Here is a 110113-nt window from a genome sequence, read left to right on the forward strand (position 1 = left end):
GAACTGAATTATTTAACAACAACATAAAAAAGGATATTATGAAAAAACAAACAAACAAAAACTAAAATATTTATTGTAGGAAATATTATTCTCCAGGGAGGACAGTGAGGAGGGTCAAGCTAAAATGGTCAACAAGACATTGTCTTTGATGAGTAAGTTTCCTGATCTCGTGAAAGGCTTTGATCTAGTCGACCAAGAGGACATCAACCATTTGACTCTGTACTACATTGATGAATTTCTCAAAAACGACCAATCTATCCTCCCGTACTTTTTCCATGCAGGCGAGACAGGTAATGTTAATTACAAGTTATATTTTGGTATCGCTATTTATCTTCCATTGTCTTATAATATCTTTGTTGTCTTATCTTCTGTAATTAACCATTAGGTGAGACCGACTGTCTCGTCTCCAGATACCATAAATATTGGTGCTGACGTTTTGTGTACACAGTATATAAAAGAAATGTCAATACAGGAAGCTTGTAGTTCTTGTAATCACACACAGAGACATGGCGACGACGCTTGATCTAGTGAAAAAAAATGTCTACACTGCACAGGCACGCACAGACTTATATTCATTATGTTATTATCATATTTCACTTTTTAGCGGCCTCCGTAAGGGGTTTGTGCAAAATGTCCGTCTGTCCGTCTGTCACACTCAGATCTAAAAAAACTAGAAGAGAAATGAAAAATATTATTTCACCATGCGATGCTGCTGCAAAGTTTAGGTGCAACGGCTACTTTTGGTTTTATAAAAACAAACCGTTTAGTTTAAAAAATTAATCATGCAAGCGATTTTTTCATAAAAATACACGGATTCTAAAACAATTACGTAATATAAGGGAGGCAATGTAATAATTTGTTAACAAAGAACGATAATTTTTGTGTATTTTCAGTATCACAAAGTCAAATATATTTATAAAATGTACAATAAATATTCACAACAAATATAAATATTAGTTAAAGGTGTTTTTTTCTGGTCAACTAGCTGCTAAAATTAATGAAAAAATATATGTTTGTTTATAAAGGCTAAGAATGCACTTTGCATGTAAATATCACGCACATTTGTTTAAAATGGACATTTTATGCAGCGATTTTCGTGCAGTAGCGTAACACCTTCGCATGCTATGGTGCTAAATTAATTCCTTAAAAAAATTTAAATAATCAGATTTTATTTATTTTTCGTTTAGCGCCCCCATCAGGATAAAAGCCGCGTTTTTGTGCGTTTCTGTTGGTTGGTCTGTCCGTCACATTTATATAAAAAACGACAACCCTAACCGGTATTGAAAATCTGATTTAACATTTAATGTTACTTCCAAAACATTGCAATAGTTTTAAGTATCTATAAAAGATTGTTCCGGATGTTTGTGTGAAAAACAAAGCAATGTCAACCAATGTTTGTTTGCTCTTCTAACTTATATTACACGTAATTATTTACACTATGAAGTTGTTGCGGATATAGTTTTATAAAAAAATTATGTCAAACGTTTATTTGAAATGCAAAAGATATACTACTTTACACTTATATTCTTGGACAATAAGCCACTATAGTTTAACTATCGATATCCAATTGTTGCTTTTTTTCAACTTAAAACAAATTTATGTCAAATGATTTTTTTTTTAAATATCGACAATAGGTTGTTCAGGATTTAAAAAAAAGAGAAAGTAATTGACTAGAAACGATTATTGAAAAACACTTTTTTGACATATTTTACATTGAATTTTCTTGCTGAAACATAACAGAAGTATTTTTTATCTGTAAAGAATGTTCCGGATTTTGTTTTGCAAAAGAAATCAACCTTCATTACTTAAATTTTCTTACAAATCGTCTCCAAAATTGTTCCGAATTTTATATGAAAAATCTTCTAACACAAATAACTGTTTGAAATCCCTCTTCTAATAAATCAATCAAATAATCTTCTTCTCATTTACGAATATCGGTTGTTCCGGATTTTTATGAAAACAATTCTAACTCTATTTATGTAATCTAGTTCCGTTTAAATGAAAATACCAATAGCTCTGTTGATAACTGTGCTGAGACATCGAAGTACAAGCACGATACATTTGTTCTTTTCAATTTTTTAAAAAATTACAAATCAAAGCTGAAAGATTATCTAAAATCGCTCGTCTGTCTTATTGTACATATACAGTAGATGTCATGCCGTAATGTGTAATATATCTCTTTATCAATAATAGGCTATTAGATTGTAACCAGTTTGGTATCAAGTTAAGACAAATGCCTGATCTAGCGGTTAGCTTGCTGAACTGACTATCTCGACGGTCCTGGGTTGTTTGTTTGTTTGTTTTACATGTTTCGGATGTTCCTTCAGAGTTGAAGATACTTTACTTCCTGGTCCAAACCTCCCGCAGGACGACGAGGATGGAAGCGGGCAGGGTTTGAACCCGGGACCATCGTTAATATACGTGTATTGTTTATATAATTAAGGATGTATTGTTTTTTTTAAAGTATTTTAAATGTATTTCATTTTTAAATGATTATATATCTAAAATAGATCTGCTTCTTACTTCTTGGCAATGATGACACTATATGCTACAATAAGCGTTAATCTGTGTTATATAAACTGTAGGTAATACTTTTAAAGAGAAATAAAACACATTTGAGTTGGCATCAGAACTAGAGCTAATTTCTCAGAACATCCAAATGTTTCATTGACTTTGTGGACAGTGGATGGCTGACAGTTTGTTATTTCTGCAAAGTTAAATTGTAAGTTTAGAAGTTCAGTCTATAGATTTAGTTCTAATATTACTTATTTAAACATTGAAAAAAAAAAGATTTTATAATTTGATAAATATTTAAAGTTGACAAAGTGTAGAAATACTTGGATTTACTTTGCCAATGCAGTTCTAGACAACCTCGTAACAGGTTTAAATAGTTTCATTTTTCAATGTATTCACTGCGTCCTACCCCGCCCCCTTCCTCGATTTCTCTTTTCCTATTAAAATAAGAAAGTCCATTTTTATTTCTTTTATCACGATACCGAGTCTGATCAGAGTATCATCAGAGGTGTAGCAAAGAAATATTTGGGGAGTTTCATGTTTCTCCAATTTGTTCACAATTAATATTTCTCACATACTTGTTTAAAATCTGTGCTGGAATTTAATATAGATATAGCTTGGGGGCCTTCACTTGTTTGCCCCATTTATATTTTCAATTGGTTCCATTGATATTTTCATTCATTTTGAATAAAGGGCTAGGGAAAAAATTGTATTATGTTGACAAAAAGGGCCCCCATACCTCAGATAGATTAGGTCCTTGGCAGGTCTAAATCTGGTCTTATCTATACTATAAAGTAGAATGTGAGGTGTATGTATGTTACTTATAGACATCAAAACCGCTTGACCAATCTTGATAAAACTTGGCATGAATGTTTCTTAGGTACCAACTTAGACCTTAGTGTATGTATTGTAGCCCTAAAACAAACTTAAGACCCTAAAAAAAAAATAAAGTTGTCCGACTCTAGTACAGCTATAGTATTTTATGGATCTAGGCCATGTCTACAATGTTGACATAGAAAAGATCGAAAGGATTTAGACCTAGATCTAATTTTTAGAAATATACTTTGCGCAGATAGTTTTTTACTTTGACACATGAAAATACAAAAGAAGATCCATTGATTTAATTATATAATAAAATTAACCTTCAATTTTGTGTTTCAAAAGCATTTTTTGAATTAATTAGTTCGTTATCTCTGTGACTGCAGATTTCCTGACAAACATTCTTTCATTGGACAATACCGTACTGAATCGCTTACTTAAAATTAATTCGTTTAATTGTTTACTTTATAATCCCATCCCTAGATATAAAACTCTAATTCAACTCTAAGATGATAAAACTTCTCTTAGCACAGATAGTTTTATACTTTAACTCATGAACATACTAATTATAGTCCATTCATTTCATATTTTGATCAAATAAACATTCAAATTTGGTTTTCTAAAGCATTTTTAATAGACTGCATTCGTTTACGAAAGCTGCGAAGCCGGGTTGAGATATGCCTAGATCTATATTCATTCATGAATCGCGTACTAAAAATTATTTCGTTTAATTGTTCACTTTATAATCCCATTCATTTAATAAAGCTATCGCTCTTTTCGTTTTTAATAGATATGTATGTATCGGCTTGGGTAAACCCATTTTCGCAAAATTAATTTTATTTTCGTAGCGAAAGAGAAAAAACTTGAAAGGATCATTAGCTAAGTTTAACATACATCTAAATCCAATCCACTAGATTAGTAATACACAAACTAAGACCCGCAGGCCGCGGGTAATGTCAGGCTAGTCTATATTATAAAGTAGAATGTGTGGTGTATGTATGTATGTTACTTATAGACATCAAAACCGCTTGACCAATCTTGATAAAACTTGGCAGGAATGTTTCTTGGGTACCAACTTAGACCTTAGTGTATGTATTGTAGCCCTAAAACAAACGTAAGACCCTAAAAAAAAAATAATGTTGTCCGACTCTATTACAGCTATAGTATTTTATGGATCTAGGCCATGTCTACAATGCTGACATTAGAAAAGATAGAAAGGATTTAGACCTAGATCTAATTTCAAGAAATACACTTTGCGCAGATAGTTTTTTACTTTAAAACATGAAAATACAAAAGAAGATCCATTGATTTCATTATATAATAAAATTAACCTTCGATTTTGTGTTTCGAAAGCATTTTTTACATAAATTAGTTCATTATATCTGTGATTACAGATTTCCTGACGAACATTCTTTCATTAGACAATACCGTAATGAATCGCGTACTAAATATTAATTCGTTTAATTGTTTACTTTATAATCCCATCCCTAGATCTAAAACAGTAATTCAACTCTCAGATGATAAAACCTCTCTTTGCACAGATAGTTTTATACTTTAACACATTAACATATTAATTATTGTCCATTCATTTCATATTTTAATCAAATTAACATTCAAATTTGGTTTTCTAAAGCATTTTTAATACATTCCTTTGCTGTTTGCTAAAGCTGCGAAGCCGAGTTGAGATAGGCCTAGATCTATATTCATTCATGAATCGCGTACTAAAAATTATTTCGTTTAATTGTTCACTTTATAATCCCATTCATTTAACAATGCTATCGCTCTTTTCGTTTTTAATAGATATGAATGTATCGGCTTCGGGTAATCCCATTTTCGCAAATCTAATTTTATTTTCGTAGCGAAAGAGAAAAAACTTGAAAGTTTAGTTAAGTTTAACATACATCTAAATCCAATCCACTATATTAGTAAACACAAACTTAGACCCGCAGGCCGCGGGTAATGTCTGGCGAACATCCTTTCATTAGACATTACCAAATGGTTACACATTAACAGTGATTAACACATCTCTCTACTGAGTCTATTCCTAGGCCTAGGTCTAAATTTCTTATTGAACTCTAAGATGATAAAGATAGTTTTATGCTTTAACACATAAACATACTAATTATTGTCCATTCATTTCATATTTTAATTAAATTAACATTCAAATTTGTTTTTCTAAAGTATTTTTAATACATTCGTTCGCTGTTCGCTAAAGCTGCGTAGCCGTGTTGAGATAGGCCTATATTCATTCATGAAAAAAAGTTCACGCATGCGCACAGAATTTTTAACTTAGATCTATGTCTACCTCAAGTTCTACTTTATACTTTATACAAATGAACATACAAAATTTAGTCTATTCATCTCAAATTTTAATCAAATATATGTAGGCCTACAAGCAAATGTTTTAATTTGAAAAAAAAAAAAAAGGATTTAAGCCTATTAGCTATTTTGATTTGATAGCTTCATTCACACTATTTTTACATTGACACATTCGCTTTACTTATTACATTATTATTTCGTTTAATTGTTTACAAAACACTCTCAGTGACTATATCGACAGTTATGCGCAAATAAAGACCCGCGGGTCGCGGGTAACATATGTCTAGTTTAAAATAAGATTAACAATTGAAAAATGTGTAAAATATATCGGTGAAAATAATGGATGTTTAAGTCATTCAAGCATTTTATTTTGACCTTTGTCTCAGTCTACTAAATGGTATTCATTAAGTAATGCATGCGTTCATAATATGTAATACATTTTCACAATATCGCCATTAATGATTTCAATACTTAAAACGCTTGCTTATTCTATTTATAAAATTACTTGCTTCAGAGAATACAACAAAAATCTGAATAATTAAATATTTTTTTTTTTCAAGTCCGAAGTTTAAGGCTGATTGCAATGTTACCGGTGTATACACAGACCAGGTTATAAACTTCCGATGCAGACAAAAGCCGTTGTTCGCGCGGGTAAGATTTGAAATGGACTTTGCAAAAGAGAAATGAGCTAAGTAATGAAAATGAGCTAAGGGGGAAATGAAAATGAGCTGAATAGTTCTCACAAACCTCTAGGAATGACAGCACCTTTGCAAATATCACCATTCACTCTACAAGCTTTAGGATTAGATTTATTTTAAGCATAGTAGAAGGAAATTACTTCCTATATTAATATAAATGATTCTTCAACAGCCAGTCTTTCCATAAAATAAAATAAGTAAGATAAAATTAGTAAGATAAAAAAAGTATGGTATCGTTGTGCGTCTGTTTTTGAGAAAATGGGATTCTTAAAATGAAAATTCTTTAAATAAACTGGGTTGAGGATTGCGTGCATGACAATAGTCAACATATCTTGTTTTCCTAATTAAAGTATTCTGTGACCTGTCTACTCTACAAGTATAGTTTGTGAAATCAAAGTATTCAATATTCTAAATCGGAATAATATTCTTTAAATTCTATTCTAGACCAACTGTAACTTAACCCTTCACATCTGCATATCAACACATTCCGTTCCTTCTTCTTGTCACTTAGACTGGACACAAGGTGTTGATATGAACTTGGTGGACTCTGTCCTTCTCAACGCCAGTCGTATAGGGCATGGTTTCGCTGTCTACCATCATCCTAAAGTCTTGGAGGCTGTGAAAGCCAAAGGAATAGCAGTCGAATTGAATCCTATATCCAATCAGGTAGTGTAGCAGTTAGTGTAGCAGTTAGTGTAGCAGTTAGTGTTGCAGTTAGTGTAGCAGTTAGTGTAGCAGTTAGTGTTGCAGTTAGTGTAGCAGTTAGTGTAGCAGTTAGTGTAGCAGTTAGTGTAGCAGTTAGTGTTGCAGAGAATGTACCAGGAAGTATTGCAAAGTTTTAGTTTAGACTCGGACCAACTACAACCTTTATGAGCATTTATTTGTTGATATTTCCACACATGAATAGTGCAAGCTAATAGTGAGAATTGTAGACAAGAATGCAACATTAAAATACAATTTAAAAAAAAAAGACATTACCTCCTTTATGTAACTTATTGAGTATTTGTTTGTCTCTTAACCATTAATGAATGTTAGATTGAAAAATATTTTTTAAACCCCGTCCCCTTCTCCGCGAGAAAGAATGCTGGTTAAGCGAATGCATCCTGAACATTAATTTATGAAACTCTTGAATCGATAAAGCCTTACATTCATAAATTGCAGAACGCGATAGTCCTTTTAAAACCGATGTTGGATCTAGACCTTGATTTAGTCTCTAGCCAAATTTATATATTTTTTTACTTTGAAAAATTATACCGGTCAAACTAGAGTTAACCAAGTGTGGTCAGCGATATAGTAATTCTTATCTAAGCGATATACATCAAAGGTTAAATTTCTAGGAAAATCGCGGAAACCATTTTTGAGATCATCATGAAGGAGTGACTTGAACAGAGGTTTTGTACATAAGGATTGCAGAATTATTTTCATTCTAAAAGAGGGGTGACAGTTTCGCTTTAATTCAATTATTATATATTTTCTAGCTAAATAATCGAGGAAGTAACCACAAATGTCTCAAGTTCACGTGTCTTTGAAGATAGTTGTCTTTTACTTGATTAAAGTTTCCAAGAGATGGAAAGAAAAGCATTTTTTGTACGACTTTAAAGACATTGACGAAATATGAAATTTTAGTTCAGTAGACTCCTAGACAGTAGACTCCTAGACAGTAGACTCCTAGACAGTAGACTCCTAGACAGTAGACTCCTAGACAGTAGACTCCTAGACAGTAGACTCCTAGACAGTAGACTCCTAGACAGTAGACTCCTAGACAGTAGACTCCTAGACAGTAGACTCCTAGACAGAGGATGATTATGCCACATTCCATAAACTAAATCACAATCTTCCTTTTGTGTGGCTTTATTAATGACTAGATTAAGCCTGCTTCTAAGAGACCAGCACTATTTAACTAGATATAGACCTCTCGAAATAACAAATTCATAACAACTTTTATCTTTGAGTTTAGGTTTTAGGTCTGGTCTCTGATCTACGCAACCACCCTGGTGCATTCCTGTTTGCTAACGGAGCACCTGTTGTAGTGTCGTCTGATGACCCGGCTGCCTGGTTTGCAAGTCCTCTGTCACATGACTTTTATATGGCGTTCATGGGGCTAGGCTCCATCAATGACGACCTGCGCGTGTTGAAACAGCTGGCCATGAATTCTTTTAAGTAAGTTTGCTTGTTTGTACCAAAGTTTATTTAAGTTCTTAATTATATATATGAAGAAAAGTATATTAGGACCACACCTTGATCAGAAATTGTGTATTTTTTGCGTTCGAGCATGGAGCCATCTCCTGATCATCTCCAAGCAATGCAAATCTGAGGTGATAGCTGTTGAGGATCTAGAATCTAGATATTGGCCTAGTTCTCTAGCCTAATTTAAATTTATTTTTTTTTACTTTGAAAAATTATAGCGGTTGAATTAGAGCTTTCCCCATGTATCCAACGAGCTAGTAATTCTTTTCTTAGCGATATACATCAACTGTTGAATTTTTAGGAAAATCGTTAAATCCGTTTTTTTTTAGATCGGCTGTCCACACTCCCACCCAGGGTTCTCCATGACGAAGTGACTTGAATAGAGCTATTGTGAAAAAGAAATATATATATATATATATATATAAGCTATTTTTCTCTTGTTTCAGATACAGTACGATGACTTCTGATGAGAAGAACGAAGCTTTACAGAATTGGCAAATATTGTGGGACACATTTATTGATGATGTCATAAAGAAGTATCACCTTTAATTCCAAATGCTTGTAAATCTCTTGTATTTGATATAAAAATTCGATTCGACATTACAATAATACAATGTAGAACATGTTTCTGCTTGTTTATTTATTTATTACAATACCTCAATAGTTTGAACGTTATCATTGTTCAAAGTATAGCAATTTCAATTTGGCTGTTCTAGTGTTTGGCTTTTCTAGTGTTTGGCTGTTCTAGTGTTTGGCTGTTCAAGTGTCCAATTTTCAAAGAAATCGTCTACGTGATAGATGTAAACCTACTTTTGGACCACCCTGGACATACTCTGACCAGCCCCTAACCCTGTACATACTCTGACCAGCCCTAACCCTGGACATACTCTGACCAGCCCCTAACCCTGGACATACTCTGACCAGCCCCTAACCTTGTACATACTCTGACCAGCCCTAACCCTGGTCATACTCTGACCAGCCCCTAACCCTGGACATACTCTGACCAGCCCCTAACCCTGTACATACTCTGACCAGCCCTAACCCTGGACATACTTTGACCAGCCCTAACCCTGTACATACTCTGACCAGCCCCTAACCCTTTACATACTCTGACCAGCCCTAACCCTGGACATACTCTGACCAGCCCCTAACCCTGTACATATTCTGACCAGCCCCTAGTCCTTTTTAAAGAACGGGTCTTATGATTAATCACGTTTTCCTGATCACTTGTTTGGAGATCAATGTAAACAGGTCAGGACGTCTCATTGAAATAGTTCAAAAAGGAAAAGAAGAAAAAAGGAACCAGTGCATTAGGTATTTCTGTTACGTCAGCATCACGTTTGATTTATTCACCTCAATTTTGGACTGGCTCTACGCAGTGGTGTTTGAGAGATTCCAGGTGTCTGTGTGTGTGTATATGTTTGTAGGGGGTGGGGCGTGTGTGCTTTCTTCACTAAATATTGAAGACATATTCCAAGTGGTGAAACGAAAAGATCTGTTGACTTAAAAACATGGACTACAAAGCTGAGCGCCCTATTCATGGACTGCAACGAAGTGGTCTAGTTCAAACACTGCCTCTGGCAATGGAAAACCAAGGGAGGGGGGGTGCGCGTTCTTAAGAAACTCAACACACAGTTACTTACACACCCAACAGAAGCTTACGTACTTGCATATACACACTTAACAAGAGAGATTTCATCAAATAAAACCTGAAAGGACTCTTAGGCCGATCACACTCTTGAGTCGTTTTCCCTTAAGGATACCTGACCAATGGGGAAAAAATCTTTAAATTGTCACCTATGGCTGGCGCACGTGTATTAATTGACACATTTTTGACTTTGATGTCTTGTGTCAACAAATAGAATAAATAACAAATAAGTTAGATGCAATCGTCTTTGTAAATACTCTTGAGTAAAAAATTTTATTGGCCAATGCCAATTGCTCAGTTGATTTGTGTTTAAAATATTGTATACACACACTGTCATGATATTATTACTAGTTATAACAAGGAGTGGAAGGGAAAGTATATTTTCAGCTGCAGGTTATTCCTTGCATGAATACATTCAAACACAATGACCGACACGGAGACACTCAAACACATTAACCAACATGGAGGCACTCAGACACACTGACCAATATGGAGACACGCAGACGCACTGACTGACATTGAGACGCTCAGACACGCTGACCGACATGGAGACACACAAACACATTAACCAACATGGAGGCACTCAGACACACTGACCGACATGGAGGCACTCAGACACACTGACCAACATGGAGACACTCAGACACACTGACCGACATGGAGGCACTCAGACACACTGACCAACATGGAGACACTCAGACATACTGACCGACATGGAGGCACTCAGACACACTGACTGACATGGAGGCACTCAGACACACTGACCAACATGGAGACACTCAGACACACTGACCGACATGGAGGCACTCAGACACACTGACCGACATGGAGACACTCAGACACACTGACCGACATGGAGGCACTCAGACACACTGACCGACATGGAGGCACTCAGACACACTGACCGACATGGAGGCACTCAGAGACACTGACTGACATGGAGACACTCAGACACACTGACCGACATGGAGACACTCAGACACACTGACCAACTTGGAGACACTCAGACACACTGACCGACATGGAGGCACTCAGACACACTGACCAACATGGAGGCACTCAGACACACTGACCGACATGGAGGCACTCAGAGACACTGACTGACATGGAGGCACTCAGACACACTGACAAACATGGAGGCACTCAGACACACTGATCGACATGGAGACACTCAGACACACTGACCGACATGGAGGCACTCAGACACACTGACCGACATGGAGGCACTCAGACACACTGACCGACATGGAGGCACTCAGAGACACTGACTGACATGGAGGCACTCAGACACACAGACCAACATGGAGACACTCAGACACACTGATCGACATGGAGACACTCAGACACACTGACCGACATGGAGACACTCAGACACACTGACCAATATGGAGACACGCAGACGCACTGACTGACATTGAGACGCTCAGACACGCTGACCGACATGGAGACACACAAACACATTAACCAACATGGAGGCACTCAGACACACTGACCGACATGGAGGCACTCAGACACACTAACCAACATGGAGACACTCAGACACACTGACCGACATGGAGGCACTCAGACACACTGACCAACATGGAGACACTCAGACATACTGACCGACATGGAGGCACTCAGACACACTGACTGACATGGAGGCACTCAGACACACTGACCAACATGGAGACACTCAGACACACTGACCGACATGGAGGCACTCAGACACACTGACCGACATGGAGACACTCAGACACACTGACCGACATGGAGGCACTCAGACACACTGACCGACATGGAGGCACTCAGACACACTGACCGACATGGAGGCACTCAGAGACACTGACTGACATGGAGACACTCAGACACACTGACCGACATGGAGACACTCAGACACACTGACCAACTTGGAGACACTCAGACACACTGACCGACATGGAGGCACTCAGACACACTGACCAACATGGAGGCACTCAGACACACTGACCGACATGGAGGCACTCAGAGACACTGACTGACATGGAGGCACTCAGACACACTGACAAACATGGAGGCACTCAGACACACTGATCGACATGGAGACACTCAGACACACTGACCGACATGGAGGCACTCAGACACACTGACCGACATGGAGGCACTCAGACACACTGACCGACATGGAGGCACTCAGACACACTGACCGACATGGAGGCACTCAGAGACACTGACTGACATGGAGGCACTCAGACACACTGACCAACATGGAGACACTCAGACACACTGATCGACATGGAGACACTCAGACACACTGACCGACATGGAGACACTCAGACACACTGACCGACATGGAGGCACTCAGAGACACTGACTGACATGGAGGCACTCAGACACACTGACCAACATGGAGACACTCAGACACACTGACCGACATGGAGGCACTCAGACACACTGACCGACATGGAGGCACTCAGACACACTGACCGACATGGAGACACTCAGACACACTGACCGACATGGAGGCACTTAGACACACTGACCAACATGGAGGCACTCAGACACACTGACCGACATGGAGGCACTCAGAGACACTGACAGACATGGAGACACTCAGACACACTGACCAACATGGAGACACTTAGACACAATGACCAACATGGAGACACTCAATCACACTGACTGACATTGAGACAGTCATACATAATGACCGATTTGTTTTACATGTTCACAGGTTTCAGCTATGGTCCTAACAATCTACTTATTAGAAATATTACAAACAAAAGCGTAGCCTTAATTCGGTTCTAAAATTTGCGCTCAATAAATAAAAACAACAACCTTTCACTTCTAAAAAGTACCAGAGAAAAACAGAAAAATAGAAACTTTTTTATTGTTTCCATTTAGGTCTCAAAATTGCATGAGAAAATTTGAAATGACAATGTTTGAAGACTCTTTCTGCGCTACTAAATCAACAAACTTACCACAGTTGGCAATGTATGTATTCTAGTATATTTATTGATTGATTTTCATTTACTTATTTGGTCGCCCACTTTTAACGTTAACGGATGTATGCAAACGCGACATGAAGATTTTCAACATCGACACTTATAGCTAGATCCACATGGAGAGAGAGCATAAAGGAAGGGTCCCGAATTGCAGATGCCATCCACAGCAGTAGAAAGAAGGATGAAAGTACAAAGGCGCCTGGTGATTACAGATGTCCAACCTGTGGCCGCAGCTGTGTATCTAGGATTGGCCTCTTTAGCCACACAAGAAGTTGCAAAAGAGAAAAGATCGTCTCTCGAGACGTAAAATGCCACAGGACTTATTTATTTATTAATTGCTGTCATCTCATACATACTTTTGTGTCTCGCATTGCCTTGAAGATTGGGAGATCTGAAACTTGTATACAAAAGTAAATTTGGAAACATGTACAACTTGAGGAGGGGTGCCTCGAGGAACCAAGCTTATTGCACTTGACGTGATAAATAAAAGGACATTGTCCTATCCACCTAACTGGTGGAGGCCGTCTTTCTTATGGAAGTAATGGTAGATTGTCTGTTACATGGCTGAGCTCCCTTGCGTAGTTTAACGTTAAGCTATGCCTAGATCCATGATTTTAAAAGGGTAAAAGGGAGGCGCCATACAATTAGTGTGCCCCTTTGTACACATAGACCTCTCAGATGTCTTCAGAAGTCTCATGAGTCTAGGTATCATCGTAATGGTCTCTCCAAACTTTGGTCTCAAACTTGTGCAGTCCAAAAACGTCACACCCTGTGTTCCGTGACCTCAATGACGAGACTAAACCGAGTTTTGTTTTCACAAGTTAAGCTGAGTATGTAGGAAATTACAATACGGAAGATACTCCATTAATCCGGACACACATTTTTAAGCATTATCATATTCCATAATTTCAATCTCTGAGACTCTATATTTGCAATTATTTTGTTGAAAGCAATAGACAAGGTAACACTTTTTTTTATTCAATTTAAATGCAGTAGTTATGCATACTATTTTACAAGAAAGATTAATTAAACTTGTAATATCCTAAAATAGAGTACATTTTAGTTCTGTATATTGTCGTTACGGGAAATAGAAATATGTATATAACATTACAAAAACTAGAGAATGGTTGAAACAGGTATACATGAAACAATAGAGAAATACACGAAACCTGCTAGAATGAATTAATGGAAAGAAAAAATAACAAAGTTGATTGATTCACATTTTAACTTCAAATGACAATTATTTGAAACGAATACTAAATAAATAACACAGATATAAGGTGTAAGGGTAGATAACACAGATATAAGGTGTAAGGGTGGATAACACAGATATAAGGTGTAAGGGTAGATAACACAGATATAAGGTGTAAGGGTAGATAACACAGATATAAGGTGTAAGGGTAGATAACACAGATATAAGGTGTAAGGGTAGATAACACAGATATAAGGTGTAAGGGTAGATAACACAGATATAAGGTGTAAGGGTAGATAACACAGAGGCTGAGTGGTCAATCGCAGGTATGCTAATCCCGGTGAAGACTGGGATTTTGTATTTCAGTATATTTAGGGCGCCTCTGAGTTCACCCAGCTCTAACGGTTAAATGACATTTGTTGGGGAAAAGTAAAGAAGGCTGGTCGTTGTGTTGGCCACATCACACCCTCGTTTACCGTAGGCCACAGAAACAGATGATCTTTACATCGCATCGAATTATTTTCAACACTGATTTTTGTTTGAAACTCTATTCCATAGTTTTATATTTCCTCAAACGTTCATTGTCCAAAAATAAAAAGATACAAATGTCATTTCCTACTTGTGGAATGTTTCTGAATTAGTTCACAGGAGAAAACTTTCACAAACGAATTATTGAACGATATTTGTAATATCACGTGGGTCAAATGACAAAGAAAAGTATCCAAGCTTTGAAGAAAGATTTTTTTTTTACCAATAAAATCATACGACAAGAATACGAAGTTTAAATATACTCTCCATTTAAACAAAAATGTTTTGTTTTATGTACCTAGACCCCAGGCAAGATGATGGTCTACAATCTAGCAGTCATCTTTTACATGCTGGTGCCAATAGCTGCAAATGTTGACTCTTACCTGGCAGCACGACGTGCTTTCATCGAAGAGGAGCTTTCCATGAGAGTTGGCGCCAAACTGGTACGTCTGATGACTTGTTCATAGGCATATATATAGATGGGTGATTGTTCGGCCTGATCATGGGCATACATATAGGTAATTTATCAGCGTGATCATTTACATAAACATATGAGCAATTCTTTGGAATGATCATAGGCATAAAACATGAGCAATTCTTTGTCTTTATTATGGATATAAATTTCGGCAATTATTCGGCTTGATCAGGGACATAACCATTGGCAATTCATGAGCCCAATTATTTACATAAACATTGCAATTCTTTGTTTGATCACGGGCATAAACATGTGCACTATAAATCGATGTAAACACCAAATAGCATTTTCTTAATGTAGGCTGTGTGTGTTTTAATCACAGCTATAAAATGCTGCAATATTATCTTTCATAAGTCTAATTAAGGGCATTTATACTTATACTTTATACTTAACAGAAAAAAAGAATATACTTAACAGAAACAAAGAATATACTTAACAGGAGCAAAGAATATACTTGACAGAAACATAGATACTCGTTTTTATAATATAAAGACAGTTTCCAACCTATGAATTTACTGTTACTTTGTAATATGAACTCTTTTGACAGACTCTAAGTCCCAGAGAACAATTAGTGAACTCGTTTTTAATGGACTTAAAAAATCAAACAATCCAAGAAAGTATTTGGACCTCCACCCCGTACCCACCCGCCATTACATTCTTTAAGAGCAAACCTTGGATCGACAACAGTACCATCTTTAAAATACTACAGACAATGCCAAAAGGTAAACGTAAAACAGTAGATCAAATGTTGACTTTTCTAGTTTTCCAATAGTTTTAATAATTTGATCCTAGAGAGGGAAATTCTTTGCTGTTGTGTGTTGTAATACACTTGTCACATATCGGGGGGAAAGGGGGCGGCCATTTGTCTCTGGTGCCCATCGCAAGTTGTACATAGGGGATAATGTTTGGGATACGTTAATCCTCCATACGGCGGACATTGCCTTTTGCCAGCTCAGGCGGCGTTCTCTCAGGAAGGTCAAGTATCATTCGGAGACAGCGCAAATGAAATGAAAATATTTTTACAAAGCTTATATCAACTCACTCTGTCTGTCTGGCCAAAAGTTTGTACACGTTATTTCTACCCCACCCAATCTCGTATCAAGCTAAAATTTTGCACAATTATTACTTTTACCTGACAACACAAGAATCAATAACAAAAATTAACAACTAGTTCATTTATTATTGGTAGTTAATTATTTTGTTTGGTATCTTCAACAACGAAAGAAATTGTATTTGAATGAAGTGGTGGTATAAGCTGAATAATTCTCCTGTCCAACGGGAAACAAATAGTACAGGACTGCAGTAGGTGGTATAAGCTGAATAAGCTCCCTTTTATAGGTCGTCGTCTGAGGCTTATTATAAATTTAATTCCATGACTGATCCAGACTAATTAATACACTTAATATAAGCTTTTTTTTTAAACTAATTTTTTTTATTCTGCTTGTTTCCCTCTTGCCTTGCGTAAGTAAGTAAGTAAGTAAGTAATAATAATAATAATAATAGTAATAATAATAATAATGACAATCTTTATTGTCCGTAAAAAAAATTGTCTTACAATGTGTGCAATAGACCAAACAAAACATTATTACTATAAAATACCAAAATGTACATTCACACCAGACTCACTCATAAATGACATGTGACAAAGTTTCTATCAGATACACTGTCGTACAGAAACACATACACCTTGTCGACTTTCATGTTGGTTTTTGTAGTGAACTTTCGGTTTTCCTTAACTGTTGGTGTAAGTCTAGTAAACGTCCACGGAGCTTTGTCTGTTCATTCGTTTTTTAACTCTGCCTAATATTATAATAGGTTGTTAATTGTTGGCGGGCTCCGAAAAGGGAAAAGACGCCATTAGTTTTGTGTGGAATGTCTGTCCTCCTTCCGTCCGTCCGTCGGTCCTTCCCGTTTAGATTTCTTAAACTAGAAAATAGAGTGATAATCCGACATCATAATATTTGAGACATTTCAAAGTTCTGATGCAACGGCTACTTTTTTCTTTTCTGAAAGCGAAAAATCTAATTGTCTAAATTACTATTGCTAGCATTTTTTTCATAAAAATACACCACTTTTACAACTATTCACTATTAATAGTAACAAACACAGGAGGCTCTTTAGTAATTTATATCTAAATTTGTATTGCAAAGTAAAGTAAGTTCTGTCATACTCAAAAAAAAAAAAAAATGTTAACTTTTTTTAAAGAGAAAAAATCTATTTAGTATGCATGTTGTAAGTGGGACATAATTGAAAAGAACAATTAACTCTTTCTCTCCGTAATTATTTATCACATTCTAGTGGAATCAAATTTGGTATCGTCAGTTAGGAGAGAAAGAGTTAAAAAGTGTTTTTCATATTATCGCGTGAACTGCAAAGATGAGCCCTTTACGGAAAAGTTTTTTTTTGAGGATTTAAAGAAGAGAATGATCCTTTACAAACCAATTAGGTCAATTAGATAATCATTATAAGACACCTGCCTTTTTACCTAACTGGGTGGACCACTTCGGAAGCCTATTTTGAGTTTGTTTTTCCACACAAACTGTCTTTGTAACCTTGTTTTTCTTCATTATTTGTATTTTATTTATACACAACACAAAGAACAACAAAACAAAGCGATAAAGATTTCTGAGGGCGCAGTCGTCATAATTGACTGCTCCACAATATCTGCTTCACTTTATATTGTAGAACAAATTATGTGAAGTCCAACTACCTTTTTTTTTCTCTAGAAAAATTGGTTACATTAACATTCTTATACTCAACCAGAAATGAGATGAAGACATCCAAAGACGCTGTCGTTAGGACTTAACTTTTTAATGGATTTAACTTTTTTTAAATGTTATTTACGAATGAAAATGAAAGAAATTTACTAAAAGAAGATATAGGACAAAGTTGAGATGGACACAAATTTTATAACCTGTAAATGGTTTCCTTGCAAATGAATATTTTATGAGTATGTCAAATAAAATATCTTAATTATGTAATTGTTATCTTGTACAGAAAAACAAAGAAATAAATTAAATGAAAATAGTTTTTTTTCACATGGTTATCTGACCACGCTTTCGGCAAGCTTCAAAACATTGCGTTTTTTTTTTTTTTTATTTATTGTTTGAATACGGTAGACCTCCTCTTTATTTAAAGCTTTTGTATCCACATGGAACATGAACGTTGAAATAGACATGTTATGTATTTGAACCAGTTCGTGTTCAATACAAGTAGTGTAAAGTATCAATTCAACTTCTTTCATGTTCTCTAGAATAGCGACTAATCACAATAAAATGTTAAAGATTAGCTATCGTATATTGATACTACAGAGTCTGTCTGAAATCTTCTGCTTATTAAATTATGTTCTATACAACTCAAAGCTAAGTATGTTCACCACCGTCAGGTAACGCCACCGGTCAATTCCGCCATATTAGGACAAAAGAATCCCTAAAGTCTTCTGCAACTAACAGAAGAAAAAAAAATGGTCGCTGTACCTCCGATATGTTGATGTAATCTAACGAGACATCAAAGCAGTGGGCATTGATTTGTAGAGATCTCATTTGGAAGTCATTAGCTAAACCAAACCTTAGGTCGCTCCACCTCCGAGATGTTATTAAGGGGTAACATAAACCAAAACTTTTCTAGGAACTCAACAACTTTTTTTGATCTGTGATTGAAATATGCCTTCACTTTAAAAAAAAAATCATCTTAAGGTGGTGTGCTACATCTACACGACTCGGCCATGACGTCATTACAGTGGGTCATTAAACGACTGACCTACTTACCTAACCTCTACACACGTGTAGAAGAGAGTAAATACCCGACCAGAAAGTACACATTCTCGAAGACACCCCCCGGGCCAGGTAAGTTCATACCTTTTATTTACTTTACATCCTATACATTTCAAGGGCTCAAGCTGGTCACGTGTTCTATTATCTGGATATTTTAAGCGATCAAATAGTTTGAGGTTTATTTGAATATATTCTAAATTCTTTTTTTTTTAACGCAATCTTTTTGATGCATTGATTAAATGTGTTTTGCGTAAAAGTTAAATAAGCCTAAATATTGCTAAACCGAAGATTGCAGGTTCTGATTCGGGTGTGACCTTTTTTTTCTAAAGATTAGGCTCCCGATACGCTTTCTATAGATATCAGACATTACAGGAAAGAGGATATGTCCCTTTCGTACCATAGTTTGTCGAATGCAATCTGTATGGTTCATTGATTAGTGTGTGCAAACTTATAATAAATAATAATAAAGATTAAGAATGTGTGCAGTATTTGATATGATTAAGCTAACCCAGTTGCGACCGACATATTTTGCTACACCTAATGCCACATCCAATGCCACATCTCGTACAGACACAACTGTTTCTCGAAGATCTATTCAAGTTTTCTTTTCTTCTTCTATACCTTTCTTCACAAGGACTATTCTTTGGGCCTCAAATGATTGTCCCGCGAGAGACAATGATGCCTTTCAGACTTTCAGATGCCATCTCCTGCCAGTGAGGGCAAAATGGGGCCTAATCAAAGCTTTATGGCGCTTTCTGGGGCCATCTCTGTTATTCCGTCCTGAGCATCCTCATTTAGCTCGCCAAAAAGGATCTCCGTTGGCATTGATTTTTATGAGTAGAAGAGACTTATACCGCCATACTCACCAATGCAGGCGACCAAAAGCGCTGTTGGCTTTATTTAGACGGTTGTTAGAAAGTCAAAGGTCGTTGGATGCAGCCTGATGGTGGTCGACAACATTAAGTGGCCATTCTGATTTGTGGAACTGAGTTACTTTCGTTTGGGACTTCATGAGCATGACCTCCTTTTTTTTTCCACAAGCCAGGCAGCAACTTTAGCAAGAATTGTCTAAAACGTTATATCGTCATGTACAGAAGCTTCCAAATATAGGTTTTAATAAATGCATCAACATATTAAATAGAACATTGGCTCAAAGGCAGACCTAGCCAAATGACTCGTTTCACGTGCAATTCTAAAAAAAACAATATTTCTTTGCGTCATGACTGAATAGTTCCCAAGTGTCTGGTTAACATTTGATATTTGAATCGTTTTGTCTGTGCAGGTTGGGTGTCCATGGCTAAACTGAGAGCTTCGGCCAGTAACAGAGACCAGTTTGATGAGCAGTGAGTATACTCAAAGTTCAGATTGATTGGTTTGGTTTACTTCTGAGCTAGCGCCTTAAAACCCGCATGGACTTCAAACTAAATAATATTAGAAGCTCAACATTGCTGAGGTGGTCAATTGTAGTCAAACTGAATTTCCACTTGATTGGACCAATACAAATTATCTTAGCTTATAATCGTGGGCCACCATTTTATTTTCCCCAGAATGGCCTGATATGAATTTTTTTTTAAATGGTTGAAAATGAGCACATACCTTTTTTTCTGTTCAAACATAATCTAAAGACAGCTGAGCAGCGGCGTCCTGAGCACTGGCGTCGTTGTCTCCTGGACCGAGCATCTCACGGTGTCAACTTTCCCCTCTCAAAATCAACCTTTGACTACAAATTTTCCTACATAATCTATCGCTAGTTTGTTCTTTTTATTTGGCTTAAATACAGTGAGATGAGTTACAACGTACATTACTGTTAAACTTGTATGGAATCTATTTTAAAATTGTTTTATAAATAACTTTTTATCAAATTTTATAGCATTTAACAAAGTATAAGATTTTCAAAATTACTAACAGGCTCGCATTAAATTGTGTGTTTTCTCTATTAGTCTTTAAAGAAATTTACATTTATTTTTCAAAATAAAATACCTCCATCATTAAACTTAAACTATAATGAAAATTTAAAAAAAAAAAAGATAAAAAATCAATAAAAGTAATATTTGACCCAACTTGGGTATCGAACCCATGCCAACAACGTCAGCTGCTTGATTGCATAGAAGGTGAACGTCCACATTTCCTGAATAGGCAAGCGGGGAAGACCAGCAATTATTTATTGGTTCTTTCATTATATCGACATCTGGGTCTAACGCAAGACATAAAATTCTGATTTAGAACTCTTAAGATCTAGTCTAGATTTACTTCTAGATCTAGGATCTAGATGTGATCTATAGTAGATTTAACCATTAAGATTTTAATAAAATTGAAGCATTTTTAAATTAACTGCTATCGCATAATAACTGTAATAAGCTGCTACGCCATTTGGCTCTAGAACTATATAGATTTGTTAGTCTCTATATCAATTTACGTTTATTTTTTTTCTACTACAACGGTTAAACTTGAGTTTTTCCGATGTAGCCTACGAGCTAATGATTCTTTTCTCAGCGATATCTCCTACAGCGTTACATCTGTAGGTAAATCGTTAGAGCCGTTTTTTTTTAAATCAGTGTCCGCCTCCATGAAGGAGTGACTCCACTAGACGTACTGTAAAAACAGAAAAACTTTCGCGCCTAGTTGTCCACTTGGACTTTGGTACAAAAACAAATCAATAATTTACAGACAGATAGGTTGATCTAGATCCAAATGATAAAAGGTCATTTGCATGTTTGTGTGAGTAACTTGCAATAGACACTTTAACTTTAACTAAAGTGTGTTTTTCGTCTACTTTGGTGTCACCTGGTTCGGCCTGCACCCCCCTAACCCTAGAAACGCCACTGCAGCTGAGTATATGGTAATATCTGTGAATAAAATGATGGCTGTTTTGTACATGAAAATGGCAGTGTGTATAAAGCTAGCGGTGTGCACGATCATGGCTGCATAGGCTTACTTTGTGATATAGTCCAATCATAGGCACTCACTTTTTCATTATAGCTAGGAGAAGGCTTAAGCTTATAAACGTTGAATGTGACTTTGTCTGAGTCACAGGGTACATAGGATGAGTTTGGGTGATGTACTGTCACAAATTGTACTTTGGTCATTTGCCATGTCTTAAATGATTGTCTTGACTGTTCACAGGTTGGTCTATAACATGTCTATCTGGGTCGAGGACCCGTTTCGTGCTTACCCATCTGTGAATGATGTGTGGGGAAAGTTCGAAACCTACTTCTCTACTGTGTATGACCTGATACCTAGTAGAAAAAACACAAAGTAAGCTTAGAATTAGTTTTGTTGGTGCAGTGCCATCTGGTGGATTTACATGAAATAATGTTCTAAATGTCATGAAATGTGAATAAGTTAACCTTTAGTTGTTTGCAAGATAGGTTGACCATTAAAATACTACAACATACAATTGTTATTAAGAGATTAACTAAGTCAGCTGTTGCATTGGATACACTAGGTGAGCTGTTCTTTTAGATAAACTAGGTGAGCTGTTCTTTTATATAAACTAGGTCAGCTGTTCTATTAGATAAACTAGGTGAGCTGTTCTTTTAGGTAAACTAGGTGAGCTGTTCTTTTAGATAAACTAGGTGAGCTGTTCTTTTAGGTAAACTAGGTGAGCTGTTTTTTTAGGTAAACTAGGTCAGCTGTTGTATTAGATAAACTAGGTCAGCTGTTGTATTAGATAAACTAGGTGAGCTGTTCTATTAGATCAAATATTTGAGCTGTTCTATTGATATGTGTCTAATACAAAAATAGATAAAATTATTATTTATTAAATAATTCGGTTTGAACAAAATGTTTTTATGCACACAAACTTTTCAAAAAGTTTAGAAAGTTCAAATCGTCTAAATTTAATAAACATATTTTTTTCTCATATTTCAACTGAAATGATTAAATAGTGATAAAAAGAACATCTGAATCTGAACAAACAACTGTGAAATAAGTAGGGGTGCACCGGATAGTACTTTTTGATATCCGGCCGGAGCCGGATATAACCGGATAGTAAAATTAGATATTCGGTCGGAGCCGGAGCCGGATACCTACATGACTCAAACAGCTCGTTTTACTGAAGTTTTTGCAAATCTTCTATATAACATACCTATATTCATATTATTTTGTTATTTACTTTCTTACTTTAAACTCTATCACTGATTGAGCATTTTTTTTACAGATATGCTTATCATAAACTAATCTTTGTAACATGAGATGGTGTGTGCGTATGTATGAGGCCGCTAATTGTAAAGTAGAATGTGGGATAACTCATGCAGAATATATAAACTTATATGTAACTAAGGTAAAGGTAAAGTTCAATCTTGGTTTTATAGCGTTAATCTCTCTTAAGTACAGTCTAAGTTGTATAGTGGGTGGATGTTTGTGTTCATGTATATGACATCATCAACTTGTCATTAGGCTCGTGTTTTAAAGGCCACAAACCGCTTCTGGTTTGTAACTAATACAGATAGTGGCTACGTAAATATCTTAAGTAATTTCAGTAATAACGAGGAGTTACTTAACACTCTTAAATTATTATTAAGAATATTGTGATTCAATCAAGACACGCATAACACAAGAGTAAGATTTAAAGTTAACACGTTAGAAAAAGTAATTCAACAGTAATATTTATTTATTTACAAAAGAATACATAATGCTAATTTAATATAATAAACATATACACATCCTTTAAAAGTTAAAGCATTAAAGCACAGCAAAAAGAAAATGAATCTATATGACAAGAACTAGGTTTCAAATGAATTCATTAGTTGTTTGTTATATTAAAGATGAGTTATATTTTAGAAAAATAAGTTTTTCAGCATTGTCTGGTATAAGTTTCGTACGATAGTCATTGATAATTCGTCCAGCGACGCTGAACAGTCTCTCCGATGGCACACTGGTTGGAGGTGGTGCTAGATAGATTTGAGCAACCTTTGCTAATCCAGGAAATCTACTGGCATTAACCTTCCACCATAAAACTGGATCATCTTTTCGATGAATCAGTGGCTCACTCAGGTATTTGGACAGCTCTTCATCAATCATATCTTGCTGGCTTTGTACTTTGACGACCGTTGGTACACTAGCTTCTTCTTGTGCCACCAATTCATCAAAACAGTCCCACAAACTGGATTCAGCTAACCTGGCCTTTTTTGTTGGCGGTTCAACTGCTTCAGAGAAGAGGTGTGCTTGTGTTACACTTTCTGTGACAGGATTTTGGTGACGTGTTGCACAAATTAGGACTCCTGCCTTTGCTTCAGTGCATGCATTCTCATTTAGTACAAGAGATTTAAAACGAGGGTCAAGCAATGTTGCTATGCTGTACAGACGGTTGTTGTCTAAGTTTTCAAACCTGCTGTTCAAGCATTCGAGTAATGTACTTTTCATATTTTTAATTCCTTTATCATTACCCTCACGCTGCAGGAATGTCTTCAGAACATGTACTAATGGAATTACAATGGAAATAGAAGCTGCAGCTGCACTTACTTCACGGGTAACTTCCTCAAAAGGTTGTAGAAGGTTGCTGCTTGTGTGTGAGGCTTGACGAATCACTGGAGCTCGTAGACGTACTGGCACAGGCAGTGATATTACTTGATGCTGATTTCAATGCAGTCATTTCGTTGAATAAGTCTGGGTGTTTCGAGCGTAGATGACTAATCAGAGTGGTGGTTGAGAAGTCTTTAGGTTTGCCTGGTTTACCACGTGACATTACTATTTTACAAGCATTGCAAACTGCTTTAGAGTTGTCCATTGTTTTGACATTAAAGTAACGCCATATAAGTGATGACTTTTTATCAGCCATTATTATTGCGATTTAATTTACTAAATGCCCTTGCAAGCCACTTTTATACCCGTGGCTTGTGTAACAAAATACTTGTAGGGGTGTGTCCTGTAGTTCAGCGCTCTAATTGACATTTCTCTTCAAGTAAACAAACTTAGTGTCATCATCTAGTGACCTCTAGACAGTGTCAATATGTCTTAACAATTTGGTTTGTGGTCCACACCCTTGATTGACAACCTATCTCATAATAAACAAACTCATACTAGATTAACCTTATAGAGATTTGGCTTGTAGTCCCGCCCCTAATAAAAATTCTACTCTAAGTAAACAAACTCAGTTCCCTCATAAGATGTGACCTCTAGACAGTGTCAACACGTTGACATCTGGCTTAATGTGGTCAGTTGCCTATCTGTGAACTCAATGTTATGGACTAAACAAACAAAAGGAGGTGGGGGTTGCTCATCTCTACATCTGGAGATATACCCACACATCTAGACAGATTATCAGTGTGACGTAGTTAAGGAATATTACGTGTTTACAAGTCCACTCAAAGGTCAAGACAAGCTTTTAAAATGTGCCAGACATCGCTGCTACGTATGTAATACGAATTTATAATGTAAAGTCTAGTCTACCCCCCCCCCCCCCATAACTAACCTAGTTCCCTCGTGTGACCTCTAGAGAGTGCTTACGTCCATCGTATCTGACTTGGGGTCACCTGTCAATCAATGAACTCAATGTGATGGGCTAAACAAAAAAAAGGGGGAGGGAGTTGTTCATCTAGAAATCTACCTGGTTACCTTAGAGGTGTGGCTCTTGTAGTCCAGCCCCCCACCCCCAATAAAGATTAACTACTAAGTAAACAAACTCAGTTCCCTCGAAAGGTGTGGCCACTAGAGAGTGTCAATACGCTGACATTAAACCTACGTCCATCGTATTTAACTTGTGGTTACCCGCCCATAAAAAACTCAATGTGATGGACTAAACAAATAAAAGGGGGTGGGAGTTGTTCATCTCTACCTCTGGAGATATACCCGCACAGCTAGACAGACGTCTGGTCAGCATGACGTAGTCAATGAATGTAGCATTTTAACATGTTAACTAACTTACTCAAAGGTCAAGACAAGTTGAAAAAAGTGCCAGCCATTGTTGCTCTGTATGTAAAGCGCATTTATGATGTAAAGTTTCATCTCTATTTATATTAAGTTATTAACACGCCTTGTCTTTATAATAAACGATGTTTGGTGCATATTCATAATGGCTCTATTTTTAAGCACATTATTTTGTTTTCATATAAACATTAATACATTCTATAACAGACAGAGTAATGGAACGAGGTCCACTTTATGCATATTAAATTATGTACTTTTTACTATCCGGTTTACTATCCGGTAGTGATATCCGACCGGAGCCGAATAGCACCGGATAGTAAAAAATGCCGGATATTCGGCAGAAGCCGGAGTTGGAGGGACTATCCGGTGCACCCCTAGAAATAAGACATGATTCCTTATATTATTATAAGTCAAACCTATACTGTTCAATTAAAGTCAGCAAGACCTTTAAAACAAATGAAATAAGTAGTTCAAGGATTATATCTGGCATATATTATGAGAATGTAATAATAAATATCTTATAAAAGTAACTTGATATACTATATAACAAGTGTACCTAATAAAAATGTGATTGGATTTACTATTCAATTAATTTCCCTTTGGTCTAGACTTTACTTAGAGCAAGGCATCAAAGAGTTCTACGACGATGGTGTCCAGTACATGGAGATTAAGGTTGCAGGCAAGGTACGTGACTGGGTTCAAACTGGATAGAACCCACTAAACTATCTCAGAGTACTTGAAGGTTTGTAGTTGAACAGTCAGCAATACACGACCGACTCACATGCACTGCTCTATCCCCAGGTAGACGCAGACGGAAATGACGTCACAGATGAATACTTGCAGCTGATCCAAGAAGTGGTTGAAGACTTCAAGACTGAGCATCCGGACTTCATCGGGGCAAAGGTCATCTTGGCTGGACGTAGGTAACTGTCTATTTTTTTTTGGGACTAAAATTCCACTTTCATTTAAACCACGAAAATATATATATATATATATAGTATCAAATGATGCCTCACTTTTAAGGGAAGATCAAAGGGTTAACTTATTTAATATTTAATATGTAATATTTAACGACTGACATAGCTTTCATTAATCCACTGGCACCTATTAAGTCGGAAGTGTTTCCTATGTATGTTGTATATTAACTTTTTGTATGATGATCTCATTAATAATAATAGTTGTTATTGTAAAAATTAAAATTAAAGAGGGGCCTAAATTGGGCATCGCGATTCTTAAGGCCGGTCCTGTCTGTAATGTTACATAACCTTTATGCTTTGCTTTAAAAGAGGTGTATTTTTTTTAAGAGCTTCCAAACCGGTAATTATTTTTAAGAACTAAAGAAAATTTCTAAATTTGTAAATCACAAACTATGATGAAAGTAGATTTTCAATAGCTTTTTTAGATCTAAACGTGACAGACGGACAGACAGTAAATATGAAACTAATAGCGGCTTTCCCCCTTGCGGCTGTTGCTGGAAAACTTAACCGTGCCTCATTGACGCTTTTTGACTTCTTCCAGTTTTCTAATTTCTGGCTCATTAGAAAAAAAAAAGGTTAATGAAGTGAAATGTTCTATTATTTCATCATTTAAAGTTTATTTTTATCAAACAACATGTTTTAGTTTAAATCTATTTTTACGTATTTCTGAATCTTCTGGCTAAATGTACTAGTAGGCACACAAATAAAAACACTGCAAAGAACTTGACGACTCAACTTTCAGCTTTATATAACTTTATTGACTATTAACTTTAACAATTCGTCACTGTAACATGTAGCGTAGAAGACTGTACAATATCTGTCAGTTTACAGTTAGCTATACTTCGTTGCAATTCATCTCTTCACTTCGTTGCGATTCATCTCTTCTCAACTTGCATCGAGCCGTATTCCACAGAACAGACCAACGACACACTTCTCAGTGTCGCTCCAGGTCTCCCAAAGCTGAACCAAGTTGTACTCAAGTCTACCGAATCAGAGCCGTACACGTCTTACATCGACTGTATCGACTGTAACGGCTCAAGTCCACTGTAGTTCGCTGTATAGACTTTAACGACAGTAGTCCACTCCAGTTAACTCTACTCTAGTTAACTTGCATCCAGTCGTACACATCTCTCTTCTACTGTCTCGCACAGTAGACAACAGTACCGACGACTCACTCACGACTGACTTTCACATTAACTCTCTGGCTTATATAGAGTCCCTAATCGCTCATTCAAAGTTGCACAAACACTGCTAGTATCACCTGGAACAACACGTGAGGAAACGTCACATCCTGTCTTTGTTTTTACATGTAGATTCCAGAGAACACCTGCTGCAGTGTCATCAAGCCGGGGTCACACGTACTGACCTCTATCTGTCACTGTTCATTAGTAACTGCCCCCTTCTTAGATCTGTTTGTCCCCTGGAACAACACGTGAGGACACGTCACATCCTGTCTTTGTTTATACGCGTAGATTCCAGAGAACACTGGCTGCTGTGTCATCTCGCTGGGGTCACTCGTTGACCTCTACTTGTCACTGTTCATTTGTAACACTATTAATGAATTAATTATTATGAAATAACTTTAATAAAAACAAAATTGAAATCAGTTCCCTTGTTTCAGGTCAGAGACAAGTCAACGTGACATGGTAGCTAAGACTATTAGGTCCATGAGGAAATATCCTGATCTGGTCAAAGGATTTGACTTACTTCAACAGGAAGATAACACTCATTGGACAGTGGAGTTTGTCGAAGATTTGCTTAAAGATGACCGGTCTAGGCTACCTTACTTTTTTCATTCTGGTGAAACTGGTAAAGTATGACTCGATAAATTTCTTTCTCTCATGAAGTATAACGGAAATGTCCGAAACTATAATTTCATAAGTTGAGCAAAGTGTGTAATGAGGAGATAATAGAGATCAGAAAATACATTTACACGTTTTTATGTCTTTTATGTACTTATGTTTTTTCCCCAGTAAAATATTGTTTGAATTTTTCTTGCTTAGTAGAACATGACCGGACACTTACGTGTGAGATGTCTGTGTTATAGTAACTAACTAGCAATTAGACCATGGGACTCTGATCTATGTTCACATTCACGGCTGTTTCTTTATCGTAACTATAAAACAAAACTCATTTTTTTAAAGTTTATCTTGAGGGAAGAACTATCCATTTATAGCAACGTTTCTCAATACTGTAAGATTTTTTTTATCAAACAAAATTAATTTACTACTTCTATTTAATTAACTAATTGGTTGTTGTTGTTTTTTTAATTGAATCACGTTCTGTTAGGAACATTGAATAATTATGCAAAAGTTTCAACTTGATCAAATTAACGAAAGAAGGAAAGAGAAAGAGAGAGAGAAAAATTGAAAGAGAGAGAGAGAGAGAGAGAGGGAGAGAGAGAATGCAGTACTAAGAGAAAAAGTTTAGAGTGAGAGAGTCAAAAAATAACTATCAATAAAAAAATTGGTATTGAGCTAATAGAATATTGTCATACTCATTTAGACTGGACTCAATGGGCAGACTTGAACTTAGTGGACTCTGTCCTGTTGAACGCAACACGTATCGGTCACGGGTACGCTGCATATCATCACCCCAAGGTCATGAAAGCTGTGATGACCAAAGGAATAGCCATTGAACTAAACCCTATTTCTAACCAGGTAGGTTTAACACTAACCCAAAAATGTAAATATACCCGTGGAAGATATAAATGACATAACAAGTGTTGAAATGTGCTAAGTTGTAATCAAATGTGCTAAGTTTGTAATAGAATGTTCTGAATGTGCTAGAACTAACCAATGTGCTAAAATGTTATAATAAAATGTGCTATTTTTAGGTGTTAGGTCTTGTGAATGACCTTCGTAACCATCCAGGTGCTTTCCTTATTGCTATGGGTGCCCCAGTGGTCATCAGTTCCGATGACCCACCAGCTTGGCTAGCAAGTCCATTGTCCCATGATTTCTACATGGCCTTCATGGCCCTCGGAGCAGTTCACGATGACCTGAGGCTTCTCAAACAATTAGCCATGAACTCAATAACGTAGGCATTTTTTAAAAATATTTATATAATTTCTAATGTAATATCTGCTAAAAACTCATTTTCAGACATGTTTTTCATCTCTGTAATAGTTGTCATTATACGAGAAACAATTTGTTATAGTACAATTTCAGTGGCTTCGCATGGGGGTGTTTCAAGGGAGCGGTTGAAACCAAACTGAAAAAGAAAATTGTAGCAACAACAAATTAAATGTTAAAATAGATATATTTGGTGTATAGTTTACAGTTATCTACCAATCAATTTATGCAAGAAATTATATTTAAGTATTATGCCACAACAAACATAAAAAAATAGTTGGGAAAGGATTCAGACGTGCTGATGACGGAATGATACTAAGGATGTCACAATAAACTAACCGCAGCGTGTGACACTTATCCTAGCGACGCTTCTGTATCATTTTTGTTTAGATTCTCCCTGAGCGTTACCTAAGGTAGTTGAGCTTTTTTTTTAAGTGTGATTTTGATTAAGCCCTCTCCACAAGCCAACTAGCTACTGTTGACACAGAAAACAAGTCTCAGTGTGTCTAGCTCTTGAAAGGGAACGCTAAATGATTCTATAAAGACTGCAACAAATGCCTAACGAGGAGGCCGTGGATTTGGTTAAAAAAAATTTTGTAGGTGTTAACGTAGAAGTGTGTGCACATCAGCCTGCTAATTGGTTTTCTTCATCATCATAGACTAAGAGAAGGCTTGGCTTTTATGTGACGAGGTCACTAGTTCAAGCGAATTCCGATCGCAGTGATATATTTCAAGGTATTTACACATAAATAATGCTGGAAATGTTGACATTGTCCTCATTACGAATGTGGTGGGTTTGGCACAGAAGACAACTAAATTCTAAATGATGAAGGCAACTCGTAGGGCGATTCAAAACTGTTTATTATACATTAAAGACCTGCAGCCATACATAAACACATGGTGTAGAACCAGGCACAAAAGGGAGTGGAGACGACGTAGGTCCAGTAACATACGGACACTACAGCGACAAGAGATGCCGGTCGAATGGACAGTGCCCACGTTGGTCTGCCTTGTTATGCGCGGACACAAGGTGCCATCTAGGGGGAAGGGTCACGTGGATATTGGGGTGGCCGGTGTTTCCTGAAAAAGTATCCACTCCACTACACGAATATAAAAATTGCAAAAACTATTTGACGTTCAAAGTGGCGAATGTCTCAGGAGTTAAATCTCTTGAAACTCTTGTTGGGCCTATGAAAGTTTGCCTCCATCTGCTAGTGTGACAAGGTGGATTAAAGTTTGGCCGTTTGGGATGTCTAGGGGATTTTATGATTTTGAGAACCCACACATGCACATATAGTCTACAGGCACAGCGTTCTAATGCAGGCAACAAATAATAAGATGTAAAATTATGTACAAAAGATAATTACAAGGTGAAATGCTGTACAGTTGTTAGGATGGATCTAGTGTATTTACATGTATGGGTCTATCATCATTAGATCTGAGAATCAAGTGGTCTGAGTGTCATTAGGCTAGTTGCTTAGCTTTTAGGTCCGGTGCTGCACTGGTGAGACGGGTGTGGCTGGTACTGATGCTGTCTGCTGGTGGGCTGGCGTAGTGGATCCAGGCTCCGTGTGCAGTCCAACTTGTATGGTTGCAAAGCTAAGCTGCGTCTACCATTCAGTCAAGCCAGTGACGAGTCTGTGGCTAGCGTTGTTGCTTGGACACACTGGCGGATCCAGGGGGGGGGGCGGTAGGCGCGATCGCCCCCCCCCACTCGGCCGTCCCCCCCCCCCCGGACGAATTTCAGTATACAAGTCACACAATTTGTATACGAATTTATTACTTATGTTAATAATATATACTAATTATTTATATTTCAAACTATTTTTAGATTATTTCGCCCCCCCCCCTCTAGTATGTTGGCCGATTAGGTGGGGTCGGGAGGGGGCGATAGCATCAATCCGCCCCCCCCCCCAACCATAAACTTTTGAGTGGGGGGGGGCGGTCCAATTTATTTGTAGAAATCACAGCTTGCAAAAAGAATCAATTAAATATCTATATGATTAAAACTTGTTATTGATATTTTAACCGATCTTTATATTATGTCGTTCCCCTGTTGTCCGATTGGTGGGGGGGGGGGGCGAAACCTCTACTGCCCTTCCCACCTAAACCCTTTGAGTGGGGGGGGGGCAGTCCTACTTTTATGGAGAAATCATAGTTTGTGAGCAAGATTAGTTGAATTGATATATAAATTTGATATTATGTCGCTCCCCTTCTGGTATCTTGGCCGATTCGGTGGGGTAGGGGGGGGGCGATTGCATTTACTGCCCTCCCCGCTCTAGCCCTCTGAGTGGGGAGTGATCCTATTTTTTTTGGAGGAATCATAGTTTGTGAACAAAAATAGTTGAATTTCTATATAATTGATATGTGAAACCATTTGTATTATATGTCGCACCACACTCTAATCTCAAATTTTATGATTAGTAAATATAAAAGGAAAACGGTGGGAGGGGCGATACATGCCATCTCCTTTCCCTCATCGGACAAAGCAATAATTTTTCTTTTTGTATTATAGTTAAGAAATTACAAAATGTAAAAAAAAAAAAAAAATCAGCCACTAATATAATTTATATATGCTATAAATTAAGGTCTCATATCGAGTGGCCCCACCCTTATTTTTTAATGCCAAATGCAATCATTAGCAGAAATTATAAAAAGGAGCGAGGATAAATTTTCATTCTACCGCCCCTCCCATTTCCAGACAGAGTTTATGTAATTTCACATGAATTTATCATAATTATTTTAAGAAAGACTTTGCTTTGGAAAAGTTAGAATTCAACCAAAAATTTTCAGTATAAGAGTCACGATTGAGATGAGTTGCCTTTTTTTCACACCTTTACTTAATCTAATATTTTTCTAGTTAAATTTGGGACTATAACTCACAATTTATGCTTGAATTTTATTGAATATTATTTATCGAATTTTTTTTTCGGCGGCGATCCTCAAAGCCTTAATCTTAATATGTGGGTTATCTGATCTTTTCAAGGAACAAATCGGTTTTATTGCAATGTATTAAGGGCGTATACATTCAAATTAGAATATTTTTCAAGTACAATATTATTCAAAAAGTCCTTTTTTAATAGGATGAATAATGAGCTTTAGGTAAGGAGAATGCGTTTCTTCAGCGAAAAATGCAAGAAAACGCTTTTAGCGTCGGGGCTTCGCAACGAAAATCACTGATGAATAGTGAGCTGTAGTTGTCAGAAGCAGGCATTTCTGCAGTGAAAAATGCAAGAAAACGCTTTTGGCGTCGGGCCCCGAACTCCACTGATGGATAAAGAGCTGTAGATGTCAGGAGAATGCGTTTCTGCAGTGAAGAATGCAAGAAAACGCTTTTGGCGTCCTGAACTCCACTGATTAATAATGAGCTGTAGATGTCAGGAGAATGCGTTTCTTCATTGAAGAATGCAAGAAAACGCTTTAAGCGTCGGGGCTTCGCTCCGAAACTCACTGATGAATAGTGAGATGTAGATGTCAGAAGCAGGCGTTTCTGCAGTGAAAAATGCTAGAAAACGCTTTTTGGCGTCGGGGCTTCGCCCCGAACTCCACTGATTAATAAGGAGCTGTAGATGTCAGTATAAGTTTTGCTTTAATTCCTTTTAAACATTAACGTGTTACAATTTTGTCATTTAAATAAAAAATTAATACATTAAATATTCCTCATTTCATGATTTTTAAAATTACAATTTGTTGGATAAAAATGATCAGATGATGAAAATATCAGGGGATGAAATGACCGGGGATGAAGTGACCGGGGGATGAAGTGACCAGGGGATGAAGTGACCAGGGGATGAAATGACCGGGGATGAAGTGACCGGGGATGAAGTGACCGGGGATGAAATGACCGGGGATGAAGTGACCGGGGATGAAGTGACCGGGGATGAAATGACCGGTCACCTAATTAAATGCTTAGATCTGAGTGATACCTTGAGTGAGCTAAAACGGTTTGTCACAGCCTGCTTGAAAAAACGTTTGTCTGTGAAAGATCAAAGAAGATGTTGATTATTATGTCCGTATTACTGAGGGCTCTTATCCCAACACGTTCAGATTAAAAGTGAGGCCAAAGACCGAGCACATCGGAAAACTTACACATATTCCTTCTCTGTACGTCATCAGCCGTGCAGATCTCTTCCATTGAAAGCGGCCCCTTGAGGAACAGTGAGTGGAAATTGACATTTTTATTATTTTTTTTTTTTTTTTTTTTTGGGGGGGGGGGGGTCTTTAATCCTATGGACTCGGTCCTTAGCCACCACAAAGAGGTTCTTTATTCCTTTCCTAATAGCCAAATCGTCTTATCTAACGACCGTATCCACCCGACCACCACCGTGAGACTGGGAAACATTGCCGGAAAAATAAAAACATATAAGAGGTGTGTTAAAACTATCTTGTGGGGAGACATTACACGCTGACCTAACATTACCATTACATGTGGCTTTACATGATGATTTTAAATGATGATCTGACATAAAGACCTTACATTACATTATGTTAATATTACATAATAACCATTCATGGTTCGTGAAAGAGTTCTAATTTGTAATGTGGCTTTTAGATTCAGCACCATGTCGGGCAGGGAGAAAGTCATAGCCAGGCGGAAGTGGCAATCTCGTTGGATTGAGTACATTGATGACGTCATATGCAAGTACAACTTGTGAGGTAAAAACATGAAATTATTTGATTCGTTTCATTGCATTCCATTCTAACATTTCTCATAATATAACTAAATAGTTTTATCCTTTTTTTTTTCAAAAGCTTATACCAACTCACTCTGTCTTTCTGTCAGTTCAAAAGTTTGTACACGTTTTTTTTCTCCTAGGCCCAATCAAGGATCAAGTTGAAATTTTGCATTATTATTTCTTTTCTTAGATAAAAATAGAATCAATAAAAAAATAAACAATGAATTATTAATTATTTTGTTTGGTATCAAACAATGTAAAGAAATTGTACTTGACTTATGCGGTGGTATAAGTTGAGGTAGTACCCGTTATATTTTGTGTAGAGAAGTAGGTCAATAGATAAGTATAAAACTTTCTATTTTCATAAGCAATTCGCTGGCACGGTGGTTAGTGACGTTAGTGAATTGGCTTGAAGAGGCTTTAGCCCTCAAGTTTGAATTCAAGTAGTACATCTTTGACTTTTTTTTTTATAAAATGCATTACAAAGTGATCACGGTAACATTAACTCAGATACCTATTTCTTTCTCCCCCCCCCCTCCTCTCTCACCTGGGCCATACAAGTGATAGGATCATAGAGCATTGGAAAATGATAGGATCATAGCGCATTGGAAAGTGATAGGATCATAGAGCATTGGAAAGTGATAGGATCCTAGAGCATTGGAAAGTGATAGGATCATAGAGCATTGGAAAGTGATAGGATCATAGAGCATTGGAAAGTGATAGGATCATAGAGCATTGGAAAGTGATAGGATCATAGAGCATTGGAAAGTGATAGGATCATAGAGCATTGGAAAGTGATAGGATCATAGAGCATTGGAAAGTGATAGGATCATAGAGCATTGGAAAGTGATAGGATCATAGATCATTGGAAAGTGATAGGATCATAGAGCATTGGAAAGTGATAGGATCATAGAGCATTGGAAAGTGATAGGATCCTAGAGCATTGGAAAGTGATAGGATCATAGAGCATTGGAAAGTGATAGGATCCTAGAGCATTGGAAAGTGATAGGATCATAGAGCATTGGAAAGTGATAGGATCATAGAGCATTGGAAAGTGATAGGATCATAGAGCATTGGAAAGTGATAGGATCATAGAGCATTGGAAAGTGATAGGATCATAGAGCATTGGAAAGTGATAGGATCATAGAGCATTGGAAAGTGATAGGATCATAGAGCATTGGAAAGTGATAGGATCATAGCGCATTGGAAAGTGATAGGATCATAGAGCATTGGAAAGTGATAGGATCCTAGAGCATTGGAAAGTGATAGGATCATAGAGCATTGGAAAGTGATAGGATCATAGAGCATTGGAAAGTGATAGGATCATAGAACATTGGAAAGTGATAGGATCATAGAGCATTGGAAAGTGATAGAATCCTAGAGCATTGGAAAGATAAAAGCTACACAGAAACAATTGCTAAAATTGTTCTAATTGTACAGATGTATTATGTCAGTCTAGATCTAGTACAAATTTTATCCCTTGAATGATCCAAACTAATTGATACAATTAATCTTAATTTAAGCTTTGTTTTTTAAAAGGTATTTAAAAAATATTTTGTTTGTTTAGTTTCTAACACAGCTGGAGATATTTTACTCTTTGTTCCTAGCATGGAAACACGTCACTGTTTCAAAGTAGAGGCATTCGTTGATCTCATTTGTTTTATTTCTCTTTGTATTCAGAGTGTCTGTGTACCAAGCACCAAGGCGGAGATGTGAACAGAGACTCTTAAATCTGATAGAGTGAAGATCAACGTCACGCCTGTTCAAAGTTAGAATAAAGACATTGATTTGTTTGTTTGTGTTGGACTTAGTTTGATTATGTCTACTGCAAGTAATGGAATTCATCCACAGTTCATGTACTTTACAATTTTGAAGGAAGTTTGATGTTAAGTTTAAAGTCAATTTAAAGTCCGCTAGTTTCAATAAGCATCTCAGTGGCTTTCATTTAAAGAGATAACTTGGAATGTTAGTTAAAGCTTTTTGTGCTCTTTCAAAGTCGTGAAACCTGTTGACAACCCTTTATGTAGTATGTAAAATAACACTTTCTGAAACCTGTTGACAACCCTTTATGTAGTATGTAAAATAACACTTTCTGAAACCTGTTGACCAACCTTTTCAAACCTGTTAACAACGGTTTCTTAAGTTTGTTGAACAACACTCTCTGTAGTATGTTGACCATCATTGCCGTAGTCTGTTGTCCAATCCTTTCTATAGTCTGTTCATTCAAAATTTTATACCTGTACAGACTTCAATAAAATTCAACGAAAGAATGTGCATATTCTCATTTTATTTGAAAACGGATTTAAGGCTCATCCATATACAAATACTATTTTAATTTGCTTGAGAAGGCATGACAAAGAATGGGAAAGATATCCAAAGTCCAAATTTTCAGAATGCAATTCTTTACTTGTCTATAAAAATGTTAAGGCTTCAAAACTCTTTCCCGTCTATTAGATAACGCTGCAACTATTTAATCACACAACACAATTATATAACTAGACACACATTAGCTGATTCCGCTAATTAAATAATTATGTCGATCTCACCGCCCCACCCTCGTATCCCTTGCAGATTGCACAATTAGACTGTTGGTTCCTCCCTTGAACAGAAGTGCGTTGCAAGTAATCATATAATTAAACCTCATTGTTATTTCTAAAAACACAAGCGACTTAGCTGGGACAATAACTGTGTACAGCTGGAGTGTTGTGCCTCCAATTATCAGGCTCACGACCATTGTTATTATGATCGAATAAACAAAACATTGGTAAGCCATCTTTTGTCTCTAACCATTTGCTTTTCAATATAGGGGCAAAGATCACATAGGCCAAACGTGTAGCCTACTATACAAAGGACAAAGAAACGATTTATTCATTACAATCAACCTAGATTTCTTTTTTTGTTTGCTATATTTATGTTCAATCAACAATTTTCGGCTGAGCCAAGCGAAAACAATCAAGGATAGAAACATTATTTGATTTCTAAAAATGTTTACACCCGAGTCATTCTGTAGGCGGAAGTTGTTGATACTCAGTGGTTGGGTTGTAGCTCCAAACATTTAGTACACCTGTCACCGGGACGTTCAAGTTTGACTGTTTGACTGTTTCACTTGTCTCTCTTTAAATCTCACACTCCTATTTATGAACCTTAGCTATGACAGACCTCGTTGTGGTTTCATAAGAATCTTTATAGAAAAGTAAACCAATCTCTTCACTCGTTGATGTATCAGAAGCGCGCGCACGTACGTACGTACACACACGCACGCACGCGCACACACACACACATACACATATACACACACACACACTTACACATACACACACACACACACACACAAACGTCTTGAAAAGTGAGACATAAAAATTTAAAAACACTAAACAGGAGATTCTCATACATGGGGGAAAACTATAAAAAGCAAGCTTTCTGGTGTATCCGGCATACAAAATAAAGGAAGTATTGATAAGCTGTGTTTCTTAAAAGGTATAGGACAGGGCTGGCGAACCTTTTTCAGTCCGAGTGCCAATTAATTTCAATTTAAAAACAATGAAGATTGTCGCGTGCCCAGTAGGTCTTCTATTGACGCCGCTAAAGAAGAGAAGTGCTACAGCCAGTAAGTCAACTACATGTATAAAAACATCTTAGTAACAATATTACTTTTATTATCCTGACCTACAGATTTGAAGTCTTAGGGCAGGTCAATCAGTGTGACTTCTGCTGTTGTGTGGTAGACGATAACAGTTTGATATCTGGTGTATACCGTGTATTCTTCAAAGTTACACACGCTGCACTTAGTTCATCGGCCAAGCAACTTCTGGCATCTGATTTAATATAATTCATTGTAGAAAATAAAGATTCGCATGAGTAAGTAGACAAGAAAATTGACAGAATGGATGTTGCTACTTTTATCAGAGAATTGAAAGTTTTAGGCAGGTCATTCCAAACTTGAAGAATCTCATTTTCTGCTACTATCTGAGGTTCTAATGATCCATTTAACCGTTCACGTTCAATTAATTCAAGTCGTATTCGTAAGTCAATACGTTTCTTACTTGTTCTTGAATATTAACGTGCAATTTCATAACTCTCGCTTTAACCATGTTTCGGCTTATTGGCAAATCCTTTATTCTCTGAATGACTTTATCCTTGTTTTGAAAGTCTTCAAACAAATAAGACGTACATTCTAACATTGCTTATTCCTTGATATGATCACCGTCACTTAAAGGTTTTCAATGCTTAGCTGTAATTTTTGAAACTTCAAAACTTGCAGCCACTAAGTTAGAAGAACTTTTAACAAAGTTTACAAAAGAACTGGATTGTGAAATCGCTTTTTTTAACTCCCACGATATATGTTCTTTTTGCTCATCCTCGCTTTTGCCTAAAAGCCAGCTGTGATTGGACTCATAATGACGTTTTACTGATGATGTCCGACAAACAACACTTTCCAAACACATGGCACATAAGGCCTTGTTTTCTCTGTGAATCATTCCATATCTTTCAGTCCACCACTCTTGAAAAGGTCTGCCACTTCCTTCTTCTTCATTAAGTTTTCTTTTTTTTAAGTTTTGAGTATGACATGCTATGGTAATTATTCTGATAAAAATTTATTGATGGCAAACGCTAGCAATCGATGTAAGACCGACACGTTTTCAGTATCAACAAAATGGCGGAAGCTAAGGAGATCTCGTTCAAATACGAGATTTGTCTTGAAAAAAAATTATTATGCCCTATGCTCCCCAAATGAAACACAGTCATATGAAAAAATTATATGGAATATGATCCACTAGCGTTTCTTCCATATTATTTACAGTTCTCGGAAATAATTGAACGTTATTAATTATAGTAATTTGAGATATCCGTGATTTTTCCAAAAAAAAAACAACAACACATTTCTCAATATCATCGTCGTCGCGTGCCACACAAAATCGTTTCGCGTGCCACCTTGGGCACGCGTGCCATAGGTTCGCCAGCCCTGGTATAGGATAATTTGTGTACACTTTTTACACTCTTCCTTTTAAAGCACGCAATAATTTCACTCTTTAGAAGCATCAGACTTTCACTGTATGGTTTAAAACTTTGTTGAAAGCAAATGGGCAAGTAATTATCTGTAATAAATGAGACTTGATAGAGAGACACTGTCCCTCATTCAGATCTTGTTAGAGCTCACTTTGAATTGAGTTGGCAACAGTGACGTTCCGTTGAGCGTCCTTGCCATTGTTTTGTTTCTCGTGAATATTTGGAAGTATTATTTGGAACCTTCATGGTAGAACTGTTACGTTCGTACTAATTGCAACTTGACTTGTATTCATGGGCGCCCGCAGAGGGGAGGATGCAAGGTCGTGCAGCTGCACCCCCCTACACACACACACACAATGGATTCTAAGTAGCTGGACTTCATGTCAATAATCGCCTCTCTTCCATACTGACCAGATCCAAAGGGATGAAGAGCCATCGCAATTTGGGATCAGGTGGATGGAGAGCTTGCCGGAGAGAAGTGATCTTACCAGTGTCCCACTTCTTAAACCAGATTTTCTCTTAGTGTTCCTAAAAGTTGTAAGAGCGTGGAACGTGAAGAAGACTCTCAGCACTGTGCACGATAGCGTTCATCGTCAGCTTGTCCATGGCGACGAGAAGCAATTCTTCAGTAAAGTTTTTGACTGTTTCGAGAGCCACAGTCAAAGTTTGCAGTCTGTTTTTTTTTTTTTACCGTAGGGAGACACGAGGCCCACGGATAAACTAAACAACGTATACAGTCAATAGTTTGTTGGCTTGTACATTTTTAAAATTATTTATTATGTGGGAAAATGTTTTTGATTGGACATATTTAAAAATTAAACTTATTCTATTTCTTGTAAATTTTCCAAATCTACCAGTGCTGATGCGAATTATTATAAAGTACGCTGCCAAGAATATAGATCAATGCAATTGTTACTGGTACATGACAAATGAAATAACTTGGTTTCTCTTGTTTCTCTGTCTTCTAGTGTATCATGCAGTTCCAATAGGAATTTCTGCTTTCGGAGTTTTTGAACAAGAAAGTTTAATGGAAGAAATCAACTTAACTTGCTAAATTTGCGCTAACTTGCAGTACATATTACCCACCGCCCCACCCCTCAAAAACAAATTTAAAAAATTCGCCGCCTAATCATATCAAACTCATTGACATATAGCAACAATTTTAAACCCTTCTAACACTTCATTAAGGCTCATTGAAACTAATTGGCCCTACCAGTAATAATAAGTCTAGCGTAATATTTACTATGAAAACATCGTTCGTACAAGTGGCGCCACCACCCATAGAGAGGTCTACATTCATGGGCGTAGCCAGGATTTTTTTTCGGGGGGGGTTTGGGGGGGGGGATTTTTTTCTCCCCCCCCCCCGCGAATTTTTTTTTTATATGTATTTATGTGTGTGTGTGTGTGTGTAAATAATCTTTATTGCATTCTGACCCTTCATTCTTTCGGAAGACGTTTATTGTGCCCTAGAATAGGTTCTTCCATGAGTTAGTGGAAAAATTGTAGATTCCCCGCCAATACTAGCAAGGGGGTCTGGTGGAGCGCTAGGAGCTCCCCCAGCGCGGGGCGAAGCCCCGCCGCCAAGCACTATTTCTGATATTGAAAGCCAACAAAATGCATATTCTGAGGTATCTACAGTGCATTTTTCTGCTGTTAAAAAGTTTTATTTCAAAAACCTAATGTGCTATTCTTACTGACTTAGACCCTACCGCGCCGTTTGGCGCATTTGCCGTCAAGCTGTTTTCATAAAATTGTAAATTCTCTGCCATTACTAGCAATGGGGTCTGGGGAGCGCTAGCACGGGGCGAAGCCCCGCCGCCAAGCACTATTTCTGGTATTGAAAGCCAACAAAATGCATATTCTGAGGTATCTACACTGCATTTTCCTGCTATTAAAAAGTTTTATTTCAAAAACCTAATGTGCTATTCTTACTGACTTAGACCCTACCGCGCCGTTCGGAGCATTTGACGTCAAGCTGTTTCTATAAAAATCTGTCACTGGTAATGTCTGAAGCCTCTTCCCACCTGCCATGAGGACCTCAATGAATGAGTGGCGTCAAGTTGTACTAGGATATCATTGCAACTCTTCTTATGCGTAACTCATTTTGTCGGAGAACATGTCCCGCAAACCTCATGCGTCGCTCTCTCACAATCTTACTAAAGGGTCGACTCCCAGTTCGGCATAGGATTTCCTTGATTTAAACCCGATCTCTATAACTGACTACTAAAATCTGTCTTAGCCATCTTTGTTGAGCCACATTTAGTGTTTTTCAATTTCGGCAGATGACTATTCACTACAGTTTATTAAGGGAGCCCTGCCACTGGTAAAATGTGTAACCAGTCTTGAATACGCTCTTGGAATTAAGTGACTGTAGTTTGCTTTAGATTTTATATCGAAAAGAGAAGTTTTGTCGTCAAAATCATCTGTTGGGGGTTTTCCACCTCAAAATGCTCTGTAGGGGGATCTTAAACTCAAAACCATCTGGAGGGGTTTTAAACTTTAAACAAACGCCCTCTGTAGAAGAAGGGTTTAAACTCAAAACCCCTTTTGGCAACGCTCATAGCATTTTGAGTGCGTAATTTGCTTTTTTTCTTACACTGAAGATGTATTTTTTAGCCTCAAACCCCCTGGCGGGGGGTTTAAACTCAAAACCCCTTTGGCTACGTTCATAGATTTTAGTGTGAGTAATTTGCTTTTATTTATATTGAAGAGGTACTTTTTAGCTTCAAACTCCACTTAAGGGGAGTTTAAACTCAAAACCCCTTTGACTACACTCAAAACATTTTGAGTGTATAATTTGCTTTGTTTTTATTATTAAAGAGGTATTTTTTTTACCTTCAAACCCCGCTGAAGTGGGGTTTATTTTAAACTAAAAACTAAGTCAAAACCCATTTAGCTACGCTCATAACATTTTGAGTGTGAAATTAACTTTTTTTTTATATTGAAGAGGGGGTTTATCGTAAATTTTGGAGGGGGTTTTAAAATAAAAATCTCCCTTAACTGTGCTCTTGGAATTAGGGGATTTTCGTTTGCATTTTTGTTTTGTTTTGTTTTATAGAAGAGGGGGGGTTTAACTGCAAAAACCCCAAGTAGGGGGTTTAAAACTCAAAACCCCTAGTAGGGGGTTTTAAACACAAAACCCCTAGTAGGGGTTTTTAAACTCAAAACCCCATTGGTTGTGCTGGGGCAATTGATGGTTTAGTATTAAAATCTCAACTTAAATAAACAAAATCAAAGCAAAAAATCATTCACTAAATTCCGATCCCCCCCCAAGGGGGGGGGATTTCATTTCGGGGGGGGTTTGAACCCCCAAAACCCCCCCCTGGCTACGCCCATGTCTACATTACTCCATTCATATAGCTGTATGGCTTTCCTGTCCATGACCAAATTAGATCTATAATCCCACTAATTGATAAAAATATAATATATACATATATCTATAATTTATGCACTATTTGTCATTCATGAAATAATGAAACGTGTAATTTTATTTGTGCTGATTTTTCTTTTCGATTTATTCACTTCACCCAGCTCCCTCCTACCGGTCCCAAAAGCTTGGCCTTGTTACTGTCTTTCCTAAACAAAAATTTGCTATTAGAAAACTTTTATGACAACCATAAAATTTTTATAACATTGAAATTTACGTATCAAGTGACAGCCTTTAAGGATTGCGTAAATTGCATAGAAGATTTAGAGAGCCTCGTGGCAAAATGTTTGTTTACGATTGCTGAATGAGGTCCATTGGTATGTAAGCCTTTAGCTGTCTACTTATATATATGTAATGTAGGCCTATATTAGTAGACACATATGTGTTCTTGGATAATTAATGCGCGGCAGATACCAGGAGACATCCTAGAATCCAGGTGTGAACATTAAAATATTTAAATAAATAAAAATATTTATTATTGGTGGGGGGGGGGTATCATAAAAATAAGGTCAGAAGCATGATTTTAAATATCCGCCCTTTACTAAGCTTTCATTAACTTACACCGTCCGTCTGTCTGGATGGAATCTTCAACACTCTATTTTTCCGCTTCACATCATCGGATCAAGTTGAAACTTTGCACAATTATTCGTTATCAATGACAACACATGAAACAATACAAAAAATATTAACCAATTAGTTAATCAATTAGTCTAATTAATAAATTTTGTCACATACATATTGGGTTAATTTTTTTTTTGGTTAGAGTTATAGTTTTTGGAAAAGAAAAGTGCTCAAAGCAGTGGGGTCACTAGAATGGGTGTTTACCCGGTGCGGTAACTCAGGGTGTCACCCCCTTACCCTCAGCAATCCCCTCAATTTTCCCAATAAAGACTTTTTTGTTTAGTTCTTTTGTTGCCCCAGAATGCGATGTGCAAATTACCTGCATTCATCGATCGTTATTAAACAACGTAAAAATGAATGTCAATCTGTTTTGAAATGTCATTATTTCTGACATTTTATCATTAGATATGAAATGTATTACATTTTAAAATTAGAAACAGATTTACCATCAACTGAACATGCTTTACTTAGAACACTGTCAAGAGCTCCTAACTGAAATAGTTTTGTACCGATGACGAGCGAAAAAAATTATGCAACCTTACGAAAAATGTATTAATTGGTTCAAAAACTTTTAAAAGTTTTTTAACTTAACATTTAAAAGCGTACAAGGATTAAAAAAAAAAAAAACAGATTAACAGTTCCCCTTTCAGGATTTCAAACTTATGAATAACTTTTAAACTAATATCATTTGTGATCTCGTTTTCAGCGGACAGAAATGCCCGATTTGAAATGTATGTCTCATATATATTTCTGTTCAAACTATCTTGTTGTCTGACTCAGTATAAAAGCGATCAATGTACTCTACTTGAATAGTGAGTCCTGGCATCTTGAGACGACTCTCCTGACATGTTCCCATTGTTTAAACTTATTTTTTCTGTTGTATTAGCATGCTAGTTTGATTAGACAAGATCTTTCTCAAAAGCATTTAGAGATAATACGTCACAATATTCATAGACAAAATGTTATAGGCCATTAGCTAAGCCACCGGCTTCGTCAATATTTAACCCTTTAATTGGAAGTTACTCTTTTGTAGTGTTGACTTATTTCTCAATATATCTGCCCAAAAGAAATTAAAGTATGAAATGTTCACACGCATTCACAGAAAGCTGGTAATAGTCTTGGAGTTGTACCTCTAGTATCTATATTTCCAGAACGGTACAAAGAGCTTAAATCGCTTTCATACATTCATCAAATTATTCAACAGAAACACCATGAGCGCTCCAGCGAGTTGTTTAGAGACATTTGTATGACACTCCATTGTGATTAACTAAAATGTCTCATCCTATTGTAAAAGCGGGGAAGAAAGAAAATATTTTTCTCGAGTACCAAAATGTTACGCCAGAAACATCAAATGTTAAAGTATTTTGACGGTATTTGACCATTTAGCTTCAGTGAACAGTGTACACATCTATTAAGATTTCTTTCCTGATCTTGTTTACTATTGTCTGCAATTTTTTATGAATTCCAGATATTGTAGCTGCATTATCCTATATCTGGTTTGCTAAAACATTTATTAATTTCCTGAGTTTCTTTACAAGGCTGGAAACTAACTTTTTTAAATACTGCCTTGCAATCTTTTAAGTTATTATTTCACTACTGGGTTATATTTGGATAAGATTTCAACAATTTTAATACAATTCCTTTTATTGAACGAAAAAGATTCAAAGCCTGACGTTTTTCTTGCGATTTTCAAGTTTTTGGACATGCCCATAATTTATTAAAACAAAATAAATACGTATTGCTGTTCAACTTGTCCCATTAGGCACAATGTTATACAACCAATCTTATACTTTTCAATCTTAAGTCTGTAACATTTAATTTTTTTTTTATGCAAAACCTCCTTTTGGGTGTCACCCGGCACCTACCCTAGTGACGCCACTGACTTAAAGTACAAAATGTCTGAATCCACCTTTGCTGCATTTATATTTTGAAATTAAAAAAAAAGCAGACGACGACAGGAGTACTGAAGTCACCCCCTCCCCGCCCTCTTTACACTTAGCAGACAAAGACTCTTTAGTTAAAGCGTAGGTCATTTTAACCGATTAGGTGCCTTTAGTTTTGTATACTGGATTAGACAATTTATGTAACTCTTTATTTCTCCACTGTTAACATTGTCTTTTACACACTGTGACCTCTCTCTCTCTCTCTCTTTCTTTCTATCTCTCTCTATCTGTCTCTCTCTGTCTCTGTCTGCATCTGTCTCTCTCTGTCTCTCTTTGTCTGTCTCTCTCTGTCTCTCTGTCTGCCTCTCTCTCTCTGTCTCTCTCTGTGTCTCTCTCTATCTCTCTCTCTCTCTATGGTATCTGAGACGATACAATAAAATATTCTTCGATCTCAAATCCCAATGAAGAAAGCTTGTCCATTCCCACACCCCCCACACCCCTAACCTAATAGGTAGCTGACCTACGATGAGGAAGTAAATCTTTTGGTCATTGTGCTCTAAGTATCCGGTATGGAAGTCAAATAGTTTTAATTCGACATTGGAAATATTTTAAACTTTCTTATGTGTCCTCAGTTCTAGTCATTATATAGTGCTTTTGTTTCCAAAGGCGTAATAATACAATTTGGACTTTCTACCTTGATAAAACATTGTGGAGTTTGGTTTCATCGCTTTGAGCTTTGAACTTTTCATGTTTACTCGAGAAGTAAGTGTAATTCACCTTTGAAAAAGAAATCTCTTTTGATGATTGTGTGAAGTAGATCAATGTATAGATCTAGGTTTGGAATGTAGGTGGAAGAACACGGTGGCTGTGGATCATGAAGTTTTGAGAAGAAATCCCTTGCATTTATTTCGCTATGAGAGACAACATTGGCCGAGGTAGTCGTTGTTATTATTTACTGTGTTAGGATTAACATTGGCCGAGGTAGTCGTTGTTATTATTTACTGTGTTAGGATTAACATTGGCCGAGGTAGTCGTTGTTATTATTTACTGTGTTAGGATTAACATTTCACCACGAAGCTACTTCACAAAGTAATCGATAAAGCAATATCCTGCAATAATACAGCGAGTGTATACCATGAAGCGACACTACTAAATAATAATGTGAAATAATATCCCTCAGTGACACCATGAAATAATGAAATGAAGTAATCTCATACAGTCTTAACATGCAGTAATACCATGAAGTAATTAAATGAGGTAATATCAAGTTAGCATAACAAACGCCTCGACACCCAGAAAACAAAAATTGATTGGAGTATACCTTTAAATTCTCATACATATTACATATTAATTTACAAATAATTTGAAAAGCAACTTTTTTCCGGCTCAGCTAAAGCAGAAAAAAAAACAACTTTACTAGTTTAGTGGGTTCAAGGTCACTGTGACAGGTTGGGGAATATGACGTGTGTTTGGCGCGTTTAATGTCTAGGGGATGATTATTTTTAAGGCTATCACACACCAACCTATCAGCATAAGAATCGGGAGCAGGCACGCAACGAGACAAGCAATGAAAGAAAGATACAAAGTTAAAATGAAGAATATTTATTTACATAAATATTTACATAAAAGAATAAAAAGGGGAAGGGTTTGCATCTATCTCTAGTGAATACTATGTCTAATCATCACTCTTGCACTTAATAAGAGAATATGTCACTTTGTCTTCTGAACTTAGCTGGTTGATGTCGCAGCTGGCTGTGATCCTGGCTTGAGGTTCTGCAGCTGGAGGTGGCGCTCTAGCGGATAGAGGGACGCCGGTGATTCAGTTCTTGTGGAGTCTCAGTCCAAAGTTCTGATATCTGTAGTGGGCACAGTAGGGCGGGTGGCCGGCTACCGTGGGCACAAGGTTACTGCGGGCAGAGCTAATCTGCCGTGGGCAGCGTAGTGAGCAGGATATGTCCAGTGAGTTGCAGAGGGTTGGCGTAGCTATGACGTCTCGCACAGATCTGGGTCTATAGGGACGTCGCACCTAATAAGTTGACAGGTGGGCTGTCGAATAGGCGGGCAAGGACGATAGCGCCAAGTAGTAGAGCTGAGTAGATCCTCGTAGGCGGGAGATGATACTCAATAGCAGATAGGCAGTTGACTAGGCAGACAATGCCAAATAAATAGGCAGGTGAGTGATCCGATAAAGAGGGAAGTGCAGTGCTGAATAGCACTAAGCACAAAGGCAGGTAAATAAGCAAGTGAGGTGCTGAATTGCACTAAGCTCATAGGCAATAGGTGATTCTCGATAGTAAATAGGCAGACACCTGAGGGAGGCTGCGTATAAATAAAGACAAGTTAGGACATGTCTCTCATGCATCTTATCGATGCACTCGACTGAGGTGCATTCGTCAGATTGGTGAAATTGCTTTAGAGCACAATATGGAGATGATGACAAATGGGATTGGAATAATAGATGGCTGATAATAGCAATATAAAAATGTACATAAAAGGGGAAATTATAATATAAAAATGACTATGAATAAAGTGACCGTGGATAAGGTGACCAGGTATAAGGTGACCTTGAATGAAGTCTCGGCCGAGAACAATGGAGCGCGCTTGAATGGAGAGGGTGTCCGTTCAAGGGGCGCAACTCTCGTTAGAGTAAAATGAGTACAGGGGAGATAATTCACTACAGGGGAGATAACTCGTATCTCTTTTCTAGACGCAGTATTAGTGCGCTAGTAACATTATCAAGGCGGCCAACCGAGATAAAGGAAATAAAATAAGATGTACAAATATATACATGGTTGCATCAATGATCAATTGAGCAACGCAGCATTAATAGATTAATGCAATACTTAAATACATACATAGGACATGTTTATGTTTTCTACTTACGACAGTGAGAAATACACAATGCACTACTTAAATATAAATGAAATAATAAAATACACATAATAGTTTCCAGTGAGAAATATGCAAAAAGTAACTAAGATGGAACTTGTGATTAAGTTCGGCTTACCACCAGGTATTCCTCTAGGAGTGGAAATGTATGAAGTAGTCCAGACTCGATTGACAGCGATAGAGAAATAAGCGGGTCTGGTGGATCTAATCTACTTTATATACAGGCTTGGAGAATGTGGGCGGAAACAGGAAATGTCCTAGGCTTAAGATTTATCTTACACGTGGGTGAATTAGATTTGAGATGGGAGTCGCACCTTGGAGAGTCAAGAGGCGTTTTGACTCGAGTAATCTCCTAGATCAAAGAGAGACCTGGGAGAAGGGGGAGGGAGAGAGTGACTTGCATTCCATACATGGTGGTGTCAACTGCGCCCGTCAGACACCCGGCCGGTACGATCAAAGAGACTGTGTTTATCTTTCCCCGATCAAGGGAAGATAATTCGAAAGACGCGGCCTAGCTATCTCCAATGTGGTCAACTAAGTCTAGCCTGGAGAGGAAAAGGTGGTGCGGGTAAAGAATTTGGGGGTAGGATGGGGAAATAATTAAAATAAAATAAATAAATAAAGATAAATAATAATTAATGCTGTGATAAAATTGAGTGACTCTGACAGCAAGCTTTTGACTTGTCACAGTCACTACACTCAAGGTTGCCTTATCCCTGATCACTTCATCTTTGGTCACTTCATCCTGATTTATTATCCCTTCTCACTACATCAAAAGTCACCTTAACCCTGGTCATTTCATCCCTTGTCACTTCATCCAAGGTCACATTATGCTTTGTCACTTCATCCAAGGTCACATTATCCCTTGTCACTTCATCCAAGGTCACATTATCCCTTGTCACTTTATCCAAGGTCACATTAGCCCTTATCTCTTCATCCGTCACATTATCCATTGTCAGTTCATCAGAGATCACCTTATACCTAGTCACTTCATCAGAGATCACCTTATACCTAGTCACTTCATCAGAGATCACCTTATACCTTGTCACTTCATCAGAGATCACCTTATACCTTGTCACTTCATCAGAGATCACATTATACCTAGTCACTTCATCAGAGATCACCTTATACTTTGTCACTTCATACAAGGTCACCTTATACCTTGTCAATTCACCAGAAATCACCTTATACCTAGTCACTTCATCCAAGGTCACCTTATACCTTGTCACTTAATCAGAGATCACCTCATACCTTGTCACTTCATCAGAGATAATCTTATACCTTGTCACTTCATCAGAGATCACCTTATACCTTGTCCCTTCATACAAGGTCACCTTATACCTTGTCACTTCATCAGAGATCACCTTATACCTAGTCACTTCATACAAGGTCACCTTATACCTTGTCACTTTATCAGAGATCACCTTATACCTAGTCACTTCACCAGAGATCACCTTATACCTTGTCACTTCATCAGAGATCACCTTATACCTTGTCACTTCATCAGATATCACATTATACCTAGTCACTTCATCAGAGATCACCTTATACCTAGTCACTTCATCCAAGGTCACCTTATACCTTGTCACTTCATCAGAGATCACCTCATACCTTGTCACTTCATCAGAGATCACCTTATACCTTGTCACTTCATCAGAGATCACCTTATACCTTGTCACTTCATCAGAGATCACATTATACCTAGTCATTTCATCAGAGATCACCTTATACCTTGTCACTTCATACAAGGTCACCTTATACCTTGTCAATTCACCAGAGATCACCTTATACCTAATCACTTCATCCAAGGTCACCTTATGCCTTGTCAGTTCATCAGAGATCACCTTATACCTTGTCACTTCATCAGAGATCACATTATACCTAGTCACTTCATCAGAGATCACCTTATACCTTGTCACTTCATCAGAGATCACCTTATACCTTGTGTACTTCATACAAGGTCACATTATACCTTGTCACTTCATCAGAGATCACCTTATACCTTGTCACTTCATACAAGGTCACCTTATACCTTGTCACTTCATCAGAGATCACCTTATACCTAGTGTTATGACATGATTAGGAAGAGTTAGGAATTAGTTATTTGTTTCGGGAATAGGGTAAAGTTTTAATTAGCGACAAGTGACGTGACAGATCTTTAAAAAATAAGAACGCTCTAAACGACGCTAGATGGAGGACGCTTATTGTAGAGTAGTAGACTTGAGTACGACATTATTGACATCGGACGATTCCCTTTTTGAGTATTAAACATATTTGTAGAACAACATATCAGCGTCGACTACATATTTGATTGTTTCGGCCTTTCGCCGGTGTTACTGAAGTGTTGAGTTCAGCGTTACCTACAGTCAGATCTACACTAAACAGATTGTCAAGAATCAACACCGCGCAGAGGTCTTAACAACGTGGCGACCCCAGACTCGGAGCTCACTGGCATCAACGTTCAGAAGGATAGAAGCCCTCTGTTAGGAGGAGGCAGAAGTTAACGTCATCGGCCTAGTCTGCAGCTAGACCCTGATTATACAGCCACGTCGGCGAAGGAAAGCCAGTGAGATCCTGGACTCGTAGACCTAGGAGGTAACGAAATATAGATCTAGATCTACATTTGTAATTTGTAAACGCCCACACGTTGGGGCATCGTATTGAAGCCTGTAGCTCGGTATCGAGTAGGCTACAGTTGGTGGAAGGGAAGAAAACCGTCCTGTCAAAGCCGTATTGAAGAGATATCGCCTGCCCGGCATCTTAAGAACGAACGTTAAGGTCACCTTTGCAAGGCCAAGATCGACCGTTGAGGTCACGCCAAAGAACTGTTGACGTAGGAGCCATCTTACTGCCTACGGCACTGAAGTACAGTAGTGCTAATTTGATCTACGTCTCGGCTGAATCTGTGCTACACGTTAGATAGCCAGATAGCCGGTATTTTAGCACTGGACTTTGACTTTGTCGCTGGGTCAACTGTTGGACCGTTCCAGTTTCACTTTGGACAGACCATCACCTGGAACCACCGTACCTGCCTTGGAACCAGCAACCGGAACCAGACTCTACGTCACCGACGAACCGGAGCCAGACGACAGATCACCGTGAACCAGAACCAGACGCCGTACCACCGAAGAACCGGAGCCGTTGCAGACCAGTACCGAAGGACCTTGGAGAGCCGAAACGTTCGCTGTCCTTATCTCACCGCTAGGGAAGACATCGCCGTGAGCCTTGCCGCCGGGACAGACATTAGCGTAGGAAGAGTGGACCCGAGACTGACTGTGGAGTTATCGCATCGCCGCTTCTTAGACAGATAAGTCAAGTGTTATTTAACTACTTTCTCCTTAGAATAATTAGAGTCTGTAGGGAAGTGACCACTCGCTAGATTATCACTACCAGGTTAAATCGTGGTGGATTGGGGATATCCTTAAAATTAGGTGTAATCTAGCAAGAGGTCCAGATATACGTTTAGCTGTTAATTTGTCCTGTATGTGAATGTGAATCATTTAGTTAATCATTTTTAGTAACGTCATGTATTAATTGTTTGCAATACTCCTGTCTTAAGTCTTACTGTCAGACGAAAGTCTCATTCATTAGAACTAGATCTATAGTTTGGTGTTTAACGTATTTAGGTTTAATTTCATAGTTTATTTGTATGAGTAAGTTATATACACTCCTGGCTGTGAAAGCAGGTAAGAAGTAACTAAGATCTAGCGTAATCTAGACTAGATCTGGGGAACAATCGAGGTGAAGCCTGATTGCCCATTTGTAATTTTAGTATTTGTAAATAGACAGGTTGGTCTATTTACCGGCGACTCGTGTGAGTAACACGTAGTCGGTTGAGTGTGCGTGTGTCGCACAGCGTATTCAGTCGGGTCAAAGGGTAGCCTACACACTGGTACCAAGGATACTAAGTGTATCTTGGAAAGTACAGAAGTTATTATAAGTCGGATTTGGTAGTTTAGACGCCAAGGGTAGAGTGACGAATTTAATTTATTTGAATCAAGAGGTATTAGGTAGCCGCGGAGCGAGGTTACGCTCAAAAGGTAATTTGATTTATAGAACATAGGTAATAGACGCTAGTAGGCCTGTGTGTAAGATAATTTAAATAAAAAGCGAGGTAAAGTAACAAAGGTAATATGGCAGCTACTTCAGGTTACGACCTGGAAGAATTTAGAAAAAAAGCTAATTCATGAAGCTAAGACAGAACTAGAACTGCGCGGCAAAGAACTAACTGCTTATGTACAGCAGATGGTGGCGGCAGAAGCAGAGCGCTTGGAGAAGGAAAGAAGTAGAGAAGCAGAACGCTTGGAGAGAGAGAAAGCTAGAGGCAGAGAAAGAGAAAAAGAAGAAGCAGAACGCTTGGAGAGAGAGAAAGCTAGAGGCAGAGAAAAGGAAAAAGAAGAAGCAGATCGCATAGAGCGGGAAAAGGTTAGAGAGGCGGAACGTGTAGAGAGGGAGAAGAAAGAAGAGGCAGACAGAAAAGTGAGAATTCAAGTAGAACAGATGAGGATAGAGGCTGGTGTAAGTGTGCCCACCGAAGGAAACAGCAACAATAGTGCCAACATAGAAAGCCATAGTAGCGCCGCATGGATGAAGAAGAAAATCCAACCTTTTGCGGAAGACAAGGACGACATCGGCGACTATCTGAAACGCTTTGAAATTAAACTTGCAAAGTTTAATGTCCAAGAGAAGGAGTGGTCCGATATCTTGTTGGACTTCGTACATGGGAAAGCCCTCACGATTTGCCAAAACCATGACCACGCCATGCAAAACAGCTATCAGGTGCTAAAAAAGGAACTGCTAAACGCATATGGGCACAACGCGGAAACATTCCGAAAGAAGTATTATGAAAACACTCCATCCAGCCAAGTTGATCCGCAGACAACCATCAACTCAGAGAAGGACTTCTTCACTAAATGGCTCGCATTCGAGAATGTAGAGAACACCTACGAGGGGTTGAAGAACTTTATTCTGATTGATAACTTTATCAATAAGTGCGACCCTCAGCTACAGTCCTTTGTAAAAGAAAGAAACCCTAAGGTAATTGAAGACTTGGTAGAAATCATTAGGATCTTTAAGAATGCTTACCCAAACAACCCACTTTCAGTTAGCGACCACAAAAAAGTCATTGACCTGGTAAATTATGTAAAGAGAAATGATGTTAGTGATAGGGATTATGGTAGGAGAAATGATAGGTCCAGGGAACGTGGGAACAATCGTCGGGATAGTTATGATGGCATGAAGGATAGATCCTGGGAAAATGAAAACAATGGCAGGGAAAGTTATGATAGGAGAATAGATAGACCTAAAGCGGGTGATAGAAACCTTAGGGATGTTACATGTTTTAACTGTCAGGAAAAGGGACACATGGCATACCAGTGTAGGAAACATAGAGGGAATGGAGCTGGCAATGGGAATACACAGGATAATAGTGGCACTAGTGATAGGAGAGGTAATCAAGGAAACCGTAGACAAGAGAGGGATAATCGGCCACCGGATAGGGTTAATTTTGTAAGGAGCATCCAAGACAGGGATCGTGATAGTGGACATAGTGAACCAGATGAAGAAATTAATTACGTTGATTGTGGGGAAGATAGGTTTAAACTATATCCAGGCATGATAAATAATAAACAGGTAAATGTGATCCGGGACACAGCTAGCAGTACACTCGCAGTTCGAGGGGGATTAGTGAAATCTAAGGATTATTTAGGCTATACCAAATCAGTCAGGTTGGCAGACGGCGCAGTTAAGAGATTCGAAGCATGCAAAGTGTTCCTTCGATCTCCATTATACACAGGGTATTGCGAAGGTGTAGCCATGCCGAGGTTATCTAGAGATGTTTTACTTGGAAATGTAACAGGTGTCAGAGCCGCTTCTGACAAACAGGTTAGAAGTTGGAAAAGCAGGTATGGCAACAAGAAGCGAAACAAACCTAGAAAGGACATAATTTGTTTTAACTGCCATAAACATGGGCACATCGCTAAAGACTGTTGGAGTAGGGCAGAACAGTCTAAACAGAAGATTGCGAGTTCGGATAGGAGGCGCAGGTCGGTATCCGACAGTGACGATAGAAGAGATGACTGTGGTAGCAGTAATCGCAAGTCATACAGAGGTAGAAGGCCACACGCGGGCTATAGTGGAGTAAGAAGAGATGTAAACTCCAGTTGGAGAGAACAAATGCATGGCTCGGGCAGATAGCGGATATGACATAACGCTCTACGTCCCTAGTATGTCTATAAATATGTAAATAGATGTTAGTTTAAGTATTTCATTCTTCATTGATTGACTTAACTAGTAGTCATAACTAGACGGGTATTAGGTTGTGTTAAGGTATTTGTGAATAGGATATTTATGGTATAATATAAATGCTATTGCGTTATTATTAGATTAACTCGTGTTGGTTATTGATTTCGGGTAGTATGTATGAATTGTATGTATGTTGGTATGAATAAAAAGGGCATTTATAAGGCGACGATGTAGTTACATCAAGGAAAAGTAAGTTTTATAATTTATTCTTTGTATTTGATCATGATCATACATCATTAAAGAGTTAGATCGTGTGGGGACAAGTAAGTGGAGAGAGGAAATAAAATACACTTGTAAATGCCCGAAAGAACGTTAGGTGTATAGTGGGAGAACGAATATTGATAGATGTCAATTTGTCATATTAGGTAAATTGTCTGTCCTGACGTGTGAGGAAAAGCGGTGTAACCTCTGGAACGTGATGTGATGAAGTATAGATGGACACACCTATAGTGTCAGCGCAAACGAACTATGTCAGCGGTCACCTATGGCACATCACATTGGACAGTATCAGTTAGTGACACTTGAGGGAAATATGTGTTCAGAGGAACTTGATTGTGGACACAGAAAGAGAAGTTGAAACCCCAATCAAGACTCAAGTTGTGTGGTCTTTTATGTTTCCCTACATTTTGGCCCTTGCACATTGTAAGACTAAGACAGTAGATTAAAAAATTGACAGGCAATTTTTTTTAGCGGGAGGGGGAGGAGTTGTTATGACATGATTAGGAAGTAGTTAGGAATTAGTTATTTGTTTCGGGAATAGGGTAAAGTTTTAATTAGCGACAAGTGACGTGACAGATCTTTAAAAAATAAGAACGCTCTAAACGACGCTAGATGGAGGACGCTTATTGTAGAGTAGGAGACTTGAGTACGACATTATTGACATCGGACGATTCCCTTTTTGAGTATTAAACGTATTTGTAGAACAACATATCAGCGTCGACTACATATTTGATTGTTTCGGCCTTTCGCCGGTGTTACTGAAGTGTTGAGTTCAGCGTTACCTACAGTCAGATCTACACTAGACAGATTGTCAAGAATCAACACCGCGCAGAGGTCTTAACACTAGTCACTTCATACAAGGTCACCTTATACCTTGTCACTTTATCAGAGATCAACTTTTACCTAGTCACTTCATCAGAGATCACCTTATACCTTGTCACTTCATCAGAGATCACCTTATACCTTGTCACTTCATCAGAGATCACCTTATACCTTGTCACTTCATCAGAGATCACCTTGTACCTTGTCACTTCATCCAAGGTCACCTTATACCTGGTCACCTCATCCACGGTCACTTTATTCATGGTCATTTCATCCGCTGGTCATTTCATCCCCTGGTCATTTCATCACCTGATCTTTTTACCCAACAAAAAATATTTATAGAAATGATGAAATCAGTAATATTTCATACATATTTTTCACATAACAAATAGTGTGACACCTTAAATAAGACAAACAAATCATTAAAATACTTTACTATTCATCATATATACTATAGATATAGAGCTGATGTAAAAAAAAATTGTGTGTAATTGTAAATCAGTAAGATAGATAGGCTATCGGTAGTAGGTATTGATGTACATTGTAATTCTGTAGGCCAGTGTTACGTAGTTCTTCTTTGAACGTTTCTCAGTGCCGGCGCTAGCATGTAGGAGTGATGCCTTGTGTAGCTGACTGCTTTCCAGCACACCTAGGGCCTTGATGATAATGTCATGTGGTAGACGCTGAATTATATTTTTTTGACATCTTCATTAAATAGAAGCGATGATGAGACGTCCAGCTCTACAATATATCTAGCATTTTACTACTGATTTACATAATCATTAGGTTTCTCAACAAGAATGAAAAGGGATGAGCCTTAGAAACAGCAAAAGAACATGCCAAAACTGTAAAATAAAAACAGTTTAAATGAAACCTATTTATGCAGGCTATTAGATGAAATGAGTACTGGAAGACAATACCTAAACAGCAACATCACACAATGATTGAGAAAATTTTTTTTTATTGGGGATGAAGTCATCGGGGATAAAATGACACCATTTTGTGTTGCCTGCGCGTCTGTCCATCCGTCAGGCTTAAATCTAAAAAAAAAAAAAAAAAAAAGATGAAAATCAAATTTCTTGATATTTTGGCGCTGCCCAAGTTTAGATTCCACTTTTGTTTTTTTTTTTTTTTTTTTTTTTTGTTAAAGCCGAAACTTCGTTTTTAAATTAATTAATTAATTATGTAAGCGCAGTGGGCCCCACACTTTTATAGGACCCGCCCGATGCGAATTCTAGGTGTAAATTATTAAATTAAACCATTTTAACTTGTCATTAAAGGGTTCCTGGAATTCTCCTAAAATTAAAAAAATATAAGAAAAAGTCATGAAAATCTTCTGAAATTAAAAAATTAACTATTTGCTAATAGTAGTTTAAATAATAAGAAACCGCCAGAGGAAGCTGAAAGCTAATTTTGTCTATAGCAAGTAAAGAAAAGGTTTGGGCATGTAAATATTAAAGTGTTTTTTTGTAATAGAGAATATTTATCATTCTGAAAAAAAAAAGTCGAATAAATAAAGTCAAATAAAACAAGGTTACAAAGACAGTTTGTGAGGAAACACAAACTCAAAATCGGTCCCCGAAGTGGTCCACCCAGGCAGGCTTCAATTTTTTTCAGAAAGAACATCCAAATGAAATTATATCAAAGACAAATGAGAGATAAGAATGGAGAAAGAAGGTTGACAGATCTTATATAGTGCCCCAACGGTCCAGCAGATCAAAGGATAGGTGCAAGTGAATGCAAAGTTAGATGTGAACCTGGCCTAACTAGTTCCCCTTTCAGACCTTGTGGTCTATAGGGCATAATATGTAAAGTTTATCTGCTTTTGTGGCCTACGGTTAACGAGGGTGTCATGTAGCCAGCACAACGACCAACCACCTTTACTTTTCCCCAACTAATGTCAGGTATCCATTAGAGCTGGGTAGACTCAGATGCGCCTAAGAATTCCGAAGTTGAAATTCACAGTCTTCACCAGGATTCGAACCCGGGACCCCCGGTTCGAAGGTAAGGTTAGGTACCGCACCTCTCCTGGCCTAACTGAAGTCTTATAATTGATGTAATTGTTCTGTGGTTACGACCTTTATCTTGTATAATAAATATTTAAAGAAAATGCAGTTTTGAATATTGCTATTCGTTTTAAATTAGGTCTATCTTATAATGCATACTAATTAGCTTTTTCTCTTTAAAAAACTACTTGCATAAGTGATTTAAAAAATTAGATTTTTCGCTTTCAGAAAACAAAAGTAGCCGTTGCATCAGAACTTTGAATGGTCTAAAATATTGTGATGTCGGATTTTCACCATCTTTTCTACTTTACGAGATCTAAACGAGACGGACGGACAGACGGACAGACATTTCACACAAAACTAATAGCGTCTTTTCCCCTTTCGGAGGCACTAAAAAGTGGCAGTTTTGGTTAATACTATTACATGAGAACATTCGAGGTACATTTAACGCTAGTACTGTCTTGCGCATCTTGTAGGGTATTTTCTTTTGAACACCATAAGGTCTTATTAGTTCTGTTCCTAAGGATGCACTATATTAGTGTTCTCTTGTTGTGCCTTGAGATTGAGTTATCTGTGTGGTGTTCTTCCCTAGTATTGGGTAAGTTAGTTTATTTTACTATCTTCTACATGTCCGTAGATCTAAATTCGTTTCTTTTATAATCGTGAGAATGGCGGTATCAATGGAGTGTGTATTTTTCTTATCTAGGGACGTGTAATAGACTAAAACAACACGAGCTTCAATAAACACAATGATTTTATTCGTCCTTATTTATGCTCTTTACTCCAGCCACTTGTTCTCTATACTCTGAATTCCTTTTACACACAGTCCCTGACACACTGCTGTTCACTCAAGCATGTACACTCAAGGTCCACTGGTCATTTCATACACAGGCACACACACTACACTACCAGCCACGCAAAACACATACACTTATATCACATCTCCCTCCTTAAAAGCTTTGAGATATCAATTGACTATAGAAATGATTTCTGTCTCACTATAAACAAATGAGTAAACTGAATACATGTTTAACACAACAGAATGTTCAATTGTTAATATTATCAATAGTAACAATATAAATTATAAAATGAGTAGTAAAAAAAACAACAACAGTCTAGGTTTACAAATAGACATTAATTATATACAAATTGCATAATAATAAAAAGATATACATGTATCTAATTATCTGCGTCAGGGTAACGTACTGGTGGCCGAACTTGCCTACCATACACTGGCGGATCCAGGGGGGGGGGGGCGGTAGGGGCGATAGCCCCCCACTCGGCCGACCCCCCCCCCTAAGGGGGGGCGGACGAATTTTAGTATAGAATTCACAAAATTTGTATACAAATATATTACTTATGTTAATAATATATACTAATTATTTATATTTCAACCTATTTTTAGATTATTTCGCCCCCCCCCCCCCTTCTAGTATTTTGGCCGATTCGGTAGGGTCGGGAGGGGGCGATGGCATCCATACGCCCCCCCCCCCACCATAAACTTTCGAGTGGGGGGGGGGGCGGTTCTATTTATTTGTAGAAATCACAACTTGCTAACAGAATCAATTAAATATCTATATGATTAAAACGGTATTTTAACCGGTCTTTATATTATGTCGTTCACCTGTTGGCCGATTGGAAGGGGAGGAGCGAATACCTCTACTGCCCTTCCCATCTAAACCCTTTGTGTGTGTGGGGGGGGCGGTCCAACTTTTAGGGAGAAATCATAGTATGTGAACAAAATTAGTCGAATATCTATATAATATAAACAGGTGGAAGTGTGATACATGCAATCACCTTCCCCCCATCGGACAAACCAATACTTTTTCTTTTTGTATTATAGTAAGAAATTACAAAATTAAAAAAATCTGTCACTAATATAATTTATATATGCTATAAAGTAAATTCTTATATCGAGTCGCCCAACCCCTATTCTTTAATGCAAAATGCAATCATTAGCAGAAATTATAAAAAGGAGCGAGGATTAATCGTTTTCATTTTACCGCCCTTCCCCATTCCAGACAGAGTTTATGTAATTTCACATGAATTTATCATAACTATTTTGAGAAAGACTTTGCTTTGGAAATGATATAATTCAAACGAAATTTTTCAATATAACAGTCACAGTTGAGATGAGTTCAAAAGCCAGATAATCTTTTCCTAGTCGACTTTTTCCCAACCTTTACTCTATCTCATATTTTTCTTTAAATAAATTTAGGACTATAGCTCACAATTTATGCTTGAATTTTATTTAATATTATTAATCGAAATTTTTTTTTCGGCGGCGATACTCAAAGCCTTAATCTCAATATGTGGGGTATCTTATCTTTTCAAAAAACAAATCGGTTGTATTTGCAATGTATTAAGGGACTATAAATTCATATTAGAATATTTTTCCACATTATTCAAAAGGTCCTTTATAATAGAATGAATAATGAGCTGTAGGTCAGGAGAATGCCTTACTGCAGTGAAGAATGCCAGAAAACGGATTTAGCGTCGAGGCTTCGCCCCGAACCCAACTAATAAATAATGAGCTGTAGATGTCAGGAATATGCGTTTCTGCCGTGAACAATGCAAGAAAACGCTTTTTGCGTCGGGGCTTCGCCCCGAACCCCACTAATAAATAATGGGCTGTAGCTATCAGGAGAATGCGTTTCTGCAGTGAAAAATGCAAGAAAACGCTTTTGGCGTCGAACCCCACTAATAAATAAGAGCTGTAGATGTCAGGAGAATGCGTTTCTGCAGTGAAAAATGCAAGAAAACGCTTTTGGCGTCGAACCCCACTAATAAATAAGAGCTGTTGATGTCAGGAGAATGCGTTTCTGCAGTGAAAAATGCAAGAAAACGCTTTTGGCGTCGAACCCCACTAATAAATAAGAGCTGTAGATGTCAGAAGAATGCGTTTCAGTCGTGAAAAATGCAAGAAAACGCTTTTGGGCGTCGGGGCTTCGCCCCGAACCCCACTGAGGAAGCTTACAACGCTCTCCCCGACCCCCAAGCTTGCAAGAGAAAGGCCTCAACATGACTGTTTTTTTTTTCAGTTTTTTTCGCCGAAGATTGAGAAACAGTCTTATCTTATTCTCATACATCGAATATATATAGATATATATATGCTGTACGCACGTTTATGCATAGGGTTAGGGTTTACTGGGCGATAGGGTTAGGGTTTGGAAAAAAATCGCCCCCCCCCACTCCAAAGTTCTGGATCCGCCAGTGCTACCATATCGAGTTATTACAGGCGGCGGATTGGTAGTGTTAGTCTGTTCCTGTTGCATATTTGTATCGCTCACGTTCTCTGGCTGTGTGGTTTGACCATTAATGACTGTCTCTGGGGTGTCCATTTCAAAAATATTAGGCATGATCCTTGATTTTGTACATGTGTCTCTTAACATCCTTTTATTTCTTCGGTAAGTTATCCCATTCGGTGTTTTTACCCAGTATGATCTCGGCGTCTCCGCTTCTGAGATGACCACTGCTGGTTCCTATAAATCGTCAGGCTTCTTTTGCATCCACACTTTGCTCCCAGGCTGAATGTGTGGTCGCTCGGTGCGCCTCGCTGTTTTGTTGTAATATTTTGCTTGATTACTTTTTCTTGTTTTCCAAGCATTTTCTTTTTTGTCTGGGATTTGAGGTCTGAGATAGGCCTCCGTTGTCGGAAGATTTGTCCTCAGACGGCGGCCCATGAGCAGCCGTGCAGGTGAAGGTCCATCAGGGCATGGAGCATTTCGAAATTGCAAGAGGGCCATATATGGGTCTTGACCCGACGTTCTAGCTTTATTTAGAAGCTGTTTCACTGTTTGTATGGCCTGTTCTGCCATACCATTAGATTGTGGAAATCTGGGGCTAGACGTAATGTGCATAAATCCCCAGCTTTTAGAAAATTTCAGAAATTCTTGACAAGCAAATGAGGGTCCATTGTCACTAATTACTTCCTTTGGAATACCATGTCGAGCAAATTGTAATTTCATATGTATGATCACATCTGAAGCCTTTAGTGTTGGGATAAGATTAATCTCAAAAAAATTACTATAGTAATTTACAAATAGCAAATAGTTTTTACCGAGATACTCAAAATTATCAGCTCCAATTTTTTCCCAAGGAAGTACATTCAAGTACAGGAGTATCATGTGGTAACAATGGCTCCTTTTGCTGGGACTCCTGGTGTTCGTTACACACTGCACATGTTGATACCATGTCTATAATCTGCTTAGACATTCCAGGCCAGAAGAACACCTCCTTAGCTGTAACAAGACATCTATCTCGTCCAAGATGACCTTGGTGCAGTATTTGAAGCATTTCTTTTTGCAATACTTTTGGTACTATTAATCTTTCTCCTTTAAGAAGTAAACAATTGCTTTCACTAAGTTCTTCTTTAAATCCTGAATATGCTCGAATTTCTTGTGGAATTTCAGCTCTCTTGTTTGGCCAGCCTATCATAATATTATTCTTTAATAACCTTAAAACAGCATCATCTGCAGTGGCCTGCTGAAAAATGTTCATATATTCATCTGACATGGGTAAACTATTGACGATCAGATGAACTTGTGCATCCAAGTCATCACTTGAGGGATATTTGATTGGAAGCGATGCTCTTGACAGTGTGTCTGGAATAGACATTTCTTTGCCTGACTTGTATTCCAGCAGTATTTCATATTTCATTAGTCGAAGAAGCATCCGCTGAAGCCTAGGTGGTGTAGATGCCAAAGGCTTTTTGATAATCGCTTCCAAAGGTTTGTGATCTGTTTCAACTTTTATTGGACGTCCATACACATAGTAATGGAAATGTTCAACTCCGAAGACAATGGCAAGCATTTCTTTTTCTATTTGTGCATATCGTTTTTCACAGTCTGTAAGAGATCTTGAGGCGTAAGCCACTGGCCTTTCATTCTGCATTAATACTGCTCCAAGTCCCTCCTGTGAAGCATGTACAGACAACTTGACTGGCTGTGAAACATCATATAAGGTTAAAACTGGGGCGGTTGTGATCAAACTCTTTAAATAATCAACAGCCTTCTGATGTTGTTCCAACCATATCCACTCGTTGTCTTGTTTAAGTAACTCTCTTAATGGGGCAGTTATTTCTGACAAGTTCTGTAAGAATTTACCAAGATAATTAATCATACCCAAAAATCTTTCTAGTTCCTTGCGATCTGTAGGGTATGGCATGGATTGTATTGCTTCAATCTTTGAGTCATCAAGCTTTATACCACTATCTGTAATGATATGTCCAACAAACTTGACTTGTCGTACTCTTAGGCTACATTTAGATGGCTTCAGTTTGATTCCTTTCCTTCTGGCTATGTCAAGAACTTGCCTAAGTCTATCATCATGCTCTTCTATTGTTCTACCTGCTATCAATATTTCGTCCATGTATGTCTCAACACCTTGTATAACGTCGAAAGCTTGGTGGAAACGTTTTGCAAATACTTCTGCAGAAGAGTTTAGCCCAAATGGTAGACGAAGGAACTTGTAGCGACCAAAAGGTGTGTTAAAAGTTGTTAGATCTGTACAGCTCTTGTCTAATTTAATTTGCCAAAAGGCAGAGTTGGCATCTAATACCGTGAACACTTGACTGCCACTTAGTCGACTAGCTATTTCTTCTATAGTAGGTAATTGATGGTGTTCTCTTTGAATGGCTTTGTTGAGGTCTCTAGGGTTTAGACATATCCTTAATCCGCCTCCTTTCTTTTCAACAATAACAAGTGAGTTGACCCATGCAGTGGGATGATCTACTTTTTCAATGACACCCTCATCTTACATTCTTCTCAATTCATTTTTTAATTCCTCACGTAGTGCCGCTGGGACTTTCCTTGCTGCGTGTACAACAGGTTTAATGTTGGAATTGACCTTTATAGTATATTCCTCTTCCATGCAGCCTAAGCCAGTAAATACATCTGCGTAGCGTGAGAGTGTATCGTCCTCTATAAAGTCAACTCTTCTGATTAAATTCATTTGTTGGCAGCCTGGTAGACCCATAATTGGCTTTGAATGTGTCTCCACAATTTGAAATTCTATTATGGCTGTTTTACTTTTAACAGTACATTTAATGTGTGCTTTGCCAACAACCTTCAATCTTTTTCCACTGTAAGTAGTAAGTTTGGATGTTGATTTGAGAAGCTTCTTTCTTTTTAATTGCTTGAAGATTCTGTAAGGGAGAATATTGACTTGTGCTCCAGTATCCAACGTGAATGTGACTTGTTTGTTTTCAACAGTAATGAGTGAGTTCCATTCGTTGCTTACACTATGGGAGCCAATACTGCCGATGAAAAATGTTTCCTCAACGGAGTCATCTCGACCTTCTGACTTCACTATACTTACAGGCTTTGATCTGCACACTGACGAAAAATGACCTTTTTTATGACATTTGTGACAGGTTTCCCCATAAGCTGGGCACTGACGTGGTCTGTGTTCCTTGCCACAATAGCTACAACTCAATTTCCTTTTGTTCTTTTAAAGCTATTGGTAGCTGAATTCACAACGTGTACCCCACTTTCTTCATTCATGAGCTTAAGCTGCCATTCAGTTGCCTCAGCTGCCCGACATATATTTTCTGCCTTGTTAACGTCTAGATCTGGTTCTCTCAAAAGTCTTGCTCGGGTGTTCTCATTCCTTATGCCACCAACTATCCTATCCTTTATTAGGGAATCTTTAAGCAAATCAAACTCACATGTCTTTGCCTTGAGTTTGATGTCAGTGACAAAGTTGTCAAATGACTCCTTCATGTTGAGAACGCTGGAAAAAAAACATGTCTTTCAATGGTAACATTTTTTCTTGGTAGACAGTACTTCTCGAACTTATTAAGAATGCAGTGAAGTGTATGGAAGGACTTGCTAATCTCACATTCATTACATTCATTGTCCGTCCATTGGAAAGTGTTATAGACTTCAACTGCTTCTTGGCCGATCACATGCAATGTCATAGACTGTACTTCTCTGCTTTTTGTATCCAGTCCACTTGCTATCGAATATATCTGAAAGGATTGTTTGAACCTTTTCCAATTTTCTGCTACGTTGCCATTTAATTCCAGCGGTTGTGGTGGGTGGAGTCGGTCCATCTGACACCATGTAATAGACTAAAACAACACGAGCTTCAATAAACACAATGATTTTATTCCTCCTTATTTATGCTCTTTACTCCAGCCACTTGTTCTCTATACTCTGACTTCCTTTTACACACAGTCCCTGACACACTGCTGTTCACTCAAGCATGTACACTCAAGGTCTACTGGTCATTTCATACGCAGGCACACACACTGCACTACCAGCCACGCAAAACACATACACTTACTATCACAGGACGCAGGCTTGGGACTCTGCTGGAGTCAAGTCTGAGTTGTAGGCTTGGTAGTTGACTATTGGCCGTTGGCGTTGGGGTTGGCGTTGTGAGGCCTGATTGAATATGGCACTGAGATTAAGGTGTGCTATAGTCCTTTGAATGTAATCTGTAATTGCTATTGATATTTATTCCTAATGTATGCCTCATAATATCATATATATCATTAACTCATTAAACCTTTGTTGTTATATGCAATATTGTTATTCACTAGCATATGTTGATATTTGGTTTATTCGTTCCTAGATATTTATTGCATAAATTGATTACTAGACTGTTAGGGGTGCCCAGGCAGACGAGCCAAGGCTAAATTATAACCCCAGCATAAAGTTAATAAACACTGTTCAGGTGAGGAGCCCGGCGGAGAACATCATACCCTAGATAAGCGCGAGGACAACACACACCTGACAGGTACGACTGTCATGGGATTGGTCATCATAAGGTTTTCGTGGAAGACTTCTTGAGCTTTTTATTATTATTATTTAATACAATATTTTAAACTATCTCTATAAGTCTGTCTTTCTGTGTGTCTGCTAAAACGTGTGTACACGTTATTTCTCCCACCCTCATTCGCGGATTAAATTGAATTATTCATTATTCCAATTATGTCAATGATTAAATTTTAAATTACCACATATTCACATATGCAATCTGAGCATTAAAAATAGGAATAAACTTAATAGAATCCTCAATGCTGCTGGCAAAATCATTGGCAAAAAACAAACCCCATTTGGGCAGTTGTTTGAGACAAACATCTATAAAAAAGCTAACAAGATCCTTGAAATAAAGAATCACCCTTTGTGTCAGGATTTTGTGATTTTACCATCACAAAAGAGATACAAGACACCGATAGCAAAGACAAACAGACACAAACACTCTTTTGTTCCCCTGGCAATCAAATCATTAAATAAAAACAATCTGGTACAAACTTTGCCACATGTAAATTATGAGTGAGTCTGATGTGAATGTACACTTTGGTTTCTTATAGTTATAATGTTTTTTGTTTGGTAATGCACAAATTGTAAGACAAAATTCCTTACGGATAATAAAGATTATTATTATTATTATTATTATTATTATTATTATTATATGGCTAAATAATAATAATAAATAATTTTTAACGCTAATTCTCTCTCACGCATTCTCCGAAGAAGTTGATACTTTAAAGTTAAACAATTATTTATTATACCTAACAAAAACATGAATCAATAAAAGAAAATACTCAGTCAATTAATTAATTGCTTAGTTTAATATCAACTATGGGAAGTAAATTATTGATATGTATATATATATATATAGGTTTAATGCTGGAGCTCTTCCCCAATAGAATAGCTTTGTTATTTTAAAAAAGGATTTTTTCAGATTTTGTTTGTTTTATTTTGTTGTTTTTTTTTTGGTCATATTTAAGTTTTTAACATGACAATTTACAACAATAGTAATTTCGATAATTCTTATAATAAAATTTGAAAAGAATCCCAATTATCTGGGAAATGTTCAAATAATCCTTCAAAAATGTTGTCTCCTACATTGTTGAAAACGTCTCATGTAACAAGAGTTTACATTGAAACAGATCTTTATAAGAAGATGACGTGACGTTTAAAATAGTTATATACGTCAAACATGTCATTGGTTTTAGTTTATCACCAAACATGGATTCATAACTACAATAAAATTACAACTATTTGATCCCCTGTAATAAGAAATACAGTTGCTCCGCCTTAACCCCCCTCTCTTTTTTTTGTAAGGACGCTGCGCCCAACTTAGCTACTTAGTGGACATCGCCCCACAATCTGAGAAACCCTGATCAATGCACATTTGCTATTACCCAATATCTCTGTCTCTGTCTGTCGTTTGTCTGTCTGTCTGTCTGTCTGTCTGTCTGTCTCTCTCTCTCTTTATATATATATATATATATATATATATATATATATATATATATATATATATATATATATATATATATATATATATATGTATATATATATATATTAATGCTGTTTGTCTTGGAGACCCTTTTTATATCCTACTGCGAGTGGCGCCCAGACATTCCGCCCAGTGCAGGATATAGCTCCTTGCAGCCCCTTGTTATGCTTCTGACCTTCAAGCATGCAAAGTGCGCTGGTGTATATCTGTGGGCCATTTCACTTTTTTGTCACCCCTGAGAATTAGACCCTGTGCAATGTCTATATGAACACACCCCAGTCCGGTACACTCCAGATATAGGAGAGGTGAAAGAGTCGAAGGGAAACCCGAGTTGACAGAGGACCCAGTTAGGTAGGTGGTTCATCTTACCTCATGTTTGACTTTCTTGTTAGATATGTCGATAGATGTGCAGTAGCGGTTGTGGGTATGTTAGCTTTCCAGTGTAGAGTCTTTCGCTAACAATGTCTGTCCTAGACATCGACTGAATGTTAACTAACGTATAAGCTAGGAGGATGTCAACTATGAACTATACATTGAATGTAATGAGCTTATTAATCTAATGTAATGAACATATATATGTAATATAAAGGATATACACATAATGTAATGAACATAATGAACATATATATCTACTGTATGAACAAAAACATCGAATATAATAAGTAACTAATGAAAGGAAAATTTATCTTATAGATATAATTTGTTTGTTCTTTTAAATAAATATTTATTATCATTGATTGTACTTTTAAAAATATTTGTTATCTTCAAACATTGTTAGGAAACACTTAGTATAAGGATTGTACATGGTACTAGGTCAACATAGAATTTATTGATTGCATTATACGTTTTATTACCAAAATACTCTAAGAATATAACGTTTCCAATATATTTATGATTTAAAACACCAATGATTAAATATTGAGACAAAACTTCAAGAACTTTTAATTTAATCTTTTTTGATTAAGTAATGTACCGACATTGTTCGTCCGATACCTCAACTCTTATCCTTTTCATTATCCTATATCTATATTCAAGTAACTCACCCCTTCTCTCTGTTGATACACTGTTTGAAAATGTTTTACATGTTTCGGATGTCCCTTCAGAGTTGAAGATAGTTTACTTCCTAGTACAAACATCCCGCAGGACGACGAGGGATGGGAGCGGGCAGGGTTTGAACCCTCGACCGTCGATAAATCCGAACGACAGTCCAGCGCGCAAACCGCATGACCAGGCAGCCATAATACAAAGTCAATTTACTTCATTTGACCGGGAAGGAAGCCATTTTTTTAAAAACTTTTCACAATAGAGACGAAAACAAAATAGACCATTTTGATTGGTTAAAGCGTTTCTACTTCAAACTGAACATGTCTACTGTGTGACTAGACTGTGTTCAGGAAAGTGTAATCATACATTTGAAAGTATATTAAGTTGAAGAACTTCTCATTTGTATTTGAGATCCAGTGCCCAAGTTTTGAGACTGTGTTTGCTTCTATAGTTCCCAGTATAATGTGTCATTATTTGATTAGGGAAGTGGGAATATCAAATGAAATGAATGCACTATAAAACTGTAAGGAAAGATGAAAGAAAATACTGCAGAGTTCAAAGGAAGGAAAGAATCATTCAATATGTTTCGTAGTGTAAGGACATGAACGTGTTGTTTTGTGTGTGTTGTTTTTTCCTGCACCCATCCTAACTCCTTAGTAACCCATTATCAAATAATGGGTACATTCCGTGTTACCTAACGATATAATGGACAGAATGATGGTACACACACACACACACACCCTAAAGGAGGCGGATCCAGGGGGTGGTGGTAGGGACGTATACATTACATTTGGCACCAACTCAATTGTAGAAGCTGCCGGAGGGAATTTCTTAGCTGATACTCCCAACGCCTAAGGGGCTTCACTCCTGATTTCTCCTCGAGGTTGTCTCCTGAAGCCTCAGTACCGCAAGGCAACGGGGGTTTGAAGTCAGAGTACCCCTCTCCAAGATGAACTGCCTTACTAGGCTAACGAGCTCCATCTGCCCGAAGCTCCCGGTTTTGTGGCGCCAGGTATCCGCCTTCACCCCTTCACCTGTTAGTAAGAGCAGTTTCGCCGGGCTTAATATCTAAGCCACACGAGCAGGCCAGGTGCTGGACTTACTTGTCAGAGGCTATTCGAGACGCATGCCATTTGGAGTATTTTATAGACAATGGGAGCTTAACCCCATTGACACCCCTGGCCATGACAACCTTTAAAACCTAGGGGCGTATAATGAGCATATAAATATGTCAGCGGCTATTTCCACGTGGATTTACTAAATAGTCAAATAGATAAATACACGTCTATGAACATTTTGCGCACCATCTTCTAAGTCTGGATCTATAGCCCTATCCCCAAACTAGAATTATCTATAGCATATATCTAGGTCTAATATTTAGATTCTAGCCTAGACTACTGTCTTTTCATGTTGCCATGTCTGATTCTGTATTATCAAGGCTCTATGGGAGGATTAGCCCTTCCAGTCTTGCCACCAATTGGAGTTCATCTCGGGTTCTGTATTACCAAACTAGAATTTTATATACTCTGAGTAGATTTATACATCGTGTAACCAGGATTTTTTCGGGGTGAGTTGAGGGGGTTTGGGAAATGGTTAAATATGTCGGGTTTTGTCCCTTTAAATAATAGAACACGTTATTTCTCTCACACCCATTCTCGGATTATACTAAAGCTTTAAAAAATTATTTATTATAACTGACAAAACATGATTGTAAAAAAAAGTAACCAATTAGTACATTAATTATTGGTAATTGTTTTTTTTTTTATATCGAAAAAGAAAAATAACTTCCACATTATCTACAAATATAGTTGTAAGTGCAAAGTTCTTGCCTTGTTTTTTTTTTAATTAGGACTATTTAAATATTGAACTCATCTATTCTGACTTCTGTTTGACTGTTGCGATACGTATTTGTTCACATGATATAAAAAAGATGATGTTAGCTTAGTTATTCTTTTTTTTTTTTTTTTGAAATGGCAAACAAATGTGAGATTCCTTCACTTACAAGGTTATCACTCTTAGAAAGTAGATTCTGTGTGACTGTTTCAAATGTCCACACATGTACACCAGCAGGTTAAAGTTGCTTGATGCATTCTATTTGCATGGCCTTGTTAATACTTTATGAACGCATGCTGATCAGCTCTCCTGCATTCTTTAAGACACAATATGCTGCCGTTAGTGGCGTCTAATGCTTGGCGAAACTGGTACTTGATATTCTCGTCAGCCCCTATAGTCGCTCCATGTATAAATGATAAATTCCTTAATAGAAATGGATTCCTTGTTTATTTCTCCTAGCCTCAGTCTAGCGCCCTGATGAAAAAGACTACAAGGTAGAAATACAGCAGAGTAAATTGTCTAAGTGGTAGGAATGAAAGAAGAGCTAGTTATCCTTTCTTCGCAATGTCACACTCTCTTTGGCAAAAGGCTTACGGTATATGTTGGTACATAGCAGGAATCTATCTATATATATATAATTCTCTTCTTCCCTCAAAAGTTTTGTCGAGTAGTAAGGAGTAAAGGAAAAATCACTCTGCGGATATACAAGAGGGGGGGGGGAGAAAGAACAAACTAGCAGGGGGCAGGACCGTTGAAATATCACTCTTTTTTTTTTATTTCTACCTCACGTTAAAATAAAAGGGGGGGGGAAGTAATCTACTCTGTATTAACAATCGAGGCGACAGAGCACACTCAATAGTTTGGACACAATGGAAAGATGACTCTCATTTTTGCAACTCGGGCGGAGTTTTTTGATGCTTTCCCAGCTCTTTCCGGTCCTCTCGGCTTCTTTGTCCTTATGGTTTACCGCAATTCACACAAATGCAGTCATTATGCTTTTATTACCCCAAAGTTGTTTTGAATACTTTTAGTTTCGTAATAAAACCTTTAATGTACATTTACGTTTCATAATGTCAAATGTACCAGTTCAAAGTCGATTTCATAACATTTGCCTTGATGACTATTGATAGCTTTATTATTCAGAAGCGCTGACATGTTTATTTAAATGACATACGACAATATTGTACCTGAAGTCTCTAATACTGCTGGTTACCTAAGCAGTGATTTATTTTTCATTGTAACATAACAGGGTTTGTATTTTGGCAACAAACTAATCTATTCGATTATCTTTTTTTTTGAATTCTATTATAGCTATCGTTCATTTGTAGATATTAATTCTAATTTCTTTTAAGGCACAAAGAATTGAAAGAAGGGGCAGTCTTTTAATTTAGAAGCTTTATGTAAGTCTTTGTTATTTTATGTGTGTTTGTGTGATGTGTCTTTATTGTGAAGAAATAACGACGCAGACATTGAGCAAGAGACAGGTAGATTGAAATATAAGCAGTTAAGGTCCAAGCAGGCTCTTTCTTCAAAGCTTATATCAACTCTACCAGGCGGTGGCTCTCTCAACCCTTCTGTTTGGCTCTGAGACATGGACACTATACAGAAAACATCTAAGACTTCTTGAGCGCTTCCACCAAAGATGCTTGCGCTCCATCATGGACATACGGTGGAAAGACAGCACTACAAACAGCGATGCACTTGAGAATGCCGTATTGACAGTATAGAGGGACTTCTTTTGGTCCGGCAGTTACTCTGGGTAGGGCACGTATTCCGTATGGGAGACGAACGTATGCAAAAGGCAGTCTTTTTTGTTGAGCTAAAAGGTGGTCAACGTAACAGAGGCGCCCAGCGGAAACGCTTCAAAGACCAGCTTTCCTTGGCTGACATAGAGGAGAGCACATGGTTGCATGCGGCCACAGAACGAGACAGCTAGAGGTCACTCACGAAGGCCGCGGGATACACATTTGAGACCAAAAGAAAATCTGCTGCCGAGGACAAAAGCAGAAAATCTAAATCGACCACCTGCGGACAATGCTTATGCTTGCCTTGGAAGTGGCAAAATATGTAGGTCATAGCTGGGACTGCGCAGCCACGGGAAATACTGCACTCCTCACTAATCTTCGTACTCAAAGACAAACTTTATTATTACTATATCAACTCGCTCTTTCCGTCTGGTAAAAAGTTTAAGCATGTTCTTCCCTTTCCCTTTCTCGGATCAAGTAAAAACTTTGCACAATTATTCATTGCACCTGACCAAAAAAAAAATAAATAAACATATAGTTAATTGATTGTTGGTGATTAAATATTTTGTTTGATTTCGAAATAAGGAAAATAAATGCTACTTAATGAGAGATGTGGATATGTATATGAATTTAGTATCCTTATAACGTTTTGTATATAATTGAAAGGGAGCTAAACTCTGTAGTTTTCAGATAAATGGCAATAATTAGAAATAATTTCCCCTTAGATAAGCTTTGGCTTTAATAAGTTGTCTTTTGTCATTTGCTTGTTACAAAGCTTATATCTACGCTGTGTGTCAGGTCAAAAGTTTGTATTTTTTTATGTCTCCCACATCCAATCTCGGATCAAGCTGCAAAATTTTTTCTTTTACCTGACTACACAAGAACCGATAAAAAATGTAACCAATTAGTTATTGGTAATTAAATATTTTGTTCGGTCTATCGAAAAAGGGAAAAAATTGTAAATGTCTGAAGTGGTGGTGTAAAATGACTTCAAACAAATAGGACGAGACTAGATAACTTACATGTTCATTAGCTCTCCACTGGCAGAGTGGTTACTGTGTTGTCTTAAGAAGCCTTGATCCATGAATTTGAATCAAGGTCGTTCGACATTTTTTGAATTTTTATTTAATTTTATTTTTTATTGTTAGTCTAGATCTATTACAATTTTTGCAACGTGACTGATCAAATTTAATTGATAGAAATACGCTAAATATATTCTTTGTTTTTTTTTTTTTTTAAAGTTTTATATATATGTATATATATATATATATATATATATATATATATATATATATATATATATATATATATATATATATATATATTTGTTAATAATTATTAACTAGACAGATATAACCCGCTGCCCGCGGGTCTCAACTTGCGTATTGCTGATATAGTCACTGATATAGTGCATTTAAAACAATTAAAGAAAATAATAATGTTATAAGTAAAGCGAATGCATGAATTCACGATTAAAAAATATTATGAATGGAGCTAAAAATAGCTAATTGACCTGAATTCAATTTTTTATGAAAATATTGGTGAACGAATGTAGATCTATGTAAAAATGTTTTAGAAAAACAAATTTGAATGTTAATTTGATTAAAATATGAAATGAATGGACTATTATTAATATGTTCATGTGTTTAATTATAAAACTATCTTTGCGAAGAGAAGTTGAATCGTCTTAGAGTTGAATTAGAGTTTTAGACCTAGGAATAGAAAGATGTGTAACATTTCGCGTAATGTCTATTGAAAGAATGTTCGTAAGGAATTCCAAAATACGCAGATATAAGGAACGAATTTATGTAAAACACACATTTGAAGCTTAATTTTATTAAATTATGAAATCAATAGACTATATTTTGTATTTTTATGTGTCAAAATAAAAAACTATCTGCGCAAAGTGTAGTTTCTAAAATTAGATCTAGATCTAGATCCTTTCGATCTTTTCATGTAAATATGGTAAACATAGCCTAGATCAATGAAGTTATAATGCTTTCATAGAGTTGGTCAACTTTTTTTTAAGGGTCTTTTTATTAGAGCTACAATACATACACTACGGTTGGTACCCAAGGAACATTTCTGTCAAGTTTTATCAAGATTGGTCAAACGGTCTTGATTTCTATTCGTTACATACATACATACATTAATACATACATACATACATACATACATACATACATACGCCTTACTTTCTACTTTATAATATAGATTTCTGGGGAATTGTAACCTCGAAGCCAAGCTACGTTGTTTCATGGGATTAGGTAACTCTAGTTTGCTTTAGTTTTCCTCACGCTGTTGCTTAAATTCTCACAGTAGCACTTAGTAAGAAAATAGTTCAGTATATAAAATATTCAAGAGGGAGGGAAAAAGCGGGAGGGGATAATCCGTGGGGGGCTGGGGGGTTAAACGATCAACACATCGTCTGGAGGAGAGCACTGATAATTAGCGGGCCGAGTTACAATTATTTCGGGTCGTGCAACAGTTAAACAGCAGTTTAAAAGTCTCAAACATAACTCACATAGAATGCAGATAATTGGGACTAGGAATAAATGTTTGCGTTTGTTTTTCATGATAATTGTAGTGATGACGTTAAACTATGGGTCAACCGAGTGTTTAGAGTACAAGACAGAAGACATTTGGGGGCTTAACCAATGACCTCATATCTCAAGGTCAAAGACAAGGACCAGATGGCACAGAAACTGTGTCAACTCATCTCAGATTAGGTCACTAGGATAGTGGGCCACTCTCAGTTTAATTTAAAGTTAGTTTCTAAAAAGAAAAGCATTTAGAAATTACTTTACAAAAAAAATACAATACCTACTTTATACAACTTACAATAAAGATTGTACTCGAGTCCGAGGATTAATCAGCAGAACTTCAAAAGTCATTATATATTCTTTGCTTCTTACAGAATGATTATTTTGCATAGATGTAGATTAGATTGAAAAAAAAAGTTTGTTGCATGATCAAAACTTAATGTTCATATGTAGACGGTGCGTACAATTCTTTAATTTTAAGTCGAAATATTCAACAATCAATCATCAATAACGCCTTACATTTAGAAAAATTCCCGAAAGCGTTGGTCCTTTTAAGAACGCAATAGTCGTTTCAATATCGATGTTTGACCTAGATATGGACCTAGTTCGAAAAACCACATTGAAATTTTGTTATTTTTATACTTTGAAAAAATGTAATTGTCGAAATAGAGTTTTCAGGTTTTGGCCAACGAGCTAGTAATTCGTTCCCTAACAATAATAAGAATGCAGATATTTCTATAAGTATATTTAGATTGTGGACAAAATTGAAAATTTGGAGTCATTTGCAGAGGCGTAGTGAGTAAAACGTGCGCCCGGGGCAAGAAAATTTTATTGACGCCTCCATTCCATTTTCCATGAATATCACATAGATATATAAGCTTATAATATAAAATATTTAACAATAATATAGTACAAATAACCTTAGAATGTATTACCTTACTAAAATATCTACAATAATTTGTATTTTTGGCACCTCTTTGCCACCTAGGGGTGGTGCCAGTGGCATCGTACCCCTTGCCCTTCCCTTCACTACGCCTCTGGTCATTTGTTAATTCTGCTTGGTTTGAATACATGCAAAGTGGGTGTATAATTTTAATTAATGTTATAATATGTTTTATTCATAAAGTATAACTTATGATTATTATATGATTAAAGTTTGGGATATTAAATTATATTTGGATGCAACGTGGATCTCCGATACTTAACCTCTTTAAGCTAGGGTGTTGACTTACTAGAATGACCCTCAACACGATACAACGATCAAAAAAGCGGGAGGAGGTTGCAATACGGGTCAAACACGGTCAACTGATGTACTTAACAATTATGACCTGAAGACAGTATCTAGGATACAATATGTCACAGGTCTCTGAAGAGCACATATTTAAATACAAACGTGGTAAAGCTCTGTGTTGCAATATAGTAATATAAGGTGACCTAGATATATACAGTAATTCAAACAGCATTGTATTAAACTAAATGTCTGATAATGAATGCGGGACTGAGCGTAGAGAAAACATCAAAGTTGAACATAATAATAGTTGAAACTCTCGACTGTATGAGCAAAACATAATGAGACAACGTATCCACGTGTAAATTACAAATGAACTCTAAGGTTGCCGTTATAATAATAATAACATGTGCCAACTAATTGTATTTTATATGTTATAAGCTGCGCAACTTTCAGAGCAGTATGTTGAAGGATGATTAACGACACAATAAATAAACACAAAGAGACTTTAAGTCTTTGGGCATAACTCCGCCATTACAGTCTAATTTCAGTTTCACCAGCTCTTCAGTGTTGTATCATGTTAAAGGCGATAGCATCCTAAAATAACAGTTACCCAGGGCAAGGCATCTATTTCTCCAGTCTCAGCAGAGCTTGCTATTACTTTTAATTTTTACTTTTTACTGAAGAGCTTCAGTCTCTTCCAAACATTGCACCCCCCCCCCCCCCCGTACAGAATAGTGCGCTAAATAGTGCGCACCTTCTTTTCTGTATGAAAGTAATGTGCAGCAGTGAGTTTTGACAATATTTTTGTCTATCGTTCAATGTACGTAGAGCACTGTACCAGTAAATCATTGACTCTTGGCTGGATTCCTTTATTTTGGTCAGCCAGTCCTTAGCTAGAAACATGGCTGTGTAAAGGACACAATTTGTTCCATATATTTGAGTCTCTATGGTTCCGTTGGGCGTGAATTGCACACTTGACCCAAAATGTGTGTTCGTGTAGAGCTGGCATCAGGTAATTGAAGGCCCTAGGCAACGTGAACTGGTAACCCAAAATGAAATTTGAAAAACAAAAATAACCCTAAAAGCCTACAACTAGCTATCATAATTTCAGTAGCATTCAGTTTATATTCGAAAAAGTCGCAACCGTAAAAGGTAGTCAAATATATTTGATAAAACGTCAACTCAAAGCAACTTGCAAAGTCTTGAATAGATTGTGAATAGTGCAGAGAATGGACGATTAGTTCGGAAGTTGTTCTAAACCAGCTGACTACCTGACAACTTTGTAGCGAAGATTGTGTAACTTCTTCGTGCTGAAAGTGATGCTTTGAGATTCTATGCGAGGCCCCCACCAATCCCTATGCAGCTGCCTAGTTTGCCAATGCCTAAGTCCGATCCTGGTGTGTAAATCCCAAGCTTTCAATTTTCCAAGCAAATGGAAAGCAATTGCATAGTTGTGTCCCCAAAAGTGGTAAAAAGAAAAGGTGCCTTCTTCCACAATAACTAAGGTGGTTACGTGTATGGAGCATTTGAAACGAGGCTGACTGAAAAGGGTTAATGATTTGATCATCTTTAGTGTGATATCGTATTGGGCATTGGGGGACTGTCTCCTGCCTTCCACCCCAGGGATCAGTTCAGAAAATATTTATTTCACATATCTTAAATTCAGAAAGTCATGTACTACTTCACTATTCATACATAAAATATCATATCTAGGCTAAATGAAGGTTAACATTTAATAAATGTCAGTCACTGAACTCAACAGCCGTAAGTTCAATGCATACCATTTGAGAACACAGTCAACGTGTCATAATAAATATGAGAAGTGTTGAGTTAATCCCTTTCTGTTGTTCTGTTTGGTAGGACTCGAGGTCTGAAATAGGAAAACCTGTACGCAAAATATTGAGAAAACCGACAGAGATACATCAACTACTTACTGTAACTTGTACTTCAACACAGACTCTGGGTTGGTAAAACTTAAATACATATAATAATAATATTAATAATTAAGCGACAATATACATGGTTGTTATATCAGACCAGGGCATAGTGACTTCCGACTCACAGTCACATTCGAAGGCCTAAACATCCCTATGATGATTCTTGTTGCCTGTCAGAAGTCGGTACTGCTGTAGACCTCCAACATGCGCAGAACATTTCTCAGTGGACACTGACAAAGGAACTAAAATGGATTTTGTTTCTCTCTTACGAAGCTCGACCCTGGGAAAGAATATTAGTTCGCTTTTAACATAATAATAATATAACGTTTAACTTGAAAAGGTTCTATGTTCTTTGAGATTAGGGGCCCTGATTGAGCTCTTTGAGATAAGAGGTCTTGATGGAGCTCTTTGAAATAAGGGGCCCTAATGGAGCCACTGGCGATCCAGAACTTTGGAGTGGGGGGGGGGGGGCGATTTCTTTCCTAACGCCCAGTAAACCCTAACCCTATGCATAAACGTGCGTAAATCATATATATATATATATATATATATATATATATATATTCGATATATGAGAATAAAATAACACTGTTTCTCAATGCTCGGCGAAAAAAAAACAACAAAAAAACAGTCATGTTGACGCCAAAAGCGTTTTCTTGCATTTTTCACGGCCGAAACGCATTCTCCTGACATCTACAGCTCATTATTTATTAGTGGGGTTCGGAGCGAGGCCCCGACTCCAAAAGCGTTGTGGGGGGGGGTCGGCCGCGTGGGGGGGGGGCCATCGCCCCTACCGCCCCTCCCCCCCTGGATCCGCCAGTGAATGGAGCTCTTTGAGATTAGGTGCCAAGATGGAGCTCTTTGAGAGTAAAGGCTTTGATGGAGCTTTTGAGATTAGGGGTCCAGATAGAGCTATTTGAGATAAGGGTCTTTGACAGAGCTGATGGAACTCTTTCTAAGGCCAAATATTATATGTCAGTTCTAAATATTTCTTGAAGGCCAAAGCTATAGATTGTGTTCCCTATAATTAAATCTTGCCCTGATTGTACAGTATCGTAGTTAAACATTTATATATAACCTATAGTAGTTAAACGTAAATACATAGACTTACCCCATCCTATATAAATGCTAATATATATCCCATCCTATTTTAAATGCAAATAAATATCTGTTAAGTTCGTTTCTCGTTTGGCCCGTTAGGGGTTACTCAAACAAGACAATTAATACTCAGTATACTTCAACTCCAACTCCAGCCATCCACGAATAACAATAATACTTTAATAGTACCAGGTGGCCTCGCCTCGCTCGGTTGAATAATTTACTGAGGAAAGATATTTACTTATTTTGGAAACATTTTTTAATAACAAAAATGAGGATCAGGTAAAGACTCTCAATCCGAAGAGTTGCTTTATTGTTCTCTTTAGTTCTAAATGACAATGTATATGGCGATTAGAATAGAAAGTCTCTAAAGTCCCAATACAGAATTTTTTTTAAGTAACGGGCTGTTATTGGTTTGTAAAAAAGTCTTTACAGTGTAACATCTCAAATGGTTACGTCTAGACGTTAATATTATAATTATTCTTTAAGTCATTAAGTCTTTAGTATGAAACTTCATGATTCAATATCTCTAGGTTAAAACATGGACTTTTTTTTTTACTTTTCACAAAAGAAGCATAAAGACATAGAAACATCGCGTTACTATCGAAAAGAAGGATTTATCAAATCAATTTTACAATAAAACCTACTCAGCCCCAAAGATCCCCGTAAATGGAGATCCCCTTGACATGGTAGACCACTTCACATTTCTAGGAAGCATAGTATCGAATGATCGATTTCTACGGAATTCGAAAACTGTCTGGCCAGGGCCAGTGGTGCTTTTGGACGCCTCCAGAAGTGAGTTAACAGAATGAATCGCTCCGCCTGCCGACAAAAATTAATGTCTACCAAGCAGTTGTTCTCTCAACCCTTCTATTTGGATCTGAGACATGGGAACTATACAGAAAGCAACTAAGACTTCTTGAACGTTTTCACCAAAGAGGTTTTCACACCTTCATGGACATACGTTGACGAGACCGCACTACAATCAGCGATGTTCTAGCGAACGTCAGTATGGACAGTATAGAGGGACTTCTTACGCTTCGACAGTCATGCTGTAGAAAGCACTATCCAGTATAGAGAGGGGGGGGCGAACTTTTTCAAAAGGCAGTTATTTTTGTGAGCTGAAAGGTGGTAGACGTAACAGAGATGTCCCACAGAAACGCTTTAAAGAACAGCTTAGGCACCAACTTGCTTTAACTGACATAGATGAGAGCAGCTGACTGCAGGCGGCTTCAGAACTAGATAGGCCGCTGGATATACAAAAGAAAATCGACTGCCAAGGACAGACATAGACGGCGAAAAGAGAATCAAAATCGACCACCTGCATATAATGGTTATGTTTGCGTTGGATGTGTCAAAATATAAAGGTCGCAGCTGGTGCTACGTAGCCACTTAAAATACTGCCCTCCTCCCTAATCTTCGTACTCGAACACAAGGTTTGTATAAAGGTATGAAGGAAACCCGCTTCCAGATACCCCCTCCCCGTCGTAAAATTAAATTATGTTTGGTGATTGTGATTTGCGAGTTTTAATAATAGGGTTTGTTGCTGAACATAAAATTTATATATGTGTCAGACGCGAATAGCCCAATTTTCAGTAAAAGAAATTACAAAAAGTCATTTCTCTATAGAAGAAGTTACGAAGGCTATATAAAATACAACCACAGACCTATATATACTACAATAAATATAGGTTTTTGATTGCTAGTTACGATTTATTTAGGTAGGTGCTGTTTTACTATTACATACCAAGTATTAGAGTTTAGAAAAACCCAGGTTTGTTTCTTGAGCAACGCTATTAGCTAACACCTCATATCATCTCTCCATTAGTATATCTATACTATAAAGTAGAATGTGAGATGTATGTATGTTACTTATAGACATCAAAACCGCTTGACCAATCTTGATAATACTTGGCAGGAATGTTTCTTGGGTACCAACTTAGACCTTAGTGTATGTATTGTAGCCCTAAAAAAAAACTTAAGACCCTAAAAAAAATAAAGTTGTCCGACTCTATTAAAGTTATAGTATTTTATGGATCTAGGCCATGTCTACAATGTTGACATGAGAAAAGATCGAAAGGATTTAGACCTAGATCTAATTTTAAGAAATACACTTTGCGCAGATATTTTTTTTTTACTTTGACACATGAAAATACAAAAGAAGATCCATTGATTTCATTATATAATAAAATTAATCTTCAATTTTGTGTTTCAAAAGCATTTTTTACATTAATTAGTTCCTTATATCTGTGATTACAAATTTCCTGACGAACATTCTTTCATTAGACAATTGATGTCTATAATGACTGATTTTTTATTTTTTTTATAATAATAGGCCTATTAAATCTAGGTCTAGACTCTACTTAAATCTAGTCTAAAATAATGACTGTCTAACACTCTAGAGATGATTGAGAAGTTCACATAGCTGTGTTTTTAATAATACGGCATGTCGGCTGAAAGTATATAAAGTTCTTTTTATTTTGTAAAAATAAAAAAGAGGCTCGTGTACTCAGTGATAGATTGCCTAACTTTCAACTAATAATAAATTAACAATTAACGTTGAATTACAAGAAAAGTAATCATTTTTCCCGACATTGAAAAAAAGTGCCGGTACCCAGTACCGGTGCGTACCGTCACAAAAATATATGTAGGCTATATCTCAATCTTCTTTCATTAAATTTTTTTGCGGGGTTATTGCTACTTAATACATTGATACCGGATCGATTTAAATAGGGCCTAAGTATACAAGCAGGATTTCGAGCATTGGATAAATTTATTTTTTAAGTACAAAGTTTTATGGAAGAGGCAATATATTAGTTGTTTGAAGATTGTAACTTCTTAAATTCAGGCTAAAAATATCGAAGCCTACATTTTTACTCTCATTTCTAAATAGTCAGAAGAGATGGACTGACTCATAGTGTAGCTTGTGTACATCTGCAAAAACACAAACTCAGACTTTCAAAACTATTAAAAGAAAAACTTAGTGAATATTTTTACTGTATAATTCTATTATTATTCCTTTTTAGAATTAGGATATAAACAAAAATTTGCCATATGACTTTATCTAACAGAAAAAAAAATAAACTTACATCTATTTATGCGGTTATTTATAGTTACCTAGTAATAAAAAATATATTGAACTAACACGTACATTCATCATAATGCAGCCATGCGATTTTTCGTTTATAAACATAGCATTATTTAGGACCAATATTTTACAAAGGCTGCTTGGAGAAATCAGGTATACCCTTAGGAGAAAAACGACCCCTTTACTCAAGAAAAATTTAAGAAACTAGAACAGACACAAAATAAACAGTGACATTCATAACAAAATAATATTCAAATTGATTAGCGTAACACCTTTTTAAGTAATCATTTAAAGTTTAAAATCACTACAATTTTTTTCAACAATTACTTTGTGTATTAAATTGTGTATCGGAAAATGCCGGGTACATGAAATAAGCTAGTCCTAAAAAAACAACACAGATCTTGGGTAAAATACTCATAAAATAAATAAATAAAAAAAAGCGACTTCCGGCCCAATACTTTTTAATCAAAGAAACGAAACGGACTAGTCCAACAAACCCTATTGTTTACACTTTAATTACGGAGAGCCGTTTAGGTGACTTTTACTTTGTTGACCAAGCTTAGCTTTTTTGTTCTGTCAGTTCTGTAATTGTACATGGCGATTAGGGTAGAAGTTCTCCTACAGTCTAGATTCTAGCGTAGTCGAGACAAACCACAACTCACGTCGGGTCGTTTTACAATGCATCTTTTGCGTAAAACTATTTTACTATTATTGGCTTGGAAGAAAGTATTTGCAGTGTAACTTTTCAGATGCTTACGTTAAGACATTTAATTATGGAATTAGCATATTCATTATGGCTTTAGTACGAAACATCAAGTGACGCAAACTCAACGTTATAGGGTAAAACAGGCACTTGGTGACAAAGTAAAATGGCGCATTTTTTAAAAATAGATTTAAACTATTGCATGGGGCACCTCTGTTACGCCGACCACCTTGCCTTTGGCATATGTTAGTCCCCATACGGACTATAAGAAGCTCATACCGGCTTTTGCCGTCCATCCATCCCAGTGGCGCTACAGCCCATGGAGTTTCAGCCTTTTTCAACCCATCCCTCCATTCAGATCTCTCCTGGGCCTTCCGTCTCCACGCCCTAACCTCACGATTTTTACCGAGGTTTATAGTTAAATCAAAAAAGACTGCAACGTACGCAAACTCGTTGACCGCTAGATGGATCTCATGTTTAGTGTGAGCAAGTAAGGCGTAGAGAAGCTGTGTTATGACCATTTCCTTTGTTTTGGTACGGGACAGTAGACTTCGAAGCTTAAACACATGCTAATAATTCACCAGCAAAATAATAATAATAATAAAAATAAGGCTTGTCTTCGAGTCCGAAGATTAATGAGGATTGCAGTATTTCCCGTGGCAACGCAGACCCAGCTGTGACCTACATATTTTGCCACATCAAGGGCAAGCATAACCATTCTCCTTCGGTGGTTGATTAAGATTTTCTTTTCGTCTTCTGCGTCTGTCCTCGGCAGCGGATTTTCTTTTGATTTCAAATATGTATCCAGCGGCCTTTGTGTAGAGGGACTTCTTAGGGTCCGACAGTTACGCTGGCAGGGCACGTATTCCGTATGGGAGACGAACGTATGCCAGAGGCTGTCTTTTTAGAGAGGTAAAAAGTGGTCGACGTAACAGAGGTGCCCCAAGGAAACACTTTAAAGACCAGCTTAGGCGCCTACTTGCCTTAGCTGACATAGAAGAAAGCACCTGGTTGCATGCGGCTTCAGAACGAGACAGCTGGAGGTCACCAGCAAAATAAACAACAAAGTAAAAGCTACCTACACGGCTTTACACAATCAAAGCGTAAAGAGTTTATAAAGCACTTAAAACACAATAACTAATCATACATCGGCAAATTTAATTTCATTACTTCTCTTCCATAGTGCCCCATGTCCACTCCAGTGAGATCTCGATGGAGGGTTTTTGTGTCATTTCTGCTTGCAGCTGCTTGTGCCTCTTGTCCCTTCTGCTCAATCCAGTAATAAAAGACCAATAAAAGACAAGCAAGGCAAAACTTTGTTAACGAAAGAAGAACAGGATGTAAGATGTGTAGAGCACTTTAAAGAGACCCTTAACCAATTGTCGCCAGACCTAACTTACATATTCAAGGAACCCTCTCCAGACAATGATCTCAAGGTCAAGACAGACCCAATAACTGCTGAGGAGGTTACCATGGCCATAGCAGTGCTAAAGAATAACAAAGCACCAGGACTAGACATGATATCAGCAGAAATGCTAAAATATGGGCTACAGTGCATTGTTAACAGAATGACTGATCTCTTAAATCTCTGTTGGCGAACTTCAAAAGTCCCAGAGGACTGGCAAAAGGGAGTGATTGTAAAGCTTCCAAAAAAGGGCAACTTGGCAGACTGCAACAACTGGAGGGGCATTACTCTCCTCTCTGTTCCAGGCAAAGTTTTCAGCACTGTTTTGTTGAGACGGCTTCAACAGTCTGTAGATGAAAGGCTCAGAGAAGAACAAGCAGGTTTCCGAAGAGGCAGATCATGTACAGAGCAGATTTTCGTTTTACGAAATATCATAGAACAAAGTCTTGAGTACCAACAACGGCTAACGATCAGTTTTGTGGACTTCAAAAAAGCGTTTGATAGTGTCCACCGAGAATCACTATGGAAAATAGTTAGAGAATACGGTATCCCAGAAAAATTCGTCCAGATCCTACGACACCTTTACAGTCAGTCTAGTTGCTGCATTAAAACAGAAGAGGGAACAACAGAGTTTTTTACAATCGAGACAGGTGTGAGACAGGGGTGCATCTTATCTCCCTTCCTTTTCCTCCTAGCCATCGACTACATAATGAGGAGAGAAATGGACCAGACTGCCTTTGGTATTCCATGGCATGAACAACTCCGATTGACGGACTTGGACTTTGCTGATGATGTTGCACTACTCGGGGCTACAAATAAATGCATTCAAGAAATGACGGAGAGCCTAGACAGAGAGGCACCCAAAATTGGCCTCCGCATAAACTTGGATAAGACTAAAATTATGCGAGTTGGATATAGGGCAAAGGGTGTCCCCGTCAGACTTGGCGAGTCAAAGCTTGAAGAGCTGGACAAGTTCACGTACCTTGGCAGCATCATAACAAATGATGGAGATGCTTACCATGATGTAGCATGCCGAATAGGAAAGGCAGGGAGCATTTTCCAAAGGCTGCAGCCTATTTGGACTAGCCAAGCCATTGGACTCGAGACAAAAATACACCTTCTCAACACAATCGTCATTCCAACTGCTACATATGCATGTGAGACGTGGAAGTCATCTGTCAAAATTGAGAAAAGACTAAATGTGGCTCAACAGAAATGGCTGAGACGGATTTTGGGAGTCAGTTACACAGACCGGATCTCAAACAAGGAAATCCTATGCCGAACTGGGAGTCGAACACTTAGTGAGGTTGTGACTGAGCGTCGCATGAGATTTGCGGGACATGTTCTACGTCAAAATGAATTACGCACACCAAGAGCTGCGATAACATGGAAGCCAAAACGAGGAAAGCGCAAACAGGGACGTCCTCGTATTACCTGGCGACACACCTTCATGGAGGACCTCAGAACAGTGGACGCCAGGTGGGAGGAGGCTTCAGACATTGCCAGTGACAGATCATTATGGAGACAGCTTGCCGCCCAATGCGCCGAACGGCGCGGGAGGACCTAAGTCTAAGTCTAAGTCTTCCATAGTTCCATAATAAATTAATCTACAATAAGAATGGTGCGCAAATGTTTAAATTAGGCCAATTGATTCATTAAAACTTGTTCTTGTTTGCAAAGAAATAATTTAGTGTACTTCTGTAAGAATAGTGACGTAAGCAGTGTTTTTCCCGTTTGACGACAATTTTCATTCATAAAACATTCTAGCCAAAATTAATTTTTTGAAAATGAAACATTAAAACCGATATAACGGTCGACGGTTTTCCCCTTATGGCCAATGAGTTGCGAATTTTTTATCATGTGTATATGTATATACATATAACTTGAATTTTTAAAGAAAATCTTTTCGAAATAAAATTTTATTTATATAGAAGAATTGCTCGCTTCAGCGTTCAGGATTTACACAAAGTCATATAGGAAATATTTTGTAATAACCAAAATGAAGGATCGGGTAAAGACAATCTGAAGAGTTGCTTTTTCGTTCTGTCATGTTCTCAATGTAATTGTACATGGCGATTAGAATAGAAAGTTTCTTAAGTCCCCACAACTGTATAGAAAACCACAGCTCAAGTCGTAACGTTTTACATTGCATCATTTGCGTAAAACTATTGGACTTTTATTGGCTTGGAAGAAATTCTTTGCAGTTCTCAAATGGTATAGTTCAGACATTTAATATTGCAATTAGTATATTCATTATGGCTTTAGTACGAAGCATCAAGTGATACAAATTCTCTACTTTATAGGGTAAAACGTGCACCTAGTAACAAAGTAAAATCGCGCATTTTTCCCTAAGACACTTAAAAACATCGCGTTAGTATTCTAAAGAAGAGATATTGTGAGGCATCTCTGTTACGCCGACCCCTTTCAGCTCACTAAAAAAAAAAGATTGCCTGGCATATATTCGTCCCCCATACGGGATAAGTGCCCTGCCCAGTGTGACTGTCGGACTATAAGAAGTTCAAACCATTTCGCAAGAATATCGCTGCTTCCCCCCAATGGTCCACAAATGAGATTGGACCATAGTGCTCTGAGCATGCTATAAGCATAAACGTACCGCTGTATAAAAGCCATAATTTATTTATTTAACACGAAAACAACGCTACGGATCGGGAGTCTTTACCCGATAGCTCATTTTTGTCATTATAAAATGTTTCCGAAATAGGTAAATATCTTTCCTTAAACAAATTTTTCAGCCGGTTGAGGCTCGGTCACCTGGTACTATAAATATATATACATACATACATATAAGAATTGCTCGCTTAAGAGTGTAGGATTTAATAAAGATTAACTCTCAGTAAATATTAATACACGAACACCAGTTCAGGAAGAAACTGTCCAACCTTCCTGGACCGGGGACAAGACCTCACTGACTAACACACTCTCTCTCTCTCTCTCTCTCTCTCTCTCTCACATTCAATGAAGACTAAACCATTCAGTTCATAACACGTGCAGACTATTCACATTCATAACCTGGGCCTGGGTCTACATAAGCAACGGGATTTAACTAGTATACCAAAATATCAACACAATAACATATTCACTCTCGCCATACCTGCCCCTGACACCATCCTATTTAAATACAAATACTTATCATATCTCAGTTAAACCTTAATGCGTATTGAAGTTTATGTGATTTGTTAAATCTCATGAATACATACAGTGATGGTCCGCACGATTTTAACAGTGACATGCGTGTCGGAAATATATCTGGTCCGTGGGCTGCAAATGTTTTGGCACCAGTGAACTCTGTTGAAACGTAACCCTAGAACATGCCGTGTCTTTGGTTCATTTTACAAGCACATAAAGTAGCGAAGTTTAACATAAACAAACTCCTACAATGTCTTCACTTTGACAATAAATCTTGATAAAACTACTAGATATGTTTTAACCGCTAATATCTAAAGAACGTTTATGTCATGTTTCATTAAGTTTGGTCAAACTGTTTAGAATTCTATAAAGGGCATAAATACACCTTACATTCTTCTCTAAATAATAGATTATTTAAACGAAATTCTTCTTTACATTTATGGTATTGCACTCAGCGAAATGACGCATGGCAACAAAATGGTCGTCAATTATCTTAACAATTTTAGAACCTACAATTAAACAGGTCTTTAGAGAAATATCATCTTTTTTTAACTCTCATCAACACATGCGTACCTATCGGCTAAATGTCTCAATCTTGAAGTATAGCAAGCTGTCGTCATTATGTTGTCTAAAGTGTATATATATACACTAAGTAAGCTTTTTCACTCCACTGGAACTAAGGGACGAGGTCTAGTTACCTCACATTCTAGTTTCTGGTCTCCGGCATTTATTGGTTTTTAAATTTTAATCTTCATTTTTTGTCGAAATTGTTATAACTGAAAGTGAAGTTCGAAAACGTTTTCTTTTTTATTTAGTTTATTTAATTTCGTTTTTCATATATTTATCTTTTTGCTTTTTTTTATATTGGAAATAAGTTGTTAAAAATAATTTTACTTCGAATATCGTACAGCATATTATAGTGCAGTTTTTTTTGTTTGTATAACAGAATAAAAGAGCTCCAAGAACAAAAATGCTTCGACTTCAGGTCTGGCTACTCGCCTTGGTTGTGACGGTAACTGGACTTTCTGACTCTTACTACAAAGCTCGTCAGGCATTTATAGATGAGGAACTGGCCATGAGAGTTGGGGCTAAACAGGTAATATAAACTGACGAGTGAAGTGTGCTATTACAAGCTGCTTGAAAGTTTAACCCTTTTTTTTTTCGAAAGCTCTAATCCTTGGGTACTCTCTAATCCTTGGGTACTCTATAATCCTTGGGTATTCGATACTAATGCTGAAGACCCCCAGGTAGATCTTTTTTTCTTTAATATATCACCATTGCAGGGAGAGATTCACCACTTATAAAACGCTTCCTTTGATCAACAGGTGAGATAGTCGCTTGTAGAAGTGACTTTCTTGCAACCTATGGAGACTTCATGAACTCAATGCCTTACGGAACTTCACTGAAAGTTCTTTTTGTTCCAATTCGTCTTTGTATGTCTTTAACTCCGAGGCCACAAAAAGGATGAAAATATATATACACGTTTATATAAATAAGTTTACTTTTTACGCCAACTTTGGTTAAGAACTAAATATTGGAATAAACATGTTCAGAATGAGAAACAGAGTTCACCTGCGTCTTTTCAAATGTGCTCATCAAAATCAAAATCGCTTGCAGGCAGAGAATACGGTGAAGAGTCAATCTTTCATCCCTATTTCGTTTTTATTTTGGTATTTTTTAGAGAAATCTTTTCACTGTCTGAGACTTTCTCTTCCACTTTAAATAGATATTCTTTTAAAAGTGGAATAGAAGTGAGTTTCTTGTGTACTTTAAGTTTAAACAAATGTAAACTACCTTATTTAAAAAACAACACTAAAGTAAGGCTATAAATCAACAATGTTTTCAAACCACATGAACAGATTCTGAACAGAAAGGAACAAACCGTGAACAAATTTCTGATGAATCTGAAGAATCAAACAATTCAACAAAGTATCTGGACGACCACGCCTTACCCTCCCGCCATAAGTTTCTTCAAGAGTAAACCTTGGATAGACAACAGCACCATTTACAAAATCATTAAGATGATGCCTAAAGGTATAGAATTAGTATTAATAGTAACAAGTAATTTAGGTCTTGACTTAAACTGAAATCAGTAATTGCAAAAAAAAAATACACATATATAGAGTAGCCCACTTTTTTTGGCCAAAGTAATCGGTTTTGCGACGACCTGTTGATATATTGTTAATTTGATAAATTGATAATTATTTTTTTTTATATTTTTTTTTTATTTGTAGAATCATAATGATGTTTAGGGTTAGGGTTAGAACTTTGCAGTTCTAGCGATTTCTTTACCAATTCTTCAATGTTCCCTACGCGTCAAATTATTTGTCATATACGAAGTCTTCCCCTATTTGACCCAAAAGTGTTCTATAACATTCATTCTGGAGTGTAGTGGATGGTGGGAAGACATTCAAAGTAATTCAAAATAAAACATGTTTTAGCTTTGTATATATAACAAAAAAAATGAAAACACCTTGCTCGGGAATGAATGAAACAACAGAGAAATGCAAAGAACAATCTTATTTTATGACCGATAACCAGTCTCTTACAAACTTATTTTATGACCGATAACCAGTCTCTTACAAATTTATTTTATGACCGATGACCAGTCTCTTACAAATTTATTTTATGACCGATGACCAGTCTCTTACAAATTTATTTTATGACCGATGAACATTCTCTTACAGACTTATTTTATGACCAATGACCAGTCATTCATTGTATTTGTATGGTTTTGAACTCCAGGTGGTGTACTTCATCTACACGACTCGGCCATGACGTCATTGGACTGGGTCATCAAGACTCTGACACACTTGCCTAACTTGTATACACGTGTAGAGCCTGGCAGATACCCTACGAGAAAGTACAAGTTCTCAGACACGCCTCCTGGACTTGGTAAGTATACTGTAGAAGTAGAAGTTCTTAGATACACCTCTAAGAGATAAGGAGTGTAATTTAGAAAGTGCACGCTTTCAGATACGCCTCTGGAAAATGGCAAGATTATATACATTTGAGCAATACAAAATGTTAAAAAGAAGGACTTATCATTAAGAAGAAACAAAACACAAAAGTTGTAAGAGAAACAAACCATTTACATTTAGAAGTAAGACTGCGTGAAAGACCACAGGGATGGCAATTTGGTAGACCTTCCTATGTTGACCAAATTTTGATGCCCGTTGCCGACATTGTGGGGAATCAGACGAGACGGTGGTGCACGTCTTGCAAGAGTGTCCGCTGCTGCGGGGAGACGTATCCAGTTTTGTATGGAAGCTATGAGGCACAGCAGAGTTCCTTACCAAGGCACTACGCCACACAGCAGAGTTCCTTACCAGGGCACTACGCCACACAGCAGAGTTCCTTACCAGGGCACTACGCCACACAGCAGAGTTCCTTACCAGGGCACTACGCCACACAGCAGAGTTCCTTACCAGGGCACTACGCCACACAGCAGAGTTCCTTACCAGGGCACTACGCCACACAGCAGAGTTCCTTACCAGGGCACTACGCCAAACAGCAGAGTTCCTTACCAGGGCACTACGCCACACAGCAGAGTTCCTTACCAGGGCACTACGCCACACAGCAGAGTTCCTTACCAGGGCACTACGCCAAACAGCAGAGTTCCTTACCAGGGCACTACGGGAGACCTAGGTCTCCCTGCCTTGTCACCAATCGAAGTTCATCTTAGGTAGAACTAGAAACCCAAAACTCAAAGTTTGTTGTTTTAATGCTAGTGAGATAAAAAAAACAACAACCGTAAACTTCGCATTGCTATTGGTCTAAACTGCCCACAGGTTGTGACGCTGCAGGTCAGTGTTCAGGCCTTCTATAAGGAATGGCCTCGACCTAAGTCACACATCTTGATGATAATAAGTGGGGGGGTGCTTTTATAAAAGCTACAAGCACATCATTTAGCACTCTTTGGTGAGGGTAACCTAAATGTTATTTCTATTTATAGATTGGCAGTCCATGGATGAACTGAGGTCAGCAGCGAACGATCCAGACGAGTTTGACGAGCAGTAAGTAGAGGAAAAAAGATTTTTGTATCCTCTGATGACATTTAAATACACTAAACTGATGACATTTGATAAGAGTACTGTGACATTTGTCATGATACATTTATCTCATCTTCTAACACTTAAAAAGTTGCTTATAGCAAATATTTATGGACTTTTCACGTATATGTCTCCAACTTATCTGTCCTTAACAAATAGAGACAAAGACTTTGACTATATACGAAATATAAATTTCATATCTAGCAATCTTATATTATTAGCTGCTTATTGTTGATGTGTTACAAAATAAAGGTTATTATCATGTTTTTTTTATTCAACCAACGTTCTTAAGCAAATGAATGAACAAAATAAACAATGGAAATACAGATTTCGTCAACAAATCGTTTGCAAAACGTGATCAATTTTCTTAATGTACACTCTGTCCATAACCTGATGTCTCTGTCTATAACCTGATGTCTCTATCTATAACCTGATGTCTCTATCTATAACCTGATGTCTCTATCTATAACCTGATGTCTCTATCTATAATATGATGTCTCTATCTATAACCTGATGTCTCTGTCTACAACTTGATGTCTCTGTCTACAACGTGATGTCTCTGTATCCTGGTGTCTCTGTCCCACAGGCTTATCATCGATACATCCATCTGGGTGAAGGACCCATTCCAAGCCTACCCTTCAGTTAACGATGTCTGGGGCAAGTTTGAGACCTACTTCTCCTCGATGAAAGGTCTTGTGGCACCCCCAGAAAATTTGAGGTAACAGCTATTGCTTCCAGTATGTTGACATTATGTGCTTAATGTATGTTGTCAATAGTTTGACTTATGAAATATTCCCTTTGGAGTTTTGAATTGCATCACTGCTTCAATAAAGAAAATTGTTTTTTATTATTTAGTTGCTATTCTCTTCATGGGTGGAGGGAAAGATTGGCAAGAAAAAGGTTTGGGGAATGAAAAGCAGAAAATTCCTGGAACTGGTAGTGAAGTGGATAGAGTGTTGCGCCAATAACGTGAATCCCGTGGGTTCCACCCAACTACTGGCCGTTTTTTTTATTAATTGAAGATCCCATCCGATTCGACTCTATTAGATTCAGTCGATCAAATGCGATCCGATTAGATCCGTTTAGGATCCGATTTGATCCGTTCCATTATGATTCAATCCTTTCTGATCCTATTTGATTAGAACCATCGTGTATCAATATCGATATAAAATAGGAGGCTATTTATTTTTTTATATTACTTGCTGCTTACAGGCTTATAGCATTGATTTATTCGGTCTATTTAAGCCAGCATAGATTTGATGAATCAAACATGAACAATATAAGTGATAAATGTGAATATAAGTCGAGCGTGACCATTTGTGGCGTTCTTATTGGACAGTAATGTAGTATTCAACTCTCACAGTTTGTACAGCGTCTGTCTGTTTCATGTCCCTACATACTCATATGTACACAGGGATAATTGGGGATGAACATTTTAATTCCCTCTAGCTCAATTCTCAGAATAACAAAAGTAAATTCGTATCAATGAAGCCTTTCAGAAATCCCAGTAAATAATTACAACACAGATCGTTAAACTAAAAGACTTTGTAGAGCTGACTGACTGACTGACATAACTGACTGACATAACTGACTGACATAACTGACATGACTGACTAAATGACATGACTGACTGGCATGACTGACTGGCATGACTGATTGATATGACTAATTAGCATAACTGACATGACTGACTAAATGACATGGCTAACTGACATAACTGACTGAATGGACATGACTGACACGACTGACTGACATGACTGACTGAGATGACTGCTTATTTGAAACTTAGCTGAAAGTGAGGGTTTTTTTTGCTGGTCAGTTGTAATTATTAATTTGATAATGCCAATTTTGGCATGGCTCGTATAAAAAACATTGAAACTAACTCCGTTCACTAGACAGCAATGAGGCGTGACATTTTCCCAAGAGTTTTCAGCGTTATTTAAGCAATGAAAACAAAAATCACACTACAATGACCCAATGGTAGGAATGTACTCCATTAACCAAAAACAAAGTTTCATTGCCTCTATTATAAGTTGGATAAGAGATGTGTTTAGTCTTTCAAACAGAAGGTACAACACACATAAAAAAAAAAGAAATCAAAATGTACATATTTTTTTTTTGAGGATTCGAATAAGAGATTGAGCCTTTTCAAAACAATTAGATCAATTACAAGACATCAATTAGGCCAGAGGAGGCGCGGTGGCTGAGCGGTAAAGCGCTTGGTTTCCGGACCGGTGGTCCCGGGTTCGAATCCTATGAATGACTGGGATTTTCAACTTTGGAATCTTTGGGCGCCTCTGAGTCTACTCAGCTCTAATGGGTACCTGACATTAGTTGGGGAAAAGTAAAGGCGGTTGGTCGTTGTGCTGGCTACATGACACCCTCGTTAACCGTAGGCCACAAAAACAGATGAACTTTACATCATCTGCCTTATAGACCACAAGGTCTGAAAGGAGAACTAGTTAGGCCAGGCTCACATCTAACTTTACATTCACTTTCATCTATCCTTTGATCTGCGGGACCGTTGGGGCACTACACATGATCTGTTAACCTTCTTTCTCCATTCTTATCTCTCAATTGTCTTTGATATAATTTCATTCGGATGTTCTTTCTGAAAATATTGAAGCCTGCCTGGGTGGACCACTTCGGGGGCCGATTTTGAGTTTGTGTTTCCACACAAACTGTCTTTTGTAACCTTGTTTTTTATAAAACAATATCCGGAACAACTTTATTGTTAATGAAATATAAGTCAATATAGAGATTTTCATTTAGCATTTATATGCTAGTTACATAAAAAAAAAATGGAATGTTTAAGCATGGACATTAATTAAATTAAGTTAGAAGAGCAAACAAGCATTCGTTGGCATTGATTTGTTTTCACAAAAACATCCGAAACAATCTATTATAGATACTTAAAACTTTAGATGTTTCGAAAGGAACATTGAAGATTAAATCAGATTTTCAATAGCGAATAGTGTTGTTGTTGTTTTTTATATAAACGTGACGACAGACCGACCAAAAGACAAAAAGCAAAAAAAAAGGTGGCTTTTATCCTGATTGGGACACTAAACAAAAAATAATTTGAATCTGATTATTTACATTTTTTTTAAGGAACTGGTTTAGCGTGGTAAAATGCCATAGCATTACGCTAATGCGCTAAAGGCGCTGCATTAAAAGTCCATTTTAAAAAATGTTCATGATATTTACAATTTACATACAAAGTGCATTCTTAGCCTTTATAAACAAACATAAATGTTTTCTTTTAATTTTAGCAGCTAGCTGACCAGAAAAAACACCTTTAACTAATGTTTAATTTGTTGTGAACATTTCTTGTACATCTTGTAAATATATTTGACTTTGTGATACTGAAAATACACACAAAATTATCTATCTTTCTTTGTTAACATATTGTAACATTATCTCCCTTACATTTAGAATTGGTGTTTTTTATGAAAAAAATCGCTTGCATTATTAATTTAATAAACTAAACGGTTGGCTTTTAGAAAACCAAAAATAGCCGTTGCACCTAAAGTTTGCACGCCGCATCGCATGGTGAAATAATATTTTTCAATTCTCTTCTAGTTTTTGAGATCTTAGTGTGACAGACGGACAGACGGATATTTTGCACAAACCTAATAGCGCTTTTCCCCTTACGGGGCCGCTAAAAAAGTACTTTTCTTTGTGTCTACGAACGCTTTGGACCTCAAGGTTCATTGGCGAATGACAGGCTGGTCACGTGTTGTGGGCTCGGAACAAACCCTCTAATTCTAGCCGTCCCTTAGTGGGGTCGAATGTTGCTTGATCACAGTTTATTTTTAAGAACAGTTAAGAATGAATAGTTGATCGTTATTTAATCAATGTCTGGTGAACGGAAATGAAAAGAATTTCACATAGCGGGAGGGTTCTACTTGTGGAGCATTTGATGCTAAATAAAACGCTTGGCCACTTAAGAAATGTATTTAAATTCAAGATTTAACTTGACCACATCTTAATACAAACGTAAGGAGAAAAAGGCTTAGAAGTTCGATTCATTCATAGATGTTGTCGCTGTTGTATGTGCACATCATGTTGTCCTTATTTACAGGAGCTACTTGGAGCGAGGGATTCGAGAGTTTTACGACGATGGTGTCCAGTACATCGAGATGAAAACGGGAACTAAGGTACGTAACTCCATCATGAACGACAAATAGAAATCGAGACTATCGTTACAGTAGGCCTCAACATTGACAAGCGACGCGCAACCTGTGGGCAGTTTATACCAACAGCTCATCTGGCATCGCGACCTGTAACGTCGTAGGTCAGTTCTGAGGCCTTATAAAACAATTGTTCTCGTAAAAATACACAAGGTAGTAGTCATCATGTGGTCAAGAGAAACTCGGTCTAAGAGTACATACAGTTGTGTTTATTAATATGCTTTAATGTACAAATCACAGCCTTCACTGGTACCCTGAGATCTTCATTTGGAAATTCGGGTTCTTTACTAAACCATTCTCGTATTTACATATGAGTATATTTTATAAATATCTATAAATATTATTTCTAACAAGATTACAAAGAGAGTTTGTGTTATCACACAAACTCAGAGGCGGCCCCCGTCAGATCCCTTAAGGACCACCTATTTGCAAGGATTATTCAAAACGTGATTTTGCTTTGATTGTCAAAGTTATTATGTTTTAAAGACTCATTTGGCGTTAGAAAAATGTTTTTTTCTGTTAAATATTTTACAAGTTTCGGATTTTCCTTCTAATTTAAAGATAATATAAATCATAAATATTAATCAAACCTACCGCTGAACGACGGGGATGACAGCGAGCATCTATAAACCTGGGACCTGGTCGTGTGGTTTGCACGCTGGACTGTAGATCGGATTTATCGACGGTCCAGGGTTCAAACCCTGCCCGCTCCCATCCCCCGCGTCCTGCGGGAGGTTTGGACTAGGAAGTAATTATCTTCAACTCTGAAGGAACATCCGAAACATGTAAAACAAACAAACATTTTAGTCGTTTTACGTAGGCTAAAGGATTTTTTCTAATCTAGATTTTTTCTACTAGATCTAGATTTTTTAAACACTAAATCTAGATTTTTAACACTAAATCTATATTTTTTTTACAATAAATCTAGATTTATATTCTAATTAAAATCATTATAGATTCTAGATCTAGTGGTCTGTAACCACTCTTGAATACGCTCTTGGAATTAAGTGACTGTAGTTTGATTTAGATTTTATATCGAAAAGAGAAGTTTTATCGTCAAAATCATCTGTTGGGGGTTTTCCACCTCAAAATGCTCTGTAGGGGGATCTTAAACTCAAAACCATCTGGAGGGGTTTTAAACTTTAAACAAACGCCATCTGTAGAAGAGGGGTTTAAACTCAAAACCCCCGAATGGATTGGCTATGCTCAAATAATTTTAGTGTGTAATTTGCTTTTTTTTTATATTGAAGAGGTATTTTTAGCATTAAAACCCCTCTGAATGGGGGTTTAAACTCAAAACCCCTTTGGCTGCGTTCATAGATTTTAGTGTGAGTAATTTGCTTTTATTTATATTGAAGAGGTACTTTTTAACTTCAAACTCCACTGGAGGGGAGTTTAAACTCAAAACCCCTTTGACTACACCTTAAAACATTTTGAGTGAATAATTTGCTTTGTTTTTATTATTAAAGAGGTATTTTTTTTACCTTCAAACCCCGCTGAAGTAGGGTTTAAACTAAAAACTAAGTCAAAACCCATTTAGCTACGCTCATAACATTTTGAGTGCGTAATTAACTTTTTTTTTATACTGAAGAGGGGGTTTATCGTAAATTTTGGAGGGGGTTTTTAAATCAAAATCTCCCTTAACTGTGCTCTTGGAATTAGGGGATTTTCGTTTGCATTTTTGTTTTGTTTTGTTTTATAGAAGAGGGGGGGGTTAACTGCAAAAACCCCAAGTAGGGGGTTTAAAACTCAAAACCTTAGTAGGGAATGTTTGCGAGATTTAATAAACATTAGTGCACCGAGTTCTTATTAACATTTCATTTAAAGAATTCATTCCATATGACGTCAAAGGAAAAAAAAATCCTTTACGTCACACGGCCTAGTTAAACGGACATTTTGCACAAACCTAATAGCGGCTTTTCCCCTTACCGGAGCCGCTAAAAATGAAATAAAATTGCACAAACTATTTATGGATTGCAGCCAAAAACTTATAGACAAATTGAAACGTAAAAAAACAACAACTTCAAAGTTAGAAACAACAAAGATCTAGATCTAGACATGTCAACAAAGATCTAGATCTAGACATGTCAACAAAGATCTAGATCTAGACATGTCAATAAAGATCTAGATCTAGACATGTCAATAAAGATCTAGATCTAGACATGTCAATAAAGATCTAAGACTAAGACTAAGACTAAGACTGCTTTATTGATCCTTACGGAAATTTGTTGTGATTACAAGGACTCGTTTCGCATATAAAGACAACACAACAGAAAAATACACATAAATACAACAGACAACATAAAGAGTCTAGATCTAGACATGTCAAAAAAAAACATATTAGATAGATAGCTAATGTTTGTAATGATCTAAAGGAATTGATATCTTTCATATCTTTAGTCTGACGCTAATGGGAATGACGCTACCGAAGCTTATTTGGAGCTAGTACTAGACATTGTGAACCAATTCAAATCGGAGCATCCAGATTTTATAGGCGTCAAAATTATTATAGCTGGACGCAGGTAAATAGCTTTGAAATTGTCAGATAACGAGATTCCAAAAGTATATAACTCTGAATGTGTTGCACTTTAAATTTTCATTTACGTAAAGTTTTGTATTTTTTAAAATCATAACTGTAACTAAAACAACCCGCTGATAGGTCAAAATGCTTCAACTATGCCCAATTTAACCATATTATCAATTTCCAAGTGATGTCTTGAGTGATTGAAATGCTGTCCCACGAAAACCGCAGACTAAAACTCTGCGACCTGGGCAAGTTTAAACTCAACCATTCATTCATGTGGATGGGTTTTAATCAACGAGTCAGTTCAACAGAAGATCCTCTCTGATACCGTCAGAGTTGAACTGAGTTTTAAATGTCACCCTCCTCTTCTAGTTTCCATGACATGCTCTCAGTATATTAGATGAAAGTGCAAAGTCAAACAGGGCCTTACCAAACACCAACCAGCAAAGCTTTGCCCCAGTCGAGCATGCAGGAGTAGGCCTGGAGCTGTTGAAGGCTCCAGAGAAAACCAAGTGTGAAGGTCGGCGGGCAATGACCCTCATAACCAGATTATAGAATGTCGAGTTCAGACTACGCTTCTTAAGACTCAAATGATAAGGTTCCCACTAACGATCTGTTGAAAACAAACATTCTGTCTAAGCTGGTCCTAAAACTTTGCATCTGTTACTTTTTCCTCCTCTCAAATATTTACCACTGCATTACATATTGTTATAATCACGACATAGCGCCAATTATTAGAGCGTTTTGTTTCACAAATTTGTCAACAAATGTTTTCAGGGGGGCGTCATCCCAAGCTGATAACATCAAGAAAACGGTGGCGTTGATGAAAAAGTACCCTGACCTGATCAAAGGGTTCGACCTGCTCCAACAGGAGGACAACACCCACTGGACCGTCGAGTTTGCCAATGAACTATTAAGTGAAGAGGATGGCCAGTCACGTGCTCCATTCTTCTTTCACTCCGGAGAAACAGGTAAGGTCTTCAACAGGTTGTTTGAAAGAGGTAAGAGAGTCTCACAATTGTATTACACAATCTGTCGCCGCAACAAAAAGATGAATAAACAGCAGGTAAAATCTTCATTCCTGCGATTGAAGTTTTCGTTTGATGGGCATACGTGATAGTAACTATTGATATTTTTATTGCTTACGTCATTTTGTCTGATTCAGACTTTATGTTTATGTGAAGGATCTACATTCAGAGTGACATGTCTGACGTAATCCTAATCATATCCCTATAAAAAGATTTTGTATTTCCAACAAAATGAGAATTGAGCACATCACTTTGACACAAGGGCGTACATGTTTTTGAAGAAGCTTTTGAAGTGATTCTCCTCACCTTCACCTATCCCTTAATCTGTTGGACCATTGGGGCACCACACAGGATCTGTCAACCGTCTTTATCCATTCCTCTCTGTCCTTTGCCTTGGATAGAACTTCACTCACTGACAGGCCTGTCCATTCTTTGATGTTGTCTTCCCATCGTTTTTTCTGTCTTCCTCTATATCTTTTTCCTGCTACTGTTATCTGAAGGAAGGTCTTTGCGAGCACTGAGGACTTTGTGATGGGGCCAAGAGTTTCAGTTTAAGTCAGCAAGTCATCATGAGTCCAAGAGCTATATAGATCCGGTTTCTTATCTGTTTATATGTGATTCGGTGTTGTGACACCTAAGATCTTTCTGTTGCATCTTATTTCCATTGGTAGGATCACTTCCTCAACTCTACCATAGAAGTTTTAAAGTTGGAGTCAAAGTATAACACAAACATTTTTTATCATTGATTTTTCAAGTGAATTTTGTGATTTTCAAAATCAAAATAGGCATCAAGTTGCATTTCTTGCTTTAACTTGATCTGGGTAACTTTAAAATGTCATTTTCTGGGGTCTTGAAATATTTAGAATTTTATGACTTCACATTTAAAATGGTGCTTTATTTTTTTTTTTCAAACTTAATATTTTAACTATTCTAGTTTTTCGCTAATATTCTTTTTTGTTTTTCAATTTTCACTATTGCTAAAAAAAAATCATTTAGAATAAAAAAAAACAATTTAAATTGTAGGAAAAAAAAAGAATAAATACATTTTTTTTTTAATTGCGAAAAAATGTTCAGAATCCAATTGATGTCCTAATGTCTTGAACAAATCAATGGAACGTATATGTTAACTTCAGAAAATAACCTTGACCCTTGTTTCTGTTACAGACTGGACTCAGTGGGTAGATTTTAACTTGGTGGACTCAGTGCTAATGAACGCTACTCGTATTGGTCACGGCTACGCAGTGTATCACCACCCGAAGGTCATGCAGGCCGTGTTAAAGAATCAAATCGCCGTGGAGCTGAACCCAATCTCAAACCAGGTACTGAGGTAGACTACACGCAAACTTGATGCACGCGGGAACAAGCAAAGAGACTTACGAAGAAATCTAGACAGACCCAACTGTGACCTACATATTTTGCTTCCCCCTGATAAAACCGTTGTTTTCAAATATTATGCGCTCTGAATAACTCGCAAACTTTTGTTTTAGTGATATATCACCATATTATATAGCAAGTTAGTTCACATTGTGATATCAAAATTTATATAGCAAGTTAGTTCACATTGTGATATCAAAATTTATATAGCAAGTTAGTTCACATGCTATATTACGAATTATAGTACAAGTTAAAGGATCCTGTGGAAAATGTAAACATTGATCTACTTTTGTTCAGATGTTAATTTCTTTCAGATACGCTTCTTTGCCAAAGCTTTGCCATTTGTAGGCATGTCACTAAAAGGATCTTTAAAATATTTTTCAAATAAAAGCTATTGAAGTAAAGTAGGGCTGTGGCTGAGGCGGTGAAGCGCTTGTTTTCCAGTCCGAGGTGCCGGAATCGAATCCTGGTGACGACTTGGATTTTAAATTTCGGGATCTTTGGGCGCCTCTAAGTCCACCCAGCTGTAATGGGTTCTGACATTAGTTAAGGAAAAGTAAATGCAGTTGGTCATTGTGCTGGCCACATGGCACCTCGTTAATGTTGGGTCACAGAAACAGATAACTTTTACTACATCTGCCCTATAAATCGCAAGGCCTGAAAGGGGAACTTGTTTTCTAAACTGGAGTAGAACTATAAAAATGTATCACAAATGGTTGCCTAAGTAATAAACATGAAAGCCCCAAACATACCGTCAAATAAAATTAAACCTGTATGATGACATATACGATCTCGCTTTATGTTAGCAGACATCCTACAGTCCCGCAGACATCGGGCTATGAAGAGTCAACTGTAATTTATCTTTACTTTCCATAATCTTAACATTTTTAAGATAAAGAATTTGACTTAAAAGCGTTTTAATCCATTAGCCACATAGAATAATTTGGATAGAACAGTTATTGGCTTTGAAACATTATTTCATTCAGTATTCTTCTTTTATTTGGAGAAAACTCAAAGTCATAAATTACTTTTTACCAGGTCTTGGGTCTTATCAATGACCTCCGTAATCACCCTGGTGCTTACCTGATTGCTAACGGCGCCCCAGTGGTCATCAGCTCTGATGACCCACCAGTGTGGCTGTCTACTCCACTATCCCACGACTTCTATATGACCTTCATGGCTCTCGGTGCAGTCCACGATGACCTTAGGCTCCTGAAACAGCTGGCTATCAACTCAATCACGTAAGATTTCTTACTCTTTATGTTGGGTGTATTATTGTGGAAGAACAGGCTTGTATTTGAATACTTTCTCAACAAAGGTTCTGGTGTGACCTCGAACTGAATTCGTTACTTAAACTTAACTCACTACGAAAAACATGTCTTTTCACTTTGACAGTCTGGGCTTGTCTAGCCTAGACAGCTTACGACAGTGCCACCTATGTTGCATCGTCCACATTGCATAGACACCAACCAATCGCTAAGCTTCTTCTCACCTTCACCATAGAACACACACATACACACACACACACACTCCATTGCAGGAATATTAATCGACTTTAGTCTTTTTTTTATTATTGTTTCGTATATACCTGAATATAATTTGATTATCGGAAAGAATGAGAGAATAAAGTTAACAGCTTAAAATGTACTTTGACAAATAGGTTCATTTTATCTCCCCCTTCTGTTGCCAAGTAATACTCAGTTGTACTTCTTTAATGCTGTGCTTCTATTGTTGTTTAACTCTACAGCTACAGCACCATGACGTCTGAGGAGAAAGCAGAGGCCTACGACATATGGCAGTTTCGCTGGGACGAGTTTATTGATGCTGTGATAACAAAATATAGTCTTAAGTAAGAAAAGTGGTATGAATAGTTTGAACACATAATTTTGTGTTTTCAGTATATTTACAAGTTTTCATTTTGATTATGTTCGTTCAAGGAATTACAGTTAATACATCTAGATCTAGGTTTATTGTATCATCTCACATTTAAACGGCAGCAAGATCGGTCGATGTGAATGTCATGCGTCTGTCAGGTCTTTGTTGTATGAAATTATTAAGTATTAATGTGTTTAGTTATTAAAAGCAATGTGAATTACAAATGTGTGTGTGTGTGTTATAATTACTTTATAACATATATTACTAATTTCCCCGAATTCAGCCTGACAGCCTCACCATACACACCCAGTTGTGCAAAAACTAATAAACGAGGTGTATGGTGATTTAAATCAAAATATGAATTTAATCTAATATTTGTACAATGAAAATAATATATGATCAATGATATGATAATCAAATATAAATATATATAATATGATGTGAAAATTCAATACTTGTAATAGGATTACAATAAATACTTAATTAGTATTTAAATATACGGATAATCACCTTAACTTATAATGTTCAGTAATATTGTTCACAACAATATGTCAAGACAACAACTGGCCATACAAGTGGATCTATCTTCCAGCCAAGATACTGCTCAACGACGATCAATAATCAATAAGTTCATAGTAACATCAACGCTCACAACTTCACAAAGCACCGCCCAGGTCCGCAATCTGGAATCTGGAACCTCAGACTCGAACCTCAAACTTGAAACATCAGACAGAAAACCTGAGATGAAAACCTCAGTCCTATAACCTAAAACTAAGACTTGCGATTTCACTCCTGAAACCTCAGACTGAAACCTGACACTGAGAACTTCAGCCCTGATACGAAAGCCTTAAAGAAAGACAAATAAAAGATTGTGGAAACACAAACTTAAAATCGGCCCCCGAAGTGGTCCACCCAGGCAGGCTTCAATATTTTCAGAAAGAACATCCGAATGAAATTATATCAAAGACAAATGAGAGATAAGAATGGAGAAAGAAGGTTGACAGATCATGCGTAGTGCCCCAATGGTGCAGCAGATCAAAGGATAGGTGCCAGTGAATGCAAAGTTAGATGTGAACCTGGCCTAACTAGTTCCCCTTTCAGACCTTGTGGTCTATAGGGCAGATGATGTAAAGTTCATCTGTTTTTGTGGCCTACGGTTAACGAGGGTGTCATGTAGCCAGCACAACGACCAACCGCCTTTACTTTTCCCCAACTAATGTCAGGTACCCATTAGAGCTGGGTGGACTCAGAGGCGCCCAAGGATTCGAACCAGGGACCCTCGGTTCGGAAGCTAAGCGCTTTACCGAGCCTCTCCTGGTCTATAAATAATATAAATATTGTGAAGAGGTTTAATCTCTTATTCGAATCCTCAAGATTTTTGAATAGAAAAAAGGTTTAAAAAAATGAAGTTTATAAGATTACTATTCGTTTTAATTTTGGTCTAAATTATAATGCATACTAATTAGCTTTTTCTCTTAAAAAAACTGCTTACATAACTGATTTTAAAAATTAGCATTTTCGCTTTCAGAAAAAAAAAAGTAGCCGTTGCATCAGAACTTTGAATGGTCTAAAATATTGTGATGTCGGATTTTCAATATCTTTTCTAGTTTACGAGATCTAAACGGGACGGACGGACAGACGGACAGACATTTCGCACAAAGCTAATAGCGTCTTTTCCCCTTTCGGGGGCCGCTAAAAATATTAATATGATCGAATCCAAATAAAAAATAACTTTACAATATGAAATAAAAACTCACCTTAAACACAAGATAATCCTTTAAGAATATCTAACAAGGACAACGATAAGGCTATTCAATATCAGATCCAAGGAGAAATTGAAAAGCTGAACAAAATATAGCTTGCTTCAGTCTAACAACTTGTGGTGAATGCACCAGACGAGCCAAGACAATATACGTCATAAAAAAGTATGACGAAGCGACAAGGGGAGATCTCCTAGTGCACACAAATAAAATCAATGTAAATGACGTCATCAAAATAGATGAAAGCGGCGCTATTAAAATGTGAACATTTGTTGAATGTGTCTCTAGCAGCAATCAGGTTACGACTTTCAGAAATTCACATAATACATAGAAAGAAAATATGCACTTATTGATATACCCAGAGCTAGACGGCCAACCGAAAATATAAACCAGTGTTCCCTTAGTCACCACTAGGTTTCCTTGTGTCAATGTCTGTGTTGAAGTCAGTTGAAGAGCTAAATGAAATAAATCTTCATTAGAATTTTGTTCTCTATTAATTTATTCATTTTGTTTTTGTTTTCGATTTAGTTAAAACGTGCAACATCTCTTAAATGGTTACCTATTGCAATCATTGTATTGAAATACAGGTCGTAGGAAGGAATTAGGACGTATTTGTTTATTTTCTTATTGTTTGAAGGACGTGAGTAAAGTATCAAAAGCGTTTTCTTGCATTTCTCACCGCAGAAACGCATTCTCCTGACATCTACAGCTTATTATTCGTCAGTGAGGTTCGGGGCGAAGCCTCAACGCTAAAAGCATTTTCTGGCATTCTTCACTGCAGTAACGCATTCTCCTGACCTGCAGCTCATTATTCATTCTATTATAAAGTGCCTTTTGAATAATGAGAAAAATATTCTAATATGAATTTATAGTCCCTTAATACATTGCAAATAAAACCGATTTGTTCTTTGAAAAGATTAGATACCCCACATATTTAGATTAAGGTTTTGAAGATCGCCGCCGAAAAAAAAAATTCGATTAATAATATTCAATAAAATGTAAGCATAAATTGTGAGTTATAGTCCTAAATTTATTTAACTAGAAAAATATGAGATAGAGTAAAGGTTGGAAAAAGTCGACTAGGAAAAGATTATCTGGCTTTTGAACTCATCTCAACCGTGACTGTTATATTGAAAAATTTCGTTTGAATTATAACTTTTCCAAAGCAAAGTCTTTCTTAAAATAGTTATGATAAATTCATGTCAAATTACACAAACTCTGTCTGGAAAGGGGAAGGGCGGTAAAATGAAAACGATTAATTCTCGCTCCTTTTTATAATTTCTGCTATTGATTGCATTTTGCATTAAAGAATAGGGGTTGGGCGACTCGATATAAGAATTTACTTTATAGCATATATAAATTATATTAGCGACAGATTTTTGTAATTTTGTAATTTCTTACTATAATACAAAAAGAAAAAGTATTGATTTGTCCGATGGGGGGAAGGGGATTGCATGTATCGCACTTCCACCTGTTTATATTATATAGATATTCGACTAATTTTGTTCACATACTATGATTTCTCCATAAAAGTAGGACCGCCCCCCCCCCACTCAAAGGGTTTAGATGGGAAGGGCGGTGGAGGTATTTGCTCTTCCCTTTCCAATCGGCCAACAGGTGAACGAAATTATATAAAGACCGGTTAAAATACCAATAACAAGTTTTAATCATATAGATATTTAATTGATTCTGTTAGCTAGCTGTGATTTCTACAGATAAATAGGACCGCCCCCCCCCCACTCGAAAGTTGATGGTGGGGGGGGGGGGGGGCGGATTGATGCCATCGCCCCCTCCCGACCCTACCAAATCGGCCAAAATACTAGAAAGGGGGGGGGCGAAATAATCTAAGAATAGGTTGAAATATAAATAATTAGTATATATTATTAACATAAGTAATAAATTCGCATACAAATTGTGTGAATTCTATACTATAATTCGTCCTGCCCCCCCCCTTCAGGGGGGGGGGTCTGCCGAGTGGGGGGGGGGGGGGGCGATCGCCCCTACCGCCCCCCCCCCCGGATCCGCCAGTGGATCTAACTCAGATATAGTATGTCATGAAATGTTTCAATATAAACTTAGTCCAATTTTTACTAAAAAAAAATAAAAAATTTTTTTAAAATATCGCTAAGTTTCCAAGCTAACCTAAATAGCAGCAAAGGGAACATAACTCTCTATCTGTCATGTTAGAGTAAACTAGTAGAAACTAGTAGAAACAAATTATTAAATATTTTCGATATCAAGAAAATTTTACTTTTATAAAAATAATTAAAAGACCAAAAATAAATAAACAAATTTCGCCAAAATAATGTAACCATTAATTGATACGATCCTTGCAGGATAAATGCAACATTAAAGATGTCTTAACATAGAAAACAATAATCTATATTATATACTGGCAGTACACACCGGCCTATCCGTATGATTATAACCAGGCTTTATATTGGTTTATTATGGAACACCCATTTATTTTCATTCTATTTTTTTATTTTTATATACGAGCCACATTTTAACGATCAACCCAAGATACTCTTTTTAACCGTGAATTAGTGTAGCCTATAAGTTACAATGAAATTTCACGATCTTCCCTCTCTTTCCTTTTCTCTTTCTCTCTCTCTTTCTCTCTCTTTTTTGCTCTCATTTTTTTTTAACTTGCGCATTGTAATTTCTCCAACATAGATTTGGACTTGATATGAAAAGACCCTCTCAAGTTTTGGGACCGTTAACTTTACAAGCAACAACAACAAAAAGTCTTACGTACACATTCCTGTTCCCCTTTACCACATTTATCTATGTATTTTGTTCTCGCTAAACACAAATGAATATCAATTTGTTTTTATTAACCGACATTGTATTTGTAACTCCTTTGAATGTAACGAAATGACAATAAATCGAGATTTTCAATAGTATAAGAATTTAGTTGTTTTTGTATTTTGACAGTGTTACAAACTAATGTAATAATGCCATTAAGATTGTTTTTCTTTTATTTAGACCGCGTCTAAAAGGAAGTGGAAATGACGAAAGGCATATTAAAAATAAGGATACATTCTTTATTTGTAGATTGCGGCCTTTTGGGGGAAATATCGAAAATAAAATAAAAGCTTGTGTTTTTTTATCAATAGCAGTCGTTAGGTTGCAAATCTGTCAAAACCAGTTCTTAGTGATCATCTAGAAGGTAAAAGGAACCTGTGTAAGAAATTTCATGAGGATCTGTACGATAGTTTAAGATATTTCATGATCAATGAATCAATGAGTAGCCATCTTCATAGACGTGTCTTGGCAGGCGCTAGAAGGAACTGTGAGAGCTGGGTATGGAGCGGTAGTCTGACTCTCTGGTACCCCCCGAAAGTGACGTGCTAATGGGACCCTGCCACGGGAAAAGCAGCCTCGAGGTTGAATTGGAGGCAATGTTCAAGGCACTGGAATGGCGGAAGTAAAAGTTAGGAACGGGGCTGCTTCAGCCAACGACGTAATCTAATTCACAGACTCTATCTCCGCTCTAGAGGGCCCTCGAAGGGCAGTGTGCAGGTGTCAGAATAGTAGAAACACTCCTTACGGTCGTAGAGCGTCTGCTAAAACTCGGCGTGAACGTTTTCATGCAATGGGTGCCGCCCATTGTGGTGTGGTTAGCCACGACATGGCTGATCACCTCGCAAAAACCGTGGTCCAGACGTGATGGACCGTGCACCTACCAAAGTGTACGATCCCTGGCCGACAAAAGATTGTTGGCGGCATGGTACGATGGCTGGGATGCTTCCGACAAAGTCCATGAGCTCCAGAAACAGCTGAGTAGACCAGACAAAAAGGACGCATGGTGGCAACTCAGTCGTGCGGAACAGGCCGTCCTAGCCCAGTTCCGAGCCGGTCACTGTCTAATTGATGCTTACTTCAGACGGTTTCAAGAGCACAACGACACACGGTCTTGCCACTGCATAGAGGGCAGTTGTACTTGTTTTTTCAGGATTATTTTGTTATAAACTAGAAAACGTTTTCACGAGCAGTTTCGATATTGAAGTAGAGAAAATGAGACATACGCAGTTTCGCTGAAAAATGCACTAAAGGATCACAACTTAGACCAACACACGTCAAAGACCATACTCTCGGCTGGATTGTTACAAATGCAAGTGAACTTATAACAAAACTCAATGTCTTAGACCGTGGCTTGTCAGATCATTTTCTTGTCCACTTTGAAATGCGCCTATAAATAACAAAAAAGGCCCAAGAAAAATGTGACTTCCCTTAAACTTACAGCCATAGACAAAGACTCCTTCAAAATGGACGTGACCTCTGAGCTGTTGCAACAGAGCAATACGGACGTTCTGAGAAATTACAATTCTTTCTTGAAAAAGTTGCTGGATAACCATGCACCGCTTGGAAACAAATCAAAAGGCGAATCCGGTGTGTACAGCTAGTCTCTATATAAAATGCGAGAAAACTAAAACAACAATTATTGCAATACAAAATATGCAAGCTTTGATAAAGCGAAAAATAATCCTAATTTTTAAATTTAAGTACCATTCACATATCATATTTTTTTATTTCACAAACAATAATTCAAAAGTGTAAAATGTAGCTACAGCCACAAATATCGTCACACAAGCAAACTACACTATTCAGTTAACTATTAGTGATGAAGTCATGGGAAAACTCTCATACTAAATCCCATTACAGTCGACAATATGCTAAATAGTCTCGTTATTTTTTATTCTTTCTTCAACCTCTTTCTCTCTCTCACAAACATTCTCCTACTTCCCGTTTCTCTTTTTCTTCCATGTCACTCGCTCACTTGTCTGTTTGTTTGTACTTTTGTTTCTTCCTGTCTGTATGTTATATATTTTCCTTTTCCCATCAAATTTAAATTTTTTCTTTTCTCTCTCTCTCTCTCTCTCTCTCTCTCTCTTGTATATCTACCACTATGTTATTTATTTTCCTTCTCTTATCCTTGTTGTATCACTAGTGGAACGTTCGTAAACTCATTATAATGATGGATTTTAAATAATTGATACAATATATATATATATAATTCTCTTCATGGCTCAACCATTCCTGACACTAAGAAGTCATGGAAGGATCAATCTTTCATTTATGTAAGTCGAACTAGCAGCTAAAAAAAAAAAAAGGGGGGGGGGGGAGAACAAGTAGTATTCAGCCGTCACTAAATAGCAGGGCCGGAGCGAACCATTGTAGGGCCATATGTGAAACGGATTTCGCGGGGCCCAGTTTGGGTAGGTGTCAGGGGGAGGTATGGCAAGAGAGAATATGTTACTTTGATATTTTGGTATGATAGTTATATCCCCTTGTTTATGTACTCCAAGGCTAGGAATGTGAATAGTTTTGCACGTGTTATGAACTGAATGATTTAGTCTTCATTGAATGTAAGAGAGAGTGTGTTAAGTCAGTGAGGTCTTGTCCCCGGTCCAGGAAGGTTGGACAGTCGCTTCCTGGACTGGTGTTTTTTCATTTATATTTCATGGATTATTAAAGTATTATTTGCATTCAGTAAAATCTTGAGTTGGAGTTGAAATTTATTAAGTAATAAGTGTTCTTATTTAAGTAACCCCTAATGAGCCAAGCAACCAAGCCAAAGCAAGTCAATCAACAAAAACAGAACCCCGACAGTAGGGATATGGTTAATACGTGAAAATTAAGAGTTTGTATTAGAAAATAAATTCGTCCTTGCATTTTTGTCATTTTTTGCTACGTACAGATATACTTTGCGAGCCTTGCATGTTGCGAAGTCATACAATATATCATAAAAATTCTGTTTCCTACATAGATCACGCTCAGTAGCAACAATTACCAAATGTTTCAATCTATCTTCGAGAATTGTTGACCTCAAGTAATTATTCTTTAGTTTGAGGCGCGAGAAGCTTCTTTCACCAGATTCCACAATTACGGGTATTGTATAATGCCGTTTTTTTTAATCGCGCGTAGGATTGGCGTTTTCCATACTGACACCCCAAAATGACAATTTTGTTTATTTTTCAGGCGATTTTTATGAGTTTTCAAAAGATGTAATAATTTCCGGAAATTTCCAGGACTTTTTCGTATATTTTGCAATTTCTGGAGATTTCCAGGAGCTCCTGGTAAATCAAGAGGTTGCGGAAAATTAGTCATAAGCTCTAAAATGGTTTAATTCAATAATTTACACCTAGAATTAGCCTGGGGCCTATGAAAATGCGGGGCTCACTGCGGTCGCATGGTTTGCAGTACCCTAAGGCGGCCCTGTAAAATAGCGGTGTATGCTACGCCGTGGGTCCACTAGTTACTAATGTAAACTTTATTTAAAAAACATTTTTATATTGTAATTTTTTTTTCAGGATTATTTTGTCATAATCTAGAAAACGTTTTCACGATCAGTTCTGATATTGAAGTAGTCTCAGCGGAGAGGGCC

At 37.3% G+C, this 110113-nt stretch overlaps 4 protein-coding genes and 1 long non-coding RNA gene across 13 annotated transcripts in view; 3 read left to right on the forward strand and 2 right to left on the reverse strand.

Annotated features, from left to right (window-relative positions):
* The window catches only part of LOC106052158 (adenosine deaminase AGSA-like), a 19995-nt gene extending 10833 nt beyond the window's left edge, over positions 1-9162 (forward strand). The window contains exons 8-11 of the mRNA XM_056036361.1: positions 97-290; positions 6862-7016; positions 8308-8510; positions 8984-9162. Coding sequence (XP_055892336.1) covers positions 97-290; positions 6862-7016; positions 8308-8510; positions 8984-9086 — 655 coding nt within the window. The 3' untranslated portion in view covers positions 9087-9162. The remainder of the gene's footprint in view (positions 1-96; positions 291-6861; positions 7017-8307; positions 8511-8983) is intronic.
* A 4667-nt stretch (positions 9163-13829) lies between these two features.
* LOC106052160 (adenosine deaminase AGSA-like) lies at positions 13830-36503 on the forward strand. The gene is made up of 13 exons (XM_056034815.1): positions 13830-14109; positions 15171-15311; positions 15891-16065; positions 19039-19188; positions 20399-20459; positions 22240-22371; positions 26592-26667; positions 26785-26906; positions 28582-28769; positions 29466-29620; positions 29797-29999; positions 34587-34690; positions 36391-36503. Exons 2-12 carry the CDS (start codon positions 15183-15185, stop codon positions 34687-34689), a joined length of 1494 nt encoding a protein of 497 aa, XP_055890790.1. The 5' UTR covers positions 13830-14109; positions 15171-15182; the 3' UTR covers position 34690; positions 36391-36503.
* Positions 36504-37334: 831 nt separating this feature from the next.
* Positions 37335-106597, forward strand: LOC106050709 (adenosine deaminase AGSA-like). Of its 9 annotated transcripts, none has more exons than XM_056034811.1 (13): positions 37335-37474; positions 87863-88012; positions 88776-88950; positions 89662-89811; positions 90872-90932; positions 91555-91686; positions 95053-95128; positions 97562-97683; positions 98463-98656; positions 99878-100032; positions 101126-101328; positions 101835-101936; positions 106399-106596. In XM_056034811.1, the coding sequence occupies exons 2-13, from the start codon at positions 87887-87889 to the stop codon at positions 106529-106531; spliced, it is 1629 nt and encodes a 542-aa protein (XP_055890786.1). In that variant the 5' UTR covers positions 37335-37474; positions 87863-87886; the 3' UTR covers positions 106532-106596. The 9 variants fall into 9 exon arrangements, with proteins under 9 accessions (XP_055890786.1, XP_055890785.1, XP_055890782.1 ...); XM_056034810.1 differs by lacking the exon at positions 37335-37474 and adding an exon at positions 58376-58485; XM_056034807.1 differs by lacking the exon at positions 37335-37474 and adding an exon at positions 67337-67493.
* On the reverse strand, positions 49278-50492 carry LOC106058722 (uncharacterized). Its single transcript, XM_056035888.1, has 2 exons — positions 49789-50492; positions 49278-49698 (listed from the first exon to the last, which is right to left on the reverse strand). The coding sequence occupies exons 1-2, from the start codon at positions 50490-50492 to the stop codon at positions 49278-49280; spliced, it is 1125 nt and encodes a 374-aa protein (XP_055891863.1).
* Positions 77302-78662, reverse strand: LOC129927217 (uncharacterized). Its single transcript, XR_008778828.1, has 3 exons — positions 78587-78662; positions 77597-77755; positions 77302-77423 (listed from the first exon to the last, which is right to left on the reverse strand). It is a non-coding gene; the product is annotated as an uncharacterized LOC129927217 (long non-coding RNA).
* Positions 106598-110113: the final 3516 nt, after the last annotated feature.

The sequence above is a fragment of the Biomphalaria glabrata genome, chromosome 7, assembly GCF_947242115.1.
Source record: "Biomphalaria glabrata chromosome 7, xgBioGlab47.1, whole genome shotgun sequence".
Classification (NCBI taxonomy): Eukaryota; Metazoa; Mollusca; class Gastropoda; family Planorbidae; genus Biomphalaria; species Biomphalaria glabrata.

Excerpts from the sequence above, each read along its gene's own strand:
- LOC106052160 (XM_056034815.1), top strand. The coding sequence starts at position 15,183 with ATGATGGTCTACAATCTAGCAGTCATCTTTTACATGCTGGTGCCAATA. Across the intron at positions 16,066-19,038 it reads ACTACAGACAATGCCAAAAG|GTGGTGTGCTACATCTACAC; the intron begins GTAAACGTAAAA and ends AATCATCTTAAG. Across the intron at positions 28,770-29,465 it reads TTTTCATTCTGGTGAAACTG|ACTGGACTCAATGGGCAGAC; the intron begins GTAAAGTATGAC and ends ATACTCATTTAG.
- LOC106058722 (XM_056035888.1), bottom strand. The coding sequence starts at position 50,492 with ATGAAGTACACAAGGTATAAGGTGATCTCTGATGAAGTGACAAGGTAT. Across the intron at positions 49,699-49,788 it reads ATCTCTGATGAAGTGACAAG|GTATAAGGTGACCTTGTATG; the intron begins GTATGAGGTGAT and ends TGAATTGACAAG.
- LOC106050709 (XM_056034806.1), top strand. The coding sequence starts at position 67,655 with ATGTCAACTATGAACTATACATTGAAT. Across the intron at positions 91,687-95,052 it reads GCACCCCCAGAAAATTTGAG|GAGCTACTTGGAGCGAGGGA; the intron begins GTAACAGCTATT and ends CCTTATTTACAG. Across the intron at positions 95,129-97,561 it reads AGATGAAAACGGGAACTAAG|TCTGACGCTAATGGGAATGA; the intron begins GTACGTAACTCC and ends TCATATCTTTAG.